Raw genomic sequence first — 133,685 nt, forward strand, 5'->3', positions numbered from 1 at the left:
ATGTCAACATCAAGAACTATCTGACAGCATAAATACTGAAGGCTAAAATCCTTCTTATTGGAACTAAACATAACGTCATCAAAACAAGAAAACATCCCACAGTTCAGTTTACTCAGTATGGAACTTTAATGGGAGAAGAATGATTACAATATTGCAAAAACATATTTCTTTGCACTTATGGAATTGGCTGAATAATTTGGCCATAGATAGATTTTTCAACGGACATATTGAATATCAGAATCCAACCTCTTGTATAAATTTGGGACTCAAGCATGAAACAAGCGTTTGAAGTTACTGCTTCATTTGTCCTGAAGGCAAACATGCCGCTACAAATGTCTTATGATTATAGAAAGTTGTTTTTCGCTTATACTGACTTTCTGTCAGGTGAAATAAATTTGATTTTCCTTGAGCGAAACTCTTAAAACGTAACTAATGTTCAAACTAAACAGGATTGGGTTGGCTAATCTAGTGGTTAAAGCGTTCCCCAGTGTGAAACCCCTGTATTGACCCGTGAAGATCCGGGATAGAATAGGTCTTCAGCAACCAATGCTTGTCATAAAAGTCGTAAGAGGCGACTAACGGGATCGGGTGGTCATGCTCGCTGACCTGGTTGATGCATGTCATTGCATCCCAATTGCGTGGATCGATGCTCATGATGACAGTCACTGGATTGTCTGGCCCAGACTCGATTATGTACAGACTGCCGTCATATAGCTGGAATATTGCTGAGTGCTTTACGCTTCTGACCGCCTCCACGGTCCAGTGGATAGAGCGTCCGCCCGAAGAGCGGAAGGTCGGGCTCGACCCCCGGCCGCGTCATTCCAAAAGGCGTTAAGAGATGGTACTTGTTGTTACAATGCCTGGTGCTCGGTATCAAGGGGCTAAAATAAGGACTGGTCGGACCAGTACAAGCAGACACATAAACGTATTATCACCTCACCTTTGTGTCTCCTGTCGTGACATAGATGTTACTATGCTAAAGCGGCATGCAAGGAATACCCTTTCAAACCTCCATGAGAAGGATGACCCGTGACCTTGTGCCTATTCATTATTATCACGTGGCACAGTGACGTCACTTGTACTTCTCGCGTGTTTTCGGAACTCAGCTCTGTTCTCTTCAGATCGCATCCTGTCACACTTCCTGGACACACACCTGATACCATCGGTAAGTCGGTAGCCTCGTGTCAAATACGTCAGCTGTTGTCACAATTAACAATGGTTGAAAATGGTTTGCTGCTCTGATTTGATAGCAATGTGAATTCTTGGTAAAAGCTTATAGTTCAGTTTCTTGGTAAAGGTGATCTACTTTCGCTTTCGGTGGACTTTATACTTCTGTTGGCGCCGCAACTGAGAATAAATTGAATCGACTCTCAACTAATCAAGGCAGACACAGTGAGAATTTTCTTGATTTCTATTTAAAAACCTTAGTTGTGTATGTAACTTGAAAACAGGGACCAGTCTGCGAAGTTGCCACTGCTCTTGACGTCAGCCATACATAGTTATCCTGTCTCTGTTTCGTTCAATGGTAGTGATGTGAACGAACACTAATATAACATTAGTAATCAGTGTATTTAGGTGTTTAAGTTAGAAAGTATTAACTTCTCATAATAGTCGAGATTACCCATTTCATGTGGTATCTATGTGCGCACAAGACCGTGTAACTAATAATAACAACAAACAAACCCTAAGACGCGCTGTTATCATTGTCAGTTACATTGTCCTGTGGTGTGCGGCACACTGTATGTATTACGAGGGTGTCCATACACTTCACCTAATGTTCTGGTATAAGATAGGTTAAAGTAATAAGGTCATGTGGGTACGGAAGATCCCACTCATAAATAGGTTACCAAAAGCTGAACAAATAAATAGAAGATGGCTTTTATTTTAAATGTTTGCATGAATAATGTGTCCTTTCATACACTGTTACAAATTGTCCTTTCATACACTGTTACAAATTGTCCTTTCAAACACTGTTACAAATAAATGGGGCACTATCAATCATACACTGATCGTGTCCTTTTATACACGGTTACAAATTGTCTTTTCATAAATTGTTACAAATAAATGGGGCGATATCAATCATACACTGATCGTGTCCTTTCATATACTGCTACAAATTGTCCTTTCATACACTTTTACAAATAAATGGAGCACTATCAATCATACACTGAGCGTGTCCTTACATACACTGTTACAAATAAATAGAGCACTATCAATCATACACTGATCGTGTCCTTTCATACACTGTTATAAATAAATAGGGCACTGTCACTCTTACACTGACCATTATTTTGACTAGATTTACAAAATTTGATATGTACAATTTTGATAGTATTACAATATATGGTGCCCCATATTTAAGAACCACAACGTAAACTGGATGTTATCATGCAACCAAAGATCTTAAATAATGTTACCAAAGTTTCCTTTGGTTATTAGTTACTAAAAATATTGCCTTATTTGCTAGGGATACAAGACTGGTCTGAGCTTTGCTCATGAATAACTTAGGGTGAATTCAAGTCCCAGGTATTTATGTAAAGATACTGTCTCTATTGGTACTATTGGTGTACCATCATATACCATTTTTCATACGACCTTAACGGACCACCATTTCTTAACACAACAATCTTAGTTTTATTCAGATTTACTTTCATGCAAGTATGTTCACAAAAACCTTCTTGTACACTTATCTTTCTCTGCAGTTGTGAACAGGTGTCGGACATTGCTGAAACATCATCAGCAGACACGAGGGAGAACAAATCATTAATAGGAGAGGTAATAGTAATTCCTTGACACCCCTCTCTGTCCATAAAGCTACACGCATATTTGTGGAATTAAAACACACATTTGACGGTGTCAATGTTACAGGTACAACACCTAGATATACCTATAGGGGTTCAATCACAAGCAGATAAAATATTATACATTCATGCGATTATATCCAACCTTTTCTCTTAATCCCAACTTCACACAAAGAGTGCAGGAGAACACCGTCAAATGCATTGGAAAAGTCAATGAAGAGGAAGTAAAATCTGCCTCTATTCTTACAAGTGTATTTCTGAACTATGGCCTGTAATGGAGTAATAAGCCCTAAAACCAGCTTGTTGTTCATTAATGATATCATAATTCTCACACCATCTCTGTAGACGGCCGTTAAAAATATACGAAAATACTTTTCAGGTTGAGTCCATCAGAGAAATAGTTGTTGAGATCAGTTTAACAGCCAGATTTGAAGACAGGAAATCTACCAATATAAAAAATGTGATTAAAGAGGTGCGTAAGATAAGGTACAGTAAGATGTCATGAAGCTTTTCACAATTCAGCAGCCACATCTAACATTGAGAGTATGTATACCAAAGGTACGACAAAGTTAGACTGACATAATGCCACAGTTACTATGTGTTAAATTATCCCTTGACATTCTGGGCATATCAAACATATCGCAAGGATAGTCATCGATAGCATGTATGTCTTCAACTGTATCATCAGGAATATAGTCAAGAAACATTTCCCCTTTGAGTTCAAATCACCCCCTAAGAAAGAATGTTCATGATTATAATTATTCTGACCTCACTGTATGAAAGTAATCTTCAAGTTGAGAGGGGCGGTCGGGTAGCCTGGTGGTTAAAGCGTTCGCTCGTCACGCCGAAGACCCGGGTTCGATTCCCGACATGGGTACAATGTGTGAAGCCCATTTCTGGTGTCCCCCGCCGTCATATTGCTGGAATATTGCTAAAAGCGGCGTAAAACCATACTCACTCAGTTCAAGTTGAGATATACCGTCAGAGTCCATATCATTATAAATAGGCAAGATATATGTAAATAGTAGGATGACATCACTTTCCATATTCAGTCGTGTGACACGAAATATTAGAGAGACACAGCTCTCAAAATGTTCAAACACACGTTGGATACAATGGAAAAAAGCAGCCACACATCCATATTCCCGAGGCAAGAGAGTTAACTGACTTTAAAAGTCCAGTTTCCACCCTTGCCGAACTAGGCTGGAATTCCTGGGCTCTATCGTAGCGCCACCAGAGTCCCTTCTGAGCCTCTCCTTTAGACCAATCAGATTCCACCTCTCGTATCACTCGCATTTGCTTGAAACAAAACAGTGGCGCCCAGTCAAGACGATCTGATCGATAATCAAAGTCTATGTTGTGATCAAACGGGTCTTACATCGCGCAATGCGTGAGCACCTTGATTAAAAACATGAAAAGATTTGGAAAATATATGTTGACAACGAGTTGGGGGTGCACATGCAAATCCTGCAATCGACCGAAATCTGCAGGACAGTTTACGAAACGGATTTGGATTTCGATGCACTATTTTGATTTGACTATGCATAGACTCGTTAGTCCAGCCAAAATGTAACTCCATGATACCTGCCTAGTTCGGCAAGGGTGGAAACTGCACTTTTTTAGTCAGTTAACTCCCTTGCCTTGTTAAGATGCCACACATCTGGACATCTTCAAAAGGTGCAATAGCAGCATTGGCAGCAGCCTTCTCAAAATCATTCTGGAATACTAGGGGTTTCAGATTAAGTTGATGTGGTTCTGCTTCATCCTCAATTAGCTGCATGACAGTTGCGTAGGAAGCTTCAGTCTTATTCGGTAGGGCGCAGTGAGCTAGAGGATACATGATGCCTTGGTGTTCAGCATGGAGTGTGTAAACGTAAAGACAGCTTGGGGGAGGAGTAGAAAATACCATCAGCAAATACGGTCTCAGCTTCACAGAAATGTTCCAGATTTCCTCGTGTTGTGAAGACGAGAAGTTTGTCGCTGTCTCCGTGATCGTCCATGACGACGTTTTCACCAGCATCAGTTATTTTCTACTCTTGGATGGATGCTCGTGTCTTGGGTAGCTTCGGTAGATTCTTAAGTCATAAGTCGTGTCAAAAATAGGGAAATGCTGAAGAGCCAGATTTGGGATAATGTCGGAATTGTTTCTCAGTATATGCAGTTCGTCATCGTAGATTTTGTTGATCGAAGTTGTCTCTTCCCTTGCACTCTCCTACAATCTGGACTTAAACACATCGACATCATAGATGTAAGGCAGTACCTCGTGAGTCCAGTCGTGATAATACGCTCGTCGACGGTTTAAATGGTACGAGAGCTGGCCAAAAGATTCCAAGCCTAACAAACAAAACCAACAATTGTGAAAGGGTTTTTAATTTCATTCTTCAACATAATCTCCCTGCTTTTCAATACACTTCTCATATCGATGGTGAAGCTTTTCAATTCCTGCCTGAGAAACCCATTCACGGCAGCTTTGAGGTCGTCGTTGTCGTCTTAGCGCTTTGTACGAAGGTGTTATTTCAGTTCAGGAAACAGGTGGAAATCACTTGGTGCCAGGCCAGGTGAGTTTGGAGGGATTGGAAGCTCTTCGAACCCACATTGTCGCACAGCAGATTTTGCAAGCCGAGAGGTGTGAGACGAGGCATTGTCAAGTAGTAGAACTCCGGCAGTCAGTATTCCTCGCCGCTTTTCTGTTATAGAATCTTTCAGGCGATGAAGCAAATCAGCATAGTAGGCACTGATAATCGTCTCTCGACTTTCTAAGTAATTAACAAGGATCACACTCTTTGCATCCCAGAATACAGTGGCCATAACTTTCTTCACTGATCTTGAAGACTTGAATTTCTTTGGTACCGGAGAAGTGGAATGGAGCCGTTCAATGGATTGACTCGGGGTCATAGTGGTAGATCTACGTGTCATCCCCCGTTACTAATCTCTTTGGGAGTTTGACGAAATCCTCCTCAATTGGTTCTAAATTTTCTCTGGCAATGTCGGTTCTTTTTCCCTTAAGATCAGAATTTAACTTTGGCACCCAACGAGCAGAAATCTTATTCATCTGTAAATGTTCATGAATTATAGTTTCAATGGATCGATGGCTTAGACCTGTGTCTTCCCCATGTTCAGGAATGGTAATATGTCCATCTGACAGTATACAGGTGGTTTTTTCTATCTCCTTGATTGAATCATTGATGGACGTCCAGACCTAGGGTCATCATCAAGGCTTGTTCTCCCAGCCTTAAACATGCCTGCCCAACATTTAACAGTGGATTAGCTAAAGTACACACACTTTATGGATAACAACTTCTTTAAAACTGTAAAAAGCGTTGTCAAGGATCTATACCGAAACGTTGCTTTTTACAGTATTAAAGAAGTTGTTATCCATAAAGTGAGTGTACTTTGTCATCCGTCAACTTCTAAGTAATGACTGTGAAACAATTCAGTGGAATAGTGAGGCACCTTTCCCATACACTTGTGACATGCGGTCATGAATTCCTTGGGGAGTACATTTCTCTAAAGTCAAAAACTTTACTAACTGCTCGGTACTCGTTCTTTACCAATTCTGTGTCCATTTGGACCCCTATCACGTTCAACTGGCTGTCACCTATATACAAACGGACTCCACAGACTAAATACACTTGCAATGAACTACTCAAACAATGTACTACATTCGCTGTGCAGAGTTGCGTCCCTTGGGCACGCCAGAAACCTATGATTGTGGGTTCGGGTCCCGGTTCGACCCAATTGTGTTCCTAGGTTTGTCAGCACCATACCCGTGCTCATGGGTTTCACCGAAGTGGTAAACGTCTGAGGCCTGCATCACTTCGGGCTTTCCTCCCACATTAAGCTGACACGCTGGGATATAACTGGAATACTGTTAAAAGCGGCGTTAAACCTAACTCACAGACTCACTCTTATTCTCAATCAATGTACGATGTCATTATAATAGATTAGGTCATTATTATTTGGAGGCCAGTAACAAACATAAACGATCAGAGCACCATACAATTCCAATAGACAATGATCTTATAAACAGTTAAGTCATATAGTCAAGATTATACCAGTATATACAGGAAAGCAAAAACCAACAATGCATAAGGCAGTCACAGTACTGGCATCCATATGTGCTTAATGATGGACACTACCAACGAAAATCAATGCCAGTTTCTAGGTGATGTGGGTTTTGATTCACTCAAGTCGTAGTAGGTGATCTGGGTAATAGTGTTATGTGTCGATTCACGAATTGAAACAATATGTTAACCCAGAAATCAGTACGTAGAAAAAATTAGTGTGAAGCCAACAAACAACCAACAAGTGGTTTTCAATCAACAAATGTATTACAAAATTAACTAGGTTTACAAATAAGTACAAATTACTGCACAGCAATAGGAGTACACAATAGAGTGGGGGTACAATATTCAAAGGCAGTATATAATATGATGGCAGTGGTCAGTATCAAAAACAACCATACAGTGTTGATAGTAAAAGTCAGTGCTAATAATATATATACACCCAGCGGCGACAGTGGTCAAGCTTCCGTGATAGATTGGGTAGGGAATCAGGGATGATGAGCGATCCTCACATGAAAGCTTGTTCGAAGCGATGAAAAGCGTGAGAGACGAAATGAGTGAGAGACCTCTTAACAGGCTCTTCTCCCACTATAGATACAGCCTAACAAGCAACTGGAAATTTCTACACCGTGCCCTCACTATAGAACACATTAAGATAGTTTCCATAACATATTAACACCGTCCGTGGTATACCAGACCGGAAGTTTACACAACACACTAGCATCTAAATATAACAACTTCATGAGGACTGATCGCTGTCCAAACACAATGCCAAGAGCGTCTACCGAATCCCAGCAGAAACAATGTAACACAGTTACAATCATTTTTCAACAATAAAATACATTGTCATACAACAATAGGGGATCTGTATATTAGGTGATGTGGGTGGGAACCATTACGAGATGGGGTCGAAATGTCATAGGAATTGACAATTGTAAACATTTCTTATCTGGGTGAGTAGTGTTAACCAGTGAAGGTAATGTGTCATAGCCATAACTTGTGAAAGCAGAATTTACGTTCCTGTCGTATGTATACTTGCTCCTGTCTGTATTGTGTCTTGTATTTTGTACAATGACTGATAACATTGAGAAAAAGCCAAGTGAGTTTTACTAACTTCATTAGTAAACAGGGATGTTTGGCCATAAAGGTGAGTGAGTGAGTTGGGTTTAACGCCGCTTTTAACAATATTCCAGTTATATCGCAGCGTGTCAGCTTAATGTGGGAGGAAAGCCCGAAGTGATGCAGATCTCAGACGTTTACCACTTTGGTGAAACCCACGTGCACGGGTATGGTGCTGACTAACCTAGAAACATAATCGGGGCGAACCGGGATTCGAACCCACAATCATAGGTTTCTGGCGTGCCCAAGGGACGCAACTCTGCACAGCGAATCGCGGCGCCTTAGACGACTGGGCCACCCGTGACCCCTGGCCTTAAAGGAGCAAGGTGGTAGAATGGGTGAACACTATGATGGTGTATGGTCATAAATGAGCGAGATGGTAGAATGGGTGAACACTGTGATGGTGTATGACCATAAACGAGCGAGGTGGTACAATGAGTGAACCCTGTGATGGTGTATGCCCATAAATGAGCGAGGTGGTAGAATGGGTGAACACTGAGATGGTGTATGGTCATAAAGGAGCGAGGTGGTAGAATGGGTGAACACTGTGATGGTGTATGGTCATAAAGGAGCGAGGTGATAAGATGGGTGAACACTGTGATGTTGTATGGTCATAAAGGAGCGAGGTGATAGAATGGGTGAACACTGTGATGGTGTATGACCATGAAGGAGCGAGATGGTAGAATGGGTGAACACTGTGATGGTGTATGACCATAAAGGAGCGAGGTGATAGAATGGGTGAACACTGTGATGGTGTATGACCATAAAGGAGCGAGGTGATAGAATGGGTGAACACTGTGATGGTGTATGACCATAAAGGAGCGAGGTGATAGAATGGGTGAACACTGTGATGGTGTATGGTCATAAAGGAGCGAGGTGATAGAATGGGTGAACACTGTGATGGTGTATGGTCATAAAGGAGCGAGGTGATAGAATGGGTGAACACTGTGATGGTGTATGACCATAAAGGAGCGAGATGGTAGAATGGGTGAACACTGTGATGGTATATGACCATAAAGGAGCGAGATGGTAGAATGGGTGAACACTGTGATGGTATATGACAATAAAGGAGCGAGATGGTAGAATGGGTGAACACTGAGATGGTGTATGACCATAAATGAGTGAGGTGGTAGAACGGGTGAACACTGTGATGGTGTATGACCATAAATGAGCGAGATGATAGAATGGGTGAGCACTGTGATGGTGTATTGTCATAAAGGAGCGAGATGGTAGAATGGGTGAACACTGTGATGGTGTATGGTCATACAGGAGCGAGGTGGTAGAATGGGTGAACACTGTGATTGTGTTTTGTCATAAAGGAGCGAGATGGTAGAATGGGTGAACACTGTGATGGTGTATGACCATAAAGGAGCGAGATGGTAGAATGGGTGAACACTGTGATGGTGTATGACCATAAAGGAGCGAGATGGTAGAATGGGTGAACACTGAGATGGTGTATGGTCATAAAGGAGCGAGGTGATAGAATGGGTGAACACTGTGATGGTGTATGACCATAAAGGAGCGAGGTGATAGAATGGGTGAACACTGTGATGGTGTATGGTCATAAAGGAGCGAGGTGATAGAATGGGTGAACACTGTGATGGTGTATGGTCATAAAGGAGCGAGGTGATAGAATGGGTGAACACTGTGATGGTGTATGACCATAAAGGAGCGAGATGGTAGAATGGGTGAACACTGAGATGGTGTATGGTCATAAAGGAGCGAGGTGATAGAATGGGTGAACACTGTGATGGTGTATGACCATAAAGGAGCGAGGTGATAGAATGGGTGAACACTGTGATGGTGTATGGTCATAAAGGAGCGAGGTGATAGAATGGGTGAACACTGTGATGTTGTATGGTCATAAAGGAGCGAGGTGATAGAATGGGTGAACACTGTGATGGTGTATGACCATAAATGAGTGAGGTGGTAGAATGGGTGAACACTGTGATGGTGTATGGCTATAAAGGAGCGAGGTGATAGAATGGGTGAACGATGTGATGGTATATGACCATAAATGAGTGAGGTGGTAGAATGGGTGAACACTGTGATGGTGTATTGTCATAAAGGAGCGAGGTGATAGAATGGGTGAACACAGTGTTGCATCGGGAATATTTCAGCCATATAGCAACCAGCAGCCTATAAGAATTGGCAAAATAGTGGAGGAGATTTGGAGTTTAATTTTTTGGCAATAGCTTAATGTGAAAGTGAAATTTCTTAGAATAAATACGTTCTGATAGTAAATATGTTCTGAGAAAGTGAATTACAATATTGATAAGAAAAAGGTGCACTATGTGACCATCGGCAGTATTGAAAGATTATCAGTAACAGAGTATGTGACCCCACGGCTTCTCTTGGAAGATTGTTGTGGTGAGACAAAAGAGATAGCGATGACCAGAATGAGACGTGGTCAGAGCAAAGATGAAATAGAAGAGTGTTGCATTGGATACAGTGAGATTGAAAATAGGAATGATGGGTGGTGGTCAGCGATATGGTCACAGTTCGACCCTGGTGAGTGCTTGTTTCCTGGCAGTTTCACTATCTGAATGTTGTTGTTTTTTATGTGCCAGGTTTTGCACGTGATGTTGATGATGGACGTTGATGATGACCCCTGTCTGCAGAGACTGAAAAGTCGTCTTGAACCTTACCCACATTCCCTTCAGGTGGACCACATGTTGTATCTGACACAAAGAAAATGTGAAGATAAGCTTCAAACTCTTGAGACAGAAGACGCCAAACCTTGTGGTTATGAGGAAGAAGTTCTGAAAAAGGACAATTTCATCTCACTTTTGTATTTCCGATTGGGTAGGGAAGATGATGCTTTTGAAATCAATTCTAGAATTAGAACAGATTATCCATCGAATTTAACTGCTCTTATCAATTATGTCTTTATGAAAACGGTTTCTAAAATTGAAGACGATGTAGAGGCAGGGATGAGAAAGTTACGTGAAATGAAGGGCCGAGAAGATTACCCACATTTGCTGGTTTCTGCTAAAGCTGAGCAGGCTTACTGCATGGCTAGAATTGCGCCGTTTCTGTATGTCAAAGCAACTGATCTGTATGAAGAGTGCATCAACATGGAACCTAACAATTACCTTTGGAAGTTCGGATGTGCACTGACATACAGAAGATGCCTGGGCGCACCTCAGAATGTGAAGAACATGACCCAAGCTAGAGTTCAACATTTCTGTGAAAAAGCTGTCGAATATTTATCTGACATCATTCGCAGATGCAAAACACAACGTCTCCTTGTAAAGGCGTGGGTAGAACTAGGCCAATTGTATCTTTCATTTCAGAATCCAGCCTATCCCTTAACAAATCAAATTGTTGGGTCACTGAAAACGCACGGTATATCAGTGACTGCAGAGCAATGTTTTGATACAGCCTTAGGGTTTGAGGAGACGCAAAGAGACGAGTTTGTCCTAAGCACATGTGGAAAGTGTTTGCTTCATGCCAGATCCAACTGTAATTATATCACTAAGCTACGGGAGTGTCATACACTTCTATCCAGAGCTTATGACATTCGACCAACTACAATGATATGTGACACCTTGGCAAAGATTTTGATCAAAATGACACCAACCCACAAAGAACAGGATTATGAACGTGAAAGGGGAACCCAAAGCATCCCAAAATGGCAATATAGATCTTTTTTCGCAGAAAAGCCACGCGAGGAAGAGTCGTCTCGGAGGAAACGCCTTGAACATGACAGCCATCGAGACAATGCTTCTAAAATCTTTTATTCCCCCGAAACAGTACAAACATACACCGCTGGCCATCCCCTACTGGATGAGGCCAAAGGGTACCTGCAACAATCAATTGCTATGAGTAAACAAAGTGACGCAAATGCTATCTTTACCTTGGGATTGCTATACAGGCGACTTGGTCAGAGTGAAGCTGCAGTGGAGCAGTTCAAGCTTGTTATCTCTGATCCAAGTAGAACACTCTTCTATAAAACATTATGCTTTGAACAGATTGGATTCTGTCTGCTTGAAATGAGTGAAAACAGCCAATACAGTGAGATACAGCAGCGGGCTTATCGAGAGGAAAGCAAGCTGATGATGCTGAGTTCCATAGAAATGTCAGCAATACTTGTGGCTTCCACTCCCACCATGGAAGCTGATGACATCACATTTTCTAAAGCCGTTCCCGCTCTGAAGCAGCTTCTAACAAGTGATCATGAAGCTGGGCATTCAACTAGGGACATTGCACGACTGTGTGATATGGTTCAAAGAAACAGGGATTCCTTCCTACAGCTTCATCACAGTAACCACGAAAATCTCTCGTTTCTTTGCAGAATCATTGAACAAAACATGCAGCAAAGGGAATTCCAAACTGCTCTCATATCGATAAGATTACTGATGTGCACACAAGAAGGGCAGAAGATGGCAAATCAGGACCTAGTGTATCAAGTATACCTTGGGATTGTGAAACATCTTCTACATTCTGAAGAAACGGAAATTAACACTAACATCACCAGGTCCTGTTTCCAGAGTGCCTTTGCATACAAGCACAGACTACCACCTGGCGAAGCAATACGGATATGGGATGCGTATGTTTTGGATGACCCGGACCAGACTGAACCTGAGGCAGCAGCCATCTGCTCATGGTTGAAGAATACATGTGGGCTCTTTATCACACGCAATAAAGACGAGGTCGGGAAAGGAACATTGGAGATAGCCGCACAAAGAAACATCATGAAAAACAGCAGTTGTTTGCTGTTTGTGCTAGGAAGCAAAGACACAAAGAAACTAAAAGCGTTCATGAAATACGCTGCCAGTCTGACAACAAAAGACGGTAAACCAAAGATCATTGTTCCTGTTTGTACGGCTGTCCGTAAACTACCTTCCCCCTTAGCTGGTCGACAAGTTGTGATGTTGTCTGGACGAAACAGAAAGGAAGATCTTCTGGAATGTTTCATGGCCATGCTGGAAATGGAATACAGTTCATTTGAATGGATTGATTAGTGAAATGTTTCTGAATAACTGTTTATGTTCGTCCTTGGCAGTATTCTAGACATAATGGTAGCAAGTTGATCCAAAGAAAGTGAAGGTAAAAACACTCCCACAATATTGACAGATGAACTTAGACCATGTTGAAAATGTATGAACATGGCACAAACAATGAATCGCCAAAGGCGTAAAATCAAGCTCACTTTTGCGAAAATTGAAAGTTTACATATGTATCAAACACATGCTGAACGTGTGCCTTTTGATGTTTGTGTTGCTTTCATTACCTCAGCGTAACTTAGAAACCAGATACATCTGGATCATATATCCATCTGTTTCATATATCATCCATGAAACTGTATACCCATATTAACAGAGAACTGAAATTGCCATGTTATTCTGGATTTTCTATAAAAAAATCTTCGCAGGGTTGTCTGAGAATCGTTACCATAATAACCTATATCGAGATGTATACCACCATGACAAAGGAGCTTGTACAAGGTATATGGTGAGGGAAAACCACCAAAAAAAACAATTTATAAGTGGCACACGAACTCGCCTACTTCTATGCAGTCGGTTTAATAATTTGTTTAGTGTGTGCAATTAGGCCATTTACAAAAATGTTCTGTCAACTTTTCAAGACTTGGGTTAAACATTGATGCTGCATATTTTTTATCTCCAGGAAAATTCACCACTATATGAACAAACAAAATTCTACTATGTCCCATGGCGGGGGTTAGGGATAACGTTGTTTTCTTGTTGAAAGACTATACATTTTTATGATAAATATGTTAATGTCAAAATCAGTAATGACCTCTTTATATTTAAGAAAAATAAATGTTTATCGACTTATGTACATGAATACCACGGTGCAGGATGTAGTTCCATAGCAAAGCTTTCCTTACTTCCAAATAGAACTTTTGACATCTGTTTTGTTTTAAGCATGTACCCTGGATGTGGCTTTTACTATTTATTATGTGCCATTGATTAGTTATGGTTGTGGTTTTCAATTATGTTGGCTATTCTACGAAACGCTTAGGGAGGTTTTTTTCCAGTTTCTCACATGCATGAATAGCTGACTGTTGACTTGTTTCATTAAGTAACGCCCATTTTGTATATGTTTCGTGCAAACGGAGTGCATGGATCAAGTTCAGTCGAGACATTATCTTTTGTTGAAAATATCCATGATGGTAATTCGATTTGTTAATTTACACTTGGCGCCAAAAGACGCTGTGCATACGATTATATCATATGCATATTTTCTTCTTTTTCCCCCATATGATACACCCAGTGAGGAATGGTAACCTGTAGGAGGAAAGATCTGGCTATTCTTAAGGTTCGGATCTGTCCCCTTTTTAACGGGACTTGCTAGCAGAAAGTGTCGGATAGGTCAGATATATATCGGGTACTTGCTAGCTGACAGATGCGTCTAAGACGAGGGTTGGCTCCTTCTGCCCAATGTCGGGTACTTGCTAGCTGACAGATCCGTCTAAGACGAGGGTTGGCTCCTTCAGCTCATTGTCGGGCACTTGCTAGCTGACAGATCCGTCTAAGACGAGGGTTGGCTCCTTCAGCTCAATGCCGGGCACTTGCTAGATGACAGATCAATCTAAGACGAGGGTTGGCTCCTTCGGGTCAATGTCGGGAACTTGCTAGCTGACAGATCCGTCTAAGACGAGGGTTGGCTCCTTCAGGTCAATGTCGGGCACTTGCTAGCTGACGGATCCGTCTAAGACGAGGATTGGATCTGTCAGCTATTTTTGCTAGCCATTCGATCAGATCCGTCAGCCTTGATATCACATGACACATTATAATATACACACTGACAACCATGGAGGAAATTAGTCATTCCAGACATCAATTCTCTATTACTTTTGGTACAATTATGTGCTGCTGTTTTTGCTTTGTACTTTCCATTTTTTAATACAAGTATTTATGTAGGCTCTGTGTGTTAGTCGTCGTAAGATAACAGTTGGCGACTCTTTTTGTCTTTGTTAATAAATGCTGAAATAAAAATGCAATCTTCCTTCTGGAGTTATGGGATTGATTCGGAAGTCTTTGATCTCCAATTTGTTATTTTCCGTACATCAGTAGTGTAGTTTTTTACTCTGTGTCTTTCGTTTTATCAGAAAAAAATATTATTTTTAGATTAATAGATTATTGCTGACAAGGGCTAAAACAAATGCAAAAAAAACAAAAACATTAAAAAAATAAATACTCACCTCCATCGGAGAGGATGTTTCAGAGGTATTTGTACAGCCATAATATACCATCTTCCCAAGGCAAGGGAGTTAACTGACTAAAAAAGTCCAGTTTCCAACTCTCTTGCCTCGGGAAGATGTAATATACAGGCATATGCTATTGTAGTCAGAAGTGAATAGTTGCTGAAACGTCATGTGTTTAAACATCTTAGGTAATTTAATTCATTAGCTCATGAAAAACGGTATATGGGGGTACGTTTTCCCAAATACAGCGTCACACGTGAAATTTAGTTGTAGGGGAAACACAGAAGTATTGTGACTCTATGTCTTTCAAGAACCAACACGCGGTTGTCACATTCACATCTGGAAGAAAAAAGTATCTATGCATGACTAGATGTTTGTAATGCAGAGACGCCGATGTATATTGCATGTGAAAATTAGTTCAACAACGTGTCTTGTTTCTCACACACATTTTCGCCGATTTCATACAGTATGAATGGAACAGCGTGTGAAGAAACATGATGCTGTTGGCGGGTAGGTCAACACATTTATTTTAACTACCATAAAAATGATAATGTTAGAAGTGTATTTGAAATATTATGAATATCAAGTTGTTTTCTCTTATACGATCCACCTACATGGATATATTTGTAAATTATATTAAAAAATAATTCAGTCATAACAGTTCTGTATACCATTAAATCAAATAAACCATATACTGTTGAATCAGAGAAGATCAACTTCTTATCCGTATTGTATTCCAACATTTATCATGAATAAACAATCGTAAGTCAACATAATTCGATTGTCTGGCGACCGAATCACCTGATACTTACAGAGGTCACCATGACCTGTTGTTCAAGGATGGCAAACACTGAGCTCACCGTGACCTAAATGGTAAACACTGGGGTCACCGTGACCTTGTGATCAAGGATGGCAAACACTGAGGTCATCTTTACCTATTGTTCAAGGATGGAAAACAGTGAGGACACCTTGGCCTATTATTCAAGGATGGCAAACACTGGGGTAATCGTTATCGATTGTTCAAGGATGGGAAACCCTGTGTTCACCGTGACCTAAATTGCTAACACTGAGGTCACAGTGACCCATTGTTCAAGGATGACACATACAATGGTCACTGTGACCTATTGGTCAAGAATGGCAAACCTTGAGGCCATTGTTACCTATTGTTCAATGATGACACATACAAAGATCACTGTGACCGAGAACATATTCAGTTCATTGCGGTATAGCCCTATATTTCACTCACACTTGCTAAATACACTTAAAATCTCGGTCCCTAATACCTGTGTGCCAGTGACATCAGCTATACAAACCGTCTGGACCTTATCAATAGGAACAGTTTATTATTGTCACGTCGTCTAGCTCGGTGACACAGTACATGTATTTGAAAACTGACATCAACAATAGCGATAAGCGAATATCGCGTACAATAATGAATTGCGTAACACTAATGCTATGCAGGCTCGAAATATGTTAATGTATATTCTCGTATAATTCCGGAAGAAATCGGAACAACACGGGAAGTGGCGAGTATGTTGATTGTTTTATCTCACAGGAAGCGGTGTGGCTATCATATTTCAGAGGCGTTTCTATACAAAAAGGGACTCTGGGCGATACAGTTACCACACAGATCGGAACTGTTTTACCTCCTGATTTACACTGATCTGCGTTTAAACGGATAACCTTCCAAATAAGGTCGGTATGTACAGTGTACAGAATGTTTTCGGAAGTCAGATATAATACCATACCCTTACGATTTGACGACCCAACTGAGGGGCTAGTATTTTATGGAGGGACTAGTATTTTATGGTTGTTGACATGTCGTTTAACTAAATGTGTATTAATAGGTGGGAAGCTGAATTCTTAACTGGATATTATATGCTGGCCAGTGTGTTACCAGTCAGGAAATAGTGTAGCTAATACAACAGGAATTCCCCACCTGCAGCGTGAAGATCGCGCATTGTGCTAGTTTCGTCTCTGTGAATCCGTAAGAATAGTTTCGATGTTTAATCTGAAGGGTAAATTGTAGACGTAAATAGTTCTAACAAAATGGTTTTTATTTTCCCCATAAGCTTTGAGGCGAAAATATTTGATGTGTTGATTCTGTATCAGCATGGTTTATTCAAGCTGCCAAAGGGAGGCGCTTCAGGCTTGTCGGAAATAGCCAAATCCATGGTTAATTATATTGTCAGCTTTTACATAATGATGCTGAATAGGTCGTTGTCGCTGTGTAACATCCAGGATGCCAGGCATATGATTTGCCTCATAGGTTGTTTTCGTAAGTATGAAAGCAGGGGAGAGAAGTCAGAAACATCATGAAACAAGGTGAGGCGAGTGCTGATATCGCCCCTGAAAGTACAGAGTAATCTGATTGGATGGCTATTTTTAGCGTCGTGTCGTTCAGACTAGACTCGGAACGAAGTGAGCGGTATTTGTCATAACAGAATATAACACACTGAAAAATGTGATATAGCTGGAGACTAAATAACAGTGTATAGTATATTTAGATTTGTTTCCTGATTGCATATGAAACATTTTGAGATGTCATCACCAGTTTGGGAAGGAATCTTTCAATAACTATCAGTTAATGTTCTAGAGTATGAACCAACTTGCTATTAAGGACTTAAATGTATGCATAAATGAAATGGCACGTCAAGTAAGATAAGATAAGATAAGATTTTGTTATCCGAAGGGAAATTTATATTGTACAGTTGATTGGCAATATAATATGAAAAAGAAAATATATGATATTAAAATATGTACATAAGAAAAAAGGACACTTACTAATATAACCACGAGTAAAAACATGTAGAAAATTGAACACGATCACAGTGGCGACAAGGAATGGTATTTTAAAATATTTGTATTTATATCACAGCAAGAGTAAACTTTAATAAAAGGGATAATGACGGGATAAGATTTGTGTACAGCGAACTGTTAAACAGTATCAAACAGATAAACATTTAAAAGACTAAAACTAGCTGGTATGAATGATTCCCGGGCCCTGTTTGTTTCAGCATCGACATGCGCAGTCGGCGGCCAGAAGATAGAAACTGATATTCGGAATGAAGTATATGACTGCTGTCATTTTGTATCTTACATGCCTTTTTGCCAATTTCCTTCTCAGTGAACGAGTTTCCTTCTGTAGGTAGGTGCTATCATACACAACAATAATACTATAGGTGAGGTATATCTATGTCGCTTAATGGCTAATTTTTTGTTTGTTAAAGGTCGAAGAATATACAAGGATAAGATGGATGAAGATCGACTAAAGGATTTCCCAAACAGCTTCCAGCTGGAGGAGTTCGTATCACTCCGTCAACGAAGATGCAGAGCTGCTATCGAGAACTGCCCAAGAGAAACGTTTGACTCGAGGTTTGAGGAAATCAGAAATGAAATTTTCCTAACACTTCTCCTGTTTAAGTTAGGTGACACAGAGGAAGCATTGGAGATGAATCAACGCGCCCTAGACAAGGATCCGAATAATGTTGTAACATTAGCCAACAGAGTGTATATCAAATCGAGGTTAGGATATGGAATGGATGCTGATGTCATTTTTGAGAAACTGGAAAGATTAAAAAGATCAAGTAGTTTTGGAGCACTTTATGATTCGGCACTCGGGGAGAGAGCATACAGCTACACAAGGATGGGCCCTAAGTTTTATCATCGAGCAATTGATTTGTTTGAGGATGTAATTCAACGACATCCCGAAGACTATTTATTGACCTTCGGCCTTGCACTTACATATAGAAGATGCCTGGCGCAGTACATATTCGCAGTAAACCCTGTGCAGGACATTGGTCACAGTATCACTTCTGCAATCAACCTCATGGTGAAGGTTGTACACAACTGCAAGGTATCTGATTTAGTTGGGAAGTCCTACATTCAACTTGGAGAACTGTACAAGATGTTAGATGACTGTGAGTATCCAATGAATAAGGAAGTTGTGTCACGTCTCCATATTAAACGAGTAATGAGTATACGTAACTGTTATAAAAAGGCCTATGAAGTGGCTAATAATTGGTTTGTCCTGGAGAGGGCTGGACAATATTTCCGCAAAATTGGAGAGTATGGACTTGCACTAGATCTCCTGACAAAGGCCATACACAAGAAGAAGAGTTCTACATTTGCTCACTATCAGTTAGCTATGTTATACAAGGCAAAGATTGAGCCAAAAAACTCGAATGAATGGTGCAAACTTATGATAGATGGTGAAAGGCCACCAATATCATCCAATGTTAGAGGTAACAAGCAGGATGAAACTCCAGGTACAGATACACATGATAGCAGTATGGAAGATGCTATGGATCAGGCACTACACCACATCCATCTATCAATCCAGATATCAAATGGAAGCAATACAAAAGCTGTGTATGAACTAGGTATGCTGAACATGATGAGGGGAAGAACACAGGATGCAATGCAACAGTTCAGGAAACTGATACAAAAAGACCAACCTTATGCTTTACCTTTCGAAAAGGCTAATGCCTATGAACAACTTGGCCTGTGCTATCGTGAAATGAGCGAGGATCATGCACATTCAGAGCAGGACATGAACCGTTTTAAGACAGAATGTCGACGAATGTTGACGAAGGCGATCGAAGAAGCTGCAAAAGCTGTGATTGAGGTGCCAGGTATGCAATGTTCAAATGTATTTGAATCATGGCAGTCTCTACCAACACTGGAGGAACTACTTCTCTCTGACTGGGTTGATGATTCAGAGAACATTGACAGTATGAAGGAAGTAGCAAGGCTTCGAGGATTGATGCGCAAGCATAGGTCTTCATTGGACATGTATAGCAAGATGATGACACTATACCCTGGTCATGAATGTAACATAGAGGCGCTGGAAGGTATTATCACAAATTACCTTAATCTGCACGATTTTGAGAATGTTCTTCCAACTGTTTATGTCCTACAGAGCACTTACTTGAACACTGATATTTCAACAAGGAGGGAATTTTGCGTAAATGTGTTCCTAAAATGTGGTCTGTACTTTCTAGAGCATAATCAACCAGAATCGTTCAAAGAATGTTTTCAAAATAGTTTTAAGACTGCTTATCCAGTCTGTTTGGGCCAAGAATGTTTTGATGTCATGATTCTAGACGACTTTGAAAGTGATTGTTCAGACACAGAACAATTGAAGAGTTGTCTGGAACATTTGGGACTACGTGCTACTAGAAATGACGATGCTGTAGCCGCAGGGTCGCTGGAGATATCAGGAATTACCTCCATCATGGAAAACAGTCGCACCCTCATCATTTACATCAAGGAGACTCGGTCTCACACATTGTCTCTCTACTGTGAAATTGCAATGAACTTGGCAAGAGATAACACCAATAACATTTGCCTGCGTAACATTGTGATTGTTGCTGAGGATTTTGCATGTGTGCCTAGCTGGTTGAACACATTTAAATGCATTGAGTACAGACGAATAGAAGACGGAGAACCTCAATCGTCTGAAGACCAAAAGTGGATTCGTGACCTCTGTTCAAATTTACTGAATGCCAAAGATCAAAGACATTAAAATTTTACATATTTAGTATTACCTATTTGTATATGTTGATAATGATAAATACATGAATATGTGTATGTTTTGTGAAACCAAGTCTGCCTTCCTCTAGTGTGATGGCCCATTCGTTTGTATATGCATTTGGATACACAACACCAATAAACTTGATAAGAGAGCCAAGGGTTAACTGAGTATTTTAAGTGCAGCATTGGCACCTGTCAGGATTGTATTTAACCCAATAATATTTCCCATTTCCATTGGACAGTTAGGGACCGACCATTTCATATTCTGGCGTTGGGATGGAATGGGATGTTGTATCGAGATTAGATATGTTTGAGCAATAGCTTCAAAATCAGGTATAATCAGATTATATATAATATAGAAGAAAAATACGTTGCAACAATGTAATTTTTGCGGCAGGTAATTTTTTTCAACAGTCTAAAGCATAATTATTCTTTTCAAGAATTTAACTTGAACAGTTTTGTGATAAGTCGGGGATTAAAGAAGCACACAATAAGGGTTTTTCGCAGAGGGGGTCGACTTCGTCATTATGAAAAGTGGTACAGAACATCACAGATTGTCTGTCATACATTTATATCATTATTACCGCTATTTATCCTTTTACGGCCAGTGGAATCTGTGTTTTTTCGGAAAATCCAGACTTGTTATTCTCTGGCGTTGACGTTATATATATAGGGAAAAGGAGATTGATGTAATTAAACCCCTTCAGATGTCTGGTTAAATTGTTTGATAGGCATTTCTTAGACGTTGGCGGATGACAAAGTAGACAAAACATTACGGATAACGTCTGTGATTACGACGTTTCGGTGTAGATCCGTATACCGTCGTCAAGCAAGACTGAATAATGAGCATGGTACAGAAGTATATATGGTGGATGAAGTATTAACAATAACAACAATTATAATTCATAATAGGGATTAACATGAGCAGGGTAGAGTGGATATCTGGGTGTTTGTTGTACTCCAACTCTGTCATGGTCAACAGCGCAGAGTTGTCTAACACAGGCAAATAAGGCTACATTGTCACTGTACTCTGTTACGTGTCGATTCCCAAATTGAAACAATATGTCAACCCAGAAATCTGTACGTAAAAGAACTTAGTGTGAAACCAAGAAATGGTATACAATTAACAATTGTATTACAAACTTTACTAGGTTTACAAATCAATACTGCACAGCAGAGTGGTAGTACAATGGCAATCACCGGATCGTCTGATCATGACTCGATTATGTGCAGACACGTTATATGTTTGGAAAATTGATAATACAGCGTTAAACAAAACAGGGGACAATATATCGATCGGTATATGATCTCTGAACAAAAGAAACAAAAATCATTTCTGAGGACTGGACCCAAAATGTGAAATGTTCAAACCTAACAAACGGAACCTGCAAACATTGGAAATATATCACTGGAGGTACACTGGTGCAAGTCTGATATGAATTTTCATGTCAATTATTCAGTTGGTGCCAAGACACCGTTTGCCCTTGTGGCAGTGTTGACATAAATACTTTCGCGTTTTCACGTGTGTTTTCGTTGTCGGAAAAACATAAAGTTCCGCAACTTTCATTCCTTATCACAGCCAGACTTCGTCTAGCATTATGTCAAAATGGGTCACTTGCGACACCTCCGTCTCATTTTCTTCATGTAGGCCTGTGTCAAGTCTTACGCCTAGGTCGTACATTTTCTCCCATGTTTCGCAGTTATGATATGATAGCTACTAATTCCTTTTCTCCCAAAAAAGTGAGATGACGTTAATCAAATTATTATGTTTTGAGTAAACCAAGCCGAACTTCTGTGTGATATTTATTCAGTAACTATAGCCCATCAGAAGCAAAACACGTCTTCTTTCTGTAGGAAACGCCACCTACGTTATACTCTTGTGTTTAACACGATATGTGCTGCATCCCGCTGTGCTACTATGTTATGTTCATATAAATGGTATTAACTGTTACTACCTTTGTAATCTTGCAGTATAGTTTGTTTAGTCTGGCTTTATTCAAAACTGAAGAAGAAGAATTTCCTTTTACTTGAACGAAATATTCACAAAAGCTGGAATTAACACGTCCAGTTTTTATTCTGAAAACTCGTTTGTCCCGAACCCTCCGCGCTTCGTCCGCTCTCGGTCAAATGTATGTATTTTACTAGATTCAACATGCTGTTTACATGGGTACATACATAGACAGTGGTAAAACATAAGGTCGAAAACATTTGATGTACTATCATAACATATCGTAGAGAGACAACCGGTTTTATTTAGTTCATGCAATATTGATATCCTTCAGTGTGTGTTTTATACATATCCAGGGATTTATTACACATGTGAATTGCTGAATCTCCCTCAAACAGCAAGAAAGCATATTTGTTCAAATCCTAAAGCAACACAGAAAGCTTTAAGCACTATGCTCGTGCAATCATACTACTCACGTTTAAACTTGAAGCCAAATTCTCACAATATGGACCTGTAAAATAATTTATCTTAAATGTTTACAATACTTCTGAACAGCTTATGGGTTAAGCTCCTGAAATAAAACCTACTATCACTTGAATATATCCAACGTGTTGCCTCGGGAACGCAAACAATAACAAATTTAAATAATATAGGAAAAGTCGCAAGTTCAGCACTTGCTTAATGTGCATACAAAGTTTCACAATAAATATCAAAGAGCTTATGACTTATTCTCTGGAAATTAACCCAACCTTCATTAAAACCTGAAGCCGACTTGCTGCCTTGGAAACCCAACAACACAAACTTTAGAAAATCCTGAATAGCAAAATAGATTTTCTGCGCTTTTGCCCAAAGTGAATCATGCCGGCTTTTGGGTTATTTGTTTGTTTGTTCGTTGTTTAACGCCGCACGCAGCAATATTCCAGCTATTTGACGGCGGTCTGTAAATAATCGATTCTGGACAATACAATCCAGTGACTGACATCATGAGCATCGATCCACGCAAGTGGGATACGATGACATGCATTAACCAAGTCAGCGAGCATGACCACCCAATCCCGTTAGTCGCCTCTTACGACAAGTACAGTCGCCTTTTACGACAAGCATGTGTTGCTGAAGACCTATTCTTTCCCGGCTCTTCACCGGTGGGTTTTGTTTTAACCTCCCATTATTCTTAGAACAAACAACTGTGGTGATGTGATTGTCCGGCGAATACCAGTGAACGAAGTCATTGTTACAGTTATTACAGTCATTACAGTGCAGCTGTACCGGTTATAACAATGTGTGATACATGGCTACGGAGATGGTTGGTGATGCTGGTTGGAACAGTCACAATGGGGACACGGACATAGCGGTGGGCGTTTTAGTCACATCACTAACTGTGGGGCGTATGTAAAATCAAACACATCAGTAAACTTGGGCTGTAGTGTGTACACGTTTGCAAGCGTTCCTGGTAAGGCAATTATACATGTTGGCAGACACTCAAAGTGAAGTCTAGATATTAAACTTTTCAACGGTTTACATGCTTGTTCTTAATTTTTGCGTTATAACTCCATAAAAACTGACACGACGACACAGATCATACAACTAAAAACATACAACGACGTTTCAGTGGAATGCGTGTTGTCATATATATATATATACATCTTGTTTGAACTACATATACATGTGTATATAGCTAATATAAATACACGTTTAATATACAGTATAAACCAAATACACACACGTATGTATATGGTATTAACCACATACGCGCATGTAAACCTTTAATATTAACCACATACACATGTGTAAACATATAGTATAAACCACATATGCATGCAGTATAAACCACATAACACATGTATACATGTAGTATAAACAACCCAAACACATGCGCAAACATTAAGTATAAACCCTATACACGTATACATACATATAGTATATATCACGTACACACGTGTATACATATATTTTACTCAAGGTTTGCAAAGGATCACCACTTTAAAAAGTAAAACGTCAAATTACGCGCATCTGTTGAAATAGCCAAAGACAATATAGCGTGAAGACATGTTTAATGAACAAAAGTCCGCTGTCAAGTGCCGCAATGCCAATGTCAATGACAACAAGCAATCAGTCAGATCTGCTGCTCGTTCCACATTTGTTCGGTAGGGTTGAGGTCTGATGACCGGGCTGGCCACTCCATGCGGATACTGGTCTCCTGCTCTAAGTAGGCTTCAACGACCCTACCACGACGAGGACGTGCGTTATCGTCCATGAGGATGAAGTCCGGTCCGATTGTACCAGCATACGGCCTCCAGATCCCTGTAGCGCACACCTGTCATCGTGCCCCGCTGTAGGACATAGAGATCGATTCTTCCAGCTCCACTGATCCCACAGCAAATCATCTATGAGCCCCCTCCATAGTGGTCATATTCGGCTATGTTCGGAATCCTGAAATCTCCCTGGCTACGCCACTCTCTGGCACGGCGATCTGTGAAGTCTAGACAGTATCGCGATTCATCAGTGCAAAGTACTGGAGCCCAGTTCTGGTCTATCGACTTGACATAATATTCAGCCCTATCCAAACGTGCCTGCGTGTGATTTGGGGTCAGTGGGATGAGAATGCATGCCCTCCGTAACCGGAGACCTGCCTCGCGGAGACGATTACGCAATGTCTGAGTAGAAACGTTAACGCCATTGGGGTTCCGCAGGTCATTTCTGAGTGTGGTTGCAGTCACGAAGTGATGACATCTTCCTGCAATCATTATAAACATGTCTTCCCGCTGTGTGGTGGCACGCTGTCGATCACCTTCATGTAGGTGGGTGGTTTATCCGAACGGGGTCTGGTATCGCTTCCTTGTCCTGTTTGTCACATTTAGAGGTACCCAGTCATTGTGTAGCGGGATATCTTAATCTTTATTTGTTGGATGATTATTTTATATCATCAAAACTTGATCCCCAAAACTCGATGCTTATAGCATAAACCACATACACATATCTATGCATATACTAGTAGTATAAGTCAATCAATCTTTATTCAATCAATCAATTAATCAATCTTTATTCAAGCACTTAAGAGGCCCAAGGCCTATAGCACATGTGACAGAGATTATTTACTATTTATTATTTACAAAATTGGTTCTATATACCATTGTGTCTACTATTGTTCTGCATAGTGTACAATTGATCTTCGGCAACCCACGCTGGTCGTAAGCGGCTACTAACGGGATCGGTAGGTCAGGTTCGTTTGACTTGATTGACTTGGTTGATGCATGTCATCGTATCCCAGTTGCGTAGACAGAAGTTCAAGGTGTCAATCACTGGATTATCTGGTCCAGACTCGAATATTTACAGATCGCTGTCACATAGCTGGAATATTGCTGAGTACAGTATGAATCACATGCACACGTATATACTTTAAGTAGGATAAAGCACATACACGCGTGTCAACATATAGTATACTCCACGTAAACACATGTATACATATACTTGTAGTATAATGTGCTATGGTATATACGATGATATCTTCGGAATTAGGACAAAGTCTGCAGTAAAAAAACAGGAAATGTCATTGTCGCGATTGTGGCAAATCTATATGGAAAATATATCTCAGATATTTAAGAAGAAGAAGAAAAAGAAGAAGCCATGTTTATATTGCGCCGTATCCACCGCCCAAAGCATCATCGTGGCGCTACCTCATTGACGCCATTTGTACCCAGGCAAACGGGCCAGTATGCAGCTCAGCTCCCTGTGGATCATACGGCGGGAGATATTATATGCCTTTGTAAAAAGCTGTCAGTTTTACAGACTTTTCGCTACTCTAAATTGCGCACTGGTTGGGTTTTTTCATCATACACTTACCAGTTGTATTACACGAGGGCTGGTCAAAAAGTTCTAACCCTAACTCTCAACTATGGGCCATAACAAAGTGAACTACTCAATGTAGTACATTGTTTGAGTAGTTCATTGAAAATGTATTTGGTCTGTTGAGGCCGTTTGTATATCAGAGACAGCCAATTCCATCAAAGAAGATTCAATCAAGGAGATAGAAAAATGTATACTGTCAGATAGACATATATTACCATTGCTAAACTTGAGCAAGACACGGGTCTAAGCCATGGATCCACTGAAACTATTATTCATAAACATTTACAGATGAATAAGACAACTGCTCGTTGGGTGCCAAAGTTTCTTAAATTCAGATCTTAAGGAAAAAGGAACTGACATTGCCAGAGAATATTTAGAGTTAATTGAGGAGGATCTCGGCAAATTCCAAAAGAGATTAGTAACGGGTGATGAAGCATGGGTCTACCACTATGATTCCGAGTCAAAACGTCAATCCATGTAATGGCACCATTCCGCTTCTCCAGCAGCAAAGACATTCAAGTCATCAAGATCAGTGAAGAAAGTTATGGCCACTGTATTCTGGGATGCAAAGAGTGTGATCCTTCTTGATTGCTTAGAAAGACAAAATACTATTACCGGTGTCTACTATGCTGATTTGCTTTATCATCTGAGAGGCTCTATCAAAGAAAAGCGGCGAGGAATGCTGACTGCTTGAATTCCACTATTTCATGACAATGCCTCTTCTCACACTTCTCTACGCGCAAAGGCTGCTGTACGACATTGTATGTTTAAAGAGCTTCCTGGCCCTCCATACTCGCCAGGCATGGCACCATGTGATGTCAACCAGTTGTCTAAACTGAAAGAACACATTAGTGGAAAGCGCTATGACGACAACGATGACCTCAAAGCTGCCGTGAATGGGTTTTTTCAAGGTGGCTTCAGAAAACTTCTTCCTGACAGGAATTGAAAATTTCACTACCGGTATGAGAAGTGTATTGAAAACCTGGGAGATTATGTTGAAAATAAAATTAAACACCCTTCACAACTGTTGGTTTTGTGTACTAGAAGTGGAACTTTTTGACCAGCCCTCGTACATGCCACATTTGCGCATCCATTCTATTATATATTATTTCGTAAGGGCCTACTGAATAGTGTACTACGGTGATTATGTAGAGACACGTCAGTAGGTAATTTGCAGATTTAGTTCCATAATGTTATATTGCAATTACCAGATCATGTATGTTCGTTCGAATAGAATATTTCACGCGTTTTATGGGCATTAGTCGGCGCTTCTTCTATGGAACGCGATTGATTCCCCTATGATTCTCAAGGGAGATAATCGTACGAAATAAACCGGAAACCGTGAAAACAAGAGCCTCTCTTTCGGTCAGCGGTAGAAAGACGGCCGCCATATTGTGCCGAAATTCCTGAGAAATGTATCAAACAAAATTGCTTTTATAGGTCTAAAACGTCGTTTCTGGTTTTCTGAACTTGGAGAAAATAACTTAAAACAAATGTGACGTTCTCAAGAAGGTCTACCGTTTTCCTCTATGTGTTATATGAAACAGTGCAGTCGGGAAAGGTAAGACTGCATGTGCCTATACTTATGAGAAAGCATTTTACGCGGTGCTGTCATAAATTTGTCGGTTCATTGTTTCGCGATATTCCTGTATTGTTGTAATGGATTTGTGACCGTCGTTGTGTAATCGACTTATGTGTCAACCTCAGCTTTGTGACATATTTCAGGAAATCTTGATTAGCAGTAAGATATCCTTCGCCGGTTCCCGAGCGTTTGGAAAGCTCTCGTTACTAGAGCTGGGGGAACACGTTGTGGCTACAGACGCGGCATTCATAGGTGTGAGAGAATGCCGCTCCCGAGCCGAGCCAGAGTGTATGCAGATATCAACACTCATAAACCACGAGAATATTGGGATTATGAATCTCATGTTGTAGAATGGGGGTAAGTCTATTATGATAAAAGTAATCTGATATCACTTTGTATACTACTCTGTGCATGGGCATGGACACATATTTATGAAGCGTTTCTATGCCAGGAGATGTTTCGTCACTGTCACCATGTGTGATGGACTTGAACTCCAACATGTCAAATGGTCCTGTAATTCAGACAATAATTTGAAAGGCAAATAATGACAAATTACCAATGAAAACACCTGGTATAATTCATAATTTATTGGTACTCTGCGGATGCAAAACATGATTTACCTGAGAAGCACAGCTGTGGCAACAAAGTCTGCACGGCATCTAAGTCTGCACGGCATCTAAGTCTGCACATGTTTACAAGAAGTCATGGGTTCCGTAAACTAGCTTACACCTGTTTGCCAAAAAAATAAAAAATAGATAAATTTTCCTTTGTCCATGGTTCAATTCGAAAATCAAAACAAGAGCTCCACACAAGATTAGGAGTCAGTGATCATCAAAACCTAGATTACGATATGAATGCCTCAGTTGTATGAATCCTGAGGCCAAAGACTGATCCAGAGTTTCTTGCAGCCAGCCTAGTACATCTGTCACCTTGTCACATCTTGCACAGTCCATGCAAGATATTGCATGTTTTTCATATGTTTCATTTTGAGGAGTCTACATATTTAGATACATAATCATGAAAGGCCTACCTTTAGAATACTGTACCACAAACTTTTCAAACATGTGACAATACCCTATGACGTAATTTGTAGTATTTTGTTGCCAGTCACACCGTCGAAACAATGCCCTGTGACGTCAGGGGTCATTGAGTGTGCATAAGGTCCTCCCAGTGTTCTATCAACTTTACATGAAATGTCATTGAATACGCCAAGTGCTGTGGAGAGTTTTGAATATTTGTTTACTGAATATAGCCTGCGGCAGCACATTTTATAGCAAGCGCTAGTTTTATTTTGTATATATTTTTTATTTCGTTTTTCTCGTAATTCAAGTGGCTAAAAGGGTTATAAGTGGGAACTACTATACATATAATATTTTTTCGGTGCATTAATTTTCAATATTATGCACAAGAATGTAGTTTATTAGGGATATTATATTGGCGCTGAACACATCCAAATATCGCTAGTGTTAGGGTAGGTTACTCCGAACTCTATATCCTTAGCCCTTGGATCCCCTTTACGATCAATCACCCCTTTTCGATCATTAGGGTTAGGTACCCGTTTAGTGCCTATTAGATTACCCGTATTCTGTCCTTAGCCCTTGGATCCCCATTACGATCATTAGGGTTCGGTAAATCTGCCCATTTAGTTTCTATTATAGATTCTATAGCGGCTCCTAATATTCTTCACACAAAAACATCGATTAAAAAGAATGAAATGGTTTTGTGTCGAATACTTTTGCTACTGGAAACTGTCCGGAACATTCACACAAGCAACTTTAACCGGCTACATTTTTTCTGTACTGATTCAAAAGCGAACTCCCTGTTGTGTCGTCACTAGCCATGCACATGCCTCCCTCGTTCCTTACTATGATCCACATCATCCTTACAGTGTTCCCTACCACACTTTTCTGTCACAAAATCCACCCGACGAATTATTTAAGAACACGTCATTCATGCGTTCTTGCGAGTTCAACGTCTGACGCCTGGAGCCGTTATAGTCACAAGATATCATGCCTAACCGTAACCTTCATAAGTGTCCGTCACCTATTTGACCCTTTTCGTTTTCGACCCCGATGTAGCTCAGTAGGTTAGCTGTCGGGCTAACAATCCGAAGGTCGCGAGTTCGCGTCCGACGGATTCTCACTAAAACTGGTTGCTTGTCTTTGAGACATGTGACCCACGGCAGAGACTCTTCACAGAAGTTGTGGTACTGCATTCTGAAGGCTCCTCATGAAATGTTTAACTTTCATAGAGAAAATATCCTAAAACTTGATAAACTATATCTATATGTATATTTATCTTCCACGTGCTGTCATCAAAGCCCTACTGAGCTAGTGATATTGTCATTTTGATATGTAAAGCTATATTGTCATACACCTCGCAGTTGCAGTAGCATGTCTATATAATAATGCAAAACAATATGTAAAGCACAGAATAAGGCTTGCATTAGGCCCATCAGTTCTTATTTCAGATTAAGTTTCTTTACAAATAAGAGAAAAGTTTGATCATGTGATAAGCCTATACCGGTGGCATGGTCCCTATAGCAGAAAATTCTCTTTTGGAATAGGATGAGCTGAGCAGAGCTGAGCAGAGTCAGCTCGGGGGTTATTGGCTATTGTTAACAAGCATGTTCAGAATGTTCAGCATGCTGACATTTAAATTCATTTGTAGTAAGCTCCATCAAAATCCTAGTCAATATCACATGCCTGTGTGCTGAATGAAGAAAAACAACTTTGTCTGTGGTCAGTTGACTCTGATCATGTTTTTAAGTAACCTCCTATTCACTGTGTATAAATGTACTGTGTATGAAACTGAATTTTAAGAGACGCCTAAGGGCTTTCTTACCAGCTTACACTTTTGTTTTGTTGATTTCACTGTTGGAAGTGACCACGCAGGCAGTTTTATGAATGAATGCACAGACTAAGGTGGAATGCACAGACTAAGGTGGAATGCACAGACTAAGGTGGCACCACACAGGTCATTTAAGTTAAAGAGTAGGAAACAAGAGGCAGAAGATTTACAATAAACAATAGGTTTTCAAATTGAAATTACTTTTATGAACATAAGTAAAGATGCTCGGATTCAGGTAGATTTATTCTATATTTTTTACAGCTGTTTTACAGCTATGACAATGTCAGTAGCAAGCAACTAATGGATTCAGAGCTACTGATAAGCAGCGTATTTGCGTAAAATACCCCCAAAATATTCAAAACCCAATTACATTCAATTAACCTGCATACAGAAACACTTGCATTAAATGAATAACTCAAATATATAGAAACAGCACGCTTAATAACCCAATGAAGCTTTTTCAGCATGTATACGACCGAGCTAATTTCCGAAACACAATTACGAGCAAATTTGCTTTCCTAGTCAAGCCTATATTTAGCCTAGCCCTATTGATGCATGTCATATATCCCAATTACTTGATCAGTGCTCATGATATCAACCACTGGATTTTCTGGTCCAGACATAATTATTTACTGACTGCCATCATGTAGCTGGAATATTGCTCAGTGCAGCTTTAAACGACAGACAAACCAGTGATTCAGTTAATAACATGATAAATATCCACTATAATATATCAAAGGAATTTTTATGGAATGTCATAGTTGTCTTGATTAATGTGCAGTTGTGGCTCTCTGCCCAATTGTTTTACTCCAATTTGATACAATTCTCCATCATGATCTGACAAGCTCTGTCGAATGTCATGTCCGATGAATTTGAGTAAACTTTGACCGCCAAATGAAAAAATATGATGCACAGGATGTTGAGCCAGTCAGATGTTAACTATATTGTTTGTGTAACAATTTGGCTTCGCTACATTCCTAATGTCAACATGATCTGTTGTCAGTCATACTTTCTCTTTAGTATATTCTTCATGTAGTTTTAAAAACTTACAGGAAAATTAATCCAGTGCAATTGTACTGGCATGTTAGTTGGTTTGTTTGTTTGTTATTTAACGCCACACTCAGCAATATTCCAGCTATATGACGGCGGTCTGTAAATAATCGAATTTGGACCAGACAATCCAGTGATTGATATCATGAGCATCGATCCACGCAATCGGGACAGATTACATGCATCAACCAGGTCAGCGAGCCTGACCACCTGATCCTGATAGTGGCCTTTTACGACAAGCATAGCTGCTGCCCAAAAGTAAAAGTATCATAAAGACTAGAAGAAATTTGCAATTTTAAGGGTTTTGCTTTATGTTATCATTATAAGGATCAATGGACTGAAAATGTTAGCTTCTGCAGTGTTCCCGTTTACTTTTGAAACTACCAGTCCACCAGGACTGGCAACTCTAAAAATTACCAGTCCCCTCTAATTTTTGTCAGTCCAAACTTTTCGCAAATAAAAAAAAGTATGAAAATGACCTGGTTTTAATTCTTTTAACATCATGTTCAATGCAATGACGTCTTCTCTGAAGTAACTTCGTTAAATCTACATGTCATTTACATAAAGTGCAGTCACATTTTTCTCCTTTTTTCGTTGTTAATATTTCACGCCAAAGTTGCTACTAATATATAGTTAACCTCGAAGCAAAGCGAAATGTGATTTGCTTGCACTAAAATTAGACAAGCGGAAACACTGATGCTAACAGACAAGCTGTCTTCATTCGAAACATATACTACTTATATGAATATAGCCAGTGTTTTGTTCAAAAACTAAGATTTATAAGGTACTTTCTTTGCCGGTCCACAGGGACTGGCAGTCACATGAATTACCGGTCCAAGCCAAATTTTACCTGTCAAAGACTGGTAATTACCAGTAAACGGGAACACTGTTCTATTGCCCAGATAGCGAAAAGAAATGTCAGCATTTACTTCATGTTTAGCCTTCTTGTGGAACCAAGCCATATAATGATGTACTGAACCAGCTAGTGCCAATTCCCAACTCTTAATCAATGCTTATAATTCAAGGAACTTTGAGTACCAGTAAAGTTTTGACCAAAAATTTGTGTGGATTTTACATATGTGTGAGAGCATTCTTGACTTTTTATTGTTTTTAAACAGTAATCAAGATGACTACCAAATTGTACGCAAACTGGGACGAGGGAAGTACAGTGAGGTGTTTGAAGCTATCAACATCACAAACAATGAGAAGTGTGTGATAAAAATTCTCAAAGTAAGTAATATTTATCAGTATTCATTTGGATAACTGCAAACAACAGTTGAACCAGTTTAACTCACCCAGATGTTGCTATATTATAACTACAGTTAGTTTTAATGTATTAGTTGAATGCTGTATAACATGTTTTCTGTACAATTTGTTGTTTTATTGACAGGCAGAGGTTGTTCATCTCTTAAAGACTACCAACTGACAGTGGCATGCTTCTGTCAACTGATGTAGAATTATTTTGTGAAATTTACCAATATTCAATCTTTTGAATTGAAAAATTGTATATTCTGTGGTACAAAACAAGAAAGTCCTCATATTTCAGAGTTACATACAATTGCCATGTTGTACTTATTCATACATTCAGGAATCGTTCAGTACAAAATACCTTTCACTTTCAGCCTGTGAAGAAAAAGAAAATCAAAAGAGAAATTAAAATTTTAGAGAACTTGAGAGGAGGAACAAATATTATCACTCTCCTAGCTATTGTCAAAGACCCTGTGGTGAGTAATTTTTATAAAAAAGATATTGATAATTTACATAATTATTATTCTACTGCTTTGTCATCGACTCGAAAATGCTGGTGGACTTCCAGGGTAGTGTGTGTCCAGTGTAAGATGTAAAACAAGCTCAGAAGTAAGGGGGAAAGACAGTACAATGTGTCATGGCTATCCATGTTAAACTGTGGCATGGTATCTCAATGGACTAGCACTTTGAAACCAGCATATATACTGAACTTCATAAGAAACTAAATTTAGTGGTCCCTTTAAGTTCATTATAACCGTAGTTTACTGAAGTACAAACAGCTGTACTCAGAATGCCTGACATTTTGGGGGGGATGTACAGAATTTTGACCTAAACGTTCCGGAGAGTAGTGGAGGCAGGAGGGGGTTTAACGATATATTCATCAGGTTTTCTCATCAGAGTATTTTAAATAATTTATGTTGATAGCAAGAGAAAGTGAATTGTTTAAGTGAAGTACTGTGAAATAATGTTTTTTATCTTTTTTTCACATTTCAAAACATCTAGCCATAATTGACATCGACATGAATATCTTGTTGTTTCATTACAGTCAAGAACACCAGCTCTTATATTTGAACATGTGAACAACACAGATTTCAAGGTAGTGTTTTTTTGTTTTTATCACTTCTTTTCTAATTTGCAAGTTTGAAAACTTTAATAAAATTGAAAAAACAACAGGTTTACTTTAAATATTAGAAGATAGTTATTTTCAGGTAACTATTAGTTGTTTGTTTGTACACACACAAAAACAACAATATAATACTATGTACAATAGGGAATTTTGTGTCAGTCACAACCATGTTTGATTATGGCTGTAGGTGCTAAAGGTGAATTATTTTGCTTTCAGCAATTGTACCAGACGTTCACAGACTATGACATAAGGTTCTATTTATATGAATTGTTAAAGGTAAGTTGTTTTTTTTAAAATTGACTGGTTGTAAATGTGGTCAGGTGATAAGGTGATGTTTGAAATCTGCCCTTTGATGCTTTGACTTTCTGTATCTTGATAGTTGTTTGAATGATGAAATACCTATGGTGTCATAAAGTGTATGTATTCTGACCCACCAGATACACTCCCAATAATAAATTATTAAATATGGCCTAGTTAATTAGGATAGTGTTTTGATGCAAGTGTATTTATCTGTATGCTCTTCAGGGTTAGAAATTGGCACTAGTCCTGTAGTCCTTGCCAAACAGCCCAATAGTTAAAGTATCATAAGGACTAATAGTAATGTGTCATTTTTAAGGGGCTTGCCATATATTCTCATTATAAGGACTAGTGGACCAAAAATGTTAGTTTCTACAGCTGCTCTTGTCCTCAAGTGTAAAGTGGTAATTGATTATATTGTTTTACTTCAGGCCCTTGATTACTGCCACAGTATGGGGATCATGCATCGAGATGTGAAACCTCACAATGTCATGATAGATCATGAAAACAGAAAGGTAAGCGCCGACATCGCTATATCACATCAGTATCTTTTCTCCTCTACTTTTAAGCCTCAGCAGTTGAAAAAAGGACAGTAACAAATAACTATACTTGTCTTTAAAATCTGACTGAAAAGAGATCAATTGACCCCAATCAGAGCTCCAGATAACTTTTTGAGCAATTGAGTTTTTACTCCAGGGTTTCTGTTTATTTGGGTTATTACATTTTTCATTGGGTAAGCAATATTTTTTCACTCATCTATTCATCACTCTCTTGGGTCTTTCCCAAAATTAGGATTAAAAAACTGAAATAATGTTTTAGATGTACATAACTGTTCATGATACATAGGCTTGACTCTGAAAGTAAATTAGCTCATAATTGTGTTTCAGAAATTAGCTTTGTACGCATGCTGAGAAAGCTTCATTGGGAATTTACGTGTGCCGTTTTAATGCATTTGAGATTTTCATTTAATGCATGCATTTCTGTACACAAGTTAATTAAAAGTAATTGGGTTTTGAATATTTTTTGGGGGTATGTTACGCAAATACGCTGCTTATCTGTAGCTCTGCCCAATGGTTATTTTGTATCAGTAGTACTTTGAGGCGTTACTAACGGAAAAGATAGCTGTGAACTGACTGTTTTGAGGGGCAAATAAACGCAAAGTGATAATGACACAGTCTTCAATTTGAATAATATTACAGTGAGAACACAGATATGTTTTAGGAATTGTTTGTTGTTGCAAAATTTCAATATTTTATGATACTAATTTTGTCCAGCCTCTACAGATTGGTATAGCTTTAATATTGCTTGATGGGCATTTGACTTTGAGTTGTTATTGTGCTGACTAATGTACTGGATATTTCAGCTACGCCTTATAGACTGGGGCCTAGCAGAGTTCTACCACCCAGGAATGGAGTACAATGTACGAGTAGCCTCTCGATATTTCAAAGGTCCAGAATTGTTGTTAGATTATCAGGTATGTGGAAATTGAAATCATTCTGATACACAGATCAGGGATTTTACACAGGTCAGTTATCCAATCAGAATGTATATTTATCATACAATTGGTATGATAGTTGTTGCTGGTGTAACTTGCAATGAAACAATAGTTTCATAGTTTCATAAAATAGTGTAATAAAAAACTTGTAATATGAGCTGATTGAACTTTGGCATCCTTGGGAACATACATGAGAAGCCCTGTAATAAAGAAAATTAGATATGGACATTCTTCAATTGTGTTCCTGTGGGATGTAATATTTTGGCATCTGGTTAAAGCCAATGGGTGAAATAACCTGGCTGAAAGAATGTAATCATTCCCTGATAGATTGTTTATCGTTGCATTATTTTCATATGTCATATTGTCCATATTATTTATATGAACTAGTTTCCACTGATCTTTCCTGGAACGAAAGAAATTTAATCGACTTAGACTTTGGACTAGTCACAGACTGGGTCTGACCAGTGCATATTTGTTAACTTGCAGCTGCATTGTTAGCAGTGATGCTGAATCTTTAAAGACCATTTATGTAATGGATTACATTGAAGTATGATTTACAAACATGGGCGTAATGTTGTCGCACCCCAACAGTGTGAATCATTACTAATGCAGTGAGCCACTGGCTTGCCTGAACCAGATTTATTTACAGACTGCTGTGATGTTGCTGGAATATTGCTGACTGTGATAACATTATTCACTCAGTCAATCTGTTATAGCTTCAGCAACACTGAGGCAAGGTAGTACCCAGTTAAGTCATCCATACTTAATGGTTGGCAAGATGAAATGGGAAATTACTATTGATTTAAATTAAAGTTTACATATCAGACAACTGACAAGTTGATTTACACTTTCTGTGTCCACTGTCCTGTCAGTGTTTAAACTGTGATGAAGCTGACAATAATTATAAAGAAATGTTCATTGTTGCTCATAATGATTTTGTTTACCCTACAACTTAAATCACAACACTTGATGTTTGTTTGTATTGTAGATGTATGACTACTCTCTAGACATGTGGAGCCTAGGGTGTATGTTTGCCAGTATGATCTTCAGAAAAGAACCTTTCTTTCATGGTCATGACAATTATGATCAGGTGAGCGCTTTCATGTTATCGTGAGCTGTACAAGAACACTGTACATTCCACAATGGTCACAACATAATGTAAGTTTGGAACTATGAAGTATTTATAATAAATCTCTATGGAATAAATTATATTCATTTGAAGTAAACTGTATTGAACATGTTGAAATGTAAGTTTTTAATTGAAAATACATGTATCACTATTTTACCCAGTAGTTGGTTTGAAAGAATTGATGTATTTGGTCATATGAGAAATTAATTTGATTGAATACCAGTTTGGAGTCAAGTTAGCATGGTTAGTAGAATACAATTTGGTATTTTCAATTTTTTTTACCATCATGGCAATATCGTGTAGCAATCTTATTCATATTAAGGTATGAAAGATATTCATGACTTCCTGTTTGTTACTCTGCATTCGTTTAGTATTTTAAGATTTCATTAATAGTCCTTGCACATGTAGGTATGTGATATGCAAACAAATGATTCATATGAAAATACTATGCATGAGAAAGCACTTAACATATAATTTCCACTATTGCTTTTGTCTGTATCCTATGAATTTGTTTATTTGCAGTTGGTGAGAATTGCAAAGGTTTTAGGAACAGATGACTTGTATGCATATATTGAAAAGTACCAGGTAGAATTAGACCCAAGGTTTAATGATATTCTGGGAAGGTAAGTTGAGTTGGAAGCGGTTAGTCATACTCATACATAGTTGTGATAACTTATGCCACATTAACCTGAATATTTTGGGCTTTAGTATTGCATCAGAATTTAGTTACAGTTACCTACCATCGATTCCAACGATACTATTGAATTGTAGGTTTTTTGTTTGAAGTTATTTGTGCAAAATTGGTATATAGTAGTTCTTTTCAAACATTTTAAAGTTAATTTTATGTAAAACTTTCTTACAAAATCTTCACCTAACATAAATGAGCTCGCATGTTTGTATGACAGTCTTCCTTGTACTATGAAGTGTCCTTGAGGCCTGGGTTGGTTACATGTTGGATCTTTCTGGTGAAGTAAATAAGTTATTTATCATTCCGACTGCAGGCATTCAAGGAAACGATGGGAGAGGTTTGTCCACAGTGAAAACCAACATTTAGTAAGTCCCGAAGCCTTGGACTTCCTAGACAAGTTGTTGCGCTATGACCATCAAGAGAGGCTTACAGCTAGAGAAGCCATGGATCATCCATACTTTTGTAAGTTTCATCACTGCAATTCTGATTCAGTGCAGTTACAGGTCTTGTTGACAAAAAAAACCTCCCATAAACACCAACATGAAAAAACATTTTTATGATTTCAGAAATGAAGTGGTGAGTCAGCCTAGTCTTTGATAAGGGTCTTGTTTGGCTACAGTGCCATTGTAGATTTTAGTATTGAATCAAATCAGAATATTTTTGTCTTTGTGTAACCTGTCTAATGGGGTCTCTTCATGTATTGATAACACTTACTATCTGTGTTTGTATATCTTTGTTTCAGATCCTATAGTAAAGGAACAGGGTAGAATGTCCTCCATGTCAGGCCACACTTCTCCCACACCAGTGTCGAATGCGGCAACGATTGGAGGTAGACTGTGTTCCCCGCTCTTGAACACAACATATTCATGCACTTGAGCAGCTCACCCTTCTACAATCATTGTCTCGTAACATGGTGCTCAAGGCTTGACAGTCTGGCTTCCTTCAACGTGTGTCTGGCTCTTTGACCATGTTTTCAAAAATACACATCTTGTCCCAACACCTACTAGGCTTATGTGTTGGGAAAGGAGAAATTTATCTTCTGAAAAATATGTTTGCAAATGTGATTGGTCACATATACATGTAACTTCACTGGCAGATGTGCAGACTTTTTTTGAAAGAAGATATTTCATTTTTGATGCATTTCTTTCAATTCAATCTACTAAAATATGAAATTTTGAAATTGTTTCCCAACATTATTGTTTGCCATAAAAAAACATGGAAAGATGGCCATTGTATTCCAACCCAGTGAAAAGTGCTATGTGAAGTTGGTGGATGTTGTCTCCTTATCAGAGCTGAGACAGTGTACAGCATTAGTGTATATACCAGCATGTATGTGGAAGGCTGAATTGACCCCATTGTTGTAATGCTGATGTAACTATGAAATCACAACCTCAGTGGTTCATATCAGCTGTCAGTGACATTGTTATGCATCCACAGTTCTGCAACTATCTGTACTGTTTTCTGATATGCTTATTTGTGCTACAACAAAAGAGCAGGAGTTATCTGTGATCCATATTCCTTACTGATTAATGATTTGGAGAGTGAGCTTTTTCATTCAACAGTTAACATGCAAAGTTTGTTTTTGAGAGCTACTTAATACCCTTTGTGCTTCATCCGTTTGAAGTGTCTTGTATTTTGATGAAGGGCTTCGGCTGAAGGCATTCAGTTTGAAGATGTCGTATGGATGTATAGAGTTGTCTAGATAGGAGTCAGTATTTGTACATTGCTTTTCCTAAGTTAATTGCTGTAAGAGTGAGATTACAGTCGGTCCACCTTAAGGCCCTCGATACTAGTCCTCTATACATGTACAGAAATCAGTAACACTTAGCTAGGTCAATGATGTAACAATGTGTGCAAATGTGTGGCTTCATCAGGATGGCAGGTTTGTTGCTTCATAAGATCAGGCTGGTGTGTGCGTGTGTCTGTGACTTGCTTGTAAATTGCTTGTAAATGAATTAATGGACATAGGGGGTGGTTATGTATAAGTTGATCCAGTGATGCTTGCTCCGACAGCTTGTCAACCTTACTGAGTGTTTGTACTGTCCTCCCACTACTGGCTGTCTATAGTTCTGTCTGACCAAGCCTTGAGCAGACTATCGAGCAAACATCCATTATCATGCTACCTTCACATACACAGTTTGAAACTCTAATCAGTAAAGGGTAGCAATAGAATTGCAGTAGCTTGCATATTTCAACTGAACTGATGCACTCATGTTAACATGCATGTTTGTCACATGATTTTGAGAAAGCAGAGGCAGGAGATTCATTTTAGCTGATTTCAACAGAATAATACTTGGAGTATACATGCTTGCATATCAGAATGTTTCTTTTCATTCTCTTTCTACTGAGTATCTTTAAAAAATATTTTAAGATTGAAAATCTATAGATTGAGTTGACATACCTGCATACTAACTTCTGCTTTCTCTATTTATAAATGTTGCTAAGTTGAGCTATAAGTAATTGACACAGGACTTTGCTATTCTTTGCTTCATTCCCCCACTTGAAATAGTTTCAATTATCTCATTTGAAATCATGTCAATATTACAGTGAAAACTGTAAATAAGAAATCAAGTCAAATATTTTTTTATAACAGACTATTTTTATGCCTAAAGGATATATGAATTGAAGACATGATATTCATTTGTCATACTTAAAACTATGTCCAACAAAGCTGCAGAGATGGAAAACAGTTTTAAATACATGAAATGCTTGGCCCTGCTTAGTTCTGTATATTTTATTTTGTTAGATGTGTGGACAGAATATTTGCAATGGATAATGAGAATGGCTGAATTTTCACTGTCATCTACTGAAAAGAATTAAATTGGTTATTGCTGTACTTCCGCACACTAACAAAAGATCCTCCTAGATTACAATTGATTATTCCATCAATTTTGTCCTGCCCCTAAGATAATGCTATGCACATTGACAAATCTCATCTGAATACACATAGCTAGGTTGTTGCAGTTATGGAGAGGAGTATGTGTATTGAGGGAGATAATGCATGGCTCTTTATCATTTTGTAATTCTCCCTATTCTGAAAATGTCATATCTTGCCCCTATCCTCAACAGATTTTTTTGTTTAGAACCCTGCGTAGACGATTACTACGAATTGGCAGTATTCCAATGTATTATGGCAACATCTCTGCAGCTATGTTGGTGTGGGTAGCAGGCAAGTGAGTCCTGTTCTCATGTCAGTACTGCTTGGTGCCGTCTGGTACTGGCTGACTGGCATGTCTGTCTGTGTCTGTCTGCAGGTCCAGCAGTCAACAGCGGTGCTGTGGGTGTGTCCAGCTCACCGGTCATGACTCCCAGTATGTCGCCCCTCCCTAACACTGCTGCCACAGCGCAGACCTAGACTTCTGCAGCACCTGCCTGCCTGCCCGCCCGCCTGACTACCCCCACCCCTCTAGTACATGAAGAGGGACATCAGACTTTCCTATGGGGGTGGGGGCTCTACCTGCCCACCCACTTGCTGCCACCTGTATTCAATTGGTAGAAGGGAGGGAGGGAGCAAGCCTGTGGGCCTACAAGAGATTGCAGATGAATACAAAACTGACTGACTCAATTTGTGACTTGCACTGGGGCTTCATTCATAGGATGGATGGAAGATGGTTTAGTGAATTAAAAAAAGACTGTCGCCGTGTCATCATCTCAGTTATTTCAGTAGTGCTGCATGCACTGTTAAGCAAACCTCATCTTTTGTCCTCCCTGATCGTCTCATAGACTGTAATGTATTTGTTGGTTAGTGGTTCTGCGTTCCCAGTGGACTCAAATTGTACTTAACTTATTTGTGAGTCTGTAATATGATAACAAATGTGAGGCCACCACCTTATTTTCTCCCAGACAATGAAGAATCATGCCATTCATTTGACTAATGTTATTCATATATGACAGAAACATGGGCAATTGATTTATGTTGGTATCCCCTCAGCTCTCATTGTATTAATTTGCATGATCGCATGAGATGTGTCCTCAGCAGATTGGTAAAGCAGTTGAAGTAGTAGGGTGTGCCTGCCTGCCTGCCTGCCAGGCTTTTTGTGTTATTTCAGCACACCACTACATGCCTACAGTTGCTGGTGCTTCCATCTGCTGCTAGCCTGTCTGTCTGCCTGCCTGCCTGCCTGCTAGCCATGCAGCAGTGTCAAGTCTCATGGATCAGCATGTACAACTTCTGCTCCACAGTTGAATCTGATGGTTATTCGACAGCCAATATGACCTAACTAATACAGACTTTGTGTTGCAAATTGATGCCGCATTCCTAGCAATGTAGTACTGGTAACTCTCAACTTGTATCCTGCTGGCAAGTGTAGCACTTCACAAGGGTGTAACTGAATGATCTGTACTAATACATATACATGGTCTAAGTCATTATTTAAGGTTGGCAGCTGTGATGGCTGTCGTCCCACTTGTGTAAGATATGGATATGACAGGTCTTCATCATGTGACTTGTCAGTGTTTCAAAGCAGGGTATTTATAACCTGAATGAATCCATGTCGGTTGTATCGCACAGAGAAATGTTGTTGGACTTGAAGCACCTTCTACTGAATCCAGTTCGTCATCTGGGTCATTCAGATATGCTGTTACCTACTGTATTACTGGTACATACTTGTGTTTCTTTCACTTAGTTTTAACCTTATGTTAATCTAATTAAGAAAAGCTTCTGCAAGTGAATATTTATGTGTCCACATGAAGTATGAGTGTTCATGAGTAAATAATTTACAGGTCGTCATTCCTCAGATATTGTAAGTTTATATGTAATGTACACACATTAAAAACAGATTTATATATTATCCTTGCTTTTGTAATTGATTGTAAAAGTATGTCACTATGGTTTGAAATAGCAGAGACCATTGGAACCAGATCTCCTATTGCTTCTGTCATGATGGCCTTACCTCATGTTCTTCCGTCTAAGCCAGTCATTGATATTACATGATTGGCAGATATTTACATTTTCAGTGGATCATAATTTAATCTCTTATTCACAGTCATATAGTATCAAGATTTCAGGGAAAGGGATGATTGGAATCAAAGTTGATGTGTCTACTGGATCTGTCAGGATTTCATGTTTAGCTCACCAGACCAAAATGGATGGATGGGCGTATGTCAAGACATTTTGTCCGGCATCCATTGATCATGTTCATTTTCTGCACTTAAAAACAGAATGATGTATATTCAACTGTTAAAGTTCACGACATGAAAAGCTGTTTAAACCAAATTGGATTGAGAATTACCTTTTAACTAATTTCCCATGAAGTTAATTGTACAGTAGTGAAAATTTGATGCAACTCAATTCACATCAGGTTGATGGCAAATTTGATGGTAAGTTAACATTCTATTGATGTGCCTCCCGTTCAAGATAGGCTCTTCGGTGACATTTTGAAATGCTTTAGTCAATACTAGTTCAGGAATTCTGTTTTCCATGCATATCATGTAGGGTATCTCTGACTTGCTGTGCTCACATGGCTTGTTTCTCAGTATAACAAATAAGAAAAGACTTGAAGGTGAAGTGTTTTATGAGGTAAGATAATGTTCATGCTCTTTGAATTAAACAATTTACTGTTTGGACATGAAACAAATGAATTAACAGTGTATGTTACAAGGTAATCAATATTTGTGTTCATGCTTTTAATATATTGACCAACAGATTTATTTTCAATGTTGAGCTATTCTTTGTGGTAACTGGAACTGTATGCTCTTGTTCTTTCATATATTGACATATAATCTTTCTTGAATCTTAAACAAAACGTGAGCAATAGACCTATTGGCTCTATTTTGCAAGAAGTCTAAATTCTCAAGGCTTTAAGTTCAGAATACATTGAAACCCTTTCGTTCTGTGATTATCAGCAATATTGGAACTTGGTTAAAGGGCCCAAGTATGTTTAACAATATGTATTTCCAGAGAAATCCCATTATTGTTTTTGTAATTTATAGTCCATTATATTTTTAAAGGCAAGATTATTTTGTTTGAATAGTTTTCATGGGTTTTGTTTTGTGATAAGAAATGGTTCTTCCAAATTATGACCTGTGAATGAAAATCAGTTTGTATGACGTGTGTTTGGCATTTTGTCATCTTCATAACATAGCTGGGCTTGTCTAATGTCTCTAAAGTCCAAAAGTCACTTTCACTGTCCAAACCTTCCATAACATATTCAAATGCTGCAGTACCTAACAAGTTGTGGATCACAAGAAAGGATCTTGCACAATAAAACGTCACATTTAACCTTCAAGGAGTCGCTTAACAAACATTTTGATTAATCTTTTACTCATCTTATTCCTGGTCGAAGATTATTAACCATTAGAATTATACAAGTTAACAGTAATTTATAGTTAATGTTTTATGTTATTAAATTGGTAATGTGAAGTACAGTTTTCCAAATACTATCAATAGGAAGCTAAAACAATTACAGGTGTGGCAGTGCTGTTTATCTCGCAATGCCATACCCATGAAATTTGCCACAAGGAAATAACAGTGTGTAATGCATTAATATATCATTGGTTTTAACAGCCAAGCTAAACTATTCTAGGAAGATTGACAGTGTAAGTTGACACAGCTTTACAAATTAATGGTTTTAGTGATACATGTACTCCCAATATTCTCAAAAGGGGCACCAGGGTTGTGACTATTCAATCAAAGATCAGTATGCCAAAACTATGATTATTTCATTTGAGTATTTGAAAGCCAAATCGTGAGTTCAATATACTACTCGAAGTACACCCAATTTGTTTCATATGACTTTATTAATCTGTCATGGCATGCCAGATTTATGATGGTCATATGGAAAAATCATGTGTTCTTTGACTTCTTTTGAGTAGTATATTGCATATAGTCAGATAAGGAATGATATATTCCTTGAAAAATACTTTCTCTGAAGCTGTTGTCTGGGTGAGAGAAGTTTGATTTCATACAGTTACTATTGTGCTGTGAAATACTCAATAAAGGTGAATGTATTTTGGTTCGAAAAGATTGTATCTTACTTTAGAGAAGAAATGTTAAAGTTGGTTTCATGTGTCCTATTATCTGTGTCTGTGTGTACAGCTTTCTTTGGAATAGTGAATGCCTCTCAAAACTACTAGCCAACGCTTTGCCAAATGGATTGGATAGCGTTCAGTCTCAACATTGAATAAATATATTTTTAACTGTCATTCTTTGTAGGCATTAAAAACATATATTATTTTAATTAAATTTGTTGTAGCAGATCCCGTCCCATGTGGCGTTTTCGTGTGACTATTTTATCATGTACATCATATACATTGTGTGCTGAGGTTTTGTATTTTCTTGCATTTATTTGATCGAACCCTGTATCATATTTTGTTCCTATCATGTTGTAAAATAATTAAGTGAGCAAGTTTTGTGGATTCACTTGAAGTTATTGTTGCAAAAATGGCATGTGACTGTTTTTGATTGTCTGCCCCGCCTACCCCCAGCAAGTTACAGTCTACTGTCTTTTCACTCAGTTTTCTATCGACAGAAAACCGCCTGGGCTAGCATTCTGTGGCTTGTTGAGTGCGACTCCTCACACGACTCTTTGTGTATGATGTCACATCTGACCTTGAACTTGTGTCCCCCTAGCCACATGCTATGATGTGTGCTTGACAGACACGGCACCAAATACAACAGTCTGTTCCTTGTCTTTGTTCTCTCGGTTGCAAGTGGCTGGATGATGCCCATTGGTTGACTGAGGATCATGTGACTGCAGAATTGCTGGAAGCTCTTGACATAAACTTCGGACAACTTGGTGCCCACAGCTGTTCAGCTGAGTGGAGTGATAAGAGTAGCTATTTTTGCAGTCAGATGGATTAATACATATGAAATAAAATGAATGACTTGCGAAAGAATATGTAATAGTTGGTTGTTGTTTTTTGGTCTTATGAACACAAGATTAAGTGCTAGCATGATGCATCAAGGTCAATCATTTGCCATTGGCTTGTTCAATTTCTTCCCATAAAAACTGGATGTTACATTTGATGTCATAACCACAAACACAGTAGTATTGTCATGATTTTATTTCATATTGCCACTGGCACTCGTGTACAAAAAAAGTGTTGTGGACCTGGCATTGAAAAGTAAATGCAAGTGTCTGACCCTTCTGAAATCACCTTGCCTTTCTAGTTTACATGGACTACTGTGATACGGATACCCATAGTCTTCTAAGAATGTTTTTTCTCCAAAGGAAATGCGCATGCCAAGATGCAATCCCTAGGGCCACAAACATGATTCTTTCAAGCAATTCTATAAATTTGTTATCCACACCCGGAATTGAAAATGATATATGTACAGTTCATGATGACTGACATTCCTAAATCCATAACACACCACTAAAGCACTTTAACTGCTTCTTATGAACAAACTCAAAATACCTACAGACAATAAAAGAACTTTTAAGATTAATGTTGGCATAAGACCCAAAAAATGATTGTGAAACAAGAAGTAAATATTTCCATTGGATCTTGTAACTTTATATAATGCTGACAAATTGCAATGTGCTCATGTGTATGAGCGCCAAGACCTTAAGTCTACACAATTAACATGTTCCTTGATAAATATGACGAAGCTGCTCAGACAATATAAAGTACTTAATTACATATTTCTTCAGTCAAAGCCATTAATCATCCAAAACTGGCCTCCCCAAAGGAGATACTACTGCAATGAAATTGCATCACAATGCTGAACAGACAATTGTGACATCACTAATCTCTGTAACTGAACCAGGTTAGCAGTATTATTTTTTTTACACCCAAGACACTACTTATTACTGTTTACAAAGAGTGAGATGATATAAACGTTTATCGACTCGTGGTGATAGAGATATCAAAAAACATTCTGGTAAGATTATATATATGTATAAATAATACATATTTCATGAGTCCTTTCTTAACTGAATTTCAAATTGGGCAAATCATAAATAAATCAAGAACAGAAAGTACGGAATTGATGTATCTTGATTTTGTAAGATACCACATTTATTCATGCTGAGCCATCATTATTAGCATCGGTAGTTTCTGCAGTTCAAACTACACCATTGGTGATCACTTGTAAGTTCCAATGATACACATACTGCAATTGATACATAATGGAAAAAAAAAATCACTGATAATTATAACTACAGTTTTAGAAAAGATCAATTTCAAATTTCCACCTGTCAAGAACAAAGTTGCTTCATATATTGCAATGAATTCAATCAGACATTCCTAAAATCCTTCCAACTTGCACACCACTAATGGCCTTGAGTCTATTTACATGGGAGTCGATGCTTCCTGCATGTGAAACTGACAGTACCTATATCACACTTCATATTCATGTTAAGTTAAACATGCGCCAACAGAAAAGGTCATCTCAAATCAATAATTACTGAAACAGATTTTAGAACTGTATCTTTCTCCCTTCATACAATAGAAATAAAAATATAGTATTTACACCTATTATACAGAAACTATCATCACTGCATTTTTGCTTTCTTCCGTGCTATAGCATCTTCCACTGCCTTAAGTTGTTTAAGAAGCTCTTCTCGTCGTGAGGACATGCTCTTCTTCTGTTTGACTGCTGGGACTGGGGGAGTTGGTAAAGGTGGGGGCACAACTGGAGCAGGTGCCCCCTTGCCACTAGGAGCAGCCTTGGCTGCTGCCACAAGAGGTTTAGATGGCGCCTTGGTTGGAGAGATTGGCTTGTCCTTGGGTGGAGATTTCATCTTTTCAGGTCTTGACGGCACCTTTTGCTTCTCGCCTAAAATTTAATATAATTCTATCAATACACAATACAGAATGTGATTTTGTTACAAAATATGTCATTTTTATGCAGAAAGTTACATCAATTTACTTCTTTTTTTTAAAAAGATTGAAATTACAGCTAGTCTTCAGTGACAATCATAAATGCCTGACACAATGAGACTTCTCTTCATTGAAATAGCTTCCACAAAAGCACACAAACCTGATGCAGCCTTGGCAGGTGGTGGTGATATGATGGCCTGTCGTTTCGAGGGAGGTCCTGCAGCAGAGTCGGACTGCCTTCTCTTGGCAGCTGAAGGACCAGGGCCTGGACCCCCAATCGGCTTGTCAGCAGGCTGAAACAATAGTTGAAAAACATACCTCATACTCATGTTCATTTGCCTTGTAGTAAAGGTATTGCGATACAAATCTCTATGCTCTTTTTGTACACTACATTGACAATGGACAACATGCAACATCTGTGATTATGGTAAAACTTATAGGCTGCCATTCGGTAAAAAAGTACAAAGTTGAAATAAAGGACAAAAGTATGCAATAATAGTCAAATGTTACAAACAAAGGTCAAAATACAAAACAAACATGCCGGTAAAAAAATACAAAGCTAAAATAGTGGTTAAAAGTATGCAAAAAATAGTCAAATGGTACGAAAATATATATGAAAAGAAAGAAACAATGTGTACTAAAGAATGTCAGTGTGCACAAAAAGACACTAAACTGCAAAAGGATGTTGATAATACAGAACACCAGATGGCGCTGCAATTTGTAAAACATTCCAGGTTTGATCGTGCACCCACTGACTGACTTCACATATGTATAATGTACACATTGTGTAAATACACACCACTTCATCATGTGACTGTTACATCTTTCAAGTTTCGATCAAATATACTGAATGGTTTTCGAATTCTGCCCCGGAAACGAACCCCATCCCCAATGGAGTCTATGTCCATCTTCTTTCCATAAAAATTTAAAAAATAAAAATATCAAAAGGCACCACTTCAGTATGTGACTGATAGATTTGCCAAGTTTCGATCAAATACACTGAATGGTTTTCGAGTTCTGGCCCGGAAAAGGAAATAATTACGGACGGATGGACGGACGCTATATATCCCACTGCATTATATACCTGGGGGATAAAAATGAATGTTGTGCAAGAATTGCACACTGTCAGCATCACTAATGGCAAAGCTATTTTCCCTATCAAATGTAAACTTTCGCACATTACTTATATCGGTCTACGATAATAAGTGTTGACATTTGCTGTGTATTTTTTACGCATAACAAAATTTCAGACAACACTTAGCAGTGTCTCTTTTTCAAATCGATTTAATATTTACAGTTACATTTACACCATTGACACAGTGCTGCAAGAGTGCAATTCTTGCACACATTTAATATTTACAGTTACATTTACACCATTAACACAGTGCTGCGAGCCAGAATTCTTGCACAATATTCACTTCTGAGATGTTATGAAAATGATGAAATATACATTGTGCACCTCGGCATTCAGTTATCATATACTCTGCGGAACAAGCCAATTAAACTTGGAATGTTTTACAAATTGCAGCGCCATCTGGTGTTCTTTAGTAGTTTAGTGTCCTTACGTGCTCACTGACGTTCTTTGGTACACATAGCTCTTTCTTTTCATGACATATTTTCGTAACATTTGACTATTTTATGGCATACTTTTTACCTTTATTTCAACTTTGTATTTTTTAACTGGCTTCTTTTTGTTTTGTATTTTGACCTTTATTAGTAACATTTAATACTTTATTCATAACATGTGGCTATTATTGTGTACTTTTGTCCTTAATTACTTAATTACGTCCATAAAATACTCCTATCCCCTGCCAATATGGCATGTCCGGTTGTGTGCAATGCATTAGCTCCTGTGAACTATGTTCACTGGGCCTTTTTACAAAATGGCCTAATTGTAGCACTAAAAAAAGTTATTACTGGTGGTGTTTCCCATCTGCAGTTTATGATAGAATATGTAACTGTATTTGGAATGAGTAAGGATGAGACATACGGACAAACAACTTCTTTATTACAATTAGGGGCGATGGTTTCGGTGTAGGTTCTAACACCGTTATCAAGCAAGTGAAGTCCAGAGTATGGTTGACAAGAATATATACAGGATAAGAGGCAGTGTTTAAACAGTCCAGTAGGTTTAAGATCAGTTACACTGTTGTATTTGTAATGAGTTGTGTTTCTGCATGAAGTTAGTCAGTGAATGCAACAACCGTGTCCATGACACTTTTGGAGGAACATACACACAAGCAATGCAGAACTTACCAACAAGAAAGGAAATGTATTCAATACTGCGATATGACATTATGTGCCAAGCTTGGTGAAGAAATATAGTACGCCATTTTCAGTCTAAATCAAAGTCGTTGCAATGGAAACTCGAACAATTATTTTTTTTTAAAATCCCAAACTATCAAAAGGCACCAGTTCACCACTAGACCTATCTATTTGCCAGGTTTGGTGAAGAAATATGGTACTGTTTTCGGACGGACGGAAAGATGGAAGGACGGACGGATGGCACCCATTCCAATATCCCCCTTCCACTTCGTGGCGGGGAATAACTAGCATCATCAATAACTCATCACAATTCCCCGTCACTGACTATGTCAATAAAGGCATCATTATTAGCTTTGTCTCTTGAAAAATGAAATTATTGTTGACATCCAAGACGTATCAGCACAACAGACAATGAGCTTGACAGGAGACAGCAAAACATGATTGGCTAACCATACCTTGTTGAGGAGGGTAAGCTTAATGTTGGACTTCTGTCCAACCAACTTGAGGGGATCCTTTGGTTTGACCGGTGTGGTCGGCTGGCGGCTTGGTGGAGGTCCCTTCCCTCGGACGCCTGATCGTCCATCTTGCCTCGACATACGGTCATCTCCTCTGTCCCTATCCCTATCTCTCTCCCGTTCCCTCTCCCGATCAACATCTCTCCTGCGAGGAGGATGAGGCTCATTGTGTTTTGATGGTGGCTTGTCAACCCTTTTATCTATAACAGGCATGCTTCCAGATTAGTCTCCACAATGTAACTGCTTGTAAATGACTGCAATGGTTTACAGTAGATTCTTTACATGCTACATTCAAACCGAAAAAGTTGAAAAAATGATTTTGGATGATAAATAGAATTGTCTAATGATAAAATGACCTTGACTTATGACACAGTCATGACATGAAGAACTTTAGATTATTTTACAGGTAACATCACTACTTCGATTTCTTGAGATTGAATCAGAACACACGTACCTTTGGTCATCACCTTCTTCTTTGGAGAGACAGGCCTGTTGCTGCCTGGCAGATCTCGGTACAAGTGTTCTGAATCAGCACTGCCACTGGAGCTGGTGGAGGAACTACGAGACCTTGACCTTGACGACCCACTACTGCCACTGCCGGAGCGGGAGAAGGAGGAGCTGCTGCTACTCCGGGATCGAGACAAACTGCTGCCACTGGAGCTCCTGCTGCCAGCCCGAGGCATGGGCCTGGACAACAAAATAATAACACTCTAATATGTTTAAACTATTTGACAAGTTCATCCAGTTTTGTTACCATGGTTACTATCTTACTAGAGTTCGAGACATCTGAAATTCGGTCAATGAGATGTAAGCTAACCTCAATTGTATTTTATGTAAACGGGACAAAGAAAGCAGAAGTTCACCAACCGACAACATTCTGAATATTTGCCAAAAAAGAGCCTGACAAAGTGGGTTTTAGATACTACTGTAAGCATTATTCCTGCAGCAGTATACACCAAGAACAGGCTTCTCACTTTGTCCTCATGTACAAATGTTCCACAAGTGTAACATGACAACTTTATCAAATCTAAATATTTTTCCCTCCCACAGCAACCACGTGACCAGAAGTGGCGAGGTCACAAATAACCACTGCTAGTAACAGACATCTGAGACAACTTTGCGAGGAGGTAGCAAAGTCATGGGTGGGCATTTTAGACATGGTAATGCAGGATAAGTATCCAAATGTAAAAAAATATCTGGTAACTGGATAGCATCCTGAGTGGGAAAAACGGAGACTACACACCTTCCTGTCCGATAGAGCCACATGAAGTAGAGATGGAGGTGTGAAATTCTAGTCATGGAAAACAGGAAAAGTAAAAAAGGAAATAATGACTAGTGAAGACAGTATCCAAGCACCAAAAACAACTCTCCATGATGGTTCCGGGACCGTGGGGTTGATAATTCTAGCTGGAGCAAATAGTCTATCAGTGGCAGACCGAATCGCTTGCACACCAGGATACAGGCATCAGTGTGGAGCATCCACTCCGTGGCAGCAACTTTGTCCGGCCTGGAGATAGTGTCCACCAGGATGTTGCGACAACCGGGGACTTGCAGGACAATGAACCTCATGTGTAGTCAATCCACTAACTGGATGAACCGGAACTTGTGGAGGGATGAGTCCCATGATTGCGAAGACACCAGACGACTGTGATGTTGTCTGTGTATATGGCAAGCGCTTGGCGCTGAAGCATGGACTGCCAGTGAGACACGGCCAGGACGAGTGCTTTCAATTTCCAAATTATGTGCCACTGATGTGAGCTGATCGTTTGACCATTGCTCGGAAGGCAGTCTGGTCCTCCATTGGTCCTGAACAGTCTCAATGTAGTTTGACGAAAGTAGGGAGGACGTTCCAGGTAATGCTTGTTGAAGATGACGAGATTCTGTATCATTCGGAATTTGGATGAATTATTCTTGGGCACCAGGAACCCTGCTCAATAGAATCCTGGATACGCCACTGGATCGAAAACTGTCTCAACCGTCTGCTTGAGCACCAGAAGCTGAATTGTCTGGAGCAAGAACTGAGCCTGACAGGGGGTGGGCATTTAACAGTGGGTCTGTCTTGAGAGAGAACCGGTACCCCTGTTGTTGGTGACAAATGGAAGAATCTTGAAGAATTGTCTAATTGGCACCTGCCCAATCTCCCACCTACAGGAGTGTCTATGACTGGGACGACTGGGGGAGGGAGATCCCAGGCGTTGGTTACCAGGGCGTCAGCACCTGCTTCTGCGGTCACCACACCTGGACTTGTGTTTGCATTGGCGGGGTTGATAATTGCCTTGTGACTTTGTACGGTCTTGACCGTTGCCTTTGACTTGATGTGCTGTTTCATCACGGGCACAGCTGGAAACATGTGCGTGGGTTTCAGAGATAGCGCCATTGAATAGCAAGGAAGCACTCCAGGGCTGGTGTAGGAGTTGCCTCTTGAACTCTGAATCCTAATCGGTTAAGGCGAGATAACCAAGGCGCCTGGTGGTGGTAATCTCTGTCAACGCTGCCCGCAGACCCGATTAGGATTGCCCTCGGTAAGATCCTGATCAATGGCTCTAGCAGACGAGACCAAGAGGGATAAGGGCCGAATGTCCATCTCAACATATGCAGAGATTGCATGGGTGAGCCAGTCATGCGATGTAAATCACCGTCCTGAGAAATGTGCTTTATACCAGGCTTCCAAAGCATAATGGGAAAATTAAGCTTCCTGTAACGAGGCACCTTAAATGCCACAGTGAGGGACAATTTGGCTAAATCATCATCCAATGCCAATATTAAATCTGAAAGCATGGGATTTGTTGGAATGCATGACCAAATTGTTTCCCTTTTATCAACATTCAGACCCGGGTGCGACCTGTCCGCTATCCAATCCGGCACTTGGTTAAGTCCCAGGTGCATGTCTAACTCCAACACAGTCGACTCAAAGGAAAAGCCAACTGATCTCGTCTAAGAGTCCAAATGATAGTTGTATTGTTGTCAAAGAAGGAACAACTACAGGACCGACGTCTGGAGTGAGAGGACCTGGAAGTACGACGGAAAGACCCAGGAGAGACAGAGCCACATGTATGAGACTGACGAGGCGTCGTGGCATCCTCTAAAGGAGCAAAGCACGGACGAGAAGTAGTTGTAATTATTGGCAATAGAGGTGTGTGCATATGCTGCATAAAATGAGCTATTAGCACAGGAGCGGAAGCCAGTGGCACCAGAGGTATACTGATTGATGGTTGAAACAAAGTAGGAGCCATGGGGCGCTATAGCCCTGGAGTAATAGTGCCGTAGTTGGTGATAATAGCACCTCAGTGTGATCCAAGTGGTTTATGGGAGAAAATATGATATAAAGAGTAGAATTACACACTTAAAAGGCCCAGAATAGAAAAGTATTTAGCACATGAACAAGATAGGCATATTGAATTATCAAAGTACAAGTTATGTAAACATGACGTGGCATGACAAGGTGGCAAAACAAGATGGCGGATGGTACAACACACACACAAAGTATGTGCTGGAAAAAGCCAAAGTCAGGCAACAATGACCCTAAGGTAGGCTTGATAAGACCACCCAAGTACACCAGACCAAAAATACACAATTGAGAACATATTGGTTATCAACGGATAAGCAAAGGGATAAGCAAAGGGAAAGGCAAATGATGCTATCTGGTTCTTTAAACTGGAGAGCTTTATTCTCATACTTCTGTTCAGTCCGATGACTAGCAGTGATGTGATTATACGTGACCTCGCCACTTCCAGTCTCGTGTTCGCTGTTGGAGAAAGGAAGCCATACAACTGGTTGATAAGGTAGTAATGCAGGATAAGACAAAAAACATCAACATTTACTCAGTCTTTATTCCTACTGTTGGGGTGGTTGGGGTGGTAAATGTTCCACAAGTGTTACATGATAACAGAAATGTAAACATGGTGTTTACTCCTACCGTGGTGCTGGCAAATGAGGTGGTTTGTCCCTCCTTCGTCCCCGGTCCTCCATCATGGGGCCTGGTCGTCCAGGTTTTCCTGGCGGACCTGTTGGTCCTGGAGCCCGCTTGTCGGGACTTCTCTGTTTGGATTTGACAGTAACAGCACTTCGAGGTTGATCACTGGAACGTACAAGAGGACAATATAAAAAATGTACGTCTAACATGGTATACATTTACAGTGAAAATATGGATACAGCCATAATTTGACTTATCAAACATGCCTCTCAGTGACAGTCTCATTCTCGCACAATTCTTTCATGTTCTTGATATAATCATTACCGTTATTATTCATATCAGTAAAACTCACAGCATAGTACAACCTCAACCTCAACTCAAATTAATCATAATCAACTGAGAAATTTCTTTGTGAAATTCCATAAAACAGAAGGACATACAAACAAGTAAAAGACACCTATTGTATTTAATATCATTGCTCAAAATCATATTACAATCTGTAGTTCAAAAACATATTTTTTATGATTATTTCAGAAGAGTGACCTTGTCCTCCACTCTCAGCAAATTACTTCATTGAAAATGTCTAGTTAGTGTCATCAACATGTCTTCAAACAATACTGCCAATACATGCTCCATGAAATATTTCTTTAAATGGGGGAAGGAACTTGACATTTGACACAGTCTCTGCACAAACATAAATTTTCATGCTGGAAGCATCCAATTCATTAAATTCAGATCTTCGTTCTCGCTACCGCTAAACAAAGATCTGAGGACATCAATTTGGGTTCACGTCAGAACGACCTTTCATCTGACCAATCAGAGCGTCGCTTTCCAGATCATGAAAGTGACAGTCGGAATGTGATTTTCAATCTTGCAAGTTTTGAAAACTTTAACACAGGTTTAACGATAGTTACGGGTTTAACGACTGAATCCATACAATCTAGACCATCTAATAGCCATTCCAAAATGTTCTTTTGTTCAGGTTTCAAATTTTTAATCGACAATTTGTCAAAATATGGATCGAGGCGTAGTCGCCAATTTGAAATTAGTGCCATAAAGCACGAGAAAGCTGCCTTCTGATTGGCTAATGTCGACTTCTTGTCAGTCCTTTTAAAGGTCGGTCAAAGTTTGAGCAAGGTCAGTCTGAAGTGACCCGTAATGGGATGTCCTCAGATCTTTGTTTAGCGGTAGTGATTAGCGAAAACTAAGATCTGATTTCAATGAGATTGGGAAGCATCAAAGTGAGGTCTTAGTCGCCTCTTATGTCAAGCATAGTCACCTCTAACAGCAAGCATGGTTTGCTGAAGGCCTATTCTAACCCGGATCTTCACGGGCCTACCTAAGTTAGTATTATAAGTTAATATTCTAGCTACATCACGCTGGCCTGTAAATAAGTCTGGCATAGTTTACTGAGGACCAATTCAAACCCAGAATACCCATGGGAGTACTGATAATGACCATTCAACCATTTACTGTACCCATAGTAAAGACGTTCACTGTCCCCTATGTAAAGACATTCACTGTACCCTACGTAAAGACGTTCGGTATACCCAATATGAATTCATTCACTGTCCTCTATGTAAAGAGGTTCACTGTCCACTGTGTAAAGTCATTCACTGCCCCCTCCTATGTAAAGTCATTTACTGTACCCTATGAAAATTAATTCACTATACCCTATGTAAAGTCATTAACTGTACCCAATGTAAAGTCATTCACTGTACCCTATGTAAAGACGTTCACTATACCCTATGTAGAGTCATTCACTGTACCCTATGTTAACTCATTCACGGTACCCAATGTTAAGTCATTCACTGTACCCTACGTAAAGACCTTCACTGTACACTATGTAAAGTCATTCACTGTACCCTATGTAAAGTCATCCACTGTACCCAATGTAAAGTCATTCACTGTACACTATGTAAAGACGTTCACTCTACACTATGTAAAGTCATTCACTGTACCCTTGGTAAAGTCATTCACTGTACCCTATGAAAAGTCATTCATTGTACCCAATGTAAAGTCATTCACGGTACCCTATGTAAAGTTATTCACTAGACCCTATGTAAAGTTTTTTACTGTACCCTATGTAAAGTCATTCACTGTACCCTATGTAAAGTCATCCACTGTATCCAATGTAAAGTCATTCACTGTACACTCTGTAAAGTCATTCACTGTACACTCTGTAAAGTCATTCACTGTACCCAATGTAAAGTCATCCATTGTACCCAATGTAAAGTCATCCACTGTACCCAATGTAAAGTCATTCACTATACCTTGTGTAAAATTATTCACTATACACTATGTAAAGCCATTCACTGTACACTCTGTAAAGTCATTCACTATACCCTATGTAAAGTCATTCACGGGACCCTATGTAAAGTCATTTACTGTACCCTAAGAAAATTCATTCTTTATACCCTATGTAAAGTCATTCACTATACCCAATGTAAAGTCATTCACTGTACCCTACATAAAGACCTTCACTGTACTCTATGTAAAGTCATTCACTGTACACTCTGTAAAGACGTTCACTATACCCAATGTAAAGTCATTCACTGTACCCTATGTTAAGTCATTAACTGTACCCTATGTAAAGTCATCCACTGTACTCTGTAAAGTTATTCACTGTACCCTATGAAAAGTCATTCACGGTACCCTATGTAAAGTTATTCACTATACCCTATGTAAAGTTTTTCACTGTACCCTATGTAAAGTCATTCACTGTACCCTATGCAAAGTCATCCACTGTACCCAATATAAAGTCATTCACTGTACCCTATGTAAAGACGTTCACTGTACACTATGTAAAGTCATTCACTGTAACCTTAGTAAAGTCATTCACTGTACCCAATGTAAAGTCATTCACTGTACCCTACGTAAAGACCTTCACTGTACTCTATGTAAAGTCATCCACTGTACCCAATGTAAAGTCATTCACTGTACACTATGTAAAGTCATTCACTGTACCCTATGAAAAGTCATTCACTGTACACTATGTAAAGTAAATCACTGTACTCTGTAAAGTTCTTCACTGTACTCTATGTAAAGTAGCATGATTCAAGGGAACAACACAGAAGTCAAGGAAATGAGACATACCTGTTCTTGGAGGGTGGAGGCACTTTTCTCTCATCAGAAGTTGGCCCTTTTCTACCAGTACTACAACAAAATGTACCACACAATTGATGTTAAAACTTTTTGCATAAAAAAATCTCTTCCAACCTTATACCTTCTTTGAAATACTACATGGCAATGATGCTGTATGACTCTGAAAGGACCATTTAAACAAGATGGCTCTACTGTACACGTCTTGTTGAGGAGAACTTACGAAGATTTTGAGGGTGGCAGCTGTTTCTTCTCTGGTGGTGGTGGACCCGACTTCCTCGAGCCTACTGGCCGTGGGGAGGGAGATCTGTCAAACATAGCACATGTACCATCACAATAAGGAAACACTCATCCTACACTTCTTCAACACCTCACAAAAACTGCATCAAACATATCTGTTTACGATAAACTATTAATCAGGTGGCCATATGAGTTGACATGAGTATATGAAAAATATTCATTTATATCTGAATGAGACAAAATCTAAAGGTATTTAAGTCAATTGAAAACCATATTAATTTAAAATGTACATGGATGTCAAAACTTTCAAAATGAAACTGGACTAACTTGGTTTCAGTAGTTCAAACTCCAAAAATGGAAGCTGCAAATTAACACAACTAACAATACAAGATGCTATCTGCATGTGTCCTGCACTCACCTCGAGCTGAATGATGATGAGCGACTGTACGATGAGCGACTACTACGGGATGAAAATGAAGAGGATCGTGATCTGGATGAAGAGTAGGAACTGAAAGACAATTTAATAAAAAAAATATAAAATGTTGCTTCTTTCACCTAAGTTATGATAATTTTAATTTCTGTGAAATTAAATCTCAATTTTCACAATAGCCATTTGACTTACATGCAACAAAAGGTGTGTGGTCTCTCTCTCTCTCTCTCTCACTCACTCACTCACTCACTCACTCACACACTCACACACACACACACACACACACACACACACTCTTTTAGAGATATTGTCCAGGGGGAACAGGGGGAAAATCAAATTTGGAAAAATACCTAAATAGCAAAAGGCACCACTTCAGACCTTGGCCAATACATGTACCAGGTTTGGATGAAAAGTCTAAGTCTGTTTGATATGTCTGCCAAGTTTTGTTGAAAAATATTAAACATTTTTTTTTTAGTTGTGCTCTGGAAACAAAATCCACCCCCTGATGAGACTAAGTACATATTGTTTTCATGGGAATCAAGAAAAATATAAATGCCAAAAATCTGTAAATACCAAAAGGCACCACTTCAGGGCATGTTTGATTTACTGCCAATTTTTGTTGCAAAATATTTAACGGTGTTCGAACTCCAGAAACAAAATTATCACAGACGGACAGACAGACAAGGCGTCGACCATATCCCCCTGCATTATATCAAGGGGGAAAAAAATCCTTCATTTCATTGCCCTGTTAATTCTTTAAAAATAACTTGCAGTTTTGTATAAATGTCTTTTGCAGCAAGATAGTGATATTGTAGAATATCTGAACCTGTTAAATATTTCAGTTATTTTTAACATTAGTCATAACGCATGAAGTCACTCTCTTGCCAATAATTAATAATTTAAACCAAAATAATAAATAGCCTCACTATCATCATTCCTTTACGTGATTAAAACATTAACATCCTAATGATTTCTGATCCCACCCACTAAAACACACCTTGATGAATGAGATGATACACTGTAAGACCGTCGTCTTCGTCTCCCGCGAGAATGACTTCGGGAACTACGTCGTTTCTGTTTTGGAGACTTTGACCTGCACAAGGAGAACGAGAAGACATCTTTACATCTGGCCAGAATCTTACATGCAACTACAGCATTTAATACAATGAACATGCACCCATAATGACCTGTCAATAAGGACAGCATCAACAAATCATTTTATCATTTTCAACCCATCTTTCAAGAAAACTGTAAGCAGTAAAGGGAAGTGGGTAATAAGATTGCCCCATCTCATTGGTAAATGTGCAGCAATATATTGAATAAGGGTTAACAAATAAGCAAAAGTCACCTAAAAAAATAAAATACATACTGGTTAAGATAGGACGTTTTCCTCAATGTCAACGTATAAGAGAATGAGCAAGGTTAAATCACTACTAGCAATCTGTCCAGCAGTATCAAATAAGAGTTAAATCTAAACATCAAGTTAGAAAATGTTTTACTTATGTTTATAACAAACACACTCATAACGAACTGATGGATATAACATACTGTTGTTTGATCCGGGCATTTGCTGTATATATCCTATATACATGTTTAAAATGTAGTATGGTTATAACAAACTAAAACAAGTATTTGTCACAGAGTGACGAAATATCCCCCGCCTGTACACCATAGTACCAAATATGAAGACAATCCAGCGATTAGTTCTTGAGATATTGTGGCAACACCGTTTTCCAACTCCAAAAACAGATTTGCCTGCTGTGACCTTGAAAATGGGGTCAAGGTCACCAAATCTGACAGGTGTATGCGGTGTCTGTATATACACTATAGTTCCAAATATGAAGACAATCCAGCGATTAGTTCTTGAGATATCGCGGCAACACTGTTTTCTAACTCCAAAAGCAGATTTGCCTGCTGTGACCTTGAAAATGGGATCAAGGTGACCAAAACCGACTGGTGTCTGCGGAGTCTGTATATACACCATAGTTCCAAATATGAAGACAATCCAGTGTTTAGTTCTTGAGATATCGCGGCAACACCGTTTTCCAACTCTAAAAGCAGATTTGTCTGCTATGACCTTGAAAATGGGATCAAGGTCACCAAAACCGACTGGTGTCTGCGGAGTCTGTATATACACCATAGTTCCAAATATGAAGACATTCCAGAGATTAGTTCTTGAGATATTGCGGCAACACCGTTTTCCAACTCCAAAAGCAGATATGCCTGCTGTGACCTTGAAAATGGGGTCAAGGTCACTAAAACCAACTGGTGTCTGCGGAGTCTGTATATACACCATAGTTCCAAATATGAAGACAATCCAGTGTTTAGTTCTTGAGATATTGCGGCAACACCGTTTTCCAACTCCAAAAGCAGATATGCCTGCTGTGACCTTGAAAATGGGGTCAAGGTCACCAAAACCGACTGGTGTCTGCGGAGTCTGTATATACACCATAGTTCCAAATATGAAGACATTCCAGAGATTAGTTCTTGAGATATTGCGGCAACACCGTTTTCCAACTCCAAAAGCAGATATGCCTGCTGTGACCTTGAAAATGGGGTCAAGGTCACCAAAACCGACTGGTGTCTGCGGAGTCTGTATATACACCATAGTTCCAAATATGAAGACAATCCAGTGTTTAGTTCTTGAGATATCGCGGCAACAAACAGGTGGGACGTACGGACGGACGTACGGACGGACGGACGGACAGACGTACGGACGTACGGACGGACGTACGGACGGTCGTGAATACTATATCCCCCGCTTCGCGCTTTCGCGCGGCGGGGGATAATTAGTGTCCCTTTTGAGTTCGTAATAACCATTGTTTACTGTATCTACAATCTCACCTCTGCCAAGGATCGTGCCACTCATCTGCACGGCCCCGAGGCATCTGGGTTGGTGGAGGAGGCTCCATTCTGTTGTCCCGGTACTTGTCTCTCCGTTCATCCCGGGTACGAGGTGGTGTGTCGAACCTGCCACAACAAGCAGTTGTCCATGAACACTACCTCAGTACACAAGCTTACTTTCATCAGGATACATAATATCTACTACTAGCACATAGACCTTGGATAAAGATGTTGATGATTCTGCAATCATGGTCTATTTTTCAAAAGTATGTACATACTTAAGCTACTGGTTAATAAACTTGTCTGTTCAGATCATAAACTTACATCTGACGTTCCAATCGCTCAATTCTATCAAGTGGAGGACTGTAGCGGCGTTCTTTAAAACGTTCACGTTCCTTCTCATGCTGTAAATCAAAGACATGCAGTGTTAATGTGTTGGGCAATTTATCTTCTGGTAAAAATATCTCTTGCAAATCTTTTAGCTACCTGTTCACCATCCTCATTTCATGAACAAGAGGACCATGTTATCAATAACCCCTGTTATGGTAAATCTTTGTTGTGATAAATATATGAAACTTGTTGCCATGGAAACTCAAAAATGTATTGCTTAACAAAAAACAAACTAGAATGTGTTTTACTCATAAAAATATATATCTACCCCTTCCTTTTTTTAAACATTAGTTGAAGTTGTTACTGTAAATGTGTTTGCAAATCCAAACAAGAAGCATCAGATGATGACAAATGCCCCCGGTCCCAACAAACTCCAAAGAACAAATCATCTGACAGTTGCATAACAGGAATATGTTGTTTTTTTAAACTCCTAAATAGCAAAAGGCACAACTTTAGCCCTTGATTAATACATTACCAAGTTTGGATGAAAAATGCTGAACAGTTTTTTAGTCCTTCTCCGGAAACAACACCTATATCCGTTTCAGACGTCTAACTTGTTTCCATGGAAACAGAAAAATCAAATTTTGAAATATTCCTTAATAGCAAAGAGCACCACTTCAGCAATTGTTTAATACATGTACCTGGTTTGGATGAAAAGTCTTTCACAGTTTTCAAGTTGTGCTCCAGAAACAACACCTATCCCCACACTTTTTACACAAAGTCAAAACTGTTTCCAGGGAAATCAAGGAAAAGAAAAATGCCAAAAATCTGCAAAAGGCACTACATCAACTACAAAAGGATCTGTTTGATATATCTGCCACGTTTTGTTGAAAGATATTGAACGTTTTCTGAGATGTGCTCTGGAAACAAAATGATTACAGATGGACATACGGACAGGCGAGGCATCAACTATATCGCCCAAAAATCATGCGCCGGGTGGTATAAAAAAGGCACTTTAATTCATAGCTCAGATTTTTCTTTTGCGGCTGTTTGAAATGAAGGTTAGACATGGCATGTAGTCCATTTGCCCTGAAATTAGTGTGATACTCTTGTCAAGAGCACTTGTCTGATTCCTAAATCTAGTTACACTCACCACCAGTCCAAGTTGACCAGGGGACGGGTTAAACTCAACTAAGTGTCTACCGTTGCAATTTAACATAAGTTTGTTTTTTCACTGACTTAAAATGATCCATCTGACCTGCAAAAAACTGCATATTAAGAAAGAAACATATCTACATCTTTATTCTTTGCTTCTGTCAAAGTATTTGCACATCAATTAGAAAACAGTTCTTCCATTTTTCTGACTGTCCAACCCAACTCTTTCTTTATCCTAACCATGTGAAAAAAAATATATTATGCCATGATCAGCAATATTCCAGCAATATTCCAGCCATATCAAGCCTGTGTGCCAGTAATTAAAAGAGACTGGGCCAGGATGTTCCCAGTACCCACCCTGTATGGAGAGAATTCCTGTTCCCTTGTCCATCGAACTTCAAAGTTCTCGTATGACCCAGCCTGCCAGCCATGGACCTGAGACTTCCCATAGTACTCCTCATCATCATATCTGAAATAAAGTTACCATATTACCCAATGTTTTCTTTGTTTAAAAACATATTTGATTCCCCAAAAGACAGAGGGATTGGGCACAAGTGCACCACTTATTGACGCCTTTTACATTTACATTCCTAGAGATACCACATTGTTCATGATAATTCAGGGAATTATGTGAATGTCTTTTCTTTTGATGATCAAAACAATACATCAAGTTTATATCAAGTTTGAATATTCAAGTGAAAAACACCCACACTGACCATACACAAAAATAAGTGCCCTCACTCTGAGAATCAGATAAAAACAAAACTACTACAACAAATTGTAAAATCTTTACTCACTGGTCATAGTAGGGATCCTTCACATACTTGTTCCTCTCATTCTCCTTGTTCACCTCGCGCTCCTCATCAAGGGACAAGTTCATACGCTTCTCCTCAAAATTGGTCTCCTGTTCTTTCCTCATGTTGGCCTTTTTACGCATCTGTAACCACGGAAACATCAAGTGTGAGAGCAGTTGTTCTACTTTATATGACATGTCTTGCACAACCATATGTAGGATAAGTCTAACACAGAGGATATTTCATGTATGAACACATAATGTCATTTAGAAAGTTGTCAAATGTAACAAATGTTATATGCAGGGTAAATATCCAAATGTAAAAAAACATTTAGATTTTTCTTATAAATTATCTTATCTCGGATTACTACCTTTATTCATTTTTATCAGACAGAATTTCAGGACCAGTCTTGGGAACCAAATAGCATCCTGAGCGGGAAAAAACGGAATCCACACACCTTCCTGTGTGATAGAGCCACACATAGTAGAGTAGGAGGTGTGAAATCCAGTCACGGAAAGAGGAAAAGTAGGAAAGGACATCCGCCAAGTTCGAAATTCCTATTCATGCAGCTAGAATAAGCGGGAAACACCAAACCCTCTGGTCTGGGGTAATTGCTAGCAGAGAGGTTGTGAGGTCATTACCGCGATGTTAAATTCAAGACTGTCCAGGGTTCGTGACCTACTGCGCCACCACCAGGGGACTGAAAATATGAACACCTTACACATATTCAAGAGCCACATATCGGATATAACGACTGGCCAAGATAGTATCCAAGTGCCAAAACAATCCTCCATGATGGATTGGATCGAACAAGATCCATTGTTGAAGCAAGGGCATGGATCTCATGGGGCTTGTTGGCTCTAAGCGGGTCCATACCAGCTAGGTCGTACGCCTGCAGGATAATGGAGGGCAGCTGTGACGATGGATCCTGATTTTTTGCCTTGCCATGCTGTTGTCAGTGAATATTGTGAGTTGGACAGTAGCTGCTCCTGCCAATGTGAGATGGCCAGAATGAGCACTTCCAAACTCTAGATTGTTAAAGCACCAATTCTGTTGTGTGCAGGACCACAACCCTGAGGCTGTCTGGCCTTGTGAAAGAGCACCCCAGCCAGGAAACGTCTACAAACAGGTGTAAATTCGGGGATAAGTCCGAATAAGGAGACGTTTGACTATCAATCATCAGTTGAGATGGTAGAGTGATAGCTGCATACGGGTCTTGGAAACTGATGTGCGCAAACCTTGCAACACTTGCCACTGACAAGAGTATATGTGGCTGTTGAAGAGCAGGTAACAAATTGTTCTCTACAACTATGATAGCCGCATAAATGCTCCTGTTCTTATATTGAGGTGACAATGAAGGGAGGAGTCTCATACTCCGTGACTGCCTCGATATTGCGCATGTTGATACCAGTGGTCTGCTGAAGATCGTGACTCAGTCACATTCACACTGCAGCATCACGTACCATATTTAAATCACCCTGCGTATTAACCTCGAATCCTGTAATATGCTGGAGGTGAGGTACAAGCTCCACACAACTGACAGTCCACAGTGAACTGTGTGGTAAACAGTCAAGTGGTGTTTCTGAGTTCTGTGTAGGACATGTGACTTTAGCTGGTGTATGCGCAAAATTGATCTACCTGAAAATTTTGTACGCCTGGTGCTGCCTGTACAATGACCCCCATAGAATGGTACCCGGCAGCATATTACGATTCTGTCCCATGTCCAATCTTGAAGTTTGGTACAATTGTCTTCCAGACGATTGTCACGTTACAAATTCAACGAAAGTACTGACACCAATTGTTTAACCAACAGAATTGTCAGGAAAATTTATAGTCCAGTCTCTGCCGAATGTTGAGGAAAAAACAAACCTTTGTTGCATGCAGGAAATGTTTACCACAGTTGTAAGTGGTTTAGACAGTTGTCTTTGGTCTCAATCAGATCTTGTTGTAAAACCCAAATTGGGAGAACCAGCTTAAGTGATATGAGCCTTGTGGTTTGCCCCTGCAACATCCTTTACCTTGAAAGGAAATCTGGTACTGACCTTCCTTGAGTGATGAGCGTCTTGGCTTATAATTGCCCGAACTGCCTGCACGCTGGGAGAAAAACTGAGACGCATGTTTCCAATGCCTTGAGTGCAGTCTCATTAGGGACCTTAGCCTTAATATCTGTGACTTGGTCATTGAACAGTACACTAGATGACTATGGTGAATTGCCAGGTGAAGGTGATTTGCCATCAAGGTCACTTGACAGCGACAATGGTCCATGCAAAAAGTAGGAGTTGAAAACGGAAACATCTTTTTTTCACTCAAGACCATCACTGAGCACTGTCTTTGTTATCGTAAGGTAAGCAGTGAATGCATTAAGGAGTAAAGCAGGATAAGTAAAAAATTAAGGCTTGAAAAAACAAGAAAGAAGTGAGCAAAGCTCACCTAACCCCATTATCCCTGCTGGTCAACAACAAATAGTAAATAGTTTGTTAATTAATGAAATATACCTGTTGCTTTAAGTCAGAGGAACTGCCCTTTCCTTTGTAACCCCATGAGGATGCATTATGTTTGAAATGAACACATGTTTTTGCATATATATTTCAATCTAGTGTGGGATACAATGCTTAGCACAACATACATTCTTGATGTTTCTTAATATGTCCATGAAAACGGCAAAAATTTAAAAAAAAAACCTAGAATCTTCAAACAAGCAAAAGGCACAAGTACTCCTTGTGGTTAATGGGTGTGGCACGTTTGAAGCTAGGGTGCATGGTTAAAAAGTTATGGGCCGTACAAAAGCTCCAACGGATGAAGGACGGACAGACGGAACGCTATATACCCCCGATTTACGGGGGTATAATAAAACGGGGGTATAATAAAAGAATTGGTTCTCAGGCAATGTATCTTGACTTACATTTGTTATCCATGAAAACAACTTTTATCAACATTTCATTCATTTCTGTTTAATCGATTTCATCGAAATCATGTATGGAAATCACATCAACTTACCATGAACCTTGAAACGAACATTAGACGAGATACAAAGTCTTCGGTCTCCCTATCACTGTATTAAATATTCCTTTCAGTTATGAAATTGGCCATGACATTAAGTATTTTTTAGATTTATTCACCCAGGTAGGTGTGAAAATGTGTGAACAGCTGATTACTATTTCCAGCTTATTTTATGTTTGTTTGTTTGTTGTTAACGTCGCACTCAGCAATATTCCAGCTATACGAAGGCGGTCTGTAAATAATCCAGTGATTGACATCATCAGCATCGATCCACGCAATTAGGATATGATGACATGTATTAACCAAGTAAGGGAGTCTGACCAATCAATCCATGTAAAGGGAAGTAACTGCATTCTATATTGGCTCTCATTGTTTATTAGTATTGTAGCATTCCATAGTCAGGGTCGTGTGTTAGAGACATGGAATATTTAAGGATTTTTTTGTGGAAAATGGAAATAATAACAGAACATGCAGCAGACGTTATGATGATGTGGGCTGTCCCTGAAAATCAAGACTATCATTTTTTTAGCCCAGAAAAGAAAAGTACATAGCACATGAACAAGAGCTGACATAAGCATATTGATACATCAAAGCACAAGCCAAGCAAACATGATGTGGCAAAATATGGATGGTGGATGGAACATCAACGTGTGGAGTAAGCGTGGGAAGGAGCCAACATCAGGCAACAATCAAAATTTCAAACCTAAAAGATCAAATTGAATTTGTGGAGTTGCTGCTTACCTCCTTTGCATGCCTCAAGCCTCTCTCCCAGGCTGACTCTGTCGCAGGGGGTTCCGGAGGAGGGGGAGGTAACTCCGGTTCTATACCAGGCTGAAACAACCATATTGCAGCAATACACAAACACTGTCAAACGGCAACAACAGGAGCAGGAATCATATGTTCTTTCCAGACATATTACCATGTGGAGCCTTGACTACACATTTATGCATATGTAATATATTATTATGATTATTAAATTCACTTCAATAACATGTTGCATTCAATGCACTGTATGAACTTCATCTGTGAAAAAGCATAAACACATAAAAGACTCTCTGAGATATGATCTCCAACCAGTATGAGGATATACAAATGGACAAGGAAAGAAGTGATGGCTCACATTCCATGCTGAGTGAACTAACCTCTGGACCCCAAGTTGGTCCAAGCCGTCCCAGCACACCACCATTGTAGCCTGGAGGTTCAAATAACCGGTAGTTGCCTGAAACACAAAAACAATACACAGTGATTCCTCGATATACCACTGACAACACACTAGAACCGACGTCACACCTGAAGATTGCTGACATCGTTCGAAAAATTGTGGTTCCGCTGCTGTTGCGACTTGCTGTTCTTTCTCTGTATGTAGACATAAGAACATTATATTTGTGTTCATATCATACTATGTTTACGACATTCGTGCCTAAATTCCGATATTTCCCGAGCGATTTAGGCACTCATGTTGTAAACATGGTATGACATGAATACTCATATAATATCCTCTATATATTACCCATATTATGTATGGGAAAAGCGTGATGAAACACTGGTTAAAGCGGTGGTTACAGCCAACTGAATGGTACATGTAACTGTATATGTATTTCCAACACATTTATTTACTCTAATGTACGCCTGTTGCGTAGATGTATTCGCAGTGGCTGCCATGATAAAGGCTATACAAATTTATACCCTTCATAATTAAACAATTTAAACAATGAAGTTTCAATGGTTTTTTTTTAGGTCTCTCACGATTAAATACCAGAAGCAATTGTTTCTGTTGTTGTTTATTGCATTACGCGTGGTAGGTTTGAAGTTGGAAGACATCTCACGTGTTGTCTTACCAATCACAATAAGCTGAGATGAGTATCAAATTGAACAATGTAGCTTAAGTTTCTTGTTGCTATGATTTGATTTTAAGGGAGTATAATGCCAGATCTTTATACCTAGTGTTTTTCACAAATGGAGCAAAAGGCAGAATGGTTATGATCACATGCAGCCAGATACAATATATCATGAATGTAATTGTTTAACAAATACACACATGTGTTCTGTGACTGGGAATTTAATTTCATCAGTTTAATTGTCACTTAATTTTCATTAACATGCTTTTTTAAGGGAAATTCTTCATGAATTTGTGGGAGCCAAGGGTTACACCTTGCTGCATGTGGGCTAGCGGTACATCCAGGAGCGCTATGTCGAGGAATTGCTGTACTTTGTCTTCCACTTAAAAAAACAGATGGCTTCAACCATTTATCCTGCAGCCTGTTCAAACACTCTTGAACCCACTAGCCCAAACATTGGCTCTCAGCATCATGTTTTGTACATTGTAGTGTTATCATATGGACTACTGTTAGCTGATCTTACTGGACCAAACATAATTTTACTAGACTTCGAACTCTTGGCTAAAGCCGCAGACTGAAACTGCCTTTCACACATATTACCTTTATCATTTATTCCAGGATGCAGGAAGCGACAGTTATTTCCCCATGTGCAATTTCCCTTGGTGAAAAAACGGCAGATAGGTTTCACAAATGGCCGCCTTCCTCCAGGCTCTCTTATCTCCCCTTCCTCACAATCTTCATCCTGGAAATACAATGTGTCACTTATCTGCCTTTGCTGACATCACTCGGACATGTTCTGAAACATCCTCATCTGTCTTGTTTTTTGTGAAATACCTCAGCACATGTTTTAAAGTACAAGTGTATAATCAGCCTAAATAATATAAAACAGAACCCCTTTAACCATGGTAACAACTTAGAAAGCATCTATTTTACATCTCCAAGTTTCAAAACTGCACATTTCCCCTTTGCAAATATATCATCAAGTATTAGCATGATTAGCATTATGTCCATGTGTCAGATTAGAAATTGTCAGCAATAGAATTCTGACGGCAATTCCTATCATACAAGGCTCATCATATCACATGGACCATCAACATCTGGTATTCTTACAAACAATGCATTATGGTTTAAGGGTTTACCTAGGTGTTCCCAGGAGCCAATATTTGGCACCAGGTGCACCGCAAAATTTGTAATTTAGAAGTATAATCACCCAAATCAGGTAATTACAAACATGTCTAAATGTTCTAGCTTCGCAAAAGTGACTTTCATTTCACTGATATAAGGATCGATAATCAGAAAAAGGGTTTAATACTTAGTTTTCCATAACAGCATTGTATGTCATGTCAACCTCTGAAGTTTGGGAAATAATGACTTCATAAATATTCCTAATTTTCGACAAAACAATGTTTTTTTTCCAATTTGCCTGCAAAGGGCACTTACTGATTAGTTTAAAATACTAGATAAATCCATATGCTATCATCATTTGTGCTATCAGATATTGTGCTTACACTAGAATGAGGTTACATTGTCACTGCCACATAATTACAATGGTAAAAGCACCTTCACAAAGTTCACCAAATTGCAGTATGATTCTAAAAACATTAGAATGTGTACAAAGAGTTACTCTAATAACATGACACTAACAAGGAAAGCAACCTATCAACTCACATCTTCAAGTTCGCCATCATCCTTTTCATCATCAGACGACGACAGTTCCCCATCCTGCTGAAAGATTATATCACACAATGCAAACCATGGTAAACTCTTGCACTTGCTGTGTATTTAATTCACACCATGTTCAAACAAGGATATTAACTGTTCACATCAAGATCCTCGGTTCAAATGATTAATATTGCCTGTATCCTGGAGCAAACCCTAGCTTCAAGCATGTAATAAACTTCCTTATCTTACCTTGCATTAAGGCCCTCATTTCAGATTAGTTACTGATGGACAATTCTGTCCCACAATAAGTGGATGCTACAGTATTCTAGTGGGTTTGTTTGACTTGCTTGAGTCTAGAGTAGATTATACAACCCATCCCATGTTGGTTACCCTAAACATCCTCCTGTAATGAAATTTTGACTTAAAAATAAATGTGGACCTGTATTACCCACGTAAGATGGAGTTGGTTATTATCTCATGTTTACCAACACTGTAAATCATGAAGTAAGTGAGTCACCAAATTAATCTGAATGTCAACCCTTAGCCTAAAATGTGTCATGAACTTATCATGCTTAATGTGAGTAACCCCTGCCTTTAAACTAAAAAAAATAATCAGAACACAATAACACCAAGACACAGACTTAGAATTCCATAACATAGTATAGGGTGATATCGATTGAATAATATCATTGCCACCTTCACAAACTTAACTCCAACTGCTCAACATGAAATCAAAAGTAGGAGGTTCATATGAGATTGTACAGATTCTAAGTGTTGTTATACAAGTTAGCACAATCCCTTGAATGTAAATGAGAGTGTTATGAATTCACAACAAATGCTTTTCTTTTACCAGATATGTTTAGTATGAAGGCAAGCTGTGTTTTGCTTGTAATTATAAGTGATAAGATTATCTGACAGGTTACCCAGAACAAAGACTCTGTCATACACGGTTGGCAATTGTCATAACAGCTTGATCAACTTTTGTAATCAAACTGACCACACTTGATTCAGAGTAGCACTGTCTAAATCTAGTACTCAATTGCAATGTTTATTATGAGCTTAGTTATGTACCGTCAAGTCCCGTAAATCCAACATGGCTGGTTGCTTATGATTATGTCGGATTAATGAGTATGTCGGATAAACGAAATTTGGTAGTATCAACTTCGTGATCGAAAATCGGAAAACTACACGAAAGATAACGATACAAACATGTAATAAAAAATGAAGAATGAAATATTCATATTGTTATGTTACATTGTTAGCAAAAAATGTTTTCTAATCATGCAACCTCTAAAGCTTAACACAAAACAACTATTATGGACTGTATGACTGTTTCGAAATACTTTAAAAAGCATGGTCTGGAATGGAAGTCGGCAGTTTGAAACTTGTATCGCAAAACTCAAGAAAGCTGATTTCTTACTGGCTAATGACGTCTTCCTGTTAGTCATTGCATTGGTCGGTCATAGTTCGCGAAAGGTTGTTCTGACGTGACCTGTAATGGGGTGTCTTCGGCGGTAGTGAGAACTTGTATATGATTTTAATGAGATTGAGGTAATCTAAGCATGTAATAAATCCTGTTTTGTTTTATCAAAGCATTCATTGTTTATTGGAAAGCAACTTTCTCTGCAGCCGTTGTAATAATTGACTTGTATCGATTCAAAACACGGGCTGTGTGCTCGCGGGCAGATGACCACAGAGTACGCTGATCCCTGTGTCAGATTAACGAGACTGATTAATGAGTGATTTTGGTAATTCGTTGCAAATTAGGGGTGTAGGAGTCAGAATGCGAGACTGTCGGATTACGAGTCTAAATAGCACTGACTTAATTGGTTCCAATCATTAGTGTTGAATAAAGCTGATTGTCGGATTAACGAGACTTGACTGTATGTCATCGCTTCTGGCCATTTGCAGTGAACTTCAAATTACAATATACGCCAATACGTCCAAATAAAAATGTGTTACATTATTTTAAGGCAAGAAAGGGAAACTCGCTTTTTTTCACATTAACTTCAAGATTTGAAATATTTTTCGTCAATATCGCAGCCAGGGCAGACACACCAAACTAGGCTTCACACATTGTGTCCATGTTGGGAATCAAACCCTGGTCTTCAACATAACAAAGCAAAGCTTTGACCACCAGGCTATCCCATGATCCCTCAAAGGGCTTATGTTCCCATGGTGGCAGAAATAGACAGTTAATCAGTTGGTCATGGTTACCATGGTTACAGGAGTGGATAATTTATCAGTATCACATTCAATGTAACCTGCAAGTCCAACATTATTTAATGAGGGTTATCGCAAAGTGCATAAATCAAACTCATCACACTACACGAAGACAAAATGCCATATAAAAGGCTTAACAAAATCTTTTCTGCATTTGGTGTCTAATCATGCTGATGTTGAAATGACTATTTGATGTTTCAAAAGTAAAAAGAAAACCTTTTCATCTCCATCCTTTTGCCTGTCCTCATCTTCTCCTGCTTCCTTGGAGTCATTGGCATGCCCATGCATATCATCACCTTCCTCTTCATCGTAATCTAGTTCAACATGCTCTTCATTGAAGCTGGTATTTGACTGCACCTTACCTGCTTTATCACTGTCTCTGTGGACAGGAGAAATATCATGACCATTAGGGATGGCACTGGAATTGCGATTTTCACCTATGTCCTCAAATTTTCTAAGAGCATCTACACTTTCCACAGAAATGTTCCTCAAAATATCTTTTTCCGGGTCCCTTGAACTATGAACATCTGACTCTGGATCAATGTTACTTTGTGACACTTCAGAGCTACCAGATGTATCATTAGAAGGTGCACTGCTATGCTCTATTGATGCCCTGGGTGAACTAGTAACAACACTACTATGTACAATGGGCACACTGACATCGCTTTCTGAGAATATTTGTGGTTTGTCAATACTCTGAGATACTTTGGAATCTGCATCAACCTGAGGTAAAGAATGCTTGTCATCATGCGGGGAAGATTCTGATTCTCTGACACTATCATCAGAATCTCTTGCCATTGCTTCCCTACAGCTGACAGCACTGTCACATACACCATCCTCGCTCTGTTCAGTGTTTCCTTCCATCAGGTCAAGAGAATACAGGTCCTCTTCTTCCTTTGAATCACACTGTTCCTTATTTTGATATTCAGCCACAGCTTCAGAAACCTTGTCAGTAGATGGACTCAGAGGTGATGAAATGTGTCCTGAGCTGTCAGCATGTTGTCCATCTTCTATCTGGGCAAAAGAAGTTGCTATTGCATCTTCTTGGTCAACTGTGGAGTCTGCACCCAGGTCTTCTTGTTGAGGATAAACTTCAGAGTCATTTTCTGTCATAGATGATGGTTCTGGGGATGCTGGGGTGTCATCTCCCCATGTATTCTGTACACTATCACCTTCTTCTTGAACAGAACTTGCTTCACCTTGCTCAGAACCTTGGGTGTCTTCTTTATCTTCCATTGCATCACTTGCTTCATGCAAATGAGAACTGGTCTCAGTTTGCAGTTCTTGAGGACTACCTGGACTCTCTTCGCCATGATCGGGACTAGGAGATATGGGTCTTTCCCCCTGCTGCATATCAACAGGTGATCTGATGTTTAAAGGTTGTTGCTGTTCAACAACAACTGGAAACTCATGTTCCATTGGAGATGCATATTGAGCTGGTGGTGACTCTGGGCTTTCCTCACTGTCACTCTCTTCAACACTTGCTTCATTTTCATTTAATTCAGCACTCTGAGCATCAGTTATCATAGATTCCTGACTTTTAGGATACTCCTCATCATAACCATAGTCACTCTGGGGTCCAGAGCTGGGTGACTTATCAGGAATAAGAGCATCAATGTCAATTGCTTCACCATCTTTGTCTTGTTCGGTCACATTTTCAGGTGATTGTTCCATTAACTCCACAGCTTCCATTTGGCTGGTAAGAAGTTCCCTGCATTGGAAACACATGACAACATAAATACTAAGAATTACAATTTAGCAGGGACAGGCAATAGGTGATGTGAAACATACAAATATAGAGCAATTATGACCCGTCAAAAGTTTTAATTTGGCAGCATTGACAGTAAAATGACGCATAATTCATACACTCAAGTATCGTCATTCCATATCCTTCGACCAATAATGAAAATACTGACACAGTAAACAGTATGTCCAGACCTGATCACATTCACAAACCGTCTTGTCACACGTTTTCTGTGTCGATTCAAAGGAGACGCTTTCTCAGTCAAATTACGGAAAATAAATGAAACCAAATCCTCACCCGCTGGCGATTTCCTTAAACCTTGTCAATTCGACTCAGAAATGGCTATAATAAAATATGAATTAGTATGAAATAGTATCCAAAAAGATAAAAATCCTGTAAGGCTAGAACACCACAGCCTCTGGTGTAGAGGCCGCCATTGTTCTACATTGATTGGACGAAACCAGTCATATGACCAACCGGAAGCAATAATTTGGGTCAAACATGGACGTAGGAGAGCTGTTATCGTACCAGGTAGTCTATACTTATTACTGTAACATTTCATAGAAGACCGCAATAAATGGAATAAGAGTGTTTGTAAAGCCGCTTCTATTGTTAAAAAATGCAACTGCGTGTAACGTGGTTTCAGACTGAACGTTACGCCGGAAGATGCATTATGCACGAGTACCTGTTTTGTGTACCCTAAATTCGTCACTCATCACGACGTTATTTAGCCATCAATGGAATTGTTAGCTCGCTATTCAAAGATCTTTGTACATTAATTGCTTATGTTGTAGTGGGGTCGTTAGTTATCATAATTGACGATATGGTTTTTACGCTCGGAGAAAGAGCATGATCAAGTACATGAAGTGCATCGTCATTGCTGTGCAAGTGCACGATCTAAATATCAAAATATGATGAGACAATGTGAAGCAATCCATGCACATGGTAATCATGGTAAATAGTCCCAGTGTGGGCCAGTCAAACACGTGGTTGATAGTGTGAACAACAATCCAAGTCATCTCATTACAATGACACACAATCAGTCAAGCAAACATTGTAAGTTCCAAGTGCTATTGTTTTAGTCATTCTGGCAAGCATAGTTCCAAGTGCTATTGTTTTAGTCATTCTGGCAAGCATGAGCAGCATGAGCAATGTCAGGCCCTCCTATGTATTGGAATGAAAAGAAGCATTATCAGAATTAATGTAAGCAATATTGTGTGTATAGCTACAAAGTGTGAAAGAATAGTCTCAAATGCCATATCAATGCAGTAACTATCATTGTTACAGAGGTTCTCATAGGAATCACCCACAGCTTCTACTGGAACCATTTGCATCGGCAACCGAATACATTCAGTCATATCTGTATAATTCCGCATTTCGCCAAACTACAACTAAACTTACTGTGTGCGAAACATGACTGACAGTAGCAGAGATAAGAAACTGGGAAGTGTTTTAATCAACGCTCATTTCCAGAGAATGTAATTCTAATTAAGAAGTTAATGCGCACTGAACATAAATTATGATTCCGCTTCGATACAGATTATTCGTCTTAAGCAAAAATGTATTTTGTATGCATTATCAATGTATTTTGATGGGAGTCAAATGCAAATGCTTATTATTCAATAATAGAGCTAGATAAATTACTTCACCCATTATTTCATTCACTGTTTTAGCGTTTAGCTCTTTATGGTAGATCTAGTATTTGCTCAATAATTGTTGATATAACCGGGCTAATAAAAAAAATCTGTAAGGAATTTGTATGTGGCTTATTTGCACTTAAACAATAATATTAATTATCCCCCGAGACGAGGAGGGATATAGGAACGGGTTTGGTCTGTCTGTCCATCCACTTCTCAATGGGGACACATTTTCTGAAAAAGTATTTAAAGTCAGAGAAATGAAATTTTACACCCTGATATATCTGGTCATGATCTTAAGTGAGTAGGGGCGGTCGGGTAGCCTAGTGGTTAAAGCATTCGCTCGTCACGCCGAATACCCGGGTTCGAATCCCGACATGGGTGCAATGTTTGAAGCCCATTTCTGGTGTCCACCGCCGTGATATTGCTGGAATATTGCTAAAAGCGGCGTAAAACCAAACTCACTCACTCACTCACTCTTAAGTGAGTTTGAAAATTGGTGTCTTAAATTAGGTTAAAATCAAAATAAGTTTTTACATAGTTATTGCCCATGATCCATGCTTTTTAAGTGGATAGTGTCTGCATGTTAGACAAGCTTATCCAAGAAAGACTTATCAAGACTAAAGACGAGAATTGGTGCCATTAATTATTTTGTCCAGAGAATGGTCCTTTTGTGTGTACATGTATTAATTTCACATTTAATCATTTTTTCAGATGACGTAAGGTTTCCTACTGCCTATCTCTTCTTAAGGCTTTATAGGATTCTTTTTTATAGTTTATATTTACTACTATATGAACAAACAAAATTCTAATGTGTCCCATGGTGAGGGATAGTTATAAAGCTGTTTTCGTGTTTATATGTATTTTATTAATATATACCATTACTAGATCCTGATGTGTGTGTTTTGGCTACCACACAGTTGTCAAGATTGCTGAGGTCTGGTGGGTTGATAGGCAAGATGTCAGGCATCTTCAGCTGGTTAGAAAACATGTCTCACACTTTTGATAACAAATTCTGATGCATATGAATACTAGTTGCTAAATGTCATGTATTTTATATTTTATGGTCAAGACTTCAAGTCAGACTAACCAAAAGATATTACTTCCCTTGTCACTTATTTGTTTATCACCGCCACACTGTTTTTCCCGGAAAGGTGTTGTCAATTAACTACGATTGACTTTTGCCCGATACAGCCAAAGTTATTCCGCTGCTTTTCACCAATTTTTCCATAGCAGGTGTGCACATATTCTGCTAACGACCGCTGTCATTATAGTCAAATCTGATAGTGTTTCTTTTCTTTCGCATAAGTGCTTTCGGTTCCAATACGGGCACTATGCTACCAATACACTTTCTTTTTAACCTGTTCAATGCTTCTTATTCAAATAGATAGGAGGGCCTGGAGGTACTGGGGAACTGCTGTGCCTTACACTGGGCTGGGATAGAAATTAGTGCTAGCCCAATAGCTAAAGTCAGTTGATCCAACATTAAGGGTGTGACAAAGGCTAGTAGGATTATGTTTTTTTTAGTGGGTGCCCAAATATGTTATCACTATTCAGTTTAACATTGCAGGTTTATTTCTACCGCTGTCATTTGAGATTACCGGGCCATCAACAGTGTGTCTGGTCAAGTCATATACCGGCCACTATCTTGTGTAGCTGGAACAATGCTGATTGCAGTGTTAAACAACATACGCCATCTTCCTGATCACATTGATGTGAATTGTTTCTTACTTTGATCTGTTCATGCAAATGATTCATTCTTGTTAGCGCACTAATATAGAAGTGATTACTATCAATGTATCATGTATCTATTCATTGATGTGAGCAGTGAGACTTGATCATTACACAAATTAATCCCTGGGTACAGTGAATTATGTCCTATTGGGCACCTGATAACCTTACAGGAACACATGGATAAAGTGCACGTTTTTACATTTCTGGCTCTGATGTTATCAGTCTGATTGTCTGTAAGAATATAACTTCTAAAGGTTAGTTCTGATCAGAGTCTTCTTATGCTAAATCAAGAAATTGTTGACAAATGTGGATTACCAAAAGTGAATACATTCATCAATGAATCATTGACCTGAAACAGATAAATTCTAGAGAGTGTGCTTATTTGAAAACTTGTCATCAAAATGTTCAATGATTTACAGCCTGACAAGCCAATTGCAAACCTAAAGAAGAGAAGAGATGATGATCGTCCTGAATATGATATCCCTAGAAAGAAGAGGATGGGAGACGATGATGACCCTGAAAGAATCTTGGAGATGGCTGAAGATGACCTTGCAGTAAGTATTGAGGGTCCCATCCACCACCTCACATGTGTTCCTGGGGAAACAGCCTATTCAGCATTAATTGCATTACTAAAATGATGGAAATTTAATCATCCTTTATTTAAAAAAATCTCATATCCATCAGTTGATAAATATGTTATGTGTACATTAACAGTGTCATTTTTCAGCACCAAGACACAGACAAGGGTTGACTTTTCAGTGTTTGTAAATTGAAATGTTATTTTCAGACTGATGTGTTAGATGAGACAAATCTAAAGAAGATGTTGCTGCAGTTTGAAAAGAAAGTATACCGAAATCAAGAAATGAGGATAAAATTTCCAGATCTGCCTGAAAAGTGAGTGTTTTAACATCTACTGTCAACTTCCTGAAAGTGGATGAATTTTTGGTGTTGACTGACTGACTGACTTACTCTCTGTGTCAGACTAGCCACACTTGTATAACACTGAACACTTTCAGTGTTGACCGACTTACTCTCTGTATCAGGCTGGCTACCCTTGTGTAACACTGAACCCTTTTGGTGTTGACTGACTTACTCTGTATCAGGCTGGCTACCCTTGTGTAACACTGAACCCTTTTGGTGTTGACTGACTTACTCTCTGTGTCAGGCTGGCTACCCTTGTGTAACACTGAACCCTTTTGGTGTTGACTGACTTACTCTGTGTCAGGCTGGCTACCCTTGTGTAACACTGAACCCTTTTGGTGTTGACTGACTTACTCTGTGTCAGGCTGGCTACCCTTGTGTAACACTGAACCCTTTCGGTGTTGACTGATTTACTCTCTGTGTCAGGCTGGCTACCCTTGTGTAACACTGAACCCTTTCGGTGTTGACTGATTTACTCTCTGTGTCAGGCTGGCTACCCTTGTGTAACACTGAACCCTTTTGGTGTTGACTGACTTACTCTGTGTCAGGCTGGCTACCCTTGTGTAACACTGGACCCTTTCGGTGTTGACTGATTTACTCTCTGTGTCAGGCTGGCTACCCTTGTGTAACACTGGACCCTTTCGGTGTTGACTGATTTACTCTCTGTGTCAGGCTGGCTACCCTTGTGTAACACTGGACCCTTTCGGTGTTGACTGACTTATTCTGTGTCAGGCTGGCTACCCTTGTGTAACACTGAACCCTTTTGGTGTTGACTGACTTACTCTCTGTGTCAGGCTGGCTACCCTTGTGTAACACTGGACCCTTTCGGTGTTGACTGATTTACTCTCTGTGTCAGGCCGGCTACCCTTGTGTAACACTGGACCCTTTCGGTGTTGACTGACTTACTCCCAGTGTCAGGCTGGCTACCCTTGTGTAACACTGAACCCTTTTGGTGTTGACTGACTTACTCTGTGTGTCAGGCTGGCTACCCTTGTGTAACACTGAACCCTTTCAGTGTTGACTGACTGACAGCAGCCAGTGTTGAATGGCTCCAGCCAGACTAGTCTGCCCGGTATATTGGATACCATATGTTCTGAAGTGACTTCCTCCACACTTGTGAAACATGTGCCACCCTATCAAACCTGTGATTTGTATTGATATTGAGCAAAGTGACAAACAGAATGGACAGGAACACACACAATCAACTAGTTCAATATGTTGGACTCCCCAGTCCCATGTATTTGCCAATTAGACATGAAGTAGAGTGCTGGGACCCATTCTGTTGTAATACCTAGACTTGTTTACACTGTATTAAGACATATGACATTGAAAGATGAATAAATAGCCTTTGTGTTCTACCTGTGACAGGTTTATGGAGTCTGAGATTGAGCTGAACGATGTCATTCAGGAGATGCATGTGATAGCCACAGTGCCCGAGTTGTACCATGCATTGGTGGAGTTGAACACAGTGCAGTCACTGCTGCAGCTGCTCACACATGAAAACACAGGTATGTCTGCACATGTAAACACAGGTATGTCTACACATGTAAACACAGGTATGTCTGCACATGAAAACACAGGTATGTCAGCACATGAAAACACAGGTATGTCAGCACATGAAAACACAGGTATGTCAGCACATGTAAACACAGGTATGTCTGCACATGAAAAAACAGGTATGTCAGCACATGTAATCACAGGTATGTCAGCACATGAAAACACAGGTATGTCTGCACATTTAAACACAGGTATGTCTGCACATGTAAACACAGGTATGTCTGCACATGTAAACAGGCCCTTTACTGCTTGTCTACCCACACCCTTTACTGTTTGTCTACCCACACCGTTTACTGGTTGTCTACCCACACCGTTTACTGCTTGTCTACCCACACCATTTACTGGTTGTCTACCCACACACTTTACATTTTGTCTACCCACACCCTTTACTGCTTCTCTACCCACACCCTTTACATTTTGTCTACCCACACCCTTTACTGCTTGTCTACCCACACCCTTTACTGTTTGTCTACCCACAACCGTTAATGCTCGTCTACCCACACCCTTTACAGTTTGTCTACCCACACCCTTTACTGGTTGTCTACCCACACCCTTTACTGCTTGTCTACCCACACCCTTTACTGTTTGTCTACCCACAACTGTTAATGCTCGTCTACCCACACCCTTTACAGTTTGTCTACCCACACCCTTTACTGGTTGTCTACCCACACCCTTTACTGCTTGTCTACCCACACCCTTTACTGTTTGTCTACCCACACCCTTTACATTTTGTCTACCCACACCCTTTACTGTTTGTCTACCCACACCCTTTACTGTTTGTCTACCCACACCCTTTACTGGTTGTCTACCCACACCCTTTACTGTGTGTCTACCCACACCCTTTACATTTTGTCTACCCACACCCTTTACATTTTGTCTACCCATACCCTTTACTGCTTGTCTACCCACACCCTTTACTGTTTGTCTACCCACACCCTTTACATTTTGTCTACCCACACCCTTTACAGTCTGTCTACCCACACCCTTTCCTGCTTGTCTACCCACACCCTTTACTGCTTGTCTACCCACACCCTTTACTGCTTGTCTACCCACACCATTTACTGTTTGTCTACCCACACCCTTTACAGTTGGTCTACCCACACCCTTTCCTGCTTGTCTACCCACACCCTTTACTGGTTGTCTACCCACACCCTTTACATTTTGTCTACCCACACCCTTTACAGTTTGTCTACCCACACCCTTTACTGCTTGTCTACCCGAACCATTTACTGTTTGTCTACCCACACCCATTACTGTTTGTCTACCCACACCATTTACTGTTTGTCTACCCACACCCTTTACTGTTTGTCTACCCACACCCTTTACTGGTTGTCTACCCACACCCTTTACTGTTTGTCTACCCACAACCGTTAATGCTCGTCTACCCACACCCTTTACAGTTTGTCTACCCACACCCTTTACTGGTTGTCTACCCACACCCTTTACTGCTTGTCTACCCACACCCTTTACTGTTTGTCTACCCACACCCTTTACATTTTGTCTACCCACACCCTTTACTGTTTGTCTACCCACACCCTTTCCTGCTTGTCTACCCACACCCTTTACTGGTTGTCTACCCACACCCTTTACTGCTTGTCTACCCACACCCTTTACAGTTTGTCTACCCACACCCTTTCCTGCTTGTCTACCCACACCCTTTACTGTTTGTCTACCCACACCCTTTACATTTTGTCTACCCACACCCTTTACAGTTTGTCTACCCACACCCTTTACTGCTTGTCTACCCACACCATTTACTGTTTGTCTACCCACACCCTTTACTGTTTGTCTACCCACACCCTTTACTGTTTGTCTACCCACACCCTTTACTGGTTGTCTACCCACACCCTTTACTGCTTGTCTACCCACACCCTTTACAGTTTGTCTACCCACACCCTTTACTGGTTGTCTACCCACACCCTTTCCTGCTTGTCTACCCACACCATTTACTGCTTGTCTACCCACACCCGTTACTGCTTGTCTACCCACACCCTTTACTGCTTGTCTACCCACACCCGTTACTGCTTGTCTACCCACACCCTAAACTGGTTGACTCTCATGGTTGTCTGGTACGATATTAGAAAAAAATCTATAAATTTGTTTTAACAAGAAGACTTTCAGTGGCTTGTACCCCTATGTAACCCCATTTTGATAATAATTGTCAACGTTTATTAATTCATGTGCAAAATTTGGTTGTTTTCTTGTTATCAGTGACATGGCAGAGTCATGTGACAAACTAATAATTTTGTCCACCCAGCAAGATTCCCTTATTTTTTGGCAATAACCATGATGACATACTAGTATATCATAGGAAAAACAAGAATGTTTAACTCAATTGTCAATACCAAATTTATAATCCACGGGATTAGAAATAACCGAGTTCATAAAAATCATAAGTGCACTAGTTCAAATATCACTTCTCACACACCAGTGCATTGTGTAAGTCATCTGGACAGAATGTTGTCACACTAGAAATGATGTCATAGCTGAAGATTGTTGATGTCAATCGACAAGTTGTTTTCTAGGACAGCTGTGGGGATCAAGGTATTTTTTGTAAATGAGAGCTCAAAAAGATTAAGAAATAATGGGAAATAGAGAAGTTATTACACCCACATGAATCTTGCTGATTTTACGAAACTTGTGTAAGAAATCATGTATTACCCTCATCGGAGCTCCAGATGACTTTTTGAGCAATTGAGTTTTTACTCTAGGGTTTCTATTTTAATTGGGTTATTACATTTTCATTGGGTAACCAATATTTTTTCACTCATCTATTGATTACTCTATTGGGTTTTTCCCACAATTGGTGAACATTTTCAGATTTATAAAACATGAAATAATGTTTTAGATGTATATAACTGGTTTTAATATATAGGCTTGACTCAGAAAGGAAATTAGCTTGTAATTGTGTTTTGGAAATTAGCTCCTTTGTACACATGCTGAAAAAGCTTCATTGGACATTAACGCTTGCTGTTTTAATACATTTGAATTTTTCATCTAATGCAAGCATTTCTGTATGCTAGTTAATAGAAAGTAATTGGGTTTTGAATACGCTGCTTATCTGTAGCTATGCCAGTGAATTCTGACACTCGTTTAGTAAAACCAGTATGACACTCATGTTCGTATAATAATCTCTATAAAGAAACTTGCCTTATATTTTGGTCTGTCAAATAAGTTAAGAAATGGTCTATGTTCATAAATATGTTTTTTTCACCTGCCAATGTTAATCTGTAAGCAGAAAATAAATGTGTGCAGTTAAACTTTGAGTGATGTTTTGTTGCCAGATATTGCAATAGCTGTGGTTGACCTGATCCAGGAACTGACAGACGTTGACACCCTCAACGAGAGCGAGGAAGGCGCAGGAGCTGTAGTGGATGTCTTGGTGAGTCAAGTGATGCTCACATTATGAAGATCATCAGCGGTAGAAATGAACTATCACAGATGCCAAGCTCTACCACCCTGAAATCTTAATTTCTTGTGATAAGATTTTGTAACAAAGAGTAATCCGATCAATGAACTTGTATTTGTTGTGCCCGAGGTAGAGAATCTTCCTTTTGCTTGTATTCATAATGTGTCATTTTTTCCCCAAATTTTATTCCCCCTTTAACACCCAGACACCAGGCCGTGTTTTCTCCTTGAAACCCAGATACCAGCTGATCAGTTATGCCTTCTCTATTTGTACCTCCATAGCTAAGACAGCACATGTATTGAAAGGCAGCATCTAGAATGTATTGTGCCTCTCTGTACGAAATGTGTAGGTTTACCATTTCCACCAACCTTCATTACAGCTCTGTGTGCATAAATTTTTCCTATTTTGGTATGTATTTTGATCAATGAAGATGTGCACTTTCCATTATTGTTAACACATATTAACACAAAATATACTGAACCGCAAAAGAAATGTCACCCAAGTAACATTGCATGAAAAGTTGTCATTTAAATATCTGGGTAATTTTTGTCAGAGTTTCTAAAATTTAACATTACCTTGTCCGGAAAAATGGGGAACATTATTCGGATGCTTGTGTTGTTGAGAGAGACTCGTGGAGTGGTCCGAGCATCATGGTGTTGGGTGGAATTGGTCTTGGTCCAGAACATCGGTCCAGGGAGAGGCAATGGTGTCACAGCAGCTCGGTACATTGATCAAGTCTTGAGACCACACGCCATACCCCATTTGGCACATTGCCGCAACCACGGGTTTCAGCATGATAACGCCCGTCCCCACACTGGGAGAGCAACAAGAGACTTCTCAAGTGAATGGCATCAGAACCATGCAGTGGCCTGCCCTCAGTCCCGATGTAAATCCCATTGAGCACCTGTGGGACGAGATTCAAAGATGGCAAAATGATGTCCGACCAAGACCGACAACTGCAGCCGAACTGCGTCAGGCGTTGCTCAGAGTGTGGGCCTATGGCCTTCATCAATCGCCTCATCCATTTCATGTATCGACGTTGCACAGCAGTCATTAATGCACATGGTGGACACACAAGATACTTGTGATGCCATTTTCTCAGAGACTAGTGTTGTGTTCCACCAAGAACATTTGATACTTTAATTAAAACCTTGATGATCAGTTTTGCCAAGTTTCATCTTTTTAACAAGAAACGAGAAGACTCAAGACATTTTGTTGGTACAATAAGGATTTTTAATGTATTTCAATTGCCTTACTCATGAATGTTTGCCTGATTCCTAAAGAAGTGAATGTTTGCTTATGTGTTCCCAGTTGGAAGGGCAGGTGGTGGCAGTTCTTGTTCAGAATCTTGATCGGCTCGATGAGAATGTGAAGGAAGAGAGTGATGGCGTACATAATACCCTAGGTGAGGAGGACACACACGACAATATCTGATCATCATGATGTAGGCTCAGGGCTGCTGAGGGGCCACAGCTCATGTTGTTCAGCACCACACCCATGCTGGTTGTTCAGCACCACACCTATGTTGTTCAGCACCACACCCATGTTGTTCAGCACCACACCCATGTTGTTCAGCACCACACCCATGTTGTTCAGCACCACACCCATGCTGGTTGTTCAGCACCACACCCATGCTGGTTGTTCAGCACTACACTCATGCTGGTTGTTCAGCACCACACCCATGTTGTTCAGCACCACACCCATGCTGGTTGTTCAGCACCACACCCATGCTGGTTGTTCAGCACCACACTCATGCTGGTTGTTCAGCATCACACCCATGTTGTTCAGCACCACATCCATGCTGGTTGTTCAGCACCACACGCATGTTGTTCAGCACCACACCCCTGCTAGTTGTTCAGCACCACGCCCATGCTGGTTGTTCAGAACCACACTCATGCTGGTTGTTCAGCACCACACCCAAGCTGGTTGTTCAGCACCACACTCATGCTGGTTGTTCAGCACCACAATCATGCTGGTTGTTCAGCACCACACCTATGTTGTTCAGCACCACACCCATGTTGTTCAGCACCACACCCACGTTGTTCAGCACCACACCCATGTTGTTCAGCACCACACCCATGTTGTTCAGCACCACACTCATGCTGGTTGTTCAGCACCACACCCACGTTGTTCAGCACCACACCCATGTTGTTCAGCACCACACCCATGTTGTTCAGCACCACACTCATGCTGGTTGTTCAGCACCACACCCACAGTAACTGACATTTTGTTCACTCTCAGCATTATGATCATGTTGGGACTGGGTATGATTTATTTGCCCTAGTACTTTACTTAAAGCTACTATTTGTAATTTGCCTGATGTCATTAGAGATATCTTGTTTAATGTCTATTCCAGCTATAGTAGAGAATATCACAGAATTTCGAACTGAAGTGACGACAGAAGCAGCCCAGCAAGGCCTCCTACAGTGGCTGCTGAAGAGAGTCAGGGTAGGGTGCTCCTTCCCCAACATGTAAAGACTTTGTATATTATACACCAGCCACAGTCAGTCTGTCATGTATACACCAGCCACAGTCAGTCTGTCATGTATACACCAGCCACAGTCAGTCTGTCATGTATGTTATACACCAGCCACAGTCTATATGTCATGTATATTATACACCAGCCACAGTCAGTCTGTCATGTATACACCAGCCACAGTCAGTCTGTCATGTATATTATACACCAGCCACAGTCAGTCTGTCATGTATACACCAGCCACAGTCAGTCTGTCATGTATATTATACACCAGCCACAGTCAGTCTGTCATGTATACACCAGCCACAGTCAGTCTGTCATGTATATTATGTACCAGCCACAGTCAGTCTGTCATGTATATTATGTACCAGCCACAGTCAGTCTGTCATGTATACACCAGACACAGTCAGTCTGTCATGTATACACCAGCCACAGTCAGTCTGTCATGTATACACCAGCCACAGTCAGTCTGTCATGTATATTATGTACCAGCCACAGTCAGTCTGTCATGTATACACCAGCCACAGTCAGTCTGTCATGTATACACCAGCCACAGTCAGTCTGTCATGTATATTATACACCAGCCACAGTCAGTCTGTCATGTATACACCAGCCACAGTCAGTCTGTCATGTATATTATACACCAGCCACAGTCAGTCTGTCATGTATACACCAGCCACAGTCAGTCTGTCATGTATATTATGTACCAGCCACAGTCAGTCTGTCATGTATATTATACACCAGCCACAGTCAGTCTGTCATGTATATTATGTACCAGCCACATTCAGTCTGTCATGTATATTATACACCAGCCACAGTCAGTCTGTCATGTATATTATACACCAGCCACAGTCAGTCTGTCATGTATATTATGTACCAGCCACAGTCAGTCTGTCATGTATATTATGTACCAGCCACAGTCAGTCTGTCATGTATATTATACACCAGCCACAGTCAGTCTGTCATGTATATTATGTACCAGCCACAGTCAGTCTGTCATGTATATTATACACCAGCCACAGTCAGTCTGTCATGTATATTATACACCAGCCACAGTCAGTCTGTCATGTATATTATACACCAGCCACAGTCAGTCTGTCATGTATATTATGTACCAGCCACATTCAGTCTGTCATGTATATTATACACCAGCCACAGTCAGTCTGTCATGTATATTATACACCAGCCACAGTCAGTCTGTCATGTATATTATACACCAGCCACAGTCAGTCTGTCATGTATATTATGTACCAGCCACAGTCAGTCTGTCATGTATATTATGTACCAGCCACATTCAGTCTGTCATGTATATTATACACCAACCACAGTCAGTCTGTCATGTATATTATACACCAGCCACAGTCAGTCTGTCATGTATATTATACACCAGCCACAGTCAGTCTGTCATGTATATTATACACCAGCCACATTCAGTCTGTCATGTATATTATACACCAACCACAGTCAGTCTGTCATGTATATTATGTACCAGCCACAGTCAGCCTTAATCATTCTGTTAAAAATCTAATCCAATGTGGTACAAGTGTAGTTACTAGTGGGGTTCAATATACATGTTCTTGGGTTTTGTTTTTTTGATATTTTGAAATTTGACCTCAATTTGACCTTAATTTGACCTTTGCACATTGGATCACTACCTAAAATTCTTCCAAAAGCTGCTGAAACTGCACATGCTTGTTCCCACCAATGTTGAAACACCAATTTGTTCTTGAGATTTGAATCTGATTTTCAATATGACCACCATAATGCTATTTATGGCCATTGGGCAATCACTTCTTCAAAATGTAATGAGATTGCATGTGTTGGTAGTATTGTGGCTCAATATATATGTTCAATGAAACATTCATTCTTGCAGATTCGGAAACATTTCTACACAGGTAGTTATTTGTTTCATATTGGTTAATACGTTTGACAGCAACTGTTTTTGAGTGTCTGTTTAAAATGTTGACTACATATCCAGGTGAGCTACACCTGCCTGTGGCACTATAAGTTTTTAATTTTGTTACTTTCTTCTTTCAGGCTAAAATGCCATTTGATGGAAACAAATTGTACTCAAGTGAAATACTGGCAATACTCCTTCAAAATTCTGATGGTAAGAAAGAAGATTATGTTAGTAATGACATTATTAGCTTTTCTGAACTGAGGGTTTAAATGAGCTAATATCCAGGCACACTGTCCGTTGCCTGTTATTGAAACTATTGGACTTAAAACAACTCTTGAAATAACAATAAGTCCAGTGATATTGAAGATGATGCTAAAAATAAGCAATCAGTTTAAATTTCTGCAAAATTTTGGGCAATCTCATTTGTAAAATAAGAAAATTACTGCTCTTGCTGCATTAGAATTTTATCGTGTATGTACCAAAAGTGTCAAATGAAATGTTTATGAAAGCAGTTGTTGCTGTACATTTGGGTTGTGTGTTTGCAGAGAACCGACAGTTACTGGGGGAGACTGATGGCATCGATGTCCTGCTTCAGCAGCTGGCTGTGAGTTGGGGGAAATATACATACTGGTAGTAGTAGTACTGGTAGTAGTAGTAGTTGTAGTTGTAGTTGTAGTAGTAGTAGTAGTAGTAGTTGTAGTAGTAGTAGTAGTAGTTGTAGTTGTAGTTGTAGTTGTAGTACTGGTAGTAGTAGTAGTTGTAGTTGTAGTTGTAGTAGTAGTAGTAGTAGTAGTTGTAGTAGTAGTAGTAGTAGTTGTAGTTGTAGTTGTAGTTGTAGTTGTAGTTGTAGTTGTAGTTGTAGAAGATGTGTAGGCCTACATTGGGAGAAGTGTGACCAACTCTGACCTGGTGTATGTACTTGTAGGCCTACATTGGGAGAAGTGTGACCAATTCTGACCTGGTGTATGTACGTGTAGGCCTACAACGGGAGAAGTGTGACCAACTCTGACCTGGTGTTTGTACTTGTAGGCCTACAAGAAGCACGATCCCAACACTAAAGACGAGATTGAGTATATGGAGAACATGTTCAACTGCCTGTGCTCATCCCTCATGCTGCCAGCCAACAGAGTCAAGTTCCTCAAGGGCGAAGGTCTCCAGCTGATGAATCTCATGTTAAGGTTTGTGCTAGATCACTTCTTCTTATCAGTGTCTTACAATAGAGGCCAGTTACATCTGTTGGTATGTATGACTACTTTTCTTGATAAATCTAACAACATGTTCTCAGCCAACAGTTGCAAATAGTGGGCATGCCAGCATGATTCTACTGTTTATAATGTATTGTTTCATATTTGACAGATAAGACTTTGCTGTAGGTGATTTTACTTTGTATTCTGTATATATTAATTGACAAAAGAACTTCAACAAATTGATTGCATTACATATTTGTCTTTCTCCAGCGACACTGGAAAATAGCATACAAGACTGGCCAGTGGTTGATAGTAAGGCAGAGCTCCACTCCTTCTGGTTACAATGACAATCACCTAGGCCTAACTGTTTGGCCTGTTCCAACTCAATATGGTGTGCGTTGTGTTTCTGTGGCACACTTAGACTAATTTCAAATAGATTTTCAAGACTGAAAAGCACCATATAACTGTTGCAGAGAAAAGAAGTTATCCAGAAACAGTGCTATCAAGGTGTTGAATCATGCCATGACAGGGAACGAGGGCTTGGACAACTGCCAGAAGTTTGTGGACATTTTGGGGCTGCGGACAGTCTTTCCCCTCTTCATGAAGACGCCGAAACTGGCTAAGGCTGGTCCTACACCCGATGAGCTTGAGGGTGAGACCCAAGATTACTGACTGCAAAATACCCGTTGAGAACATTCATCTCAATATCATTACTGTTCTGATTTCTTTAAACAAATCTTTCATGGTGACAAGTTGTGGGTACTCTAGTATCTAACCAAGGGTTGGTGACAGGTGTCCAGGCCTGACCACTTTTGTACACCTGTGACACCTCTTGTTGCCCAGTTACAGATTGGTGAATAGCACCTGGACATTAACACATTCCCACATTGACCGAGTTTTGTTAACAAAAAGGAAGCAACACTTCTGAATATGCTTAAGTTGGTTCCGACATTTGGAGCTGAAGAAACACAGCCTGGATATCCTCCTGGGATCTGTACAGACATATCAATCTGGTGGTGCCTTCTTCTAAATAAGTATTTCTTAATTGTCTATTTTCAACATTAATAGAAGGACTTGGGCATTATTGACAGTTGGGTATCCAGGTTCCATAGCAGGACTAAGAAATTATGTCATCTAATAATGATTATCATATTTCATATATCAGTCATGTAAAACTTGTCCATCTCTTCCAGAACACATCAGCTCTGTGATTGGTTCATTATTACGGAACTGTTCTGGGCCACAGAGGCAGAGACTACTCAACAAATTCACCGAAAACGATCATGAAAAGGTAATTTATGTTTCTCAGTTCCTGTGAGAGTTTGACATTCTGTAACATGAATTGACCACACAACAGACAGATTCTACTTAATACTATGAGTTGTATCATAGGTGTTTAGGCCACAAAACACCGAGTCATACTGCAACAACGAATTTATCTTGCTAACATGTTTCAATCTGCCATTGTGAAAGAACTAAAACAATTTGAAAATTGAACAGCAGTTCGATTGAGTTTGTGCTGTGTCACATGACTTTCATTGATTCATAAACACTGTGCAGCCTGTTTTCTTTGTGGCTGGGTATAAGGGATTTATTTATCTATTTCCCACCCAAGCAGAATACAATACAAGTTGTAGCAGGATCATCCGTGGTGCATGGGGTTTTATGTGTTTCGTGTTAGGGAGCCGGAGGCGAGTGGTATAAATCCAACAAGGGATGCATAAAATCCCATGTACCCCGAGTGATCCTGCTTCAACAAATTTATCTTACCACCATGTATTATTGACACTGTAAAGGAATTATAACCAATTCAAACTGGCAGAAAACAACTGTTCGATTGAGCTGAGATTAGCTTGTGCTATGTTACGTGACTTTCAGCAGCCTGCTCTTTGCTTCGAGGCAGGGAATAAGGGATTTATTCTACCTCTCAGAAATCCATGTGCAGCCTGTCTTGCTCGTGGCAGGGTATACAGGATACATTCTCCTGCTGAGAAATCTATTTCCCTCCAAGGCGGGATACATAGTATTTGATCAAGATCATGTGAACCAATCAGATCTCAACACTCTGACATGGAGTAAGATAATGTTTGTTGTTCTGCAGGTTGAGCGACTGCTTGAACTCCACTTTAAGTACCTTGATAAAGTACGGACTTGTGATGAACAGATTGAAAAAGAAAAAAGGGTAGGTTCCTAATGCTGCTGTTTGTTTTCCTTTTTGTGTGCGTATGAATATGACTGCAAAAATCTAACTGTTGTACAGGCTTCTCGTTTGCCATGGAATTCAGTTGATTTAGTGGTAGACCTTTTCAGTATAACATATCATTGTGTATAATATGTTGTGTTTGATATTTCACATGAAGCCAAATCTTTAAGTTCACTGGAAAAACAATATACATAAATGTGGATTATTTTTCATCATTATCGCTAACAAATTTTAGAAACATCTCTCCAAACCATCAGTGTCCTAGAAAATTAACAGATCTGAATCTGTGAAATCTCTGCAAAGAAGAGATATGTGTATTGAAGCCTTGCCTTCCAGAGAATGCGGCACACAGGTGATGATATAGATGACACTGCTGAGGAAGTGTTTTATCTGAAGAGACTGGACGTGGGACTGTTCACCTTACAACTCATTGACTACATCATGCTGGAGATCTGTGCCACAGGGGCACCCTCAGTGAGTGGCTCGGTGATTACATAAACTATGTTTGTTCACAATCTCAGTAGATCTCAATATATGTGTTCAAAATTATCAGTCACCAAGCATTTTTACTTCTGTTTTTTGTGGCAGTATTTAGCAACCATGGAAGGCATTGTTTAGGCAAGGAACGATCATTCTTCTGTTATATCCAGAGAATCTTGACATAGAATTAATATTCAAACCTGGCAGAGGCAAGACGTATTGATCATAAAAGAATTCATTGTCTAAAATTACCAACACAATGATGATAAACATTCATAAATCGTTTCATGGTCTAATTTACTGTTGTTCATCCTTGGTCTGCTACATAATGCTAGTTTAGCAAATACCCAAAATGACAAAAACAATTTATACTTTTTTTCAGATTCGACAAAGAGTTATGCAAATTCTGAACATGAGAGGAGGTTCTATAAAGGTGATCAGGAACATCATGAGAGGTGAGTGCATGTCATGACTTCACCATCAGTGCTAAGGGTGATGACATCCTGTAGCTTGGTGTAAACAGCCAGCTGGATTACAACAGTACCATATACATACATATATATATAAATATATTACCGGCAAAATAAAGTACATTTTGCTCTCAAGATACAATTCATTGACTCTACATTCCTATTGTCTGGATTCTTGTAGATGCATTCATCTGAAGCAACTACCTTAAAACAGATGTCTATGTAAAATTCCCTGTACTGCTCTTGATAAAAGGAAATGTGTTGTTTAGTCAGCATTACAGATAGTCCTTCCACATTTGAGCTAACCTGTGATGTCTTCTGTTGCAGAATATGCTGGTAATATTGGTGATGCTAAAGATGAGGAGCTGAGAGAAGCAGAACAGAACAGGATTATTCAGCTGGTTGACAAATTCTAAGCCAGATGAAAGTTAAAGGTCATATCTTGTTACCCAAGATGGATAGTGAGATCTCATCCAGCAGATGCACATCAACAACATCCATGTGTTCATAGACTTTCAAGACCAACCATGAACTATCAGTCATGGGATGTGATATATAGAAGTGTTTTCAGTGCACCTGTACTGACAGACTTTGTTCATGTGTAAACCCAGTTTGTAGTGGGTGAAAAGAACACACATATCTTGAAATCAAGGTAAAAGGCTTGTGGATTATGACCACCAAGGCAATCACAGAACAGACATCATGGTCTTACCATATACGTGATACAGTAGTGGTCCTGATGCTTCTCGGTTTTGTTCCAAAAACTGATGAAAAGACTCCTCTGAAATGTCATCTTAAACAACCTATACATTTCAATTTAGTCAATCAGGTCACTTTTAAATAGTCTGCTCTGACTGAATGGACCAAACTCTTCTATTGCAGTGGAGACACAACTCCTACGATAGTGAACAGTTGTAATGATTCATAAGCCGTTGAGGGGACTGAATGTGTCAGACAGTTGTATTCATTTCCACATTGTCATCTTCATTATCACTGAAATAAACCATGTCTTACTTGTATATTTTCAGGCCACTTTATGTCCATCTGAGGAACAGTTTAACAGTTTTCTGTGCTCAAATATATAACAGACTTCAAATTCAGAGCCTGACTTCTGAGACAAGATAACCGAGCTGAGCTCCATTTCACAAATCAGTAAGGGGCCCTACGACTGTAGCTGCTATAACATAGATTAACGACAGTCATAGCGCTACCATCGCTTTGTGGAATAGGCCCCCAGGTGAATCCAACCGTCTTATTTCCTTGGGCAGAAAGTAATGTTTGAATGCTCCATTGGCGTGTTAATAAGTCAGGACATATTCAGAAGATGATATCATTATTATTAACTCAAATGTGGCTCATCATAAAGAAATGTCAAGACCAGTATTGTATACGAAGATTGGTGTTTTTCTTCACTTGCATTCCATAAAGACAGCACATTATTGAAAAATCCACACATGGCAACAGTCATAAAAACACATATAAACTTGACAATTATGTTTAATAAAACAGACTATTTCACAGAGCAATTGTCTGTAACACAGACCTAGATGAAAGGTTGTATTTTCTGATGTTTGGAACTGATGGGAAAACTGTGTTCCTTTCATCCATAGAAATAACTGTACAACTGCTGAATGTCCAGACGATCACACTGCCAGTTTACATGGTTCGTACACACTAAATAGAACTAACATCAACCAACGATGAGTGTTCCCTCATCAGGGAAGGAATATACAGGGACCTCCAGGTTCAGTGGAGCCGGTCCTTTTCTGATTCTACCCGAGGCGTCGTAATGGGAGCCGTGGCAAGGGCAGTAATACCCGCCAAAGTCACCAGCATTGGCTATTGGAACGCAGCCTGAAACAGGGAGAATGTAAACATGATTACATGGTACAAGCAAGACAGAGAGACAGAAGTGATTTGTGAAAGTACCACTCAGAGTTCACTTAGTTTTTGAAATGTTGAATACAAGTTATAAGTTAAAGATAACCATGACTAGACCAAAACCATGTCTCACATGCATTATTTTGACCAAGACAAGAAATGGGCACAAGACCGTTCAGCTTGGTTAGCAGTCCAACCACATCAGTTTTCAACTTGAACACTTTCACAGACAAGCATTTCAGTTTGATTTGCCGAGATTTTGGTTGTAATGATAAGTACCAAACCTTTAACCTGGGGTGACCATTTCATAATTAAATCAACATTTTTCGGGACAAACTGCTATGGCCAAAAATAATGCAGTGTCCTTTAAGCTACTTGGGTACTAGTTTTTAATGCAAATTCCATTATCAGTAGGAGTGTTGAAGTGATGAAGAGACAGTATGTACTGTTCAGTTTCAAAAGAAAAGGCCATAACCAGTATTACAACATCTTAATTTTGTGACAATGTATTCATTACATTTATTCTCAAGTTGGCAACCTTTAGAAAACGAGTTGGCTGAGAAGGATCAGTTGAAAAGAAAGAAGCAATAATGCGTGATGGGGAGGAGGGTAAGGGCATTACAATCTCACTGTTCGGAATCAGCAGTGCTTACAATTATAACATCAAATTAGATGAATCATGTGCTCACCTAAATGTGTACAAACACCAAGTAAAACAAGCCACTCCGGGTTGGTTGTCCTCTCGTTGTCATGTTCAGCATGTCGCAAAGTGCCGAGATCAACGCCCTGCTCCACTTCAATCTCCTCAGAGGTACGATGTCTGACAAACAGAGGCTTGCCTCTCCACTTGAAAGTGACATTCTTTCCCTCTGGAATTTCAGATAGCTTGATCTCGATCTTGGCCAAAGCCAATACATCAGCTGATGCGCTGAGAGTGCTGACGATGTCTGTAACGATGTTCTTAGCAGCATATGCAGCAGTCACACTGCCACCTTGATAGAAGAGAACCACATACAGTCAAGTCTCGTTAATCCAACAATCGGCTTTATCCGACACTAATGATGTGAACCGATTAAATCAGTGCTATTTAGACCCGTTAATCTGACAGCAACGAATTACCCAAATCACTCATTAGTCTGACAGTGATGAGCCTACTCCGTGGTAATCTGCCCGCGAGTACACAGCCTCGTGTTTTGATGCAAGATGAGTCAGCTAGTAGCTGCACATTTCAATGACTGCAGAAATAAACTTGCCGAACAATAAACAATTAATGTTTTAAATAAGCAAAACAGGATTAACTACATGCTAAGATTACCTCAATCTCATCAAAATGACCTTTCGCAAACTTTGACCTACCAATGAAATGACTACAGGAAGTCAAGAGTAGTACTCATGACTAAAGAGGCCAAGGTAAAACACTGAGTGGTACGTTCACAAATGGTCATGATGATAAGTTATTGGTCTCAATGATGTAAGGAGGATAACTCTCGTTCCAAGAAGTTTGAATTTTCTTTATTCGCTAGTGAATCAGATCGATGTCTTCATCAGTTGTAAGTTGTTATGGTTATGTAGGAAAGTTATTAGAATGACATGTGTCAGTTATATTTATGGATGCTCAAGAGTGAGTGAGTGAGTATGTTTTACGCCGCATTTTAGCAATATTCCAGCGATATCACGGCGGGGGACGGATGCTCAAGACTAACATTCACTTGAAGTAGTAAGTTCTATTGGCTATCATCAGTCAAGTGACCCCTCCTAACTAGACCAAAGTAACCCAGTTTAACAGCGAGAAGAAACTGTGAGATGCTGTGCCCCTTGCATAGGACAATCCCCCTTCCTAACCCCCCATTTCTAGGTCACCTTAAAGCATACACATAGCTATTATCCACACCAAGACAAATATACTTATTTACCTCCAACAATCATGTAAGTAAAAGACCGTCGAGCAACAACTGAGTTCTGTGAGGACTGGTGACTATCCTTGACTCCATCACGACGATAAAAAGAGAAGTCAGGGACTGGGATGTCTGTGTGAGCAAACCTCACTTGATTTGAAGCTGAAAATGACAAAGCAGTCATGAACAATCAGTTGTTAAGTACACTGATAAAACTTGAATCAGACTTGCATCTAGATATAGACTGATTCATAAACACATTATAAACATTATTAACGAAACTTGCACAAAAGAAGAAAGGATATTTAGTCTATAAACCGAGCTCCAAAGACTGCTTGGAATCATGGAGTAGTCACATAGGTATTGATAGTTTTCTTTGGATATTCAATATATCTTTAATCCCTTGGGTCGAATCTGTAGAGGTGCAATGATATCGAACACCACATCATGATACATAACTCAATACTCCAGAATAACAACACAAGGCAGGAACTGAAATACTTGTTTCTTTCAGCTGAGTGAAATATGGCGACAAACTGTTTCTTCCTTGTTAACTAAATCCATCACAAAAAAGAAATAAGAAGCTCAAATGATCAAGTAAAATATACTATTTTGTATCGTCATGTAGCCCTATGTATTGTGGATAGTATTGAAGACCACAGATCATGGTGCATCGGAGTTCCAGTGTATAGTTTCTCCCTTGCCAGTATTTTGGGTATTTTTAAACCAATATGAAGACATGTGTTTACGCAATTCCACATCAAATGCAGCTCACAACAAAAATACAGTTTTAAGTTACAATAAGTGAGATGTAGCACTTTTGCATGATTCACTGCAGTAGCATTCATATTTACATGGTGCCCACATTGCATCAGTAAATAATTATCTATAAAGACACACGGTTATGCAAGACACTGTTATATGGGTTGTTTTTTTTATAATTTTTAATGAATATTAGCACACAAACAAGCAACCAAAAATTCATTGAATTCAGTTTGTGTATTTTATGTGAAACACCTAAAGAATACCAAATACCTATCTGCCATGATTGTTTTGATGTTTCTAATATAGCAGCACATGACAGCTTGACCATAAAATGGGTGATGAAGCTCAAAATAAGCAGAAAAATGGTTTCATATGATTAAACCTTAAGACTGAATATCGCAGCAATTCATAAACATCAAAAATTGGACATGAACAAATATTACTCAAAATAGAAGTTCCATAATGGCATGCATCAACTTAATCATTGACATCCATCAGAGAAATATTCCAACAAACACTGAGTAGTATTTTAGACACTTAATAATGTTAATTATAATAGTATTTGTTTCAGGTCATGGTGGGGGGCAAGCCCCCAAACCCTGTAGTTGTAGTTGACTAAAAATATTGGCAAAAACATAGAAATCGTTACTAAGGAAAAGCTTGTGCACATTCCTTATCAATATGGTGGAAGGTATCTGGCATTCTGTATTCTAGCCAAATATGCCGCATAATTCTAGCTCTGTGTCAATATTTTGGACCTTACTGAAAAAAGTTTCACTAAGGATCCATAACAGGATTAGGCCCAAGATTAAAATGATTAGGTCAGGGCTGGGACGAATCCAAATTTACTATCCAGGTACATGCCCCCCTATTACCCGACCCTACCTGAGTACCCTGTAGGTCTCAAAAGTTAGGTACATTGTGTCCCATTGGGAACTGAATTACGAGAGCCCTGGCAAAAACAGTTTAGATACATGACAAAACGATCTGATCATGCAAGCAGTAAAGTTGACTGAAGCCTAATCTTTACTCAAACACATCATATAGTCAGAAAGAAAGGCGAAATCAGTAGGCCTAACTTATAGTGTAACCATGGAGTTTTATTGTTATTGTCATCAGTACCTGAGTTACCCGTCCGTGCCCTAGATTATGTATATAGATACTTCAATCAAGGTGTCAATACCGTATATTAATTTATTGTACTGATTAATTGTAAAGCTATAGGCCCTAAGATAGTTTTACTTAGATCTGCCTTACGAGGGTATGTCTGCAACTGGTCAACATGGGGACATGGTTAAGATTCAAACGTTACACAATAGAAGTCATGCATATATCATGAGTATCTATGAATAGTTTCCCTTTCATTTGATTGTACACTTATCTTTTAGTTATCGACCCCGAGTTCCGTTGGTCTATATCGATAGCAATATCGCGTTCTGATCATACTCACAAGCAAGTCCTGATGTGGCCCGCAACGCATTTTTCGGAAGCAGGTCTGACATTGAGAAATGTGTGAGCGCTGTTTTAGGCTGCCGAACAACATATTTTTCGCCTTTTTGAACAACACCTGGAACAGATGCTCTTACCGCATTAGGAACTACCTGCGAAACTGCAGAGAGAACCGCAGATTTAGGGATAGATATCATTTTGGTGGTGACTTTCACCCCGTCCCCAGAAATTTACGAAACTTGTGGTAAAGGACGTTTTACGTCACAAGTAAATCAAGCTGTTTGCCTCACAACTCTTGCAGCGTTTACTCGACCTCTGTTGACATAGCTAAATATTTCCTCTGTTTTCATATTTCGCGTTGTAAGTGTTTCCTCGACAACCATTTGTAATCACAAAACGGGTGTTTTACACGTGATAAAAAAATGAAAGACTATCAATGAGGGAAATATACAAGAAGAATCTAACATTAGGCCTCTAATTCCGTACAACGAAAAGATGACTTTGAACCCACATATAATAACACAAGACCGTACCAGTGAGAATTATTTCTGTAAATATAAAGCTAACCGTTTCCAAAAATAGCCAGGTCACTTTCTGAAACAATGGGATATTGCATAAAGGTTTGAATGAATTACGTAGGTTTAAGAAAGAATCTCTACCAAACAAGTACATGGATATTTATCTATTTAATACTTTTTCTTGAAAACAAGTAACATCATGCATGGTTTAATTTATGTGTGTATATACAAGTACACTAACTAGTTCATATAACGTTTACTCCCATGGGCAGTCCGGGTTTGGAATGGTCCCCAGTAGCCTTTCTAAATGGTAAATCCATGGGTGTATAGTAATTCTATCCTGAAAATAGGCGAGACTAGGTAAGTGGACAGTCTAATGAAGTCAGTTTCTTATAGGAACAACATGTTGTTATTATCATTATTTATTTAATCTAGAAATTATGATTGCATAATTATTGCCTTATAGACTTGTGCAAGCCTGGGTCCCCATCAACTGGGCGGGTTGCGGTAAATTCGTAGACACAACACGTAAACACAATTTACAGTGAATTCGTAGAATAACCGGGAGAGAACCGGTGTAATGAGAACAGTTATCTAACGTACATTAATCTGACAATGAAGTGTGTATGTGAAATATATGCATGGCGCGCAGTATATTATTTATTTCCCTCTCTGTCTTTTTTAGTTATCTCTAAAATTGCCAGTAGCAATAGGTTTACCATGCCAACCTGAAGAGATTGATGTGCAAAAGATATGAAATACCAACCGACTGACTTTGAATTTATTCAACGATAACATGGTAGCTCTATCACACTTGTTTCTGCAAAGATTTCTATATAAACACGAAAGTTTCGTTCATGGACCAAATCATATTTTAACATCAAATTCGTGTCACCAGAAGGAAATATCTGCATGCAAGATTGTTCAATTCTACCAGAAACACGGTTACTATCTGAAAGAAAAACATGAAATGAAACGTGTTTGGAATTAGTCTGTAGGCGAATACAATACTTATTGCCGTGCGTTGTTCTGTATGTCGCACACAAGTCAAAGGTATATGATAATAACTAATTTTAACATTCTTTTTTTTAATACACATAAACATTATCTCTCCGATTTCCGAAACATCCATGTCGAGCTCTAATTATTCCCTAGCAGCTACAGAAAAAAGTGTTTGCTATTGCGACATTGTATTGAATTACCGATCCTGCGCAGTGCATCATGGGAGTCTGGTACTTTCAAAAATGGCGAGCTCAGATAGCGAAAGTGCTTACGAGGTAAACCTTTATTTTAATACTTCTCGGGCAACTGAGTTTTTTGTTTCGTTTGAAAATATCATTTTGTTGTTACTCCTACTTAATTTTGTTTGGCATACGGCAGATCAATTCTTATTACTTGGTGAGCATGTCAATGTTTACGACTAAGTAGAGTGTGGTTTCGATTTCCGCATTGTGCGTCTTCACAGAGTCAACAAAAGAACCGTCTCGTAAAAAACACTGTAAGTTACTGTTATCAGTTAACGAATTCATAGTATGTAGCATTGTAACTTTCTGATGGTATTAAATCTGCTAAGTAAAGGATCACGCCTAGAGCCGATACCAATATTTCTTACTTGTCGAAGAAGCCACTAGGCTACCATGTTCCCCAAGTGTTTATACAGGCCAAGCGCACAGGGCTTGTCGCGATCATGCGGTATCCATTACTTTAACTACCAGCCACCTGCGCTTCAAGTGTGATGGTGATCAAACATGCATGTCAAAGGTTAGGCTCTACATAAAGGTCAGGTTAACGCTTAAGAGTATTGTTTACTTAATGTTTTAGAGAAGTGGGAAAGATGATGTTTGAAATCGCAATATTAGATAGAATGTAAAGTGCAATGAAATAGAGATTTTGTGTTTGTATGTTCACACACACCTTAGGGATACACCAGTATGCATTTTACCGGAACCTACCCACCATGTTTACTTTATGTCATTAATATAGCCAAAAACATAGCAGCATTACAATTTGAAAAAAAGATGATAAAGCTCAAAATACGCAGAAAAGAACTACTTGCATGGATGGAATATGAATAGCTATGAATAAACCTCAGAATTAAATACCAAACTCAAAGCAATTCATGAGTATTGAAAAAAAGTAGACATCCAAAATATTTTAAAAAGTTAAGTAATGGTGTGAGACATCAATCAAGGGGTGTTTCTTGAAATGTGGATGTCACTGCTGATGAGGTTTCCGCACATCATTATGCTTAGATCTAACTTCTATTTTCAATCAATATTGCTATGTTCAGGGATGTCAAATCTCCGCGGAAACGCGGAAAATCGTTTTTTAAAACAGTAGTCCTCGGAAAAAATCATCTTCCGCGTAAAAATTTAATAAGATTTAAAAAAAAAACTCCCTGAAAAATATGATCGAAAACCGGACAGTTTGCGCGGATTGTCCTGTTTTCGATCAGAGCTTTCACCAACATAGATTTTCGGACATCATACGTTTTCTGTCACGAATACTTGCACTATAACGTGGGGTGTGGCGTCACACAGAAATTGTAAATACTCAGTCAGCTGATGGCTTGTTTTTAAGACAAAGTGGTCTTTTAGCCTGTAAGTGAATGAGATGTTTTACAGTTGTTCATGTGATAAGCGAGAAAACTATGAATGTTTCTTCAGCGTCCGAAACCCCATGTCATGGGGATATATGTTGTATTAATGTCTTATGTTTGCAATGGAGTTTTGTTTTTTTTCATCAAAAGGTAAGTACAAGGTCAGTTTTTTTCAATATGCTTCAACATGGGGAAAGGGTCAGACATTGCACGCTTATGACAGTTGTCCTTGTGTCTGGGGGATGGGGGTTGAAGTTTATGTCAGTATTGCTCCGTGAAAGCTATGCCCGATTTTTTAAAAGTACTGATTAAACTTCGAAATTTTACTGCATCTGCCATCTTGTTTATTTGACTTATTGACTTTTGCCATAGACTTATTACATTTCTTGTTGCGAATGTTGTCCAAACTGCAAGAAATTGCTTAAAATGCAATCAAATGTTTTAAAAATTTCTGGGGGGGGCATGCCCCCAGACCACCCTAGACTTTTCCTCTTTTTTTCGGGAAAACCTGCTCACATCCCTGATTTCAGGAGATTGTTGTATTGTGACATCCCTTCCTTTTAGGAACATCACTATATGAGGATGTCAGTTAGCATAATATAGTGTCTGATGGTTGGTAACGTAAGGGTTAGGTGTAAAGTATTGAACAGGGGAATGTTGGCATTTGAAACTGAAAAGTTTGGTCTAATACTGTTTTAAAAACAGGATACAATTTTAAGATCCATTCTCACAACATAAACACTTAGTACAAAACGTTAAACAATAACTAGAATTCATCTATTACTATGCAGGTGGACCAGATCTTGAATCAGAGGAAGAGGAAAGGTGTTTTGGAGTACTTGGTGAGATGGCGAGGGTTTGGGAAGGAAGAGGACAGCTGGGAACCTGGCAAGAACCTCTCAAACTGTGCCGCTGCCATGGCTGCATACATCAAGCTAACGGTAAGGGGATTTATGTCTCACGGAAGTAACTTCTGTGGAGCTAGTGTTAGAAATAGATCAAAATCAAGACTTTTGTTTCATTTGTATACTCATAGACTTCTCAGTTTTGTTAGATGAACATTTGGTCATAAAAGTCCCCTAAATTCATGCAGATTTTTGCAATTAATTATCAAAGTCAAGACTGTTTGTTAAACTTGTGTTAAAGAAATGAAAAAAAACAAGATTCAAAGACTGAAAATGAAACATGCTGAAATAATTATCAATACTATTGTAGCAATACTATAGAGTACATACAGTAATTCCCGCTTTAGTTTTGTCAATCTTAAATCCACTCATAGGCGCCAGCTAAAGCTCAGAAGAAGTCTTCGAAGTCAAGATCACGGTCACGGTCAAGGTCAAGGTCAAGGTCTCGATCCACCAGCCGAAGCAGAACAACAAAGTCAAAGAGCAGTCGACCACAAACCCCGACAGCCCTCAGTAGAACTCCTAGATCCAGGTCACGGTCATCATCGCGGGGGAGACAAGCCAAACAGCCAGAAACTCCACCACGACAGTCAAAAAGGACAGAAGTTGTCACAAAAACTTCTACAAACAGAACTCCAGGCAGAATTGAAAGGACGACAGAAGTTGTCAAAGTGAGTTCCTATAGGATGCAGTTGTTTGTTGGTAGATCAATCAGGGTTTGGACAAACATGAAGAGTACTTGAACTTGAACTTGGATTTGTATTAAGAGGTTTCAGAAGGTGCTATAATTTAAATAGCAAAATCCCCTTGAAATATTTACAGAAACAGTTTTCAATCTAATGTCACGGCTTTGTTTACTTCCCTGTCAACATTACAACTGGGTAAATAAATCCCATGGCAGTGCTATTATCAGAATTAGTCCAGTATCAGTAGCAGCTGTGTAGCCTCATTCTGACCAATATTGAAAGGAGGTCATGTGGTCCCATTAACCGATACGTTTGTTTTGAATGCACTTAGACAGGATCATTTAAGTTTTGTGTTGAACCGTGCATATTACCACATGGTGTAAGCATTAAAAATTGTTGCACATGTCGAGGTAGAGAAATACGGTGCAATATTTGTGATGTAGAAAGGAGAGAGACATAAATCTGATGGGGAATGGTATCAGGTTATTAGTTTTGGAATACCTGATGCTCTAAAACTGTCAAAGTGTTGATGTTAAAAGTACTTCATGTTAATTTTTAAATTGGTCGAATATCAATGCATATAAATTTTCCTTGAAAATGTTTTTGACCTTGAAAAATCCAGCTTGAATTTTGAACCCTGCCAATAAACACTGCAACTGACACTGTTCAGGCTATCTCAGTATCTGTCACACAGTGTAAACAAACAAGGTATTTTAGCATCATACTCACAGAATGTGTCCATGAACATCTTACTGTGCATGTAAATAGTTATCAGATCATAAAACTGTTCTCTTTTTGGCTATTAAGATACAGTGTTTGGTGTTTTGATGAAAATTTGCAAATGATTTCAAACCCATGAAACTTCTTGGCATACAAGCAGTTAAAGCTTTGCATATATTCAAACTAGCTGCTTATTTAAAGGCATAAATGGCATTGCAAATGATAGAATCATTCAGGGTACATGAAGGAAAGTGAGTGAGTATGGTTTTACGTCACTTTTAGCAATATTCCAGCAACATCACATGGGGAGACACCAGAAATGGGCTTCACACATTGTACCCATGTGTGGAATCAAACCTGGGCCATTACCCTGAAAAGTTAGCTTGTGAACACCCTTAGTCAACAGTGTTTCTTATATGACTGATAGAAATTCCTTCTTCCTGTTGAAGCAAATACGAGACGACTCGAGGCCGTCTGAGGTGAAGACAACACGTGTTGTACAGTCTCGGATAGAGGTGAAGACGATGGAGGACAAAGTTGACGGGAAGCCTGTGGCTGCCTCACCACAGCAAGGTATAGGCAATAGCCTGTACACTCTGTGGCAGACGGCTGACACGGCAGTCCTCATTCTGTTTGTCTGTGTCTCCATCATTGTTCTCAGCTATGTTGTGGAGAACTACTGCAGGTACGTGCACACATACATTATGCTTTCATTAACCATGTAACACTGTTTTAGCGTATCTGAAAGTTGACTGGTCATATGGAGTAATATGATGTATCGTAGTCGAGAACAATGCCATATGATGTCACCAAAACAATATATTCACTGAAACAGATTGGTGAAAAGTTGGTCATGAGTCTCTTTTTGGAGCAGGGCACTTAATACAGCGAATGCAGTATCTAGAAACATGAAAATCAAACATGTAATACTTTGATCTGAAATATTGTACTAGCCTGGACAGGTTTTGTTTCTATAGCACAACAGTATGTTAATGCATCGTGTATAACCGTGTACAAGTCAGTGCAAGTCACACCAGTTGTTGATACCATGAGTCAGGGTACATGTAAAGCAATGGACGTTGTCACCAAGCCTTGCCACCATATCCATTTTAGTTGCCTGCTGCAAGTAGTAGAATGCTGTTTGACTTGTCACAGATATGATTCCTCATAGAATTCTTTCAAATGGGCCGTGGAAGTGGTGGGGGTAGCCTGGTGCTTTACGCATTTGCTCATCACATGTAAGACCTGGGTTTGATTCCCCACATGGGTACATTGTGTGAAGCCCATTTCTAGTAACCCACAAGTTGTGGAGCCGCTCCAAATGGTCGTGTGCAGTTCTTTTGACACGTGTCATGAAATGGATACGGGTCGAGGTCACAAGAAAAATGTTTGTGGTTACACTTTTCTTCCAAAAGTATGAATGGCATTATCATTAACTTGGTATGTACTTTCTACGGGATGGAACCCTGCTAAGAAACGGATTTGGAAAAATATAGGTCCAGTGTCAAAGTCACCTTTCAGGTGTTAGAAGAACTTTGTATTTACTGTAGTAAATGGTTCAGGTTTGTTTCACATTGAAGCTCAAATTTATATTGCAGCCCATCTGAAATGTGGAAGTTTCTAGTTGGTCTATACACATCTGTAATTGGAGCTGTTGTTGCTGTGTGGCAGTGTGTGACGAGGTCATCGGTAAGGGTTTTGGAGACAGCAGCAAACTTCACCCGCAACAGTTGGAAGAAGGTGACCACCAATTAGACCAAGAGGGAGCTCTCTCAGGCCACAGCGGCCTCTAGTGCAGACATTCGTAGATGTGTGTACCTTATAGCAGGGACAGTGACTCGACTTCAGCAGGCAGAAGTTGTAGCATCTCCACATTCAACAACGCAACACATGAAATCAGGATTGGAATTGTCAAATTGTGCATTTTCACTTTTTATTGAAGTCATGAAATTTGTATTTACAGTGGTTGCTCTGACGTTTCAGTCTGGAATCTTATATCTCCTGATTCTTTTTAAGTTTTAAACAGTTTTTTTTTTTAAAGAATAGCTCTTCAACGGGTCGCTTTAATTTCTACTTGTTGAATAAATATGATATTGAAATATTTTACCAGTTAAACTGTAAGCTCAAACTATATGTGAGATTCCATATTAAGCTATTCTATATTTCCATTCTTAACATTCCCATCATTTTAATTCTGCATGGACCAAAGAAAGAGTTACCTCCCCTTACATGTCAAACCAAGCTTCAGACTGAAAGCTTCTGTCTAGTATTGTTTATCAAAACCAGATATTTTTTACCATTTGTAGCGCCAGTTTGGATGCAGCATTGGATAATGAATTTGTACAGTGAGGACACTTTGTATAGGAGGAATTAATGGATGTTCATCGTTGTTGGCATGTGTACTTAGAATGGGCTTCCTCAAGCTATTTTTATATTCTTACTTGATCTAGTCTTAGCACGTAAATTTCAGCCTTGCAGAATGTTATAATATTTATGTAGTTTCTAGATCATTGTGTTTAGATTTTGTGTAATTTTTGCTTTACAAGTATAATGTGTACAAAATCAGAAGTGCTATCAATTTATTTCTCTGAAATAGGCAGCATTTGACAATTATATGCTAAATCATGTAGATGGAATCAACACAAATCATGAAACACTTGACACGAAAAGAACACCAGTTTTGCAGCTAATCATACCATGATAAATTGAAAACTTTTGACTAGAAACAGTATCTCCTTTGTAATGAGGGTAGTTGTTCTACACTTATATGGTTTGGAGATGAAATGTTACTGAATATGTATGCAAACAATATGCATCCAAGATATTTTCACATTATTCCACTTCATACTAGAAGTTCACCAACTGTCACGTATGTAGATCCATGGTAGAGGAAACACACAGAACAGTCCTTCTCATCTGTGGAGGAGACATTACTACAGAAATGAAGGTGTACTACCTGATGATGGTGTTCTTGCTCAGAGGTTCATGTTTAATCAATGTCATCTTTCATTTCATTTAACCACTGTAAGTGGAGTTTGTCTACCAAATATGTGTTCTTTTACATACTTCGCTCTCATGAAATGAATTTAGCATTTTTAAGACTTTTAACTTTACATAGCCATGTTTTACATAACTGTATTAATTATCCTGCATGCTCTTACTACTCAATAATTACTTTTGGTCATAATGTTGTCACTAGTTTTAATGTTTCATTTCATTTCTCATCTAAATCATCTTGATTTTCAATGAAAATTGTGCCAAACATTTCAAATTTCAACCTCTTTGGTTTTATTAGATTTTTAATTCATGTGTTGTGTAAACTGTATTTAGAAGTATTCGGACAATGCATATGAAGGATATGCAAATACTATGATGTAGTGCTTCAGGTTATAGCTTGTATGTACTATGTACTGCCTCCTGCAGACAGTGTAGATTGCAGAAGTCAAGTTAGTGGCTTTTGAGCTGAACATTTATTCTTGAATGTACTAGAGGATCATGAAGTGAACACAGTGTGCAACAAGTCAGCAGCCAGACATGGCCTTCATAATGGGCAGCTAAGAAGTGTTCATGAACATGCATCTGTAACCTTGTAGCACTGTTTCACCAAAACTCAGTATGCAGTGATGTGACGTAGATGTGCCTACATATACTAATAAAACAAAACAAATTTGTAAGTTCTTGACTCTTATTTCTATTCAAAGAAAATGTCTCACATTGAGTTATAAAAAAGGAGTTCAATTACCCAGAACCTTGTGTTTAATTCAATACAATTGTACTTAGCTCAACATTTTCATGTTTGATCTCAGATGTGATGTGTTGTAGTTGAGAATGAGAAATGAGTCAATGTTTTAATTTATCCTGCATTACTCCTTAATGCATCTTCTGCTTACCTTATAACAGAAATGAAGCTGTATGACATTCTAGGCTGAAGAAAAAAGTCTGAAGCCTGACCACATGACCGAACGGAAGTGACGCACTGACATGTATGACCCTGATTCAACCTTTACAGCATAATAGTTGTGTAACCAAAGTGAAAATTTGGTCATTGTGCCATAAAACTCACAGTAGGTGCAATACTGGAAAACCATATGTTAGACCCCGCCGAACACAATGTTTCATCTAATTATCAAGACTTTTACTCAGGATCTCATGCAAAAAGGTGGGACACCCTGGTAGGAATCAATAAACTTCACAAATTAAAACCAACAGTCTGTCATACCTTCTTGGGTTGTCAGTCAAGACATGACAAGTTTGTTTTATGACAATGTCGTATTGGCCACAGTCTGTTTACCCAGGAATATCTGCTTAAGACAGATAATGACCAACCTCCTAAGTGTATCCCTTGTTGTTAAAGGTTCACCCTCAGGGATATATTGCTTAACTGTGTGAACTTTGCAATCACAAGGGATTCACATAATCAAAGCGTAAATCTGAAAGATCCCTTTTCCCATGTCAGCGGGCATCTCATTATCAGCTATTTGAAAGAAATTGGTCTGTACAATAAATTTTAGATATGTATGTGAATAGTTAAATGCTTGTTTTTTAATTTGGTGTGATGCTATTATCAACTGACATTATTGAAGGCTCTGTCTAACATTATTGTTGTCCCTCTGTGTGAGACGTAATCCTATCATAATTGATGTAACTATCATCAACCAGTGTTTTTAAGCCAACTCATTGCGGAGTATTTTTTAATATGGTCTAGTATTATGCACAACCACCAGTAGCTAAAGTGATGACGTAATTCCTGCTGGAGTATCATGCAGGAAGCCGAGGTACTGTAAGTCCCAAAGATTCCCAGCAAGATGGCTTGGCTTTGCTTACTGGTGGCCTATAGCCAGTGTTTTAAAAATGTATACATGATATTGTTGTGCTCAAATATGTTTCATAAATTGTTTTTAAATATACCTTTGCATAAATGACTCAGTTGTAAACATTCTTCACTATATGGCTGAAATAATGTCGATGTGACATTAAATTTTAACTCACTCACTAGCTAATCAAATTATCTGCATACATTAGGGAGAAATGGTAAAAGGTTTTTGGATAGGAATGCCATGAAAACCAAAAAAACTGGGAGAGGTTGGTAGGATGGTCCAGGCAAATTTTCTCCAGGCCTTTTCCTTTTGACAGGTCAAATAGCAAAATATGTTCAAGGACGGCAGTAGTGTTTTGGCCAACATGACTGGTATGTCCGTTACCTCTTGGCTTGACAAAGCCAACATGCTGCTGCCATGGAGGCAAGGGCTAGGGACCTACAGCACTTCAATGAGGGGACCCTGTTAACAATGTTGCCAGAATATTTTGCACAATGTATCTATACCTCACAAAAGATGCTTGTACTTCATTCATAAAATAAAGTGTGAACTTCAGAACCTTGTGGTTGTACGTTTTCCTCTAAAAATCAAGTTGATGTTAGTTGGTGACTGCAGTCCCACAAACACCTAGAGTCATCTCCCTTTAGCCATCACATTTCTTGAGTTAACATCTGCTACTCCACACAGCTTCAAGTTGGGAAACTTGACTCTTGATTGTTTGTTGTCCACTGCTATAATCAGCAATATTTCAGCTAAACATGTATCATGACAACCTGTAAACAATCAAGCCTGAGCATGACAAACCAGAGCAACAACGTCCCACACCATTAGGGTATGATGACACTCCGTGAACCATGTCATCAAGCCTCTCAACGTGAGCCTTTTCATTCATCTCTGTAAACGACAATCATGTGTTTCCAATTTTATACTGACAGGAAAAAAGTAAACTGTGCTTCATAGAAAGTTCAATAAAAAAGATGTACTGTCATCTTTTAATACATTCATGGAGACATCTCAACCTCAAGATGGTGATTAACAATGTGCAAGGTGCACAATTTGGATGTTTATGGGTTTGTTGGCAGCATGATACTCACACATGGTTTCCAAATGTGAACAGCAGACAATGATAGTTTAGCTATTAGGTGCTCATGAAAATCCTGTTTAACCGTAAATAACGCTTACACAATGCCTACATGCTGCAAACAGGAACAACCAGCTTTATCGCTGAATAAAATAGTTCCTCAAAGAGAGGTGACATGAGCGTATGTATGCACAACTTGCTCTTCAGAAACATTTGACAAAACACATGTATTCAAATGATATCACCATTAGATGAGAAGGGTCTGTTAAGAACTACCTCAGTAAGTCAGTCACGATAACATTGCCTCGTAATACATTTACATCAAGTACAAGACGTCAAAATGGCCGACACAATCAACGTGTCAGGAGAGATTTCGGAAGTTGTCAATAAACCTGTGGCGGTTACATGTTTTAGTCATCATTGATCAACTGGCCGATCTTTGAAAGGTTACCATAAAGACGTGTCAAATAGATACTTAGGTAAATTCATATATTGCTGTAGACTCACTGCAAGGGTCTATATGATGAGAAAGAATGCTTCTGTACGTATTCGTGCTAGGGAATTCCCAGGAATGTGGAAGTAGTCCATCAGTTTTTACGTAAGAACATGGTCTCATGAAAAATGTATGAACGTCTAATTGTGTCGTCCAATGGAAAAGCTGTATATCGTGTAAACTTCAAATTAAAAAATCATCTCACAGTCTCAACTCTTTGGAGATGTTATCTGCAGCAGGGCAACACTCACATCAACAAAACAACCACTTTCAGTTGGTGCATCTGGGGAATCGATACTAAAATGCCACATTAACAGCTTGGACATGTCCTGGGTCGAGACCAATTAGTGGCAGAACCATACGCAACTGTTTGAGGGAACAGAACATCCGGCCCTGACTCCCTATTTTGATTCAACGTCACTGTCAGCCATGTCCAGCTATGTGTAGACAGCATCTGAGGTTCTAATGACAAGACTGGGACATTATAAAGTCCATCTTTCAAGGGTCTACACAGGCGTCCAGGAGAAACATTTTAGCAATACTTGTATTATTCAACATGGTCAGTTTGGTGTGGGAATGGCATCACAACTCATGGGTGAACAACTCATTGGTAATGCCCATTTGAATGGCATACACTATCGGGATGACATCATTCGAGATCAAGTTCTTCTCTTTGTGCAAATGAGTGTGTGAGTTTGGTTTAACGCCGCTTTTAACAGTATTCCAGTTATATCACGGCGTGTCAGCTAAATGTGGGTGGAAATCCTGAAGTGATGCAGGTCTCAGACGTTTACCACTTGGGTGAAACCCACAAGCACGGGTATGGTGCTGACAAATCTAGAAACAAAATCGGGGCAAACTGGGATTCAAATTCACAATCATAGGTGCTTGGCGTGCTCAAGGGACGCAACTCTCCACAGCTAATCGCGGGCCTACCGTGCCCCCTTGTGCAAATGCATGTACGGGGGACATAATGTCACGTGCCCACACGTTGTACGTGTTGTAACAAACTTTTGAGGAGGCATTAACAATACTGTACTGCCAGGGGCGGCCGTTTCTCCAGACCTCTCCCTCATTGAACATGTCTGGGATGAGATGGAATGACGCCTGTGACTGGACCAGAACCAGCTGGTAATGCTAGCTAAGTCGGGCCAATCATAGGTTGGCATTTGGTGGTCACACTCGATATTGACATTGATAACGGAGTTGTTGCACAACCCCTTTTAGTGTGTGTCGTACCTATTACCAGCCTAAGGTTTTGTCAATGAATTTGTTGTGATAAACCATAATTACACGAATGACCAAACATTGTGTTGCTATTTTCAATAACATGACATTTACACCATTTTATATGAAGAACAGCACAGCACAGCTACTTTTTTCCATTAGTATATCATGGAAGATATTATATATGCCCATCAACTGAATGCAAATCAGATACTTCCTTGGATGCACACATGCAAATAGGCATCCTGTGTGATCAGGCATCCAAATGACTCCTAAAAATCATCACTGTTTATAAAATTGTTATATTTGTAACTTTTCAGGTACTTATGTGGTGGATGTGGCAATTTGTAGCTGCACTGGATCAAATTAAGGGCTGTATTGAGTTTTTGTTGTTGGTTTGATCTTCACATCAATACCTCAAAGCATCTCTGAAACAATTGAAATATGGAACAAATAGACAGTCATGTTCATGCATGCTTGAATACTTCACCACTAAAACCTGTTACACAAGCGTGTCTTCCTTTTGGGGTTGTGGGACAGAATAGTTCACCAGTAACACAAGCTTGTCTCCCTTCTGGGGTTGTGGGACAGAATGGTTCACCAGTAACACAAGCTTGTCTCCCTTCTGGGATTGTGGGACAGAATAGTTCACCAGTAACACAAGCTTGTCTCCCTTCTGGGGTTGTGGGACAGAATAGTTCACCAGTAACACAAGCTTGTCTCCCTTCTGGGTTTGTGGGACAGAATAGTTCACCAGTAACACAAGCTTGTCTCCCTTCTGGGGTTGTGGGGCAGAATAGTTCACCAGTAACACAAGCTTGTCTCCCTTCTGGGGTTGTGGGACAGAATAGTTCACCAGTAACACAAGCTTGTCTCCCTCCTGGGATTGTGGGACAGAATAGTTCACCAGTAACACAAGCTTGTCTCCCTTCTGGGGTTGTGGGACAGAATAGTTCACCAGTAACACAAGCTTGTCTCCCTCCTGGGATTGTGGGACAGAATTGTTCACCAGTAACACAAGCTTGTCTCCCTTCTGGGGTTGTGGGACAGAATAGTTCACCAGTAACACAAGCTTGTCTCCCTTCTGGGGTTGTGGGACAGAATAGTTCACCAGTTACACAAGCCTGTCTCCCTTCTGGGGTTGTGGGACAGAATAGTTCACCAGTAACACGAGCTTGTCTCCCTTCTGGGATTGTGGGACAGAATAGTTCACCAGTAACACAAGCTTGTCTCCCTTCTGGGATTGTGGGACAGAATAGTTCACCAGTAACACAAGCTTGTCTCCCTTCTGGGGTTGTGGGACAGAATAGTTCACCAGTAACACAAGCTTGTCTCCCTTCTGGGGTTGTGGGACAGAATAGTTCACCAGTTACACAAGCTTGTCTCCCTTCTGGGGTTGTGGGACAGAATAGTTCACCAGTAACACAAGCTTGTCTCCCTTCTGGGGTTGTGGGGCAGAATAGTTCACCAGTAACACAAGCTTGTCTCCCTTCTGGGATTGTGGGACAGAATAGTTCACCAGTAACACAAGCTTGTCTCCCTTCTGGCATTGTGGGACAGAATAGTTCACCTGTAACACAAGCTTGTCTCCCTTCTGGGGTTGTGGGACAGAATAGTTCACCAGTAACACAAGCTTGTCTCCCTTCTGGGGTTGTGGGACAGAATAGTTCACCAGTAACACAAGCTTGTCTCCCTTCTGGGGTTGTGGGACAGAATAGTTCACCAGTAACACAAGCTTGTCTCCCTTCTGGGGTTGTGGGACAGAATAGTTCACCAGTAACACAAGCTTGTCTCCCTTCTGGGGTTGTGGGACAGAATAGTTCACCAGTAACACAAGCCTGTCTCCCTTCTGGGGTTGTGGGACAGAATAGTTCACCAGTAACACAAGCTTGTCTCCCTTCTGGGGTTGTGGGACAGAATAGTTCACCAGTAACACAAGCCTGTCTCCCTTCTGGGGTTGTGGGACAGAATAGTTCACCAGTAACACAAGCATGTCTCCCTTCTGGGGTTGTGGGACAGAATAGTTCACCAGTAACACAAGCTTGTCTCCCTTCTGGCATTGTGGGGCAGAATAGTTCACCAGTAACACAAGCTTGTCTCCCTTCAGGGGTTGTGGGACAGAATAGTTCACCAGTAACACAAGCTTGTCTCCCTTCTGGCATTGTGGGGCAGAATAGTTCACCAGTAACACAAGCTTGTCTCCCTTCTGGGGTTGTGGGACAGAATAGTTCACCAGTAACACAAGCTTGTCTTCCTTCTGGGGTTGTGGGACAGAATAGTTCACCAGTAACACAAGCTTGTCTCCCTTCTGGGGTTGTGGGACAGAATAGTTCACCCGTTACACAAGCTTGTCTCCCTTCTGGGGTTGTGGGACAGAATGGGGATGGGTATTGAATGTTAAAAGTGTATCACAATGTTCTGCGATGCACAAGGCCATAATGAGATACGTATTGCGGTATATTGTACAATTCTAATTTTGAATTCAAGAAGCAATCTGAAACGAAGGTATGAATTGAAGTTTAGAAATAGAACAAAAATGATGCTGGGAAAACAATCATTACTCATTCAATAAATATGTAACTTTCTTGGGGCCCCGGGTGCACGCTCCAGGGAAGTGAAGGTATTTAGCAAGTGTATTACAAAAAACACATGGTAAATATCACTATTTGAAATCACCTGATATACCAACATAAAACAAATCATACTCTAATACATATTTAAGAATAAACCTCAATTCACTGATAAATCGGTAGTACCGCCCACACTTAGTTACCAATGATAATGTCTCATATTTAGGCTGGTTTGGGGATGCGAATCCTTAATCGGTGGATCCTGGCATGGCTAAGGAATGTAACTATGCACGACAACTCTGTGGTACGTTAGACCAGTGGGCTACCTGCAACCTCCACTGGACTGTAAAAGTAGTTACACCATCTATTAACAAAATCATACCTGGAAAGACTGCTTTATGTTAACTCTTCCTTAATGTCAAATATGTAAACAAAATGTAAGTATGAGTTTTGAAACATGTTCATGTTTCATACTACATACCATATCCTTTGTCTGTTAACACAGAATTAATCAAATCTTTGCAAGGATATATTTAATGAGGTTAAGTTGAGAATAATGTGTCACATGCAGTGACAATCTAGAGCGTGAGAGTTTAATACAAATGACTTAACACTTATGTGTAAGTTAGATTATTCCTATAAATTAGTACATTAGTCGTATTACATCAATGAGTTTGAATTTAAGAGGCTATATTATCCAAAGTTATTTCAAGCCTTCAGAATCTTCAGGTTTAAAACTTCACATGGACTAAATCATGATGTTGAAATTGTTAAAAAAAGAAAAAGAAAAAAAGGTGTTAGTCCCATATATGTTTATTACATATGCATGTACCATACAATTTCAAATACATGCACAGTGACAAGCTTCAATACATGGTTTGTTTCTAGTTGAAAGAAAGTCTCCTTGAACAAAAAGGGGAGAATGTGTAACATTCTTTCAACATATAGCCTGTATTCTTTTCTTCTTGTACGATGCACTGTTAATGAATCTGTTCCACACATAAATAATCTAAAGACATTGGTCTAGATCATGTCTGGTTATAAAAGAGGTTTGATGAATTTGATTTTGAAAGTCAACATTCAGTTAGATCTTCATACAGAACGTCTCAAATTACTGCAGGCAAAGTTTCATGTTCAGGTTCGGGGTTAAGTGGTGAAAATGGCCATCTATATTGAACAATGTCCCAATAAGGTTACATTGTATTCTGTTCTCAGTTCGTAAGTGCAACAAGTGCTTCCACAATATTCCCTTTATGTTCTCTCAGAACTCTCTCCGCCTGAATTCGGCCAATTTCTATTTCATTCACAATAAGATCTACGTCATCTTTGTTTATTTTCACTTTTGAAAGTTCTCTTTCTCGTTCTTGTCTTTCAGAAGCTTCCTTGGCTTTGCTGACATTTACAACCCGCATGGCATCGCTGATGCTCTGAGCGGAGATTTCTGTTTCTTCGACATAATCAGTGACTTTCTCTAAATCGGCTGCACCGGAGTCATGTTTGGCAACTTTCTTTGATTTGCCTTCTTTTTTATCTTCATTCTCTTCGATTTCAACGTTTTCTTCCTCCGTCGCCATGTTGGAACATGTGCGTGGTTCCTCGCTTACCTCCCTTGGTTCCTCCCTGACAAGTTGCACTCGAACAATGCGTATGCGCTTCAATCTCATATGCATTATAAGCCTTGGAAGAAGAAACATAGTCCATAAATCAACTTAAATCATGCATCTTGTCTATGAATACATATCAGCAATGATTTATGCATGGCCCTTACTGTCCATAATGCCCTATCGAAGAAAATGTGTTTTTTTTACATAAACATGTAAGGAAAAGAGAAAGAGCGTGTCGGACAGTTTATATAATATAAGCCTCCCAAATCAACCAGCGGCCTCGGTAGCGCAGTAGGTAGCGCGTCAGTCTCATAATCACATTGGCAAGAGCCATCTGAAGGTCGTGAGTTCGATCCTCACCCGGGGCAGCAATTCTTTTTTTTTTCATTTTCGACAAAAAGATACGCAAAGTATATTTATACCTATGAATCATTCAACGTATGAAATATACAACAAACAGTATACTACTCGAAAGAAGTTATAGCATGACAGACAACTACAGTAAAATGAAAGATTCGGATGTTCTGTGCTCAGTATTCTTTTAATTAGTATATTTGTAAAGTAACGAAACATTTCAGTCCGATAAATCAGCATAAATTACTTTTTCACCAAAGGGTTAAATGCCGCAGACAAAGAAGGAGCAAGTAATCGTTCTTTTGGAACTGAAATATTCACATTTAGTTTACTTAAAATTGCAAGATCTGGCCATCAGTAAATTATCTAACAAATACCGAAAGCAAGGTATGGCGGTGAATGATTCATATGACAAGGTTACTTTGACGTGTGTGTTCATTACATCCGCGACTGTTGAGTAATACCGTTGCAGGCATATGTAGGTATCCGGAATGATAAAGCACGACGTCACCGAAGCTGCATTTTTGTTTTCACAAGAGCTCATCCCTGCTCAAGATTACCAATCCCCGAATCACGTTCTTCATAGAAAACTCTCCAGTCTTGGGATCAGAATTAGACAATATTAAAGAAAAAAATAGTACCTCACTTTACGTTACTCAGCAACCCCGTTTATCCAATCGATTTTTTACTTGGTATACAACCCATCTCGTTTAACAAGGTTCATTGGAGTTGCGGGTTTTCGGAGTTGGTGTAATGGCGGCGATCGGGGCACTATACAGGCTATACAAATTACATTATACAATGATATAGATACATCACTAAGAAGATCCACTGAGATGACCCTTTTCATAGATCATGATGATCTTTGGTTACGCATGACGAGTATTCTAGGTGGGACGAGAAAGTGTGACGCACGTAGGTGTTGACGTCAAGTTGCACAATAGCAATGCACGATCCGGTACTGAATGATCAGCGAGAAATTGTTTGTAAAAAAATAATTATTCTTTTAAATAGGAAGATCTAAAGTTACGTTATCTAAGTTTAAAGAGATGAATGTTGGAAATATCAGTTAACAATGAAAACCTAGACTTCGGTTCGAAAACAATGTCATTTATAAGCAGACAAGCTTCCAATATTGGCAGTCGGAGTCACGTAACTTTATATCTGTTCTGGATCCTGTCTGAAGGTGTCGCCTGCAGCAGATAATGCAGGATCCACCTAGAACGGTTTATCGATGTAGGCAACAGCTGTACAGGGTTTGCCAGCCTGCTGGTATAGCGTCAGTGTAAAGGTTTATAATATAAACCGTTATTATTGATATATTCCACGACTTATTCTCCTTAATGTTTTCCAACAACATCGTCGCATGCGTGTTCCATACACACGAACGCATTAATCTATACGAGAGCCCGAACGACAGAGCGTCTTGGAACCGATATCGGCCGAGGATGTGCACAGCTGGCACTTGTCAACACACGGCCGTCTGCCAGAACACAACATTGCAAGCAGTCAGATCGAAGCGTTTGCGCCTTCTTTCTGTTTTTATTGAACCACTTAGTCGATGAAGCTGGCATCTGATTCACTTATGTCTATTTTAGCTCCATATCATAAAATTCATGGATATTCCTTGCAATAGCCTTAGTCACACTTGTAATGAATTCCACCATCTGTGTATACAACGTCAATATAATGGCTACCTGTTGAAGAGGAAATTAGGTGCCACTCTGTGTTAGCGTGGCTTCACACCAGAAATATATACCAAGAATAATAACATCTTTATCATTTTTATACGATTATATTCAAGTACTTCATATTCTCCCTAATTGAACACGAGAGCAAATGGTAGCGGTTCACAAAAGAACTCCGTTTCCCTGCTAAAGTAAGAAGCAGGTAATTTGAATGGGTTTTACAATAGTACATCAGAACACTAGGCTATTTCCCAAAGACCCGTTCTTCACCTTTAGTGAGTAATTTTTAAAGTGTGAAGCGTAGGTTTAAATATACATGTATAAACGTAAGTTTAAGTGGGAAAGAATGAGTTTAACTGTAGCGTAGGTTTAAAGTAGGGGAGCATATATATATATATATATATATATATATATATATATATATATATATATATATATGTGTGTGTGTGTGTGTGTGTGTGTGTGTGTGTGTGGGTGGGTTTGAGGACGGGAACAGGTTCATGTGTAGGGGCATGTTGGTTTGAGGACGGGAACAGGTTCATGTGTAGGGGCATGTAGGTTTGAGGACAGGAACAGGTTCATGTGTAGGGGCATGTAGGTTTGAGGACAGGTACAGGTTCATGTGTAGGGGCATGTAGGTTTGAGAAGTGGAGCAGATGTTCATGTGTAGGGGTATAAAGGTTTGAGAAGTGGAGCATAGATTTATGTGTAGGGGCATGTAGGTTTGAGAAGTGGAGCAGATGTTCATGTGTAGGGGCATGTAGGTTTGAGAAGTGGAGCATAGGTTTATGTGTAGGGGCATGTAGGTTTGAGAAGTGGAGCAGATGTTCATGTGTAGGGGCATGTAGGTTTGAGAAGTGGAGCATAGGTTTATGTGTAGGGGCATGTCGGTTTGAGAAGTGGAGCAAATGTTCATGTGTAGGGGTATGTAGGTTTGAGAAGTGGAGCATAGGTTTATGTGTAGGGGCATGTCGGTTTGAGAAGTGGAGCATAGGTGTATGTGTAGGGGCATGTAGGTTTGAGAAGTGGAGCATAGGTTCATGTGTTGGGGCATGTAGGTTTGAGAAGTGGAGCATAGGTTTATGTGTAGGGGCATGTAGGTTTGAGGACAGGAACAGGTTCATGTGTAGGGGCATGTAGGTTTGAGGACAGGAACAGGTTCATGTGTAGGGGCATGTAGGTTTGAGGACAGGTACAGGTTTATGTGTAGGGGCATGTCGGTTTGAGAAGTGGAGCATAGGTGTATGTGTAGGGGCATGTAGGTTTGAGAAGTGGAGCATAGGTTCATGTGTTGGGGCATGTAGGTTTGAGAAGTGGAGCATAGGTTTATGTGTAGGGGCATGTAGGTTTGAGGACAGGAACAGGTTCATGTGTAGGGGCATGTAGGTTTGAGGACAGGAACAGGTTCATGTGTAGGGGCATGTAGGTTTGAGGACAGGAACAGGTTTAGGTGTAGGGGCATGTAGGTTAGAGGACAGGAGAGGAGAGGAGCATAGGTAAATATATGGAAATATGTTTAAGGCACTGGGTGTAGGCGTGTGAAGGTTTATGTACGGGGCATGTGTTGTGTTGCAGTAGCATTGGCTTAAATGAAGGAACATAGGTTTAAGTGTGGCAATATAGACGCATTGATTTGTTTATCATACATTCACAAAATTCCAGTGTTACTATCACTAAAACCCAAATACAGTTTACTCTAGCCCGATATACCAGCGAAGGGTTCGATAGAAGCCTGCATCTTCATATATATATACAATACACACACACACACACACACACACACACACACACACACACATTATAGAAAACAGTTTTATTTGAATCATGAAAATACAAGTTGGGGACAAGTGATACTTGTACAAATATTTCCCCCCAGCCCCTTCCCCCCAAATGTTTTGTTTCTGATTTTCACCTACCACATGCAGATTGATGTTGCTAAGTTAGCTGCGAGTGTAGAGGGCTTACCATCTGTTCAAGTGATGTAGATGTTATCGTCATGTTGTCATACCGCTGACTTATTGATTCACGTGTGATCAAAACCGTCTATGTATCTGTTAAGGGAGCATGATGACCAAAACATAGCCCAGAATACAATACGTAGTCAATGATATGCTTCATGAAATGGGTAGAAGACCATTCACAAAGGAGGACGATTTCATTGACATTTTACCGTTTTCTTATCTATCAAAGGTGATTTCAAAACGAAATGATTAGACTAGAACAATAAACAATAATATGTAATTTTATTTCATGTATGTAATCTCGGAGAAACACAAATTTTGATACTGGGTTTGTCTCTTCTTCTTTCTTTCATAGATATACGTCATGTGTTCCAATCAGGGAGTCAGTATACGACTTACATGTACCTGGTCAAGTGCAATTTAAAGGCATGAACTATTTTTCTTATTTGCGTTGATTAGTGACTATCATAAAGTGTTATTGATAAAGATAATTTTGTTAACAGACCAGTTTTGAATACCCTAGTAAATCATACCAGAATCTATACAAAAAAAAACAACACGGAGCTTCTCAAAAACGATAACAAATGTGTCAGCTCTCTTTTTGTTGCTGTTGACACGTTGATTTGAACGATGTAGTTCTTTAGACGTTGTTACATTTGAACGATGTAGTTCTTGAGACGTTGTTACATTTAATCGATGTAGTTCTTTAGACGTTGTTACATTTGAACGATGTAGTTCTTTAGACGTTGTTACATTTCACAAAATGGGCTTTACACATTGTACACATGTGGGGAATCGAACCCAGGTCTTCGGCGTCACGAGAGAACGCTTTAACCACTGGCTATCCCGCCGCCGCTTTCAGCAAAATGAAAAGTGCATGCTATGATTTTGAATCTATGCTATTGTAATCATGTAAACACAATATACATATTTTTCTCTCTCATCATATTCAGTTTATCAAGCACATCAGCGGCCTTTATACAGTTGTGAAGGTTTTGTCCTAAATATATAACCTTGAAATATTGAATTTCGGTTCTCAGGCACTGGAGTGTTTTCATGATTTAAAATCGATCTCAAAAGATAGATTTATTTACAACAGCCGTTCGTCGTCTGTAGATACAACCATATTACCATTGCAGAAGAATGGTCAAGTATTTCACCATGACAGGCCTTATTTGTATCTATTGACTTTGGGGACGGTTTTAAATGGCCAGATATCAAAGTCCCATTCCGTGCAGCTGTGACACGCTCACTTGCGGCGCAGACACGGGAAACACGGTTCCTTAATTTGGTCTCTAGTGGCACAGCATGCGTGCGCACATTCGGACAATTGTGGAGTGCAAGATGGTTCCACGGCAAATTAATGTTCTATTGAAACACCCACGCCCAGCACAGCATGCGATCTTTTAGGTGACAGTTTGAAGTCGCATGAAGAAACGAGCAGAGTTTATTGTTTTCCCGGTGATTGTTGATTACCGGAGTGGCCATAGGGGCTCTCTATGATGAAGAGTTGACATTTACTTGGGATTGTCTCCTGCATGCATGATGACGATAATGAACCGATCGAAATGAGGAATTAGTTTTGAGATCCACCACTACACCACACCCCAACGAGCCTCAAGGTTTAGCCATGGCTGATAATGACTGTATGTTGTAACAGTTTGGTCTAGACTAACTTTTAGTCCCCGAAATAAAGTTTTATATCAAATATATTTATTTTCACACACAAAATATAAAATATCCAATTTCAGAGCCTACAACTGTTTTTATATTATTCTCTAGGGTCCAGGTAGTCTGTCATACAAACCCTGATACAAATATATCAAATACAGCCCATGCAAGTCTATAATGTTTGGCAAGTCTAGATCAGGAAAATGAAGAGAGTATCTGGGCTCCTTTTTATTATATTTTATTAAGATAATTTAACAACTGTTTTTTTTCTGTAAGATATGTTTATTTCAGGGACTAGATGTTAGTCTAGGGTCTAGGAACAGACTAGGTTGGATGGGATACCTCACATCAGACCAAGTCAGTGTCACGCTCCACTGCTCGAGGTTTGTTTTGTGAAGAAAATCACCATACATGGCGCCAAGTGAATTTATTCTGTTTCAACTTAGATAATTTACTTTACAGGTTTTTTTACTTACAAATGCATTTTAAGTCGAACCATATATACCCATGCACATTATTATTGACGCATATATCTTGGGGGTGACAATAATTATAAACATTTGTCTGCGCAAATAATGACTGCTTTAACTTGTGTTACGAGTTCCATCTATGCAGATGTTCCATGGTTAGTAAACAACAGATTCCACTTTGCAAGAACCATAACTTATTAGCGCCTTTCACTATTTCCCAGAATGTTCAGCATATCTCAATGTGAGACAGCATCTATTTTTTTTCAACATTAAACGCAATCGAAATGAGAAACGAACGGTTGTACTTCACATATTTTTTTAACACGAACATGACGAATACATAACCTTATGTCTGATCTTGCACATAAATCTTGCTATATGTGCACAATCATAAAGTTGTTCTGATATGTTAAGCTGCATACAACTATCAGTACCTGTTGCATTCGGCCGAGTTCTTGTTTTTATGCATGTATCGACATGTTTGTGGATATCCTGTGGTAGAAGGACGTGTCACATTTACCCAAACTCTTTGTTCATTTCAATACAACACGCTTAAAGAAAAACGAAATTAATTTCATTAACGTCAATTTTATCTGACGTCTCACCACGAAATGTTCAAACGATGCACGGTTTATGGGAAATTTAGTGGTATTGTCGTCAGCAACGTTGGGTGGGTTGACGCCACACAGATACCGAAGACAACCAAACCTTGCTGATGCTTTTGTTGCCTAGTAAATAGTTAATTGTTGTAGGCTGAAATTGTGTCGTTAGCTAAACAGTTGTTGTTTACTTCAGTCATTATTAAGTCATGCTATTAGGTACACAGTTATGTTTGGTGAGCATATCGACACTGTTAAGTGTTGGTAGTTGAAACATATGGGTTGTTACTTTGACAGTTGTTGTTGGTTGTGTAATGTATTCCACACAATTTATTGGCCATATGGTCCCAAATTCGCTTTGCGTATCAGAACATATGTATGCTGCCTGACGTTCAAACAACATTACACGTTCAGAAGAAAGTTTCGGTAACTTTCAAAATATACGTAACGCAGACAAACTCGACCTCTTTCTAAGTTGTCCTCTACATATGCAATTCACTTTGTCTTCTGTGTACCGCAGTAATTGCAGCACGGCTTCAAAGGGTTAGGGAATGGGCCAATTTCCTCATGCAAAGATCCTAGTTAATTCTTAGCGGTGTCGTGAGCTCATCTATATACGTGGTTGGAACTGAGACGCGCCTAATTATACACGGGGGGTGCACGATCACACACCAGTATCGTCATGGTCACGAGATCTCATTTCATTGTCTTCTTTACGCGAGAGTTCCAACCACCCCGAACCATTACCATAGTAACGGGTTTTAAGAGCCCTTGTGGCAACAGGAAATCGGCCGTTGCCTGTTTGTACATAGTCTATGAGTGTATGTCGCGGCCGCCCGGGGCGATATCTGATTTATCACATTCCACGTGAACGGTGCCTGTCACCCAAATCTCCCTCCGCGAACATCACGCCCAGTGCTTACCTGCCGCAGTCAAATTACCTTCGCCAATACCTTTCCGTCGTCTGCTACTTTGATAAGCCCCGCGGCCATGTCGGCAAAGTGCTGGCGCTTCAGATATGCAAAGGAATTCACGATAATTCAGATCGTAAACGAGTAAAAACGGTAGCTACTCTGTGATAGAAGAAATAAGACAGATATGATGGGTTAACATATTTGTCAATTTTCATGTTATATGCCAACAATGTCATCATTACTACATATTACTACTTATATGTCATATACTGAGACCAGGTTATGTATATGACTATTTGACTGTTTATATGCTAATGTCAAATCACTTATTGTTAAAATAATTTGAAGAATAACTCAATCTCGGAATCACATCATAATTACAGAATGCCCAACCTGATAATTCAAAAGCACAGTATTTAAGCTGATTAAAAGGATGTAAGCTGTTTAAATGAAATATCACAGGTAATTACAATGAAATTTAACTTTACATGTTACAGGTGTGTACTGCAAGGTCTATTCTCCAACATTCGTTATTGCAGTGACCAAGTTAGCATGCAGGAGTCAGTAATCGAAGCCGACCAAGAAAGATGACAATTCCAAGGTAGTTGCAGTAGTTGAGAAAGTGTCGTCTACCTGACCCCAGGTTCACCTCTGACTGGCACGGGGCGGAGGGTGAGGAGTTAGAGGCACATTGACCTAGCCGTGTTACCTGCAGCGTCTGACTGTCACACGGGATATTAGCCACACCGCCATGGGAGACCGGGCCAGTTCCATAGTGGTCACGGGTCAACGGGCAGATACATTCCGTGTGGCTTCGAACATGTCAACTGTACGATGTGCAATTGACGGACTGATGCAGGTGTTCTCATGTAACGACGTAGGAAGAGAAATGGTTATATTTTCTTTGGTCTACTTCAAGGGGTACAGGACAATCCAAACAGTGACCCGAAACACACTGTTTAGAGGAATACAGATTACTTTCAAAGTACATATAGAGCTGGCGATTAATGTTAACATGTTAAGTTATACATGCACTGTCGAGCACAATATAACATGGATGCAAATCACAATAATATTTGTCGTTTTAAGTTAACATTGTTGCCAAAATATTCTGTATCATCCCACACAAATATTTCAGTATCTATATCCGGTTTGTGTACAGTCGTACCCACACGCCTGTACTCCTACCCCAATGTATGTACAACCCCACCCACACGTCTGTACCCCCTACCCCAGTGTTTGTACATCCCCACCCACACGTCTGTACCCCTTACCCCAATGTATGTACAGCCCCGACCACACGTCTGTACCTCCCTACCCCAGTGTATGTACAGCCCCACCCCAACGTCTGTACCTCCCTACCCCAGTGTATGTACAGCCCCACCCACAAATCTGTACCCCCTACCCCAATGTATGTACAGCCCCACCCACACGTCTGTACCTCCCTACCCCAATGTATGTACAGCCCCACCCACACGTCTGTACCCCCTATCCCAGTATATGTACAGCCCCACCCACACGTCTGTACCTCCCTACCCCAATGTATGTACAGCCCCACCCACACGTCTGTACCCCCTATCCCAGTGTTTGTACAGCCCCACCCACACGTCTGTACCTCCCTACCCCAATGTATGTACAGCCCCACCCACACGTCTGTAGCCCCTACCCCAGTGTATGTACAGCCCCACCCACACGTCTGTACCCCCTATCCCAGTGTATGTACAGCCCCACCCACACGTCTGTTCCCCCCTTCACCAGTGTATGTACAGCCACACCCGCACGTGTGTACCCCTATCCCAGTGTATGTACAGCCCCACCCACACGTCTGTACCCCTTCACCAGTGTATGTACAGCCACACCCGCACGTGTGTACCCCTATCCCAGTGTATGTACAGCCCCACCCACACGTCTGTACCTCCCTACCCCAGTGTATGTACAACCCCACCCACACGTCTGTACCCCTACCCCAGTGTATGTACAGCCACACCCACACGTCTGTTCCCCTACCCCAGTGTATGTACAGCCCCACCCACACGTCTGTACCCCCTACCCCAGTGTATGTACAGCTCCACCCGCACGTCTGTACCCCCTACCCCAGTGTATGTACAGCCCCACCCACACGTCTGTACCCCCTACCCCAGTTATGTAAAGCCCAACCCACACCTGTCCCTATACTCGCGGTTTGTGCGTGTACAATATCATGTCTCCACTCCAATCTACGTATATTCAGAACCCGGCTGGATTCTCAGTCCCTACCCCCGGGGTATTCCACACACGTCACAGTCCATGTCCTTACCCCACACAATCCCATATATAACCAATACGTCTCATATATTTACAGAGGACTAATATTCGGCATAATTGTACGTGTACAGGAACGTGGTCATCAGGCTGTCCACAGCGTGGATCTGCTCCTACACCTGGAACACCAGCGTTCTAGGATACCCTGCAAACCTGCACTGGATCGGCCCTCCTGGAGTACGCTTCAAGTGCCGCTAATTGTCCGACAAGCCCATAATACCGATTACGCCATTTCAAGTATATGTATTCTAGTTGTTAGTTCCAGCAATGGCAAGGAAACGCCCGCGTAAGATCACGTCATGAGCGTTATCGTGAACTGGACTGTGGTGTTCTATAGCTGAGGAACATGTTGCATAATTCCAAGAACACGGCAATCTGTTTCCGACACTTGCAAGTTTATGTATAGCTATATCATAGGAATGTTCGGGGAGTTCAAGAGAGAAATAAACTCAGAGCTAGCGAACCGTGTTGAGCTGAGTTTGTAATAGAATCCTACTCCATATAACTGTCTCAACGTTGGAGTTAATCATCAAAAATGATAATAAAAAAACTATAGAGAAGAACACCATTCACCAGCCACATTTCTAGGCTACATGTTGTAAACTAGAAAACGATGATGGTTGTTTTACAATAGGCTGGCCTGGATTGACCAAACTGAATGAGGAACAAGGTCGAGCGAGGCAGGCCCAGAATGGGGTCGCCGCACGCTACACTTAGTGCTTTAAGCCCTGACGGCCATTCTGCGTATAATCTTTACAAATAATCACACATGCTACTGGTGTCGACGTTAGGGGTTTGGTCCTGCTAACGGAAATTGGCTCTCTTGGGCTAACCCAGAAACCAGAGAAGTTTTGCCAGACGAAAAGGAATTAACCGTATTTGTGTAGGCTAATTTCCAGTCCATTCCACACCTCTACCTATGAAACGCTGTCAACTTTTACTAAGTTGCAGCAATTTGTTTAGATGAAGGTGATAAGTGCCCGTATCGATCTGTGCCAGTACAGTTGTCAACACTGCTTGTTACACACCACTGTTGCCACGTCTTCCTTACTATTACATAAATATCCCCCGGGTACAAGTGTAGTATATTGCACCTCATCCTGGCATGGGCTCCTTAACAATAAAGTGTCCATTGCTGCATGGAATGGACCATAATTGATTTTCCCCACATGGGGTAACACGTTGACCTGACAACGTGGTCCTTGCATCCCCGAAAATAGCTCCAGAGAGCGCCATAAATATTGACCATTGTGTTCACGCCTGGCTGGTTTCTACCCTGAACATAAGTCTAGAAAGGGGCCTGGGGCTCGGCACCGCCACGCCTCAGTGGGCAAAGACAAAGACAGGTGACCGAGACGTATACCGTTAGGCCGGGGTATAAGTGAGGTCATCAACCATATCATCGTTTACCGAGTCCATATTTACACAATATTTGTGAAGCTATTCAGTATGAACACAATAGAAGAGTGAAGACATGAGACATATGAAAGTTTGAAATCTTCGGGGAGGAAGGAATATTTGTAAATTCATAAATTTTCCTTAAGAATTTCTTCAAATTGAGCGCATTACATCCAGACTCAAAATGACAATCCAGGTGTGTGTAAAAGACAGCTTGGCTGGGGTCACATTAGGGATATATTACAGTAATAATGATACACACTTCAGGGATCGAGTATCCACGTTCACGGAGCGATGCTGGTATAGTCTAGTGGTTTACGCGTTTGCTCGTCACCTAGGTTCTATTCCCAATAAGGTAACGCAGTTGTGTGAAACCATCCTGTACCCCCTGCCATAAATATTTCTTGACGATTACTAAGTTCCAAGTTGATTTTCAGTATTTGTTGAACTTGAGTGAAAGAACAATGTGCAGATATATAGTTCTTCGAACAAGAATTTCCAGCAGATGGGTTTGGTTAAAGGTGTCTCTCTGTTAAGTATTTCTGTTATAGGGACGTTTAATTTAGTTACACCAGAGACCATATAATCTATTATATGGTCTCTGGTTACACCACTAATATGCAGCTAATGCCCCGTGAAGATCCGGAGTAGAATAGGTCTTCAGCAACCCATGATTGCCGTTAAAGACGACTATAGGAATCAAGTGGTCAAGCTCGCTGAATTGGTTGATGTACGTCATCGTATCCTAATTGCGCGGATCGATGCTCATGGGATCAATCACTGGGTTGTTTGGTCCAGACTTGATTATTTACAGGCCGCCGCCATGTAGCTGGAATATTGCTGGGTTTGGCGTTAAGCAACAAACAAACAAACAAATATAACAATTTGATGTGGGTGGAAGCCCTAAATGACCACTTTGGTTCAACCTCCGACCACGGGTATTGTCATATCTGTTTGGAAATATTATCGAACCATTATGCTAATCAGCCTTAATACACACATGTAATTACCGTACCCCATTAAACGACCCACTTGGCTCCTTAAAGTCTCACAGAAAATTCTAATTCTGCACGTGCTAATGTATTCCAAGATAAAAATATTCCAAGGTGACGTCACCAACATGTCAAACTTGATTATGCTGGTACCAGCATCCCCTTACATAACATCTTGCTCTCCAAGACAAGTGAATCCCTCGCACCAGTTCCATAAGTGTCGTTTATTATTGTTCATGTCGGCTCCAATTACATGTTAATTAAGGCCAATACTGATAACTCTCCTTAATGCCCCCCTGGGTGGCAATATCAAACATATCACGTGTCACGCTTCGTTATTTGAGAGGCAATAAAACTTGTGGGATGACTTTGGACACTTGGGTTAATTTTATTTGTTAATTAGATGGCTTTTGATTTTTATACAGGTTGTTTTTTTTAGTATTGAATTAGATGAACAATGTTAAGGCGCACAGTTCATGGATTCAGTATGGTTAATGGATTCTTTATTGTTGATTTTATTTGTCGTGTGCGATATTCTAAAATATTTCTTGTTGTTTTTTGTGTTGATCAGTAGTTTTTGTATGCAGTTAAAAGAAATGAATGCATATCCTCTTTAGTCTTTACTTCTAGTGTTTCTCGTATTAAATATATCTTTTAAATGGTAAAAGTGTTTCCATGTTCACAAGTATAGCCTTGTCATGAACATACATATCTGTTTATCAGTGAGTGTTGTTTACACAGGACAGGGTACTTTAGAAGATGTCATAACTTACGACCAGACCTGATTCTTTGTAACTATGTTTCAGATGGAAGTTTTGGTAATTCCAGTACAAGATATAACGTAGCTAACCGTTTGTTTTAAAATGTAAATACGGAATATTACTGCAAATTCATGCAGACCGGAAGAACTTCATCGCAAAATACGTTCTCATCCAGAGCCTATATAATGTGTGACTCGGCTGGTTGTTTGTCTTAATGTTAGAGCCGAGTAATGTGGATGTGAAGGTTGCAATATGTGACCTGGCTGATTGTTTGTCTTAATGTTAGAGCCAAGTAATGTGGATGTGAAGGTTGCAATGTGTGACTCGGCTGGTTGTTTGTCTTATTGTTAGAGCCAAGTAATGTGGATGTGAAGGTTGCAATATGTGACCCGGTTGGTTGTTTGTCTTAATGTTAGAGCCAAGTAATGTGGATGTGAAGGTTGCAATATGTGACTCGGCTGGTTGTTTGTCTTAATGTTAGAGCCAAGTAATGTGGATGTGAAGGTTGCAATATGTGACTCGGTTGGTTGTGTGTCTTATTGTTAGAGCCAAGTAATGTGGATGTGAAGGTTGCAATATGTGACTCGGCTGGTTGTGTGTCTTAATGTTAGAGCCAAGTAATGTGGATGTGAAGGTTGCAATATGTGACCCGGTTGGTTGAGTGTCTTATTGTTAGAGCCAAGTAATGTGGATGTGAAGGTTGCAATGTGTGACCCGGTTGGTTGAGTGTCTTATTGTTAGAGCCGAGTAATGTGGATGTGAAGGTTGCAATGTGTGACCCGGTTGGTTGAGTGTCTTATTGTTAGAGCCAAGTAATGTGGATGTGAAGGTTGCAATGTGTGACCCGGTTGGTTGAGTGTCTTATTGTTAGAGCCGAGTAATGTGGATGTGAAGGTTGCAATGTGTGACCTGGCTGATTGTGTGTCTTATTGTTAGCGCCAAGTAATGAGGATCGGTTGTCATCGTAACCCGATGGCTTGACTCGTTAATCATTTTACCCCAGTTGGTTTTACTCGCTAAGATCAGAGTATTTACAGGGAGGTACGAGCTGGGCAATTGCTAACTGCGGCTATAAACAACATTCAAAGAATCCCATGCAAGGAAACACTTGTTCCGCTCTTATAGAAACAGAAATTATATAGCATGTGCATAAAGGTAACGCAAGACACAACGTGGCTACCCAATGGTGGGTAACATGTTGGTTTCAATTGTAACCTTATGAATTTAATCTTGAGGTCATAAAGAGAGTAATGGAGAAAGACTTGGAGACTAACGGAAACTTACTGTAGTATGTCGAATTCTGTTTGTCAAAGGTTATTTCATAAACGAGCAAGACATACAATTGAAGCTCCATGCAAAAAGCCACCAACACAAATTTCAAACGCAATGGTCTTACCATCGGTTGCTTCCAATACCAAAACCTGCAGATCATACAGCACAGAAAGCTCCTTACATATAAGGGAAAAGGCAACATTAAAGGACCAGTTCAAAAATTTGATGTAGGATGAAAACTTAAATTTGACATTGAGACGTAAAGTTAATTACTGATTCCCCTGCCATGATATTGCTGGAATATTGCAAAACGCGGAGTAAAACAATACTCACTTCTCACTCAAAAGCAGACACTATTAAGATGTCATATGACAAAACTGTACGAAATCAGTTACCACAGGCAGACACACAACTGTGGGTAAGTTCTCTATACAGATTCACGAGAGAAATATAATCATTTGAATGGTACATAGATTATATCGTACTTCAAAGCACAATATACAAAATCTTAGAAAGCAGTGCGGGGGTCATTCTTGGATGGTCGCGGTACAACAAAGTCAACAAGAGTTTGCCACTAACGTGGCTATATTCCCCACCCCTGTTGCAGAATTTATGACATAATTAAATCTAAACAAACCCGAACCTTTTTTAACCGAGGTGGAACTTATCATGGAAATTGTAAAAAAAAGAGAAGAGTTTGGAACCTAAGTCCATCTTGTTGCCATGGAAACGTAAAAAATAAAAATTTCTAAAATTTCTAAATAGCAAAAGGCACCAGTTCAGCATGTATCTCACAGACCTGCAAAGTTTGATGAAAAAATATTGAACGGTTTATGAGTTATGCTCCGGAAACGAACCCTACCCTCACAGAACCTAAGTCCATCTTGTTGCCATGGAAACGTAAAAAATAAAAATTTCTAAAATTTCTAAATAGCAAAAGGCATCAGTTCAGCATGTACCTGACAGACCTGCAAAGTTTGATGAAAAAATATTGAATGGTTTATGAGTTATGCTCCGGAAACGAACCCTACCCTCACAGAACCTAAGTCCATCTTGTTGCCATGGAAACGTAAAAAAAAAAATTCTAAAATTTCAAAATAGCAAAAGGCACCAGTTCAGCATGTACCTGACAGACCTGCAAAGTTTGATTGGGGTATGGGTTATGCTCCGGAAACGAAACGTGACGGAGGGACGGAGCCCGTTTCTATATCCCCCGCCAACTTTGTTGGGTGGGGGATAATAACAGACAGAAACTGCTAATAATTTAACATGTGTGTCTGCATATAACGAAAACACAGTTTGTTTAATTCTTTATAAGACAATAAGAGCTTATGGTGGCCCATGTATTTTTGGCGATTTTCCATGCATGTTGTTTGCAAATGACCAATACAGTATATAAATGAATGAATGTTATAAGTAGACAGTAAGTGAGTGATCCATGTAAGGCTCATCTATGTAAGGCTCATCATTACCCGGGCCTAGAATATATCCCTGCAATACAAGCCAAGCGATGCTCGCCTGTAATACATACGGCAAACATGGGTACGGTAAACAACTGCACTGTGCACATGGTCTGCAGATAACAAATGCTTGCATAGAGTACCATGATGCATTCAAATGCAATGAATACCACCACCACACGCGGCACACAGGAGTATCCATATACAGATAACAATCGTGTCATGGTAACCTTGTGCAAGAACGAAGACTTACATTTATGGATATTCAGACTATAAATGTTGTAAAATATAATAGCATAGGTAAAATAATGCAACCTCTACCACCATGCATGTGCACGTCTCACATAGACATTGGTATACATGCAGGTACACATGCAGTCGTTTCGTAATCTAGCATGAAGAGCGACGTGAAGAGCGTGTACTGCTGCCGGAGAGGACGTCTTGATATAATAAAACAACATTACACACTGCCCATAGTGTATTATGTGTCACATGCAGTAAGCTGTAAAGAAAGCTCGTGAAGTGTTCCCTGTTTGATTCTGCATCCAGACAGAGGAGCGACAGTATGATATATACACGGGTTAAGAGCATTACTCAAGATTACGTCATAATGTAATCATTCTTGGGATGGCAAGCAGGCTCGTGTACGTACGTGGTGTGCGTTCAGTTGCGCATCACTGGGCATCCTCTGTTATCTCATTTCTGGAGCGATGGAATTTATATATTGCCTTTTCAAATATAACCGACTGTGGTATATACAGGCGTCACACTTAACTTGTGTATAGTACTCAAGATATACATTTACAAGCAATTATCAGGATGGCCATATATATATATTCATTATATTTAATTTTATAGTTTTTGCAAACTGTAAGACATTTCTGGTGGTGGAAGAACGAATATAAATATTACACATACATATATGTCTGCTGAAACAATAAGCTGAAAATATTTTTTTTTCAAAAAGGCCCAAAACTTAATTTGCTATTCTTGTGTTTGTTAACAAACGTGTGTGCATGTACCGTAGATGCGCTATGATACATCTTTATTCAGTGAAGACGTGACTTTTTGCATTATGTGCGCCTGAAGGGAGCGGCATACTGTCATGAGTGATTACGACACAGGTTATCTGTCCCCGTGGTATGGCCGCCATTATCATTCACATTCTTTGGTTGATAAACACTAACCCGGATGATGCCACTCAAAGTACCACAGTATTATCCAGACAGTTATAAATAGCACATCAATAAAACCACATTGCGACATCATTCAAATGACCCGTTGAAACTACGCCCTTCGTGCTAGTTCGGGGGAAAAAGTTTCCAGTTGTTAATACATTGGCGACGCCATTCGTTTACAAAGATGGTTCTACTTCAAACTACGTGTCAAAGACTGGGGTAAATATTCAGTAGTGGCAATCAACTCAGTAATGTGGTCTTTCTACATGTTGGGGACCGTTTCTTGAAGCATCGGGGTCAGAGTCTAATTCCCAGGCCATTGACGGTACGTTTGCGCCAATGGGGACTCGCCGTTTGTCTCCTAGGATGTGATAGAGATGAATAGTCCCTGTTCAAACAGGCTGGCTACCTGAATGCCTGCTTTGGCCCCGATAACTTACAGCGTTACCGCTGTGGGAGGAATCTCGTTTACTTAGCATGCCCCCCGTGGGCGAGCCATCTTAATTTGGCCTGCTTATCTCGCTGGAACTGTATGGGGTTGACAAACACTACCTGTCTGGGTACAGCGCAAGAGGCGCAGGTAATTTGATAACGCTGCTTACCTGCCTGCCTGCCAGCTCTCTCACCTAGGCTGGCCCGCCGCAGACGACATGAGCAGACGACAGATCTCCTTTTCCTCGATATTTATAACCTAATAAAGGAAATAGGGAAACTAGCACATACTATTTCTAACTAGACTACTCTATTATAAGTTTAAGTTAATGGTTGCTCACTTGAAACAATTTTTCCATTTTAAGAAATATAAGTGCCAATGCCAGAAGCCAAAGAAAAGTTTGTGTCAGCTCCCATTATAAAACTCGAGTACACAATGGCTCATAAAGATAATATTCCATGTGACGACGGCAGCTTTTTATAGATAACATGTGTACACATAGTATAATAACTCGTAAATGAAAGTTTTATTGTGTGAAGCCCTGCTTTGGTATAATAATTCATGTACTTGAAATGGTACCCATACCATTTATAACCGCAGGAAACAGTATGTTTATTCCCAGCATCACTGTAGACCGAAAAGTGGATAATATTTCCACCTTTCACCATTGTGTATCTTATGTGAAGGTGCTCTTGGTCTATTTTTAGTAACACAGACCGATATTACCTGGGTGCTGGGTGCTAGCAGACGACCGTGGTATATGGGCGTGTCGTGGCCATAGTTGTCAAGCCGAGATTTTGATTGGTCCGCTTTACTTTTGCCCCCAGGAATTTGTATTACCGTGCACGGTGCTACATATTACTACTCGCGTGTCACTTGTTTTAAGCTATGAAACATAGTACTGTTTTAAATGAAAAGACAACACAATGTCCGTTTTCATAAATATATATTAAGCTGGATCAAACCATCATTAACCACGCCATCCTTTTTCGTGTAATTGGTGAAACTATATGGGCATAATCGCGGAAAATATGGTTATTTACCTTTAAATAAATCTTGAAATCAAATAACATACTACAATTGATGAACAATATATTATTTTAGCAAAACTATACCGAAATCCCCTACTTCTGTTTAGTTGTATCATAAACACACTTAACAACCGTTTTTATGTACATGAATATCTGCATGCTTTTAAGACTTTTTTACGCTATTTCGCAAGACCTTTGACATTTTTAAAAAATGTTCCACTTTGGCAATGTTGATTCGAAGTTCTG

At 39.7% G+C, this 133,685-nt stretch overlaps 7 protein-coding genes and 1 non-coding gene across 11 annotated transcripts; 5 read left to right on the forward strand and 3 right to left on the reverse strand.

The window, feature by feature from the left end:
- Positions 1-1,111: 1,111 nt before the first annotated feature.
- On the forward strand, positions 1,112-20,836 carry LOC139454217 (uncharacterized). Of its 2 annotated transcripts, none has more exons than XM_071235795.1 (2): positions 1,112-1,165; positions 18,389-20,836. In XM_071235795.1, the coding sequence occupies exon 2, from the start codon at positions 18,412-18,414 to the stop codon at positions 20,683-20,685; it is 2,274 nt and encodes a 757-aa protein (XP_071091896.1). In that variant the 5' UTR covers positions 1,112-1,165; positions 18,389-18,411; the 3' UTR covers positions 20,686-20,836. The 2 variants fall into 2 exon arrangements, with proteins under 2 accessions (XP_071091896.1, XP_071091895.1); XM_071235794.1 differs by lacking the exon at positions 1,112-1,165 and adding an exon at positions 16,739-16,853.
- Positions 20,837-27,846: 7,010 nt separating this feature from the next.
- Positions 27,847-45,779, forward strand: LOC139454218 (casein kinase II subunit alpha). Of its 2 annotated transcripts, none has more exons than XM_071235797.1 (13): positions 27,847-28,048; positions 28,213-28,426; positions 33,088-33,199; positions 33,592-33,693; positions 34,263-34,313; positions 34,560-34,619; positions 35,072-35,155; positions 36,004-36,114; positions 37,124-37,225; positions 37,787-37,887; positions 38,266-38,414; positions 38,695-38,781; positions 45,422-45,779. In XM_071235797.1, exons 2-13 carry the CDS (start codon positions 28,332-28,334, stop codon positions 45,436-45,438), a joined length of 1,071 nt encoding a protein of 356 aa, XP_071091898.1. In that variant the 5' UTR covers positions 27,847-28,048; positions 28,213-28,331; the 3' UTR covers positions 45,439-45,779. The 2 variants fall into 2 exon arrangements, with proteins under 2 accessions (XP_071091898.1, XP_071091897.1); XM_071235796.1 differs by lacking the exon at positions 45,422-45,779 and adding an exon at positions 41,207-42,742.
- Positions 45,780-46,436: 657 nt separating this feature from the next.
- LOC139454220 (zinc finger CCCH domain-containing protein 18-like) lies at positions 46,437-74,200 on the reverse strand. Its single transcript, XM_071235798.1, has 19 exons — positions 74,070-74,200; positions 72,245-73,739; positions 69,812-69,868; positions 68,744-68,885; positions 67,448-67,524; positions 67,047-67,136; positions 63,309-63,448; positions 62,869-62,980; positions 61,351-61,430; positions 61,027-61,152; positions 59,180-59,275; positions 58,171-58,260; positions 57,736-57,819; positions 57,507-57,566; positions 54,414-54,575; positions 50,952-51,184; positions 50,438-50,697; positions 47,878-48,010; positions 46,437-47,673 (listed from the first exon to the last, which is right to left on the reverse strand). Exons 2-19 carry the CDS (start codon positions 73,718-73,720, stop codon positions 47,390-47,392), a joined length of 3,702 nt encoding a protein of 1,233 aa, XP_071091899.1. The 5' UTR covers positions 73,721-73,739; positions 74,070-74,200; the 3' UTR covers positions 46,437-47,389.
- Positions 74,201-74,248: 48 nt separating this feature from the next.
- On the forward strand, positions 74,249-92,755 carry LOC139448396 (beta-catenin-like protein 1). Of its 2 annotated transcripts, none has more exons than XM_071229942.1 (16): positions 74,249-74,303; positions 77,563-77,697; positions 77,931-78,037; positions 79,433-79,572; positions 82,906-83,003; positions 84,342-84,435; positions 85,387-85,478; positions 87,544-87,616; positions 87,952-88,010; positions 88,436-88,584; positions 89,067-89,245; positions 89,787-89,884; positions 90,695-90,775; positions 91,133-91,282; positions 91,659-91,731; positions 92,074-92,755. In XM_071229942.1, exons 1-16 carry the CDS (start codon positions 74,274-74,276, stop codon positions 92,160-92,162), a joined length of 1,647 nt encoding a protein of 548 aa, XP_071086043.1. In that variant the 5' UTR covers positions 74,249-74,273; the 3' UTR covers positions 92,163-92,755. The 2 variants fall into 2 exon arrangements, with proteins under 2 accessions (XP_071086043.1, XP_071086048.1); XM_071229947.1 differs by having other exon boundaries at positions 91,133-91,270.
- Positions 92,756-93,227: 472 nt separating this feature from the next.
- On the reverse strand, positions 93,228-98,001 carry LOC139448411 (cytochrome b-c1 complex subunit Rieske, mitochondrial-like). Its single transcript, XM_071229960.1, has 4 exons — positions 97,738-98,001; positions 95,541-95,684; positions 94,317-94,619; positions 93,228-93,600 (listed from the first exon to the last, which is right to left on the reverse strand). The coding sequence occupies exons 1-4, from the start codon at positions 97,931-97,933 to the stop codon at positions 93,437-93,439; spliced, it is 807 nt and encodes a 268-aa protein (XP_071086061.1). The 5' UTR covers positions 97,934-98,001; the 3' UTR covers positions 93,228-93,436.
- Positions 98,002-99,474: 1,473 nt separating this feature from the next.
- On the forward strand, positions 99,475-108,434 carry LOC139454221 (heterochromatin protein 1-like). The gene is made up of 5 exons (XM_071235799.1): positions 99,475-99,531; positions 101,645-101,794; positions 102,133-102,429; positions 103,614-103,849; positions 104,763-108,434. The coding sequence occupies exons 1-5, from the start codon at positions 99,499-99,501 to the stop codon at positions 104,917-104,919; spliced, it is 873 nt and encodes a 290-aa protein (XP_071091900.1). The 5' UTR covers positions 99,475-99,498; the 3' UTR covers positions 104,920-108,434.
- A 6,048-nt stretch (positions 108,435-114,482) lies between these two features.
- Positions 114,483-114,960, reverse strand: LOC139448416 (huntingtin-interacting protein K-like). The gene has a single exon (XM_071229973.1). The coding sequence runs from the start codon at positions 114,924-114,926 to the stop codon at positions 114,564-114,566; it is 363 nt and encodes a 120-aa protein (XP_071086074.1). The 5' UTR covers positions 114,927-114,960; the 3' UTR covers positions 114,483-114,563.
- Positions 114,961-115,233: 273 nt separating this feature from the next.
- Positions 115,234-115,324, forward strand: Trnam-cau (transfer RNA methionine (anticodon CAU)). Its single transcript is given in 2 exon segments — positions 115,234-115,270; positions 115,289-115,324. It is a non-coding gene; the product is annotated as a tRNA-Met (tRNA).
- Positions 115,325-133,685: the final 18,361 nt, after the last annotated feature.

This window comes from Haliotis cracherodii, unplaced genomic scaffold, assembly GCF_022045235.1.
Source record: "Haliotis cracherodii isolate W230 unplaced genomic scaffold, xgHalCrac1.p SCAF_10, whole genome shotgun sequence".
NCBI classification, from domain to species: domain Eukaryota; kingdom Metazoa; phylum Mollusca; class Gastropoda; order Lepetellida; family Haliotidae; genus Haliotis; species Haliotis cracherodii.

Bases quoted from the DNA above. Each gene is read 5' to 3' on its own strand.
- LOC139454221 (XM_071235799.1), top strand. From the start codon at position 99,499: ATGGCGAGCTCAGATAGCGAAAGTGCTTACGAG. The intron at 99,532-101,644 runs GTAAACCTTTAT...ATTACTATGCAG, and splicing joins ATAGCGAAAGTGCTTACGAG to GTGGACCAGATCTTGAATCA. The intron at 103,850-104,762 runs GTACGTGCACAC...TTTATATTGCAG, and splicing joins GTTGTGGAGAACTACTGCAG to CCCATCTGAAATGTGGAAGT.
- LOC139448416 (XM_071229973.1), bottom strand. From the start codon at position 114,926: ATGGCGACGGAGGAAGAAAACGTTGAAATCGAAGAGAATGAAGATAAA.
- LOC139448411 (XM_071229960.1), bottom strand. From the start codon at position 97,933: ATGATATCTATCCCTAAATCTGCGGTTCTCTCTGCAGTTTCGCAGGTA. The intron at 94,620-95,540 runs GTAAATAAGTAT...TCTTCTATCAAG, and splicing joins TACTTACATGATTGTTGGAG to GTGGCAGTGTGACTGCTGCA. The intron at 93,601-94,316 runs GTGAGCACATGA...TCCCTGTTTCAG, and splicing joins TGGTGTTTGTACACATTTAG to GCTGCGTTCCAATAGCCAAT.
- LOC139454218 (XM_071235796.1), top strand. From the start codon at position 28,332: ATGCCGCTCCCGAGCCGAGCCAGAGTGTATGCAGATATCAACACTCAT. The intron at 28,427-33,087 runs GTAAGTCTATTA...GTTTTTAAACAG, and splicing joins TCTCATGTTGTAGAATGGGG to TAATCAAGATGACTACCAAA. The intron at 36,115-37,123 runs GTATGTGGAAAT...TTTGTATTGTAG, and splicing joins AATTGTTGTTAGATTATCAG to ATGTATGACTACTCTCTAGA.
- LOC139448396 (XM_071229942.1), top strand. From the start codon at position 74,274: ATGGACGTAGGAGAGCTGTTATCGTACCAG. The intron at 79,573-82,905 runs GTATGTCTGCAC...TTTTGTTGCCAG, and splicing joins GCTCACACATGAAAACACAG to ATATTGCAATAGCTGTGGTT. The intron at 88,585-89,066 runs GTTTGTGCTAGA...TAACTGTTGCAG, and splicing joins CTGATGAATCTCATGTTAAG to AGAAAAGAAGTTATCCAGAA.
- LOC139454220 (XM_071235798.1), bottom strand. From the start codon at position 73,720: ATGGAAGCTGTGGAGTTAATGGAACAATCACCTGAAAATGTGACCGAA. The intron at 68,886-69,811 runs GTGAGTTGATAG...TTGTATTTCCAG, and splicing joins ATGATGGCGAACTTGAAGAT to GATGAAGATTGTGAGGAAGG. The intron at 59,276-61,026 runs GTGAGATTGTAG...CTCCTTGTGCAG, and splicing joins TGGCACGATCCTTGGCAGAG to GTCAAAGTCTCCAAAACAGA.
- LOC139454217 (XM_071235795.1), top strand. From the start codon at position 18,412: ATGGATGAAGATCGACTAAAGGATTTCCCAAACAGCTTCCAGCTGGAG.